The sequence below is a fragment of the Cetorhinus maximus genome, chromosome 14, assembly GCF_964194155.1.
Source record: "Cetorhinus maximus chromosome 14, sCetMax3.hap1.1, whole genome shotgun sequence".
Taxonomy (NCBI): domain Eukaryota; kingdom Metazoa; phylum Chordata; class Chondrichthyes; order Lamniformes; family Cetorhinidae; genus Cetorhinus; species Cetorhinus maximus.
The window spans coordinates 78,883,146-79,001,799 of NC_135892.1; the positions used below are offsets into that span (position 1 = coordinate 78,883,146).

General features: G+C 44.1%; 1 long non-coding RNA gene across 2 annotated transcripts; it reads right to left on the reverse strand.

Moving 5' to 3' along the window:
• Positions 1–1,906: 1,906 nt before the first annotated feature.
• Positions 1,907–74,846, reverse strand: LOC144689760 (uncharacterized). 2 transcript variants are annotated; one of them, XR_013578701.1, is made up of 4 exons: positions 74,720–74,846; positions 33,966–34,043; positions 33,196–33,277; positions 1,907–2,035 (listed from the first exon to the last, which is right to left on the reverse strand). It is a non-coding gene; the product is annotated as an uncharacterized LOC144689760 (long non-coding RNA). The 2 variants fall into 2 exon arrangements; XR_013578700.1 differs by lacking the exon at positions 74,720–74,846 and adding an exon at positions 42,833–42,868.
• Positions 74,847–118,654: the final 43,808 nt, after the last annotated feature.

A 118,654-nucleotide genomic window follows, 5' to 3' on the forward strand; every position in this document is an offset into this window, starting at 1 on the left:
CTTTTTTGGAGCAGGAATCAGGCCTCGAGCATCTGCCATTTAGGCCACACCCACCATTTTAAAAAAGGGATTTAAATGGGCCTCACAGCTGTAAGCTCTAAGTCGGAGCTCCACAAAGTCATTGCTGCTGCTGAGCTCATGATCCCAGAATCTCATCTGCCCTGTTATACGGCATGCGGGATCTTGGGTTTTATAAGCAGGGGCATAGAGTACAAAGTTATGGAAGTTATGGTGAACTTAGAAAACATATTGGTTTGGCCTCAACTGGAGTTTGTGCCCAATTCTTAGTACCACATTTTAAGGTGGTATTAGAGAGAGCGCAGAAGAAATTTACAAGAAAGTTCGGTGGGGGGTGAAAGACTTCAGTCACGTGGACAGACTGGCGAAGCTGGGGCTGCACTCTCTCAGAGAAATGAAGGGAAGTGAGAGGAGATTTAAATCATCAGGGGTCTGGACAGAAAAAAGTGAGGGAAGCTGTCCCATTGGCTGAAGGGTGGGTCAAAAACCAGAGGGCACTTGAGTTAAGGTGAGTGGCACAAATACCAGAGGGGGCAATGACAAAAAATGTTTTTTTAAAATGCAGCGAGTAGTTAGATCTCTGCCAGAGGGCGTGTAGTGATGGCAGATGTAATTGTGGCTTTGAAAAAGGAATTGGATAATTATTTGAAGAAAAGAAAATTTGCACAGTTATGGGGAGTAGCTGAGTTCTTATAAAGAGCCGGCACAGACACGATGGACAGAGTTCTCCTTCTGTTCTGTAACCATTCTATGGTTCAAGTCTCCAAACCTTCCACTCAGTTTCAAAACAGTATATATTTGATAAAACCACATCATAACTCATTTTTTAAAATTCTAACACTCAGAATAGAAGAGGATTAACTATTTTAAAAATTAAAATATTTATTCATGACATTTAATCTAACAAAGGATGGGCAACCTGCAGACCAGCTGAGTATTTCCAGCACCCCACCCCCACTAGGGCTATCTGTACCTTGCTTGTCCTGCTTTCTACCCTTAATGTCACTTATTAGCACATTCCTTAGTTAATATCATCACCTTCAACACCTCTTTGTCCTTTTGTCTATCTCCACCTATCACTGGCCCTCTATCCAGTTCTCCCTGTCCCACCCCCCCTTAAACCAGCTTATATTTCACCTCTTTTCTATTTTTACTTAGCTCTGTTGAAGAGTCATACGGACTCGAAACGTTAACTGTGTTCCTCTCCGCAGATGCTGCCAGGCCTGCTGAGTTTTTCCAGGTATTTTTATTTTTGTTTTGGATTTCCAGCATCTGCAGTTTTTTGCTTTTATCTGCGTATTTCCAGCATGTTCTGTTTTTGTCTCAGACTTCCAGCAGGCACAGCACTTTGCTCTTGTACATATATTTTAAGAAAACGACTGAATAAATGATCAGCCTTGATTTTTAAAGTGGCATGAGGGCTATCAGGGCTAGGTGTTGCAAATTATGAACACACAAAGGCACGTAAATTACAACACAAAAGCAGGCCACATGGCTCAATCGGTCCAGGTCGTCATGTTCTAAACTCCATTGTCTAATCATGTTTACTAAATCTATTAGCATCCCCCTTCAACATCTAACAATCCTCTCCAATATTAAATGTTTCTGCAACAACCACCAGTGAGTTCTACAATCCCACAATTGAAGTCTGTCCTGCCCTCAGTTCTCAAGGCTACCAGAGCACTATCATTTGGATTTTAACCCAGCCGAGTTTGATGGAATGAAAATATCCTGCATGCTAGCTCCAAATCCAACATGAAATCAATTTGAGCACACTCAACACAACACACAGTGAGCAGAGACTCAATTGTCAAAAGTGGTCACAACTCAGCACTAAGTGCAGTTTGACAAAGGCAATGTCAATTTGTTGGTATAAACAAATCGATGTGTCATATTCCTTCAGTTGGAGACTCCTGAAGTTTCACTCAATGTGTCTGTAGGGTGCGGAGAGCAGGAAGCTTCATTCTTTCCCCAACCTTGTTGTCCCTGTTCTGGCAGTCGTTGGTGGGCTCACCAACTAGAAAAAAGTCGAATTATATTCTGGGTGAAATATTGAGTAAAAAGTAATTGAAATGCAAAATAAAACAAGCAAACATTCTTGCACCATAGCATGTTAACACACCAACACTTCAGAGATTTGATAGTTCAATCCCCGCATAAAGTGCAATTGTAACCATGATGTCTGAACTTCAAAGGCAAAAGTAGGATCTTGCTCTTTGAAATTCCTGTTGGCCCAATAACACGCAGCACCTGAACACTTCCAAGGGACTCCTTAATGCTTGTTCCTGCTTTCTAAAACCATGTAGTGATGTTGGTGAGATGGTTGGGGGGGAAAGAAAAGGTAGAAAAAGTAAAATAGATACAACAATAGACAACTGAGCCATGGAGGAACAGTTAGAACAGTGGACCAAAAGTTTAGCTGGAAAGAAATAGATTGTTGGTACATTTTTATGTTGCAGAAGATATGAAAAGCACCATCTAAATGCACATGCTCTCTCTCTCCTTCTAATATCATCTTTGGCTGTTAACGCTCAGTTCCACATGATAAGAATTGAGCAATCAAGGGATATTTGTTAATGGCGGTGACTGTTTCTTTGACACTTCAGTTGTTTGTATTTGTCAGGCTTTAGTTTTTCAAAGGCTATATATGATAAGCTTGAGTTAATTCCAGTGCAAACAGCCAAGATAGCTGACCTGGAAAAAACAAGGGTGTGGAACTAGAGTGCAACATGAAACTAATTGAGAAATTGCCCTAATACCACTGTTACCTAGTGTTAGAGAAAAGGTTGCTCACATTTAGTACAACTGCAGGTACTTGTGACCATATTAATTTCAAGCAGCACTTGCAAATGACATCGTGTGAGAGAGAGGGAGAGCGCGCGCGCTAGGGGGGGAGGGAGAGCGCGCGCGGGGAGCGCGCGCGAGCTGGAGAGAGCGCGCGAGCTAGAGAGAGAGCGCGCGAGCTAGAGAGAGAGAGCGCGAGCTAGAGAGAGAGAGCGCGAGCTGGAGAGAGCGCGCGAGCTGGAGAGAGCGCGCGAGCTGGAGAGAGCGCGCGAGCTGGAGAGAGCGCGCGAGCTGGAGAGAGCGCGCGAGCTGGAGAGAGCGCGCGAGCTGGAGAGAGCGCGCGAGCTGGAGAGAGCGCGCGAGCTGGAGAGAGCGCGCGAGCTGGAGAGAGCGCGCGAGCTGGAGAGAGCGCGCGAGCTGGAGAGAGCGCGCGAGCTGGAGAGAGCGCGCGAGCTGGAGAGAGCGCGCGAGCTGGAGAGCGCGCGCGAGCTGGAGAGAGCGCGCGAGCTGGAGAGCGCGCGCGAGCTGGAGAGAGCGCGCGAGCTGGAGAGAGCGCGCGAGCTGGAGAGAGCGCGCGAGCTGGAGAGCGCGCGCGAGCTAGAGAGAGCGCGCGAGCTAGAGAGAGCGCGCGAGCTAGAGAGAGCGCGCGAGCTAGAGAGAGAGAGAGCGAGCTAGAGAGAGAGCGAGCTAGAGAGAGAGAGAGAGCTAGAGAGAGAGAGAGAGCAAGCTAGAGAGAGAGAGCGAGCTAGAGAGAGAGAGCGAGCTAGAGAGAGAGAGCGAGCTAGAGAGAGAGAGCGAGCTAGAGAGAGAGAGCGAGCTAGAGAGAGAGAGCAAGCTAGAGAGAGAGAGCGAGCTAGAGAGAGAGAGCGAGCTAGAGAGAGAGAGCGAGCTAGAGAGAGCGAGCGAGCTAGAGAGAGAGAGAGAGAGCGAGCTAGAGAGAGAGAGAGAGCGAGCTAGAGAGAGAGAGAGAGCGAGCTAGAGAGAGAGAGAGAGCGAGCTAGAGAGAGAGAGAGAGCGAGCTAGAGAGAGAGAGAGAGCGAGCTAGAGTGAGAGAGAGAGAGCGAGCTAGAGAGAGAGAGAGAGAGAGCTAGAGAGAGAGAGAGAGCGAGCTAGAGAGAGAGAGAGCGAGCTAGAGAGAGAGAGAGCGAGCTGGAGAGAGAGAGAGCGAGCTAGAGAGAGAGAGCGAGCTAGAGAGAGAGAGAGCGAGCTAGAGAGAGAGAGCGAGCTAGAGAGAGAGAGAGCGAGCTAGAGAGAGAGAGAGCGAGCTAGAGAGAGAGAGAGCAAGCTAGAGAGAGCGAGCTAGAGAGAGAGAGCGAGCTAGAGAGCGCGAGCTAGAGAGAGAGAGCGAGCTAGAGAGAGAGAGCGAGCTAGAGAGAGAGAGCGAGCTAGAGAGAGAGAGCGAGCTAGAGAGAGAGAGCGAGCTAGAGAGAGAGAGCGAGCTAGAGAGAGAGAGCGAGCTAGAGAGAGAGAGCGAGCTAGAGAGAGAGAGAGAGCGAGCTAGAGAGAGAGAGAGAGCGAGCTAGAGAGAGAGAGAGAGCGAGCTAGAGAGAGAGAGCGAGCTAGAGAGAGAGAGCGAGCTAGAGAGAGAGAGAGCGAGCTAGAGAGAGAGAGAGAGCGAGCTAGAGAGAGCGAGCTAGAGAGAGAGAGAGCGAGCTAGAGAGAGAGAGCGAGCTAGAGAGAGAGAGAGCGAGCTAGAGAGAGCAAGGTAGAGAGAGAGAGAGCGCGAGGTAGAGAGAGAGAGCGACGTAGAGAGGGAGAGCGACGTAGAGAGGGAGAGCGACGTAGAGAGAGAGAGCGACGTAGAGAGGGAGAGCGACGTAGAGAGGGAGAGCGACGTAGAGAGAGAGCGACGTACGGAGAGAGAGCGACGTAGAGAGAGAGAGCGACGTAGAGAGAGAGAGCGACGTAGAGAGAGAGAGCGACGTAGAGAGAGAGAGCGACGTAGAGAGAGAGAGCGACGTAGAGAGAGAGAGCGACGTAGAGAGAGAGAGCGACGTAGAGAGAGAGAGCGACGTAGAGAGAGAGAGAGAGTGAGCTAGGGAGAGAGAGAGCGAGCTAGAGAGAGAGCGAGCGAGCTAGAGAGAGAGCGTGAGGTAGAGAGAGAGTGAGCTAGAAAGAGAGAGAGAGCGAGCTAGAAAGAGAGAGAGCGTGAGGTAGAGAGAGAGTGAGCTAGAAAGAGAGAGAGCGAGCGAGCTAGAGAGAGAGAGCGAGAGAGCTAGAGAGAGAGAGAGAGCTAGAGAGAGAGAGAGCTAGAGAGAGAGAGAGCGAGGTAGAGAGTGAGAGAGCGAGGTAGAGAGTGAGAGAGCGAGGTAGAGAGAGAGAGAGCGAGGTAGAGAGAGAGAGAGCGAGCTAGAGAGAGAGAGAGCGAGCTAGAGAGAGAGAGAGCGAGCTAGAGAGAGAGAGAGAGAGCTAGAGAGAGAGAGAGCGAGCTAGAGAGAGAGAGAGCGAGCTAGAGAGAGAGAGAGCGAGCTAGAGAGAGAGAGAGCTAGAGAGAGAGCGAGCTAGAGAGAGAGCGAGCTAGAGAGAGAGAGAGAGAGAGAGCTAGAGAGAGAGAGAGAGCTAGAGAGAGAGCGAGCGAGCGCGAGCTGGAGAGTGAAATTCTTGAAACCAAAAGCAGACATCATGCGCCACTGTTGTACTTTTGCCATACAAAACTGAGTGCACCTTCTACTGAAAGGCTTTTTCTATTGTTACATCATTTCTTTCTTAGCCTTGAAGTTCTTTGAAAAAAAATCATACTTCTGATCAAATACAGAAGGAAACCACCCTGACATAGGAAGCAGTTGCCATTTTAGTACACAGTTTAAAGCAACATATTGCTACATTAACTTAGTATTCAAAGACAATATTAACCACAGCAGTTAAAACTTGTTGCTTTCAGTTACAGTCCAGTTTTTTTTTTGGTTTAAAAATTAAATGTCACAAAGCACCAAGGAGAACAGGTCCGAAATGACAAGCTGACAGAGTAGCCAGGTGCTTCATCAGCATGGGAATGAAGACCAAAACAAAAAGGAACCTGTTGCCCAAAACACTGGCTTGACAACAGCTTCAGTGAAGGCCTAGAAGGTTGCCAGCTCAGGTGGTGCATAAATAGAAGAAAAAAAAATAAAAAATTTATAGCCCAAATATCCTCTAAATTGAATGCTGCTGAATGTTAAACAACTTGCATTTATAACACCTTTAATGTGGTAAAACATCACTGAAGTTTAACATCTTTCCACTTGTAAAATGGGTCGAGTGTTATCCACACAAGTTCACGAAACACTGTTTTTCCAAATATGTCACTTTAGATTTAACAAGTGTTAAGAGTTGCTGTCACCCACCCAAACTGTTTATTGGTGTAGAAAGAACAGTTCAAGTGCCCAAACTAGCTAAATTGGTTAACTACTCAAAACTGTCAGGTTTTACAGTTTTCAGAGATCAGAAAGCTTTACTGTAAACTTGCTGCATCCTGACAAGATCTATGGGAGTTAGAAATATACATGCATCGTGTTACATTTTTAAAAAAGGACAAAATGACTAAGTGAGTCCTTCCCCTGCTCTCAGATCTCAAATTTATCAGTTTCCTTTTGAAATGAGTTATTTCTATTATCTACTAAAGGAACAGTACAGCAGAAAATGGTGAAACATTACTCAAAGACTTCTGCTAATAGCAAATTAGAAAGCACCATTGGGCCATTTACACCACATAATAGCCTAGTGTTATTTACAGTATTCAATTTGTCATTTAGAAATTTATTTTAAAAAGAGATCCTTAGGAAAGTTTAATTATCTAATTTAAAGGCTGTTACATCCCTAAAAAAATCCTTTCTGGGAGGTCATAAAATAGTTATAGAGCAAACTTAGCTTCTTACAAATTTGGAAGTTGTTTGAAAAAAAAGCATACAATTTTAATCACATGTCCAATAGGCAATCAATGTGTGACAAAATTCAGTATTCACAGCAATTCATACTCAATGCTTCATTATCAAATTCTGGTAAATGCATTTCCTTCAGGAATTAATTGCTGTGTGGTCAGTAATAAATCATGGTTAACTAGGAAACTGTAAGTAGGACCTCACATCTAAATTCAAAGATTATTTTGAAGAAAACAACTCCCAATTCCTTTGAAATGGCCAAAGGGAATGTTGTGGTGTGTCTTATGCAGACACAAGGGAAACCTGAAAAGAACGAAGTGCTCGAATGTGCCTTTAAAAAATGATCACATCTCAATACATTCCAATTCTAGTGTTAAAAATTCAAATATTCATCCAATAACTCAAGTGGCTCAGCTTCTGCTTCCAGATTGGGAGGCCGAGTTTACTTGAGTTCTGCATCAATCCCTCAAATATGCCCAAGGCCCTGTGGGGCCAATTTATTAGTTCTTCACAGTCGCAAATAGCGCTGGACAAAGAAAAATCACTTTCATTTGGCTAGAAATGTTCCGAAACTGTATCGTCCCTATTATTTACAGCTGAAAAGACCAAATGTGTCACCTCCGCAATTACTCTTCAGATTATCATACTTGAGTCAAACAGCTAATCAGCTGAATTCCCAATTCCGGATGAGGGTTTGAGTCAAATTGCATTGCCTTGATGCCTCAAGGAATTTGTTCACAAAGCAGCGGACTAACTTGATACTTGGTTCAAACCCGAGACTATGGCCATCACCGCAATCTCAAGAAGTCTTCGTTGGGAGATTAAAATTGGCTTCAGGACCTCTAGATTTGGCAAAAAGAAAAAGCAGCCACGATTGATCTGGCTCATCCATTCAGCAACCTCTGCTAGAATTGCACTCAGGTGTTCACTGGGTGAGGGTAGGATCAAGCTCAATTGTGACACTCCCTTTATTTAATAGCTAAAGTCACTGGCAAAGCTGATACTGTTTTTTATTCATTCTCAGGACATGGACATTTCCAGTGAGGCAGGGGCTTATTTCCCATCCGAAACTGTCCTGAGGTGGTGGTGGGCCACCTTGAGCCCTGTAGTCTAGATCACGACAAGGAATAACGTGATGCAACTAAGTAGCTTGTTCGGCCTCCCCAGAGGGTGTTTGAGAGTCAACTGCAGTTATGGGACTGGAGTCACAAATGCCAGACTGTTTAAACTGGTTTCCTACCAAGGAGGACATTGTTCAACAATTCATTTTTACAATAATTCAACAGCTTCACAGTTCACGTTTTACGGAGATTATCTTTTTATTTCCAGATGTGAATTTTATTTTAACTGAACTTATTCTCAAACTGCACAATGGGGTTTGAATTCTTGTCCTCTGGATTATTAGTCTAGGACTCTGGATTACTCATCCAGTAACACTGCTATTTCAAACAAGTGTTCAAAATTGAACTGCACCGTGGAACTAAATTAAAACAAGTAATCAACTTCACCTGGTAAGAAGCATGCTCAGCCAAGCCAAGAAAAGTTCAGGATTTAAGCCCCATGACAGACTTCAGCACATGACCTAGATTGACACTTCCATGCAGCATTTGAGGAATACTGTCAAGTGTCGTCTTTCAGATGAAACGCTGATTTGCATTGCCTTTCAGACTCAATTTAACATAAAAGATCCTTTGGCACTATCTGAAGAGGAACATGGAGTTATTCTGGTGTCTTGTCCAATTGCCCTCGCACAGCCAACACCACCAAAACAAATGATCTGCTCTTTGTGGAGCCTTGGCATGCTCACATTGGCTGCCATGTTTACACTCCAGAAGTAATTCCTCGGCTTCCAATCACATTGGAAATCCTGAGGGAGTGGCATGGTGCTATGCAAATGCATGCTCTCCCCAGCACCCCCCCACCCCCACCCCACTCTCTCCCCACAACCACCACTCAACTGTCAGTGCCTGTAGCTGAATGCGGGAAAGGGAAAATCATTGAAAGAAAATGAGTCGCAGACCGAGGATGCACAACAAGAAACTAAGGTGGAGCATAACAACAAATAGAGAACACTGCTTGCCAAAGGAATGGATGGGGGGAGCTAACAAGGAGGCAAAGAAGAAAATAGGCTAAATTATCAGCAGCCTCACTAGAGTTTACTCACTATCTTGTTTTAAAACCAAGCACCTCAGTCAAAGAGAAACAAAATCCAGGCAACTGTAGCTCATTGTATATTTATTTTAAAAAGTAGCACTTAACACAAAACTAAATTTTCTTAACTCACTTAAAAATTATTTGTACATCTTTATTTTCACACAGGTTTAACAACTTGTATCCAGTACAAATGCAGACATTGGAATTTATAAACAATCCAAGTTAACTTGTCACATTGCAATGACAACTTCCCAACAGTGAAAGTCCTGCATCATGTTTGGCAGGACTGAAATTATAATTTGGCAAGTTTACATACAAGTTTCCATTATCAAAGTAGATACAGGAATTTATAATTGAATATTTAATAATGACAGAATACATCTTTCCAAAATGGGCAGTCATATGCATTGGCACACTGCAGGACCTTCTACGTCAGAAAAAAACATTATACCCTGTAAGTTCAAGTGCTGTTCTTTCCTAATTCCTATATTCAGAAATGAACAAAACTTATAAAATAAAATTTTAAAATAAAAGAAATATCTTCTTTCCACTTAGCTCTTGTTTGGCACCTCTGCTGCTTACCGGTGACCTAAGTATAATAATTTTAATAATATTTTTGTTTGTGATAAAGTAAGTTTATGGTAAGAGTATGGGTGGTTCTGTCTGTGTGATTTAATTACATTTGGAGTCAGGTGGACTGCAAGTTTGAAACTATGAAAAGAAGTTAGGTGTAGAAATGTACTTGAAATGCTATTGGGTAAACATGGATGCTGTCCTAGCATGTAAGGTGTGAAGGGAATTTGCATTTTTAGATAAGTGAAGGGATTGCCTGGATTTCAAAGGGATGTTAGTCTGTTTACAACTAGCCAGATAAGCAAGGCTAAGTGTGTTTATTTTTCCCAAAGGTTACTGACAAAATTGGCAAAGTTTATTATAGGAAAGGTACAATTCCAAAGACACATGGAGCAATGGATTTTACATATCAGACAGAAACATATATAAAAGGAGAATAAAAGGCTATGCTGGGGGTCATGTAAGATCTAACAGGAGTGTGTGAAGCAGGCTTCAAGAAGCCTTCACAGCCACTTCTTCATAAGTCAGCTGTGCCCAGTAGCTGAAGTTAGAGAAAGCCATTTGGAATTCCACTGTCGAGTGGGTACTGTGTTAAGTTGCTGGGGTTTTTTTTTTAAATCTAAAATTTATTTTGGACTGTTGCCTTAAAGGGGGTGTATAGTTGGGAGTCAGGTTAATTAGGAATTTTAGGATTTGTTATAGTATTAAGTAATTGTAGTTTTCTGTATGTGCTTGAAATCCTTTGTGTTAATAAATATTTTAATTTAATTTTTAAAATCTCTAGAGATCTTAGCGGGCTCATTGCTTCTAAATTCAGTGCACAGATCTTCTCATAATAAATATTAATTACAAAACCGTTGTGATAGCATGGTCAAATTTCCCTTGTGGATTTGGGGTCCACCTGGCACATATCATCTGCCACGTCATAACACAGCACTTCTCTCTTCTGCTTCCTCTGCTCACCGCTTCCCTCTCCTGGACTCTCACTAAGTGAGGATGCAGGCGAGGGCCAGTGAGTGGGAGAGAGTAGGTGAGCATGAAAGGCTGTTCCAAAATGGCGCCAATCGGGATTCTGCGACGCTACGTTAGTTCCATAGGACGTAGGAGCAGAAGCAGGCCATTCGGCTCAGCGAGTTTGCTCCGCCATTCAATGAGATCACGGTTGTTCTGATAATCCTCAATTCCACTTTCCTACCTTTTCCCCATAACCCTTGATTCCCTGATTAAAAATCTGTCTATTTCAGCCTTGAGTATACTTAACAACCCAGCCTCGATAGCCCTCTGCAGTAAAGAATTCCACAGATTCACTACCCTCTTGAGAAGCAATTCCTCCTCTCAGTCTTAAATGGGCAACCCAACTATGCAAATGCAGAAATGTCAATGCTAAGTGCGTAATACCTGCCCATTAAATCTGTGGCAGCAAAGCAGAATGACTCTGAATGAGGCAGCTTAAAGCAGAGACTTACTATAGTTTGCGTACAAATCTCTGTGCTATGATCAAAAGCATGGTCCACCACCACTAAATAACTGTCAGCCAATGTCAGCATAATCAATACCAAAGAGATAATGAATGCTTTACTTTTCTCCCAATCAGCGAATAACAATTAGTTGTGCATTTTCATATTGACATCCTTGCACAGCACACAGCAGAAAACAAAGTCACAATATAACACACAGGAATGAAGTGTTTGCAACAGCAGTGTTTTTACTGTTAAAACAGAAATAGGCTGCCCATGATTCTGAGCTAAATGCACAAGTTTTCCCCTCCCTCCCTGCTCCCCACAACATCCAATGGGTGTGCTGAAGTGAGAAGGCCAGGACAAACATGTACCCTACAACATTAGAGATGGGACAAGAATGGCCAAATCACCAATCAACAAAAGGTGCAAAACACAATGGAGAAAACAGAAAAGTTAACATTTTAGATATTAAATATTTTTACAGTCTAGACCAGGAATGTCAGGCTTCATGCCCATGTCTGCTACAACATGAGTTATATGTGCTTGCTCTCTCCCATTCCATTAAAACTCTTAACAGCAGAGCAGATTTACGAGGATATTGCCAGGAAAGGAGAATTTTTAACCATGAGGAAAAATTGGACATGCTGGAGCGGTTTTCTTTGCAATAGGTGGCGGCTGAGAGGAGACATAATTGAGCTGTATAAACTTGAAAAGTCCCAATGTACAACTGATAGGAAGGACCCATTTTCCTTAACTGAGGTGTAAATAATCAGGAAGTATAAATTTATGGTAATTTGCAGTATTAGGGAAAAGTTCAGGAGAAATATTTTCACCCAGAGGGCTAGGGGGCCTGAAACTCTCTGCCTCAAAGCGTGTTAGAGGCAAAAACCATCACTGTGTTTAAAATATACTTGGATAAGCACCTGAAGTGCCATACCATTGGGGGATAGAGGACAAGAGAACTAGAAAGTGAGATTAGGCTGTATCACTCTTCAGATGGCACAAATGTGATGGGCCAAATAGCATCCGTTTGTCAGAAATTGTCTTGGTTTCTCACCCCGACTTTTCCAAGTCACTCATGACATGTCAGAAATTAGCTAGATCCAAAACTGCTAAAGGCTTAAAACGATAGTGTTAATCCATCCTCCCAAACTCACAATCAAATTATTCACATTATTAACCATTAGTGGCATTTTCACTCATAGTTTTCTCAGCTTTGTTGAATTTAAAGCACAAACAGGCCTTTCAGAGAAACCGGTCTATGCTGCACATGAGCTTCCTCCCACCCTTCCTCCATCTAACCCCATCAGCACATAATTCTATTGCTTTGTCTCACACATTCTTATCTACAAACATATGAAATTGGAGAAGTAGACCATTCGGCCTGTCGAGGTGGCTCCACCATTCAATAAGACCTTGTCTGATCTGTTTGTATTACTATTTCCACATTCTCATCTACCCCAATAACCTTTGATTCCCTTGCCTAACAAGAATCTATCTACCTCTGCCTTAACAATATTCAATGACCCCCACCTCCGCCACCTTGTGAGGCAGAGAGCTCCAAAGTCGCACAACTCTCAAAAAAATTTCTCATCTGTCTGAAAAGGGCACCCCCTAATTTTAAAACAGCGTTCCCTAGTTCTGCACTCACCCATAAGAGGAAACATCCTTTCGACATCGACCTTGTCAAGGCCGTTCAGGATCTTGTATATTTCAATCAAATCACCCCTCACTCTTCTAAACTCCGGTGGAAACAAGCCCAGGCTGTCTAACCTTTCCTCAAAGGACAACCCACGAAATTTCCTCTGAACCGCCTCTAATGCATTAGCATCCTTCGTTAAATAAGGAGATCAAAACTGCGCACAGTATTAGACATGTGGTGTCACCAATGCCTTGTATAACTGAAGCATAACATGCTTATTTTTATGTTCAATTCCTCTCGTAATTAAGGTTAATGGAATGCTATCCTTCATTAATTGTTGTACTTGCATATAAATTTTTTTGTAACTCACACACAACACATAGATCCCTCTGCACCTCGGAATTCTGCAGTCGTTCTCCATTTAAGTAATACTCTGCTTTTTTATTCTTCCTGCCAAAGTGAACAATTTCACATTTTCCCACATTGTACTCCATCTGACAAATTTTTGCCCACTCACTCAGCTTACCTTTATCTGTCTGCAACCTCATGTCCTCTTCACAACATACTTTCCTACCCATCTTTGTGTCATCTGCAAATTTAGCTACCACGCCGTCGCTAACTCATTGATGTAAATTCTAAAGAGTTGAGGCCCAACACAGACCCCTGTGTAACTCTGCTCATTACATTCTGCCTATCAGAAAATGACCCATTTATGCCTATTCTGTTTTCTGCCAGCCAGCCAATCTTCTATCCATGCTAATATGTTACCGCCCCCTACCCATGAGCTTTTACTTTCCACAGTAACCTTTGATGTGGCAGCTTATCAGATGCCTTCCAGAAATCCAAGTGCAATACATCTACAGGCTCCCCTTTATCCACAAGTTATTCCTTCAAAGAACTCCAATAAATTGGTTAAACATGATTTCCCTTGTATAAAACCACACTGACTCTTCCCTATTACCTTCAGCTCTAAGTGCCCAGCTATAACCTCCTTAATGATTGATTCTAACACCTTCCACACAACACATGTCAAACTAACTGGCTTATAGTTTCCTGCATTCTGCCTCCCTCCCTTCTTGAATAGAGGAGCTATATTTGCTACTTTACAGTCTGATGGAACCTTTCCAGAATCTAGCCATTTTTGGAAAATTATCAATACATCTACCACCTCATCAGCCACCTCCTTTAAGACCTGAGGATGAAGTCCATCAGGACCTGGAGACTTGTCAACATGCAGCTCCAATAGTTTGCTCAGTACCGTTTCTCTAGTAATTGCAACTTCACCAATCTCCCTCCCACCACTTGATTTACAGCTATTACGGGAATGTTTTTTGTATCCTCTATAGTGAAGACAGAAGCAAAATATTTGTTCATTTCATCCGCTATTTCCTTATTATTTATTAACTCCCCATTCTCACTCTCGACGACCAGCACTCACTTTAGAATTTTCCCGTTTAAATACTTGTAGAAACACTTGCTAACCATTTTCACATTCCTCGCTAGCTTCCTCTCGTACTCTAATTTCTTTGTCCTGATTAACCTTTCAGTCATTCTCTGCCATCCTTTATATTCTGACCAATCGTCTGACCTGTCACTCATCTTTGTGCAGTCATATGCTTTTTCCTTAAGTCTGATACTTTCATTAACTTCTTTAGTTAACCCAAGGACAGTGGCTCCTCCCCCTAGAATATTTCTTTATAGAAGGAAGATACTTATTCTGAATACTCTGAAATATCCCCGTGAATGTCTCCCAATGCTCCTCTATTCATCTATCCTCAAGCCTGGTATCCCAGTTCACTTCAGCTAGCTCAGCTCTCATGCCCATATAGTTGCCCTTATTTAAGTTTAAAATACGTGTCTTAGACCCACACTTTCCTCTTTCAAACTGGATGTAAAATTCAATCATATTGCAGTCGCTGATACCTAGGGGTGCCTTTACTCTGAGGTCATTAATCAATCCTGTCACATTACAATACCAAGCCTAATATAACCTGCTCCCTGGTGGGTTCCAGAACGTGCTGCTCTAAGAAACTATCTTGAAAACATTCTATGAACTCCTCATCCAGGCTACTACTGTCAATCTGATTTTTCGAAATTATATGTAGATTAAAATCACCCATTATTATTGCCATGCCTTAATCAGAAGCACTCAATATTTGTATACTTTGTCCTATATTGTGGTTACTGTTAAGAGGCTTGTAGACCCCTCTCACTAGTGACTTCTTTCCCCTACTATTCCTCATCTCCACCCAAACTGATTCCAGATCGCAGAATCAAGGTCATCTGTAACTATTGCATAAATGCTACCTTTGATTAACAGTGCTACCACTCTACCTTTACCTAGCTTCCTATTCTTCTTGAAGGTCATACGCCCCGCAATATTCAGGGCCCAATCCTTGTCATCCTGCAGCCATATCTCTGTGATGGCTATCAGATCACATTTATTTACTTCAATATGCGCTATCAATTCATTTACTTTGTTATGGCTGCTACGCGCAGATACAGAGCCTTTAGCTTTGCCTTCAAATAAATGTGTGATCTGATAGCCATCACAGAGATATGGCTGCAGGTTGACAAGGATTGGGCCCTGAATATTGAGGGGTGTATGACCTTCAAGAAGAATAGAAAGCTAGGTGAAGGTAGAGGGGTAGCACTGTTAATCAAAGGTGGCATTTATGTAATAGTTACGGATGACCTTGATTCCTCGATGTGGAATTAGTTTGGGTGGAGATGAGGAATAGCAGGGGAAAGAAGTCACTAACATGTAGTCTTGACTGTTGGTGCATTCTTCGGTTTTTTTCTCCCTTCCCCTTCCCGCCATTCTCGGACCCTCATTTTTTTTATATTACTATTTTGTTCTCCTGCTTTGGCTCTACCCCATGATTTGCAAAATCTGCTCAAGCTTGATCCCTCACCTCCCCCGCCCCCCCCACCCCCCCACCCCCATCCCCCACCTTGTTTAGTTTAAAGCCCTCTGTTCTTCCCTAGTTAAGCAACTCATGAAAACACTGGACCCTCCAGTGCTGAAGCAAGTGCCCCACAAACCAGAAGCCACTTCTCCCACACTAGTCTTTGAGCCATGTATTCGTCTCTCCAATCTTATTTGCCTTATGCCAAATTTGCACATGGCTCATGTAATATTCCAGGCATTTCAACCTGAGTTTCTGCTTCTTTGTTTGATGCCCAGCTCCTCATTCTGACTATGCAGAACCTCTTTCCTAGTTTTACCTAAGTCGCTGATACCCGCATGGACCACGACAACTGGGTCTTCTCCCTCTCACTGCAAGTTCCTCTTCAGCCCTGAGCAGATGTCCTGAACCCTGGCACCAGGCAGGCAACACAGCCTTCTGGATTCTCACTCTTTGCTGCAGAGAACAGTGTCAGCCCCCACACTATACTGTCCCTGACTACCACTGCTTTTCTGTTTGCACCCCATGCTTGAACAGCTTCCTGTAACATGGTGCCATGGCCAGCCTGCTCATCCACCTTGCAGACCTCGTTTTCGTCCACACAGGTTGTGAGCACCTCAAACCTGTTTGACAATTGCAAAGTCTGAGGCTCCTCCACAACTGCCTGCTCGGTCCCTTTACCTGCCTCACTCACTGTTACATCCTCCTGTCCCTCACTGATGATCAAAACAGACCGTATTCTAAGAGGTGTGACAATCTTCTGGAAGAAAGCATCCAGGTCTTTCTCCCCCTCCCTCATGTTGCGTAATTCAGCTTCCAGATCAATAATCCTGATTTGGAATTCCTCTAGCTGCTTACACTTCCTGCAGATGTGTTTTCCCTGAATCGCCTTGGCGTCCAAGAGCTCCCACATTCCACAGTTGCAACATAACACCTGTCCTGCCATTGTTGCATATGCTATTTAGTTACTTTCTTAATTAATTTAGATTAATATGTATACTGTAATTTACTGTGCGTACTAATTGCTAATACCACCCACAAATAAAAATAAAGGTTTTACAATTAATTGCACTGGCATGTGCTTTGGGTATTTGTTTTAATTATTTTATTTTACACAATTTAACTATTTGATTTTATATTTATTTTCATTTTCTTTTAGCTTTTTTATTTATAGATCTACCTCCACTCGTGTCCTAAGCTGGTGATTAACACACTGTCCCTTACACCAAGCACTTACCCGCCAATCAACTTACTAGTTTCCTGTGATGTCAGTTTTTTTTTTAAACTCAGCTTTATCAGCAGCTGAGATGCTGCTCCTGACTCCTTCTGTTTAGTTCCCTGGTGGGAAAGGCCACACTCCAATCCCCAATCTAGCTTCCCATTAAATACATCAAGTTCACCTCATGTGCTACTTGTGATAGTTTTCCGCATTCTTTGGAGAAAGTATTTCTCCAAAATTTGCCATTGAATTTATTAGTGACTAACTTATCTTTCTGGCCTCTAGTTTTGGTCTCTCCCACAAGTGGAAGCAACATCTCCAAGACTATCCCCTTTCAGAATTTCAAAGACTTCTGCCAGGTCTTCCCTTAGCTACAGAAAAAAGAGCCCCAGACCGTTGAACAGTTTTGTTGTTAAGTATATTTGAATCTTTTTTTGTATGTTCACCCACGCCTTTTTATAATTATGAAAACCAGAATCTCGCACAATACGCAAAGTGTAATCTAACCAGCTTCTATACAAATTCAACATAACTTCTCAACTTTTCACTTCAGTCCCACAGAAGTGAACTCCCATGCTTAGTCTGCTCCTTTTGGCCTTATTAAAAGTAGCAGCATAGTTAATATGTATTTGTACCTTGGAAAATGCAAATCTAAATGAGGGATGGAACAGATTGCTAGCAACATGTGACCATCTTATTCTTCCTGCCAAAATACACCAAGTCACATTTAACTATATTGAAATTCATTTGCCACTTACACACTCACTCTGCAAGTTCATTCACATCTTAGATTTTATCACATTCCTCCTGAATATTCACTAGGCCACACCCCAATCACCTCCTTAAATTTGGTGGTGTATGCCAAATTTGAGATTGTGCTTCTGATTCCCAAGTCTGAATCATTTTAGGTACGTTGCAAGCATCAGTGGTAAAATTTTGATAGCTGAGGAACAGCGCTTCCCATCTTTTACCAGCCTGAGGAGCTATTAACTCCAAAACTCAATTTTCTCTTTGGTTGCAAGCTTGCTTTCCATTCTGCTACTTGTCCCCTAACACCACATGCTCTTCCCTTAGTTAACAGTCTACTGCGCAACTGCTTATTGAAGGCCTGTGAAAATTAAAATATATTACAACTACTGCAGTAGCCTCTTCTACGCTTCTGGCATCTCTTCATAGGGACTCAATAATGGCAGTCAAGCATGACTTTCTATTCTGATATTCTGAAATTCATACTGACTCTTTAATATGTTACTAGTTTTTAGATTTTATTTATTATACATTTGGCAAATATTTCAATATCTTTCTTACCATAGGTGTTAAGCTAACTGGTCCATCGTTCCCCGACTAACTCCACAACCCCCTTTATAAATACAGGAACAACCTTAACAGTTTGCCAGTCCTCTCACACCATTCCCTTTACTAATTAATTTTTATATATAGATAATAGTGCTTCTGCTATCTCGCCCTAAATTTCTTTTAATGTGCATGGGTGTAATCCAGCTGAACCAGGAGTTTTATCTTCTTGAAGTTTTATTAGTTCATCAATTATCTGCTCCATTTCTATCTTAAATGTTATTTTTGGACCTCTAATTCCAATGGAATTCTACTCTCTGGTAGAACTGAAGCAAAGTAACTATTTCCTACTGTGGAAAAGTCAGTATCCCAAAGAAAATCATAACAACAGCCCTAGCCAGTGCATTCAGAAGTATGGATTCAGTAGCTATCACTTCTTAAGATCTTTCTCAAGAACTGTTTCAAATCACTCATCACTTGTGTCCCCCAAACAGAAACAAACATTCAATAAAAAATTTTTTTTAAAAAAAAGTACATGATGTTACTTTATAGTTTCCCTTCTCGTGTTCTGAGATTTGTCAGGCGCCATTTGGAGTTTCTTTCAAATATCTTCCTACATTCTGCATTATGGCTTTATAAACATCCATATTTAGTAGCTCCTCAGGTGAAAACAGATAAACGGACCTTTATTTTTAAAACTGAGCATGCCAAATATCTGAGGCAGAATTAAGCCTTTGCCCCATGATCAGAAGCTCAGGTTACCAAGGCTTCAGTCTGAATAAGTGTTCTGGGTTCAAGATGTTACAAAGATAGTTAAAAGGCCAGAAGAGTAACTGCGGTGCAAAAATTGGCTTTAAGTGCAGTAAGGCTAAAAATAACATCCAGCATACATTAAAGAACCAGAACCACTGCACGAATATGCATAAATTGGCCAATATTTACAGTGTATTGCTGAGCCATACAAATCAAGAAAGTATTACTTTATATAGCAATAAGGGTAAGCCATTCAACTCCTTTACACCATTCAATTAGACCACAGCTGATCTGTATTTTAATTGCACGTAATTACCTTGGTTCCATAACCATTAATGCCCTTGCCAAACAAAAATGTTGATTCTCACTCAGTACAGGCTCTATATCAAAGCACAAGTGGCTACAAGCAGTCGAGTGGAGGGAGAGAGGCAGCGGCAGTGAAAAAACACGCCCAAATTGGGATCCCCATTCGAATCATCATTAAGTGGCCCCTGCTGCTAACTTCACTTGAGAAATGTAATAGATTTAGCTATGATACCTTTTAACAATGCAGTTTACCAGCTCAATTCCATTCTGGATTACAGATGAAGAATAGCTATTTCAGCAAAACACTGTCAGATCACAACCAGACTAGAAACAGGTCTCTGCAAAGGTCAGCTATGTTCTCTGGTGAACTTATCCACAGATGAGGACACAAGCATCACTACAAAACAACATCTCAGGTCGTTATGTACAGTACATTGACTTTGTTCCAAAATAAGAGGCCAAACTTGCATAAACCGCCTGAATTAAAACCCAGTTAAGTCTGTGCACAATTGAAATAGACTATATGGCAGAGCGATTACGGGGCAGCAAAAATGAAACTGCAGCTCCAAGTTTCTAATCAAGTTTCTAATCGTTTATCCAATTCTTAATGCAATATGAAAAATTGCATTATTAAGTCAAGCCCCTCTAACTTTTGCATATGCATCACAGATGCAAGAAGCTTAATAAAACACTTGTACAAAGGGACTGCAATCATAATTTCTAAATTGTTTGAGACAAAAGTTCTCATTTACATAATTGAACACAAAACTGTACGAGATTCTGACTTGTAGAAAATTGACATTAATTATTAACTTTTCAAAAACAACATGGCAGCTCTGCAAACCAATTTTCTTTCTTCCTTCCTCTCCTGAAGAGATTTCACTCTGCTAAGTAGACACAGCTGCCCTCTCGTATCTCAACCTACAAAACCACGGTTCATATGTGAGCTTTAGACAGTGAATGTGGCAAGCCAAACATGATCTTGTCCTCAGCAGACGGCCTTCACATGCACACTTATTTTCAGGTGTCAACGGATAGCCATTAATAGCATAAACACAGAACAATATTTCCTCCTCTTGACCATAAATCCCAATTGGAGCACACAACAGGCATTAATCCAAATGATCAAGTTCTGAGAGGTACAATGATTCCAAGTTAAAAGTGAATAGATTATTTTACTTGACTCAATTATTTTCAATTTGATCAATGGAATACAAGGCTATACTGTAAATATTGAAGGAATTAATAAGCTTTAGTCCTGTATTTTCAAACTGAAACAGATAAGACGGTCACATGCAGAAAAATAAATTTTCTGAACCTTGTCAGGCAGTAGTGTGCAGGAAAGGCACAATCAGAAGCAGTTTCTGCCACTTCCAAGTAAAAGGAATCATGTAGCAGTCATGAATTGACTGAATAGCCAAAACTGTGAAAAAGAGTTTACAATCTGAAAAAAAAATTAACCCTGAGAAAGGTCGTTTTGATTTACACTATGATTTCACGGGCTTTGCTATGTTCATATTTTGGTCATAGGGCCTCGCTACTCAGTAAGTTCCGCACATCAGGAAACAGCTGCACCAATAGGGGGCAGCTCAAAGTTTTTTTCACTTTGATGGAAAGGTTCTTGTGCCCGAGTCTACAGCATTTAACATTTGCAGCCCACATCAAGTAACCTTATATGGAGTCTAAGCAAATTTGTTTTACTAGAAAGGTGTTATAAAACGTATTCCCATTTTAAACTGTTAACTGTGGAACACGCAATCATCACTCGATTACGTATCAAAAACTACAGGAGCCAGTAAGCATTTCTCATATTTTTCATACATAATCTACACAGATTGAGAGAATACAAGGGTATTAACTACTATTTCAATTAAAATGGGAATCACTAAAGCAGAACTACAATGGAACCTTCTTTATCGGAGTAGTTATTTCCACATGTGAGAAATAGAACACTTATCTGTGTTGCAACCAAGTACATAGTGACGTGAAGGAGGCAGGAGGTCATGAACCACATTCTGTCCAAAGTGTCTGTGAACACAGGCAGCTTTGTCTGTAGGCAACCATCAGCTAATTTATGTACACTAACTGCAAATTTACATTACACTCCACAAACACATAGACCTTCAGTAAAATCACCATTTCTTCATGTTGGAACTGTTGATAATGTTAACATATTTGAAATGCTCTTGTTAAAGCAGATAGTAAAGGCTACCAAAGGAGTGTTAATGCTTGGAAATGTAATGCCTTTTTCCTTCCACCCCATTAGCGTTAAGCACCCCTAGACACCATGTTTAAGCACCTCATGCTAGGCACCAACACTCAACCATCAACTTCCTAGCATCCATGACTACATCATGACCACTATCCACAATAGCCAGCCCAAGATAACCTCCAAGTGGGAATTAATTGAATTTACACATGTACTGTGGGCCTGCACCTGAGGAACTAAGCCTAAACTTGATTCACATGGGAGTGGTACAGCCAATATAGTAGGAAAATATTCATTCATAAGTTCAAGTTGGCTTGGAGCCCAAATCACAGATGAAAGGAGTGCAATGACTCACACGTCCAAGATATCAGGTGAGTCACAAACATTCAGCTACACATAAACCTTTCTATAGCAAACAAGTGGCCAGGATAGCTGGAAGAGCTAAGAGGGAATACTCGAATCTTGGCCTTGTTAGCATCAGTAACCTCTGTAGCAGACAAGCACCAACATATGTGCGGATTTAAAAATCAATTTTTAGCAGAAGTTGGTGCATATCTCCACGTACACAGCATTGATCAAACCAATGAAGATGAGTGGAACCAGATAATGCTTATGTATCCACAACATTGGCAACCCAGCCATTGATCTCCAATGGCCTGCAAGAACAGAACCAAAGCAATAAGAATTGCCGGCACTCAACTAGATACCAGATTCCAGCAACACTGGAACTTCTGCAGCTGCAACTTGACATCTGTATCAATGAATAAAATTACCGGTACAGCACTTATTCTCATTCCTTAAACTCTATCCCTTGTATGTAGAAAGACAAACATGGAGTTAACAATGAATGCAACCCAACTAGCATTCATACTGCACCTTTTAACAAAATAAAACAGCCAAAAGCATGTCTTGATTAGATTCAAGGGAACAAGATACTGTTCCAGGCTTGGTACTTGAAAGGTCGGTCAGATATATCTTGAGTAAACATTTAAGCAATGGAGAAGGTTTAAAAGGAGGGAAATTGCAAAATGTAGGACTGAGACAACTGAACACACTCAACAGATACACTCGGGTGAAAGAGAACGCAAATCCAAGCTCATGAGGAACAAACCACTGGGTGGAAGCGGAGTTAGGGGAAACTGCACGAAAGGGTATGAAGATTTCAGAAGTGATACAATGGGGAAATAAGGAGCCAATGTAGAACAGTGAATACCAGAGTGATATGAGCATGCAACGTAGTGCTGGAAGGCTAACATAGATCAGAGTTTTGAACAAGCTGGGGTTTTGGAGGTGAAGGATGTGAGGCAGCAAGGATAGTGATGAAGTTGGGAGATTAAGAAGAGATGGATAAGGATCTCGGCAGCTGAAGAGGGGTAGAAGTAGGAAATGCTGCAAGTGGTTATAGACAGGAAGTGGCTTTTAAGCTCATTTCAGGTCAACATGGTCTCAAGTGTTACAGGCAGACAATTTTGATTCAACCTCCAAGTGCATGGGAAGGAATTAGAAATGAGTAGCATGAAGCCAGGATTGGGGCAGGGACCAAAGATGAGCACCCAGCAATCTTGTGTTAGAAAAACTTGAGACAAGCTGTTCAGAAGACCTATTACTGTAAGAAAGTTGGTGTAATTCACCAGTTAAGAAAGGAATTTGCAATATTCCCACTGGTACCTCAATACAAATTTTCCAAGTCATTCTCAACTCCAAGGAAACATTGTCAAATTCATAAGAGAACTTTTTCTGCTACAGTTGCTCCAAGCAGGACTAAGTTATTCTGTGTTTGAAATGAAGTGTGGTCATGCTTGACAGGAAGAAAGTAGGATTGCCAAGAAGGGCTCCAAGAAACCATCGAGAAAATGGCAGCAAAGGGCAGAAAAAGGAGGAAAAGATCAGTAAAAAAAGTTACTCTATCTACATCTGCAAAGTGAAGAAGCAGGTTCATCCCAACACTGGCACCTCCTGCAAAGCCATGAACAATAACTTTCATGAACTCATTCTGGCCATAATTTTTTTTAGTCTTCCTTAGACTCGGGGTGGTGCCAGAGGACTGTAGATTTGCAAACATTACGCCCTTGTTCAAAAAAAAGGGAGTAAGGGCAAGCCCAGCAAAAACCAGTCAATTTAACTTTGGTGGTGGGGAAACTGCTCGAAACTATAATTCGGGACAGAATTAATTAATTGAGATCCAATATGGATTTCTGAGGGAAAACCGCATTTTATTAATTTGCTGGAATTTTTCGAAGAGGTAACAGAGAGGGTTGATGAGGGAAATGCTGATGTGGTGTACATGGGCTTCCAAAAAGCATTTGATACAGTGCTGCACATCAGACTTGTGAGCAAAGTTATAGGTCATGGAATAAAAGGGACAGTAGCAACATGGATACAAAATTAGCTGAGTGACAGGAAAGAGATTAACAGTTAATTGATGTTTCTCGGGCTGGAGGAATGTTTGTAGTGGAGTTTCCCAGGAGTCGGTATTGGGATTCTTGCTTTTCCTGACATATATTAATGATCTAGGCCTTGGTGTACAGGGAACAATTTCAAAATTTGCAGACCATACAAAACTTGGAAGCATTGTAAACTGTGAGGAGGACAGTGTCAAACTTCAAAAGGACATGGACAAGTTGATGGAACGGGCAGATAAAGTTCAATGTGGAAAAACATGAGATTATACATTTAGGTGGAAAGAACATTTTGGTAGAAAGAACATGGAGGAGAGGCAGAATAAATTAAAAGATACTGTTCTCAAGGGGGTGCAGGAGCAGAGGGACCTGAATGCATATGAGAGCAAGTCCTTGAAGGTGCCAGTACAGGTTGAAAATGCAGTTAATCAAGCATACAGTATCCTAGGCTTGATTAATAGGGGCATAGCAAGGAGGTTATGTTGAACTTGTTTAAGACACTGGTTTGGCCTCAGCTGGAGTATTGCATACAATTCTGGGTGCCACATTTTAGGAAGGGTGTAAAGGCTTTGGAAAGAGTGCAGAAAAGATTCACGAGAATGGTTCCAGTAATGAGGAGCTTCAGGTATGAAGATAGATTGGACAAGTTAGGACTGTTTTCCTTGGAAAAAAGGCAGCTGAGAGGAGGTTTGATAGAGGTATTCAAAATCATGAGGGGTCTGGACAAAGTAGACGGAGAGAACTGTTCCCACTCGTGAAAAGATTGAGAACGAGAAGGCACATCATTTCAAGTAATTGCCAAAAGAAGCAAAAGTAATATGAGAAAAAACTTTTTCACGCAGCAAGTGGAATGCACTGCCTCAAGACTATGGTGGAGGCAGGTTCAATCGAGACATTCAAGAGGGAATTAGATGATGATTTAAATAGAAACAATATGCAGAGTTACAAGGGGAAGGCAGGAGAATGGCACTAGGTGAAATGCTCATTCAAAAGAGTTGGTTCAGATACAATGGGCCAAATGGCCTCCTTCTGTGCTGCAACAACTGTGATAGTTAAGCCTTTATATTTTATAACCTACTTGAAAAACAATGGATGCATTAGCGTCAAGCACCCAAAACCATTAAAAAGTACGACACTCAAGAGTAAGAATCGAGATGTATTTAACTAACATACAGCATGCATGGGCACATTCTGGAGTGCCTTTAGCATAAAAAATCAATAAAATGCTAGAACAGCTAATACTGTATAATTCATTGGCTTATTGTACAAGTAGCCAGCACTATTTTATGGCTGTATATACAAACTAAAGATAAAATATAGAATAACTCAAACAGGAGAGCACCAGCCATCAGCAACTATACTTCCATCTCAGAAAATGTACAAAACATCCATATATAAAGCTAACTTCCTGATTTTGAACACATCAATACTGTTACATGTAACCCTTAAGAGCACCGTATGATCCTTTTTGCCATTGACAGGATCCATCTACCAAGCTGCATGCTAACCCAAAGGCAGGCTGGTCAAATTTAATTAATTTGCAATGAACCGACAGCTTACTCAGCAATCCTCATCATTTGCAATGCTGAAGTCAGTGAAAATAGTTGTATAATTATTAAACACTTTGTCAACAATGCTGTAAACTGTCAATTCAAAGTAATTTTTTAAATGAATATAATCAAGATTGAACCTTGGTCTGGTCCAAGATTATAACTGAAACGATGCTGAAGCACAACTGCCATCAACATTCCTCAACTTGGAGGGCCGGGGGATTGGGGGGTGGGAGAAATCGGGGAAAAACAAACACCTGTAGCCAATATACCCACTCCTGATTGTCACAGTGCAATGTATGCTGGGAGTCCATGTAAAACAAGAACAGGATTCAAATCCATTATCCCTGCTTACTCAAATATGAAGGGTCAACCGGTTATGCCAGATAAGAGGGTCATAGAATTGTACACCAATTCCTTACATTACAACACACCAACAGTGCTTAATTGGCTTTAAAGAGTTAAAGGCCATCTTGAGGTCATGATAGGGGGTACATGAATACAAGTTCTTCCCTGTTAAGTCATCATCTGGGATGAGAGAAAGCATGTTAATCATCATCATGCCTCTTGCACAGCTGCAAAAGGGTCTATAATCCTATTACATAATAGAAGTGAATAGAAACAGAGCTCCCAGAAACCACAGGAATTTCTGCGTGCAGAGGAAATCTGTTCTGACCCCATGCGTTCTGGGCCACTAGCTGAGAATAAACTAACTCAAGATTAGAATTAATTGCATCAAATTCAGAATGGTAGTTTTTGTTTATGGAAAAAATAAATAGTTATGAAAGTCAGTATTTATTATTTCATTAAATAGCTCTATAAAACAAACAACCAAATTTGTCAGGCAGCAATTTTTCTTAAAAAAAAGAGAAACTACACAGCATGTCAAAAAGGTACTGACCAACATTAAAATCCTCTCCAACCCAATCTCTCGTTTGCTGGGCCTGACCCAAGGGTAAAAGAACTGCCTAAGAAATAAGAAATTTGCTCTTACTTGGGCAATAAGATGTATTCATCCTCCCACCACAAGGTTTAAGCATCTGTGGGACACACAGTGACAATGTGTGACAGACAGCCCAAACCTAAAGTAAGCCAAAAAGTGACTGCCAAACAACATCCCTCTCACCAACATTCAAGGGGCAGAAGCCGTGCTGCAGTTGGATAAAACGCTGGTGAAACCACAGCCAGAGTACTGTATTCAGTGCCGGCCATCGTACATCAGGAAGAACACATTGTCTTAAAAAGGGTGTAGCACACAGTCACAGAACGATACAGGATAAAATTATGAGGTGAGGTTGCAGAGACTACGCTTGTATTACAATTAATATAAAAATTAAGAGGGGGGCAATCTCATGGAGGTGTTCAAGATTTTTTTCATTATTCATTCATGGGATGTAGACATTGCTGGCAATTTATCACCCATCTTGAATTGCCTTCAAGAAGATGGTGGCAAGCCAACTTCTTGAACTGTAGCAGTCCATCGAACGACACTCGAGGCCGCTGTAAGGAAGCGAGGTCCAGGATTTTGGTGCAGCAGCAATATATTTCCAACTTGAGATGGTATGTGGCATGGAGAAGAGCTTGCAGGTGGTAGTGTTCACACATCTGCTGTTTTGTCCTTCTCAGTGGCAGGAGTTGTGGGTCTGGAAGGCGCAGTGGAAGGAGGTTTGGCAAGTTGCTGCAGTGCTTCTTGCAGGTGGTACACGCTGCTGCCACTGTATACTGGTGGCAGAAGTAGTGCATGTTTTTTAGTTGGTGGATGAGGTGCCAATCAAGCATGGCTTTGTCCCAGACGGTGTTGAATGTTGTTGGGGCTGCACTCATCCAGGCAAGTTAAGAGTAGTCCATCACACTTGGCTAGTGCCTTGTAGGTGGGGACTTTGCAAAGTCAGGAAGTGAGTTTCCAGCTTCTGGATCTTCTCTTGAAGCCAGTGTACATATATGGTTGGTGCAGTTAATTTTCTGGTCCATGGTGACTCCCAGAAGGTTGACAGTGGAGGATTCAGCGATAGTAAGGCTACTGAACATCAAAGGGAGATAGATGGCCAGATTTTCTGGTCATGATTAAAGGGAATTGATTGGGGAGGATAGATGGAAACTTTTTCCTCTAGTTGCGGGGGGAGAAAGAGGGGTATCCAAAACAGCAACACATATTCAGATTTTTGATCTACAAGAATGTCAAGGGTTATGGGGTCAAGCAGGAAAGTGGAGTTAAGGCCATAATCACATCAGTCATTATCATATTAAAATGGCAGAGCAGGCTCAGGGAACAAAAGGCCTACTCCTATTTCTTATGATGAACTTGAAATTAGAGCCAGGCCATTCAATAGTGATGCCAAGGAGCATTTCTTCACACAGAAGATAGAAATTTGGAATTTCTCTCAGTCAGCTGTTCCGACACTAGGTTAACTGAAAAAACTCAAAATTAAGATTTTTGGTCGACAAGGGTATGAGGCAAAAGCAAGCAAATGGATCCAAGGCACATACCAGCTGTGATCTAACTGAATATCATAACTGGCTGGAGGGGCTGAATGGCCCACATTTGCTCCTATGTTTAACAAGCAACCCAATCTCACATCCCTGTATCGGAAACAGGCTACAAAATGGAAAACGTGAATATATACCTGCTCCCCAGATGAACAAAAAAAAACCCTCAGCCAAAAGTATATATTTGCACTTAAATATTTCACAGTTTTCCTTTCTGGATTTATAATGGTTAGTTTGACATTTGCATTTACGGTTTCAGCCCCGAAAATATCTTTAAAAATTGGATTTTTAAAAACTATTAGAAGCTGCAATCTCTGCAGGTGATCGTACATCCAAATAATTTGCATTTTCCTCTTTTTTGCACTGAGTACAGGGTGCTCATCACAAAGATCTCACACAATGTCAGAATGCCCGCAGGTTTAAGCACAAACTTTTTTTTCCCCAGATGAATTCTACAAAGTTGCAGTTTCGTAAATGCAGCAAGAAACTGAACAATGACCTTATTGTGCACCTGCATTTGCCTCACCCAAATAATACTTAATGTACTTCACGTGTTTCGTCCCATCAAACATAATGCTGCGCTAAACTCAGGAGTTCAATGTGTGTTTGTCATTCGCGTTCTGTTTAAACCATTTGCACCAACTCAGAAAACAATTTTTTTTAAAAAACACTGCAAGAAAAGCCGGAGAACCGAACTTCTGCTTCTGACGCCAGCGAGAACTGTACACCCAGTAACTTCCCCGTCCCTGAGTGTCGCAAATACCTCAGTAAAGCCAGATTATTGAGAAAAAAAAAATCAACTTCCCTCCAACTATCCTTCAAAATGACTTTCTTCACTACCACAGAGGCGAGGCTCAGTTAACTTTCTAACCTTTGCAAATGCTCAACAAGCACAAAAACAAAAGCCCCTCCAGCGATCCCGAATGGAGAGTTGAGGCTGCTGGAGTCCCTTCTTGGGCAAGCCTGAAGCCTAATGCTATAACCCTAGGACTGGCTCTGGAGACAAGCAGCAGCTCTGTCAATCACCCAGGTAATGGACCCCCCCCCAAAACCTCCTCCTCCTCCTCCACCCTCTCCCCCTCCTCCTCCTCCACCCTCTCCCCCTCCTCCTCCTCCACCCTCTCCCCCTCCTCCTCCTCCACCCTCTCCCCCTCCTCCTCCTCCTCCTCCCCTCAAAAACACACGACTGCAACTCAAAAAAAAAACAATCCAACAGACAGTGCTTGCCAGGCCCCTCTCTCCTTTGCAGACTTACAGTCAGTCTGCAAAAAAAAACTTCTACCCCCACACCCCCCCCCCAACCAAAAAAAAATCTTTTAACATCACCCAAAATAGCTTCGAATGAATCCTACCTACCTCTTTTGCACGCCTATGCAAACCCTTCGCCCCTCCTGCAAATGCAACGCAAAACCTGACAGGAACCAGCCTCGAAAAGCTGGGGGATTTTTTGTGTGTGAGCGCGCGCGCGCGCGGGCGCGTGTGTTGTTTCTTCAAACTAGTTGATTTTTACCTGCAAAAAAAAAGTTTCCCCTTCCTCGGGGGCTCCACTCAGTCACTCACGCAGGACACTTTGGCCTTTTACAGTACGGTGCATAGCATCCTCTAAACAGATAACACTGTGCGGCCATGTTCAGCAAGAACCTAGTGCCCGCTCGCAAAGTTTCTTCCAGCCGGTTTCTAACCCCCCCCCGCGCCCCGCGCGCCTCCCTCTCTCTCCCCGCGCGCCCGCCCGCCAGTATATGTCGTCGAAAGGAGTGGCTGCCGTCCGGCACGCTCGAGCTTCGGCTGCGTGCGGCAGCTTTTCCCGTTAAAATTTGCTGTGACTGTGCAGAAACTGCGCTGCTGACCGGCTTTTTTTTTTAAAAATAAAAAAAATATTTATTATAAGAAGCAGCAGCAACAACAACAACAACAAAATAATAATCCTTCGCCGGGATATTCGGGTGAGGGGTTGTGTTTGCAAAGCAGGAAGTAAAGGTTGCCTCTCCCCAACACGTTGCAACATCCCATTATAGCCCCAACCACCCATTCCTCTGGGTCCTAAAGTCGAATCATAAAGCATTGATAATGCACAGCAAGAAGAACAGGTGACCAATGTTCTTACTTTTTAAAAAAAATAATAATTAGTGGATCCCACTGCACACTGTGGGAAATGTGTAAAAATTTTAAAATGAAGCCTACTTAAGCCTGACTGGAAAATTCCTGCCAGGGGTTTCTCCTGATCTCCCGGCTTGTTCAAACGCTTTTAGAAAGAATGGAAAAACCACGCGTTTCTCCTGGGTTTCCACCAACTTTGCAAAAGAGCTGACTCCATGGAAATTCTCTTCAATCTATTTAAGTCATTTCGATGCTAAACACTTTCCAACAGCTCTCTCAGTGTGTCCACTGAACCCCTGAGCCATGCTGGTCAGGAAGGCCTCTGGTTTGATCGTACCTCTGGGAGGTGAGGGAGCAAAAACCTAGCAGGAATTCAGACATACAAACATTTAAAAAATGACGGACAGGAAAAGGGCCAAAGGACCATCTGGCCTGTCCCACACAGTTGTGATACCTTGTGCACCACAATGTCTCTCCACCCCACCTCGATACCACGAAAAAGAGGCAAAAACAGATACAAAACCCAGGTCAATAGGTTGGGGGGAAAAAAAATCAGGATCTTTAGTGACTGAAAGTAGTCCGAGAGTACATGAAACAATTGAAAAATGATTTCAAAAAACTTATTAGCCGGTTAATAAGATAATTAACTTACAAGACCACAAGAATGAATCCACTCTAATAGTTTTACTTAAATTTTCCATGCGCCAGCCAGGAGGCACTCGTGCCAGATAAGCCCAGAATCAGGCTTGACTGATGCCTCTGTGGGCGATTAGCCCTTTAGCACACACTGCTAAACACATTACTTGGCGAGCACATTTGTGGAACCATTTTTCCTGTCATGGAGTCACCAACTTCAGCAGAGACAAGGAGGGAAGGGGAAAAATTGGGTGCGAAAATTCAGCAAGGGAAAGGGACATGGGGGGGTGAAATTCAACTTTAGGAGCACAAAATAGGTGGTAGTGAATCAGCCACCCTTTATACACCAAGACCAATTTTGCTTTGCATTGAAGTAATTGGAAAGGAAAATCAGACAGGGTGTATAATGGGCAGCCAATTTGCAACCATCAAAATTTAATTTCACCCCCACAACCTCTTCACAGCTATCCAAAACCTCTTCAACTCAGGAAAGTAAAACCAGCTGGACTCCCAAGAAAACCAATGGCTTGCTGGCAGATGCCACTATTGCTGAACAGGCAAATTTCCCCATCGTCTCCACGGGTCAACAGCCCAACAACTGCTGCCTTATTAGGCTTAGGTTGTTATTAGGCTTAAATTTAAGACTGCACGATCAGTTGCTAACAAAACTCATCAATCCACAGCAAAAAGAGGGAGTGGGGAATATATACAAGCATTCATCTACAAGCATTACCACAACTAAAACAAATTCCATCCTAAGCTGTTCCTACCAGAAAAATGCCCAGTTTGATCTCTGGCCTGGTAGTAAGAGTATTTCAGTTAGGCTTAGTGACCCAGAAATTTGGGTGTCCCTATTTTTGGGTATGAGGAGGATACAGGTACATTTCCTGGACCAGAATGTTGAAGTCCAAGGTTCATCTGATATTGGAACTTGGGCATCATTATAATGGAGCTAAATATAGCACACAAGCCCACCTGCAAAGAGTAATGATAAATCAATCCACTGCTGGCCTCAGCCAAGTGAGTCTGGGGGAAGGATCCAGTCTGGGATCGAGAATCAGGTCACGTGGAGCCAAGGATAGGAGGTCTGAGAACTGAGAGACCAGGGGTTGGGATTTGTGTTATGGCTCAGTGTCAAAGATTGAAGGGATTGGTGTCAGGAATCGGGTTGGGAACGCAGAGGAGTTTGAGGACAGGAATCTAGCATGAAGACTGGTTTTGAGGATTGCAGATTTTGGGATCGAATTGCTGTCAAAGATTTCGATGTTGGAGATCCCAGGGGTTGGAACAGTGAAATGCGGGGACAGGACTGGAGATCGCAAAGGTGTTGGCTACCTCATGGCAAACCAATCTTGAAGATGGGACCTGAAGCTGGAGTTAGGCCCATTATTTGCATATGCAAAGGACTTTAAGCCTGCTTCAGGTATTGGTTAAGGGCACTTCTTTTTCATCCTTGCCAAATATGGTGCATGTGTGTGTGCATGCCTACTGCCTGCCTGATTGGGCCTTTAACATTATGAGGCGTGCAGACAAGTTTGAGACAGTAAACTCTATCCAGTAAGTGGCAAGTGTGTATCTGTGTAATTAGATGAGATGATGATTGATTTTGGCTGTGTTGCACCCAGACTCAAATAGCATGCAAATAAAAATATAGTAAATTCTATTAAGAATGGTCACTTGGTCAAGGTTACCAGAGAGCTAAGTTCTCACGGAACAGCACTGCAGCAAAACTCAAGAGGAAAAAAGGGAGAGAACATAAAACAATTTTAAAAATGGTTTTCAGAACCACTGAGCCCATATCAACAATACAATCCTTGTAGAAGGGCATTGAAGCAATCAACTCCCATCGTTGTTACTTCAATTTGCCATGCTCACTTCAGAGACCAGACACTTATTTTCAACCTCCATTCCTATTGGCAGAAAACCACTGGGGAATTCTGCATGCCAGGAAGTAACAGCACCGGAGTTTGATCGAGCAGTGGTTATCAGTCTAGACTAATAACCCAAAGAATGAGAGTTTAAATCCCACTCTCGCAGTTTTAGAATTTGAATTCAATTTAAAACATGTGGAAATAAAAAGCTCCTATCAATAAAAGTGACCATGAAGCTAACAGATTGTCATAAAAAATCAGCTTTAGTGAAGGAAAGCTGCTGTCCTAAATGTGACTCCAGTCCCACACCAACATTATTAATTCTTCGTTGCCATATGAAGTAGCCTACCTAGTCACACAGTTGTACCAACTGCCACACCATTCAGACTGCCTAGTTCTTGAAGACTCAGTACCTTCTCAAGGCAATTAGGGATTGGGAAGGAATTCCAGCCATGCCAATTATACCTACATCCTGAGATGATTTTTAAAACAATTCTTAGAAGCATGATTTATTCATGTTTTTGTGTCAATTTTCACCCTTGAAGGTGCTGACTTGCTGGGGTATAGTTCATGAACTCCACCAGTCCCCCAAGGACCTTATCCAAGTCGCCGTTTTTCCTGCAGAGCCCTCGTTGAAATGCATTTAGATCAACTATTCCCAAACTGATATTAGCTGAGGAATTGAACACAGGAATTGAACACAAAATCTTATGGGTTATGTAGCTTATAACTATGGCAGTTGACGTTTTATCATCCAGCCCATTGTGAGAGTTTCTGAACAAGTGCCATAAATGCAACATTGCTTCTGCCTTCTGTCATGATCAGTTCTTAAAAGAGCAATGACAGAAATTTCTGGCACACAGAAAAAAAGACATAAGTTAAAATACATGTTCAATCTAAGATTTTAAGAGTAAACAAAATAATAAATGGTAGGAATGGGTTTAACTGAGATGCCCCAGTTTTGAGTCGGCTACTCACCAACATTGTAACACATGAAGAAAAGCCATCCAGGTTACTTAAAGCTAAAGCAACCATGGAACTGTACCCTGCATAAATCAGCCTTTCAAGAGAGAAAAGAAGAGAGATTTGAGCGAATTCACCCTGCTCCACTAATCCATATTGCATTTTTAGCTGCAACCAATAGCAACAGAATTGAACAGTTCCCATATATTTAAATTTTTCAAAATTCAATGTCCTAAACATTTAAAACTAAAATTAAAACTAAACATATTGCTCCCAATGGCTTGATGCATTTTTCAAAAGACATTATGCAAACCTCAGAGTTCACTTTACAGTTGCCCCTATTCATGCTTCACTATTTTAATTAATAATACATGTAAAATTTACCAAAAAAAAAAGCAAAACTTATTTAAAAAGCTTTGAATAAACATGAAATGCTCCTAAGTACACCCTTTCTCTCTCTTCTATGTGTGGTTTGTGGTCACTTGCAACACTTCAAGAGTTTCCATGACATTTGTTACTGTAATTTACGAAACTCATTTCACATTCAATTTAACGTGTTAAGTCACATTTTGGGGATAACTGTTGTCATATCTGAAAGAAAAACAGCAATAGGAAAGGAAGTAAAAACCCTTCATTCCTATTCAATGTTGTTAGAACTGAGTTCAATGAAAGGGCTTTGTACATAATTCGTCTGACTTTTCCCCAGCCTGCTTTTGCATCCTTCATTTATCATGCCCCAGTACTCCCTTATTTAAAACCTTCCTATTACCCACGTTTTAAATCACCTTCTGTAATCCTCTTGCCAGACTCCTGCTCAGAGTCTGGTTTTCTTCATTAGAAAAATGCTGGGCAACATCGTTACCCTAAAAGTGCAAGTTGAAAAGAAATCACTTTTGTTTGCTGGTTAAAGGATAACAACGTAACAACATGATGGAACTTTGTCTGATGTGCATTAAACTCCAATTGGTTCTGTTAGACACAATGTATGTATTTAATTTAAGAAGCCAGGGTTTGTATAGAGCATTTAAAGTTTTATTTTCTCTCAAGCATTGTGAATACTAGTTCCCAAAATTTAGATTGCCTAAAATAGGTGTACACCTGTGTTATTCGATTCAAATCATTTTATAATTTTGGACTATAATTTCCTCTCAGGACTAAATACAACAAAGTAGACACAGTTGCACAAGATAAACTCACAGTTGATGACAGCAAAATACAGAAAAATTGATTAGTTACTTGCTTCAGTATTTATCAGGGACACTAATAAAGGTAGTCACAACATTAGAAGAGATCAAAAAAGCTATAAAGGGCATTTAAGAGAGAAAGATAATTAATGAATTCATCAAAAACTTGGAGAAGGTAAAACACTGTTTCGGAGATTAGAGAAGCATACAGTAAAAGAAGTTCAGAAACAGATATCAGACGCACTATGTTATTTATATGAACATACACATATATAAATAAATTGAAAAAGAGAACTAGTGGGCAGCGAATCACAGAGTGCAGAAAAGGTCCTTCGGCCCATCGAGTCTGCACCGACACGTGAAAAACACCTGACCTACCTACCTAATCCCATTTACCAGCACTTGGCCCATAGCCTTGAATGTTATGACATGCCAAGTGCTCATCCAGGTACTTTTTAAAGGATGCGAGGCAACCCGCCTCCACCACCCTCCCAGGCAGTGCATTCCAGACTGTCACCACCCTCTGGATAAAAAAGTTTTTCCTCACATCCCCCCTAAACCTCCTGCCCCTCACCTTGAACTTATGTCCCCTCGTGACTGACCCTTCAACTAAGGGGAACAGCTGCACCCTATCCATCCTGTTCATGCCCCTCAGAATCTTGTACACCTCGATCAGGTTGCCCCTCAGTCTTCTCTGCTCCAACGAAAACAACCCAAGTCTATCCAACCTCTCTTCATAACTTAAATGTTTCATCCCATGCAACATCCTGGTGAATCTCCTCTGCACCCTCTCCAGTGCAATCACACCCTTCCTATAATGTGGTGACCAGAACTGCACACACTACTCCAGCTGTGGCCTCACTGAGGTTCTATACAACTCCAACATGACCTCCCTACTTTTGTAATCTATGCCTCGATTGATAAAGGCAAGTGTCCCATATGCCTTTTTCACCACCCCATTAACATGCCCCTCTGCCTTCAGAAATCTATGGACACACATGCCAAGGTCCCTTTGTTCCTCAGAACTTCCTAGTGTCATGCTGTTCATTGAATACTTCCTTGTCAAATTACTCCTTCCAAAGTGCATCGCCTCACACTTTTCAGGGTTAAATTCCATCTGCCACTTATCTGCCCATTTGATCATCCCTCTAGATCTAGAGGTGTCAGCTGTGGCTCAGTTCATAGCACCCTCGCCTTTGAATCAGAGGGTTGTGGGTTCATGTCCCACTCATGGAAACCAAGAACTGTGATTGTACTCAAAAGAGTTGCAATCTGTGACTGTTGATAACTCGAAAGAGTATCCCTCTATATCTTCTTGTAGTCCAAGGCACTTAACCTCACTGTTAACCACCCGGCCAATCCACAAACTTACTAATCCTACCCCCCCACGTAGTCATCTATGTCGTTTATATAAATGACGAATAATAGGGGACCCAGCAAAGATCCCTAATGTTATTCCTATTTTAGAAAAGGGAGATAAAAGAAGTCAAGGGAATCACTTAGCATAACATCAATGATAGGGAAGATAATAGAATCTTTAATCAAAGATGCAGTAGTAACTGGAAACTAAAAATATGTTTCAGGCAGATACCTAATTAAATATGGACATAGGCGAGGGTACCTCACAGCCATTTGTGAAATTCACACAATTCATTGTTTAAGAATATGCCACATCTAAAGAGTATGGAGTTTCCAGACTGCCTACCTTCATGTTTCATAATGGACAAAAGGGAAGATCAAAACTGAATGGCCATGATCAACTTTCCATTGTATTACAATGGGCTCCCCCATCCAAACCAGACTGGATGAGCCTCAGGAGCATTAACCTAGCAGTCATGTGATTGAAGATGATTTCAGGGACTCCACCTTATTACCCCAGGACCCAGCAGATCCATCAAAACAATCAGTCGTAAGCCAGTCTGAGTACCAGACCCTGAAACTAACTACAAGTTATCAAGCAGCCAAAGTACTTAACCTGATCCAGTTTTAAAAGTTCACCTGAGAACCAACTTCTTAGATATTCGACTACAAGCAACCTCACAATCTGCTGTAAACCCTTTGCTTTACAGGACCCTCAATTCAACTTTAAATCATTGAATCCATTCAAGAAATGACAGGCCTGTCACGTGGGAGACTGGAAGTCATAAATCCGACCGAAGTAACTGTAATCTGTAAAAGTGCACTATTTTTATATGTATCCAATCTTTGTGTGTATGTGTGCATGCTTAAGACAAAGTATGTGACGTTGCATTCATTCAGGGTATGTGTGGGAGAAAAATAACCTTGTCTATTTTAAGCTCATGAAAGCTTGCTAATGAATTAACTGGAATACACACTTCATGGGTAAGAAAAGACACACTGCTTTCCAAACAAAACATACTGATTATGGGCAGGAAGAGAGCAGATACATTCTGCCCATGACAATAAAGACTAGTTTACACAGATTTAAAAAACAAAATCTCATTGAATTCTTTGAAGATGTAACAGAAAGAATAGACAAGGGTAAATTGCAATTTCAAAAGGTCTTCGATAAGAATGGTGGACTCATGACTAAGGTCACAGCCCATGGAGAGAGGCTAAGCAGCAGAATGATGGCAATCTGGCTACAGACAGAATCCAAAGAGTGTGAGTTAAGGGTAATTGCTCAAGGGGCAAAAACTGGGGTGTGGTTTTCCACAAAGATCAGTGTTGGGACTACTGTTGTTTACCACCTGCAACAACGATTTGGGCTGAGGAATCAAAAGAATAATTTCAAAATTTGCAGATTACTTCTAATTTCAGGGTGTCGTTTATACTAAGGAAGACTGATGAAATATAAGAAGAAACTTGCTAAAAGTGTTGCAATCCCCATAGGGACTGATAACTTTTAAAAAGAAATTTGAATTCCCAGTGGCCATGACAGGCTTCCACATTTTAAGACTTTTACTGTAACACTTAAACTAAGAGCAACTTTGACTAAACACTATTTCAGTAGGTAACGTGTACAGAAAAGGTCCCCCGTTTAACACTTCAAACAACCGAAAATCTCGCTCTACAGTTATTCTGTACTTTGTCCCATAAGTAGGCATTCTATTCTCCTAGAATCAGTCCAAAGTGATTCTCATATCCTGAAGGTTTGCTTCCCTTCTTTTGCTTTTCTAGCCAGATAATTTCTAATCCCTGAACTGGCTTTTACAGTGGTTACCCTGGAGATTCCTCCCTCTAGCCAAAGCTAGGTGAATCTTTTGGTCTCGTTTAAATCATGAACCCAGTCTCTTCAATCAGAGTGTGAACTCCTACCCACATGCTTGCGTGGTGAACCATAGAGACTTGCTGTCTTTCTTTGCTCTGTCTCTCAGATCCCTGTAGACTGACCCTGTCTGTGTGGTTCAGTGATATTTTAAGAAAATACCCTGTAGACTGATCCTTCAATGGCATCCTATGGACTCTCCCTGTCTCAAAACCCATCTCCATGGCAACATTGAAACTAAATAGACAGTTTAAAGTATAACCATTTGAAAAACCTGATATTCTGAACTCCTTGGGACTTTGGAGACCAACAGTCTATCCACTGTCCGCACATATGTTTTTTTTGCCATTGTTGACAGTCATGAACATCTTGCACCTTCTTCCCAGTAAAACAACCCGGGGTCCTCTTTCAATCTTTAAAGCCCAAGCCACTCAAGCTTACTGTCTGCAGAATTCAGAACGGGTCACATGACCCTCTTCATTCCTCCATTTGACCCTAAATTAAAAGGTACAGTCCTGAAACATAGCTCCCTTATAAAATCTCACATTTCACAGTATCACAGTGCAGAAGGAGGCGATTCAGCCCATTAAGTCTGCACTGTCTCTCTGAAAGAACATTCCACCTCGTCCCGTTCCCCTGCCTTATCCCTGTAATCTTGTACATACTCTCTTTTCAGGTCACAATCCAATTCCCTTTTGAATACCTTGATTGAACCTGCCTCTACCACCCTTTCAGGAAGTTTTTTCCAGACTCCAACCACCCTCTTGGTAAAAAAATCCTCACATTTACTCCCTTTGCCAATTATTTTGAATCTGTACCCTCTAATTCTTGAAGTTCTCTTAAGTGGAAACAGTTTCTCACTATTTACCTTGTCCATACCCCTCAGGATCTTGAATACCTCTATCAAGTCTCTTCTCAGCTTTATTTTCTCCAAGGAAAACAGTCCCAACCTCTCCAATCTATCCTCATAGCTACAGTTCTTTATCCTGGAAATCATTCACGTGAATCTCCTCTGTACTCTCTCCAATGCCTTCACATCCTTCCTCAAGTATGGCGCCTAGTACTGGATGCAGTACTCCAGATGAGGCTTAACTAGTGTTTTATAAAAGTTCAACATGACCTCCTTACTCTTGTATTCAATGCCCCGATTAATAAAGCCTAAGATGCTATATGCTTTATTACTGCTCTCTCAACGTGCTCTGCCATTGTCAATGATCTATGTATGTTAACACTGAGGTCCCTCTGTTCCTGCACCTTCTTTAGAGGCTCTCCCTTTATTTTATACTGTCTCACCATATCTTTCCTGCCAAAAGGAATCATCTCACACTTCTCTGCATTGAACTTCATCTGCCACTTGTCTGCCCAATCCACCAACATGTTCTTTTGAAGTTCCAAGACTACCCCCATCACATTTGACAACATTTCCAATCTTTGTATCATCTGCAAATTTTGAAAACATGCCCTGCACACCACAGTCCAGGTCATTCATATATATCAAGAAGAGTGAGGGTCCCAACACTGACCACTGAGGAACTCTACTACAAACCGTCCTCTCATCTGAAAAACAACCATTTATCACTACTCTGTTTCCTGTCACAGCCAATTTCTTATCCAAATGCCTAATTTTCTTTTACTCCATGACCTAGAATTTTGTGCACAAATCTGCTGTGTGGCACTGTATCAAATGCCTTTTGAAAGTCCATATACACCACATCGACAGGGCTTCCTTTATCGGCCTTCTCTGTTACCTCCTCAAAAAACTCCAGCAAGTTAGTTAAGCATGACTTTCCCTTGATGAATCCATGTTGGCTTTCCTTAGTTATCCTGCACTTGTCTATGAGATAGATTTTATCCCATACCATAGTTTCCAGAAGTTTCCCTAACACTGAGGTCAAACTGACTGGCTTGTGGTTGCCAGCTTTATCCTTGCACCCTTTTTAAACGGCGGTGTAACATTCGCAATTCTCCAGTCCTCTGGCACCTCCCCTGTGTCTAAGGAACATTTGTAACAAAAAGAATGTAATTGGCAAATAAGTTTTAATGTAGACAAATGTGAGATTATTCATTTTGGAAGGAAGAATAAGGAAGTCATATATTCTTGGAAAATAAGAATCTAAATGGGGTGGAAGAGCAAAGATCTAGGGGTACAAATGCACAAATCACCAAAAGTAGTGTCCTAGGCCCAACCATCTTCAGCTACTTCATCAATGACCTCAGACCTTAAAACCATAAGACGTAGGAGCAGAAGTAGGCCATTTGGCCCATCGAGTCTGCTGTGCCATTCAATTAAATCATGGCTGATCTGATAATCCTCATCTCCACTTTCCTGCCTTTTCCCCACAGCCCTTGATTCCCTTGCTGATTAAAAATCTGTCTATCTCAGCCTTGAATATACTTAACGACCCAACCTCTACAGCTCTCTGTGGTAAAGAATTCCACAAATTCACTACCCTCAGAGAAGAAATTCGTTCTCATCTCTGTTTTAAATAGGCGCCCCCTTACTCTAAAATAATGCCCTCTGGTCCTAGACTCTCCCACACGGGGAAACAACCTCTCAGCATCTACCCTGTCAAGCCCCCGAAGAATCTTTTATGTTTCAATAAGGTCGCCTCTCATTCTGCTAAACTCCAATGAGACCCAACCTACTCAACCTCTCCTCATAAGAAAATCCCTCCATACCCAGGATTAATGAAATGAACCTTCTCTGGACTGCCTCTAATGCCAGTCTATCTTTCCTTAGGTAAGGGGAGCAAAATTGTTCAGTGTTCTAGGTGTGGTCTAACTAGTGCCTTGCATAGATTTAGCAAGACTTTCCTGTTTTTGTACTCCATTCCCTTTGAAATAAAGGCCAACATTCCATTTGCCTTCCCTATTACCTGTTGAACTTGTATGTTAGCTTTTTGGGATTCATGCACAAGCACTCCCAAATCCCTCTGTGCTGCAGCCTTTATCCATTTAAATAATATTCAGCTCCTCTATTCTTCCTTCCTTCCATCATGAGGTCAGAAGTGGGGATATTCGCTGATGATTGCACAATGTTCAGCACCATTCACGACTCCTCAAATACTGAAGTAGTCCATGTTCAAATGCAGCAAGACCTGGACATTGTCCAGGCTTGGGCTGACAAGTAACATTCGTGCCACACAAGTGCCAGGCAATGACCATCTCCAACAAGACAGAATCTAAACATCACCCCTTGACATTCAATGACATTACCATCACTGAATCCCCCACTATCAACATCCTGGAGTTACCTTTGACCAGAAACTTGAAATGGACCATCTACAAGATGCACTGCAGAAATTCACCAAGGCTCCTTAGACAGCACCTTCCAAACCCACAACCACTACCATCTAGAAGGACAAGGGCAGCGGACACATGCGAACACCACCACCTGGAAGTTCCCCTCCAAGCCACTCACCATCCTGACTTGGAAATATATCGCCATTCCTTTAATATCACTGGGTCAAAATCCTGGAATTCCCTCCCTCGCAGCACTGTGGGTGTACCTACAGCATTGTGACTGCAGTGGTTCAAGAAGGCAGCTCAGCACCACCTTCTCAAGGGCAATTAGGGATGGGCAATAAATGCTGGCTGAGCCAGTAATGCCCACATCCCGTAAATTAATAAAAAAAGCAAGGGATTTAATTCTAACTGGATAGCATTAAAAAGCAGGGGTGTCATGTTACACTTGTATGGAACTCTGGCTTGACCACACTTGGACGACTGAATAATTCTGATATATTGTAAAACTATAGAGGCACTGAAGTAGTGCAAAAAAGATTTACAGGGATGATACTAGAACTGAGAGTTTACAGGGATGATATTAGAACTGAGAGGTTACATCTATCAGGAAATATTGAACAGGATGGGCCTCTTTTCTCCTGAAAGAAGGTTGAAGGATGACTTGATAGAGGTCTATAAGAATACGAAAGGGTTTGATAGGACAAACATAGAAAAGTTGTTTCCAATTGCTGGTCAGAGCAGAAATAGGGACCATTCATAGAAGATACTCATTCATAAATCTAAGAGAGAATTGGTGAGAATGTGAAACTCAGTATCACAAGGAGTACTTAAGGAAAAAAAGCTTGAAACATTCATGGGGAATCTAAATAAACATATGAATGAGAAAGAAATAGAAGAATAACGTTTGATAAGGTCGGGTTGGAGGAGCCTATTGTGGAGCATAAGCATCACAGACTTTTTGTAAGTGAATAGGTGAGCAAAGCCTTTAGAAAAATAACAGATCTTTCTTCTGAAGATTGTCAACAAAAATAAGACCCCGCCACCTGCTCTTCCACAGCCCTAAACAAAAATTTGCTGGTTAAGGCTTGTTAAGCCCTATTTCCAAGACAAGTTATAATGAATATTTCAGAGCTGCACCCTTGGACTAACAGGGGAATTTGAGCAATTGTTGAGTTCACATTCAGAAATGTAAATTAATAATAATGAAAGCCACAAAAATGTCAAAGTTAACTAACAGCATTGGCAAAGTGAAAAAATACACAAGAGTATGAACACAACAATTGACTCACCAGCGGCTTCCTAGCATTAGACAAATCACAGTGGCTATTGTGTAAAGTTTTATTCAATACATTGCACCTAAAAATTTATTTGACATGGTTACAATTATGAAGTGGACATAGCTAGTCACCTTGTTGTACTTGGGAGCTTCCTCTTCATCCCATTAAAAATGACAGATTACTATATATATTTCACAGATATAATTTCATGTTGTGATTGAATGGTTGTGATCCTTATGGGTGTGTCATGTTCCTATGCATGTAGGCGAGTATTCAATGTATTTTCCCATGCTTTGAAGTTTGATTTGTAAACTTTCATGGAGTAGTACCAGATGCTGATGTGCTCACCTAAACAAGGTGGATGGCTGAACATACGTACAAGTTAACTGAGATTCATACGACCCACTGCCTGCATATGCCACTAACTGAGATATATCTGTTTGCTTTCTAAGATAATGCCTGCAGTTACTTTTGCAGGTCAATGTGATGGTGCAGGTATGCTAACATGACTGTTACTCAGCTGCTGCCATGCTTCTCCAAATATGACACTGCTGGGTGCAATTGGCTTATGAAGCCTAAAGATCTGCTGGAATATAGGTCGGCATCTACTAGGTCTTAGAATTCTTCCCTGCTTTGTCCTTTGTTCAAACATTTGAACTCATGGTAGCAAAGCAAGCATTCATGCAAAATACTCCTTTACTGGCACTAGTTCTCACCTGTGTTGCTTCCTGATCAAGGTCTGAAAGGAGTGCAGAAACCTTTGTTAGGGGGAAATTAAAAATGCTAAAAGAGAATACAGTAAGACTTTACTGAAAAACCCTTAAAATTTCAAGGCAGACATGGCTGCTAAACATATTAAGAATTGAAGATTACCAGATGAACATTGCACAGCCTTGAGATTCAGACTGGAGACAAAAGTAGGACTTAAATTTGATTAAGTGTACTCCCCTCTCACATAGGGAAGGGGCTGATGGTTTTAGCTTAGATATGGGAAGACATACAATGGACAAAGAGGGGGCTTTGATGAAACACAAACAGTCTTGAGTTGTGAGGACCAAGGTCTTTGCGTACGTGTTTTAATTTTGATTGGATAATATAATTATGTATACATCCTTTAGAATAATTGATTAGCAAAATCACATGTTTATGTACACAATAGGATAGAGTTAGCATGGGACCGGTGTGTCGGTTACCGATTGGATGTATTCAAATGTACTATGATAAGAAAAAGCACAAAAGTAATGAAATGTAATCAATCTGGGAGCTGGGTCTTCATTCTTAGGAATGATTGTAGCTCCTTTGCACATGCTTGAATAAAACCGGTTAAAAGGAAGCCTGAGTCTCTGTGGTCGTTGCGGGATTGGAGAGTGTACCATCTTCACCTTCTTTCATCAATTGAATTACTGTATTCACTAGATTTTCCTTACTTTATGATACCGTATTCAGGAGCATTTCAGAGACCTTCACTCAGGTTTGGAGAGTAAAGTTAGACCCTAAGTTTATGCTGTCAGAAATTTCCTGTTCAGAAAGCTGAGTCCTCCCAGTGTTCATTGGCCAGTCCTGGGACTAAATGTTCAGCATGCCTCTCAGTTACAGACATTCATATTTCATTGAGACTTACTTTGCTCAGTCAATACCTTTAAAATTTGTGAAATGTGAAATCCAATGGATGAAAGAATATTTTTCCATTTTTAACATTTAACAGTTCTGGTTTTCAAAACATTAAAAGCAACACCTCAAATGGACAAGGCTACTGGTGCCATTCTCTATTCGCTTTCCAAACTGCCTTAAACACCCACCTTTCTTCACTTAGCATACTCCTCTACAGTGATGAGATCTGGACAACATATACTTGGCAGGAGAAAAGGCTGAACTTCCATCTTCGCTGTCTCAGATGTATCCTCGGTATCTCTTGGCAGAACACGGTCACCAACTCAGAGGTCGTGGAGCATGCTAATTCCATCAGCATACATTCATGGCTAAGCCTACGTCTGCGCTGGCTCGGCCATGTTCATTGGATGGATGATGGACATATATCCAAATACTTTCTGTATGGTGAACTGGCATCCTGGCCACAACTTCCTGGGCATCCATATTTCTGCTACAAGGACACCTGAAAGCGGTTTATGAGGATGGTGAACATTGACACTGACAACTGGGAGACAGTCGTTCATGACTGTGACCTCTGGAGCCTGACTGTTCGGAAGGGCATTCAAAGAGATGAGCAGAAGCAAAAACTCAGCTAGCCGAGAAGAGGGTCCAGAGAAACATAGGTTCAGTGAATTGTGCATCTTCTCGGCCCACTGTCTTCCTCTGCAGCAAATGTGGTAGAGACTGCCATGCCAGAGTGGGGCTCCTGAGTCACCGCTAGGCAATGCTTAATGCAGAGTTGACTACCACCGCGCAAATACAAAATGTAGTAATAGTTCCACATACAAACATTCGAAGTAGGAGCAGGAGTCAGCCACTCGGCTCTTCAAACCTGCTCCCCCATTCACCAAGATCATGGATGATCTAATTTTAACCTCAACTCCACATTCCTGCCCATCCCCAAAAACCTTTCACTCCCTTGCTTATCAGGAATCTATCTTTCTCTGCCTTAAACACCTTTTCAGGAAGAGAATTCCAAAGTTTCACGACCTTCAAGAAATAATTCTTCCTCATCTCTGTCTTAAATGGATGGCCTCTTATTTTTAAACACTGACCCCTAGTTCTAGATTCTCCCACAAGAGAAAACATCCTTTCCACATCCACCCTGTCAAGTCCCCTCAGGATCTTATATATGTTTCAATCAAGTCGCTTCTTACTCTTCTAAACTCCAGTGGATACATGCCTAGCCTGTCCAGCCTTTCCTCATAAGACAACCCGCACATTCCAGGTATTGATCTGGTAAACCTTCTCTGAAGAGCTAACACATGAACATCCTTCCTTAAATAAGGAGATCAATACTGTACACAGTACTTCAGATGTGGCCTCATCAATGCCTTAGATATCTGAAGCATAACCTCCGTACTCTTGTATTCATTTCCCCTCACAATAAACGATAACATTCTATTAGCTTTACTAATTACTTGCTGCATCGGCATGCTAACATTTTGTGATTCATGCACTAGGACACCCAGATCACTGCATCTCAGAGCTCTGCAATCTCTCACATTTAGATAATATACTTCTATTTTTATTTGTTCTGCCAAAATGGACAACCACACATTTTCCCACATTATACTCCATTTGCTAGATCTTTGCCCACTCACCTAACCTCTCTATAACCTTTTGCAGCTTCCTTATGTCCTCTTTACAACTTACTTTCCTGTCTGTCTTTTTGTCATCAACAAATTTAGCAACCATACCATCGTTCCCTTTATCCAAATCATAATTTGTAAAGAGTTGAGGCCCCAGCACTGCTCTCTGTGGCACACCACTCGTCACATCCTGCCAACCAAAAAATGGCCCTTTTATGCCTACTCTGTTTCCTGTTAGCTAGCCAATCTTCAATCCACGCCAATGTGTTACCACCTACACTATGAGCTTTTATTTTCCACAATACCTTGGATATGCCACTTTATCAAATGCCTTCTCAAAATCTAAGTACAGTACATCCACCCCGTTATCCACAACACATGTTACTTCTTCAAAGAACTCCAATAAATTGGTTAAATTTATGTTGACTCTGCCTGATTACCTTGAATTTATCTATGTGCCCTATTATAACGTCTTTAATAATAGCATCTAACATTTTCCCTATGATAGATGTTAAGCTAATTGCCCAACAGTTTCCTCCTTTCTGACTCCCTCCCTTTTTGGATAAACGAGTTACATTCGCTATTTTCCAATCTAATGCAGCCTTCTTGAATCGAAGGAATTTTGGAAAATTAAAACCAATGCATCAACTCTCGCACTAACCACTTCTCTTAAGACCCTAGGATGAAATCCATCAGGACCCAGGGACTTGTCAACCGACAGCTCCAACAATTTGTTCAGTACCACTTCCCTGCTGACTGTAATTTTCTTGAGTTCTTCACTCCCTTCCAATTCCTGATTTACAGCTATTTCTGGGATGCTACTTGTGTCCTCCATAGTGAAGACCGATATGGCAAATTACAGCTTAGATCAACAAACTGAAAGCTAGTAATGTTCTGTTGACACAGCAATGGTGCTTCTTTTAAAACATTAGGCTGGCTCAAAAAGTCCCATTAATGGACATAGGGATCAAGATGCGTGACGACCCTGCACCTGATGAAAGTGATGCAGAAATCATGCTAACCTTGTGCTGTCTGCTCATCTCCATGATTCTGGCAGGTTGCCCAGCCCTGTGCTCTTGAGTGGCTGCACACTTAGGAGGGATCCCATATTCATGCCAGGTAAAACTAACTTGCATTTCTTATAGCCAGCCTGCTTCTCTTAAAAGATGAAGTGCATTTCAGCTGTAGCAGGTGCTGGAAGTGGCTGGGGAAGAATTTCTGAGCAAAAAGAAACCAAAGCAACGAAGCAGCAGGGCCAAAAGAAGGATCCGAACTTCTCAAATGCAGCATTGGAGGCCTTAATGCAGGCAGAGGAAAGGAGGAGAGATATAATCATTCCACAGTGAGCCCGTCAGACAGATACTGCAAAGGCAGGCGAGCAGACAGTCAATGATCAATATGTGTGTGGCCCCAAGGACCACACAAAATTCAATAACCTCAAAGAGTGATCAGTGAATGCATATTCAAATGCCATCTCCTACTAAATGTATCACCAAACTCAAACACTGCTCGATGCACCACACCCACATCACTCAACCATCAGCAATCTCTGGATTCATGCCCAACATTAATATGCTCCATCTCATCCTCACGCACTTACCATTGCTGCAAGCTTCACACCACATCTTGCAGGTTCCACATACGTCCAGTTAATCAGCTATGACAGGCACATCACACAGACACATTGCTACACACTCACTGACACCCTTCCCTCTTTCTTACAGGGCAATCTGGCACATATTGGAAGGCAGTAGCAAAGAACTGGAGGGAGGAAGGAGGACAGGCACGGGTACATGTCCTCACCTTCTTGAATGAAGTGGTGCTCGGCACAGCTGTCAGAAGCCGTAGCAAACAGCATCAATGAAGCCAGCCAGGATCATAGCATGTTCCTTCCTTACGCATCTTCTCTAATCCCATTTCACCATCATCCCGCAACCTGGTATGATGTACAAGCTCAAAATGGTGTAAGAATGCACCTCTTGCTTTCCAGTTATTCCTGCACCACTCCTCACTCCAGCCCTCAACTTTTGTATTTATGCTTTCAGATACCCAAGAACTGTCACCTGGCCAGCCTATGCTAATGAAGGCCCAGAAGAAGAAGAGACCTTGGAGGAAGAATCAATGTCACTTCATCTGCCACCAGCTCAGATACTGTCACTGCACATACTGTAGGGGATAGTACAGAGGCAGGATCTGCATTTGGTGGGTTAACAGACATGAGTGGGTTGCAGCAAGGCCAGGGGAAAAGATAGCACGTGTCACCTCCCCAGTGTGCGAGGTCAAGGATGAGTTCTGCTGCAGGGGGCGGGGGGGGGACAGCGTACAGGAAAAGGCTGATGGGCATGCACACAGATTCTTGGTGCATTCATAGAACTAGACAGAACCTGATGTCACTACCAAGGAGCATGGAGGACTCTGGCTCCAACTTGGCACAGGGCTTCATACAGAACTTGGAGCCCATCCTTTCCAGCATGGAAGTATAGGTCAACTCCATGAGAACACTTGTGGATCCAGCCGTGATGCATTGTCTGGCAGTCAATATCTCAGCTTCCCTCGAGTACAGACAAAAACCATACATCATCAGAGTGCTGGGGCAGAGGTTAAGGTCCGGACATCTCTGCTTGTTGCTATCTAAGCTCAGTCTCAGACTGCTGTCATCATGGCTGCAGATACCATTGCTCATGGAGGTTTGCAGTCTCGCACAACAGTCCAACCATCTGTGCTCCAGCAGAGTACTTGGACTGCTGAGGTGCCGCCCCAGGGCAGTGGCTCCATGGTGCACAAAACTGATGTCCTCTCTCGGGAAGACAACATTCGTGCTCTCACCATTGCCACTCCGCCAGTGATTTTGCTGTTGCCTGTCAACCAGCCTAGCCCAGACTCCTGCCGCCCATTCTGGGTGGTACAGACCAAAGCAGACCCATTAGGCTCAGAACTCCCTAAGGGTGTCTTACAAGGCCATCTGCACTCTCTCCCATTGAAAATCAGAAACCGTCCACCCGTCATGCTGCAGCCACTGGGGTAGCACTGCATGTAGGAGCACTAGGTCAAGCAAAGACACCCGCAAGACTAGCACCAAGGGAAAACACAAGGGTGAACAGCTGAGTATTGCAATGTATTATTTGAAGCATTTCTGGATAAAGTAGATCATTTAGTGGTTCTTTTATTTCAGGATTTTGGCCAAGAGAATGCTATGATGGTCAGCAGCCAAGGGATGAAAAGGCAGGCAAAGGTGGAGCAACGTGATATTTTTCATAGGAACAGGAGTCTCATGAAACGCTCATGGACAGACCATCTGGAACAATTGTGTGCCGGATGTACCCTCCCTTTCTTCTCCTCCTGAAGTGGTCGCCAAAGCCTTGGTGGCAAGAGCTGCATCCTCATGCCAGATTGATTGTGAGGTTAAAGAGGACATAATAGGCCATTACAAATCAGGAGGCACTGGGTAGTACAGTGGAACCATTGCTGCACGATCCCAATGGTCTGCTCAACAACATTTCTAGTTGCAGAACGGTTGTTATTTTAGGAGTGCTATCCACATGTGGTCAGGTGACAGAGAGGCCAGGGGTCATCACCACATTTGCAGTGGGTAACCATTGTCTATGATTCAACGTGGTGGCTTGAAGATAGCTGGAATAGCTAAGTGGTGCAAGATAAAAGCATTTTGATCACTGCCAGGTTGGCAAGAATTCACCAACATGATGGGCTGGGCACACCAACTGCGCATTCAGGAAGTGGAACCCATGGCAGTTACGGAACATCTCCTCAGTGACGTGGTGTCTACAAGGCCATGTGCGTGCATTCAATGGCTCCCTGCACCATGGGGAAGCCCGCTATTCTGGCAAATACATGTGCCCACTTTTCCTGCTTCTCTCTGCGTACAGGGCTCAGTGACCTTCTGGATGCAGCGACGGATGGTGAACTTAGATACGTTGGTGATGTTGTTGGCTCCAGCCAGGAAGGGTTCGCTCGTGTAGAAATTGAGGGCTACCGTGATCTTGACGGTCACCAGCAGCGATGTCCTCACCCTGCCTGGCAGCTGCAAGCCCGGTTTGAGGAGGTAGCACAATTCTTGACCACCTCCTTGGTGAAGTGTAGCCACTGCAGACACTGCTCCTGGCTGAGTTGCAGGTAGGAGAAGTGTTCTCTGAAGATCCCTGGTGTGTAAGACGTCCTGTTGAGAGTCACCCTTCTCCTCCGTCTGCAAGTAACTTATCTTCTCTGCTGCCTCTGCTCCATTTCCCTGTGATACTCCAGCCCAAGATGAACTGCAACTATAGCTTCCCCACCCACATCGGGAGCAAGTGGTGCACTCAGAGGCCTTTCAAGACCACACCGCTCCTTGAAAATGTCCAGCACCACTTCCTTCTGACAAAGAGCTCCTGTCAATTCCTCCAGCAACACAGTCCTTCCACTAACTCTGCTGCAGAAAAAGATAGTTAAAATCATCTCAGCTGAAGGTTGAACAGTGGAGCCTTAAAATAGCAGGGCTGGGGTAGTCCCTTGTGCAGCTGAACATGTGTGCTTACGTTAACAGGACTGGTGAGGTCCAAAATGGCAGATTGGGCACCAAAAATCAGCACTAAGACACTAACCGACCTCACAATCTGTCCATTCTGCATGTTTCCAGCTACGTTACACTTCAATTGACACGCACCACAGCAGAAGTTATTGGGAATGGGCCTCCTGCCATATTTTTCATCACACAGCTCCCATAGCACTGAAACCAGCAGCACTACTGAGACAAACTTTTGTGATCGAAGAGTGGAATGTAAGGTAATTGATGCAGGTCGAGCTCACCAGTGGGAGAACCAGTGGGAAACCCGCGTGGCCTTTGAGGAGGAGGCCCGACCAAATGAAGTGCCTGTCAGACGTTTAACTGGCCAGCATCGGGCCTTCCCCGGGACGTATGACCCTGGCGGCAGAAATCCTGACCCCCGAGAGCTGCCAGCCTCTCTCCATTGCTGGTAGCGCCACAGGAGCCTGTGGTTGCTGCCGGTAGTGCTCCAGGGTCTTCACCAGGGATCATCGTTGGATTCTTGGAGCCAGGTGACTTGAGGGCGGGATGGGGGCCGGGTGGATGGAGTTGCAGGAGAGAAGGTGGCAGGGGCAGTCGGAGGCAAGGGCAGGGGAGGGCAGCAAAGTTCAGCAGCCGCCCTCTTTCCTGATGTCAGGTCCCTTGATTGGACACCGAGTGCCTTTGAAAGAGGAACCCCACCCCCACAACCACCACCGCCCCCCCTCCCCACCCCCAGCAAAAAGCTGCAAACAAACCTGACAGGCCTTTGGGCAGCACAGGAAATACCTGAAATATAAGTGGAAATCAGCTGTGGCTTCCTTCAGATGCAAGTGATGCCAGGAGCCTGTGTCCCTGATTCACCACTAAATTCCAGTGGGCTCAGGTATAATTGGTGTCAACTGGCTCAATAATGCGAACGGGCAAGTTGCCCCCATCGGCCCCTTCCCTCCACTGACTTAATTGTGGGACATTTTCCCGCCACTGGGAGACCGACGTGTGGCCTTTCCCGCGATTAAGTGGGCTAGGCCGCCATGTTTCCCTCCGCGACGTGCTGCACTAAATCCAGACCTAAGGGCAAGATTTTGAGTTCGGCGTGCAGGCGCAGTTGGCGGGTCTGGGAGTGGCCAGGAAACAGGTCGCCACCCGCAATTGGCCCCCGACCGCGATTTCACGCTGGCTGGCCAATTAACGACCAGCCAGCGTGAAAGGCACACTGAAATGCTCAGCGTTGCTGGCGTGGGGGCGGGAGGAGGGAGAGTGCTGCGGTGAGCGCATGCGCTGGGGAGCGCTCACAGAAAGCTCCCTGAAGGCAGAGAGCTGCCTCAGGGAGCTGAAGGATTCAAAAGCCATAAAATGAAGATTTCTAAATGCCGAAAAAAAATGTCCACGCATCAGGATCAGTCAACCGAATATGTGGCTGACGAAAATTCCGTCCATTTTATCCATTTTTAATTAATATCGGAAACCTCATCCCGCCCTTGGATGAGGTTTCCTCATACAGGCAAAGGCCACCTGGTTGATTCGCTCGCCAGCCAACCATAACGTTGGACGGGCAACGAAAAATCACCACTGATTACTACATTAATGGCCTTAATAGGCCTCTTGATTGTTGTCGCGCACCTGCTGACCGAAATATCGCACGAGTGCGCATTGACATCAGGACACTTGCCCACGCGCTATTTCACACTCAAGTGTGAAGGGCACGTGCCCGCATGCAGAGTGAAAAATTCTGCCCTAAGTGTTTGAGCAACTGTGAAAGAAAACTGGAGCGGAAGAAAAGGGAAAACATATTTACATGGCACCTTTCACAGCCACAAAACATCGCAAAGCACTTTACAGCTAATGAAGTTCTTTTGAATTGTAGACATTGTTGTAATATAGGAAAACCCAGCAATGAAAATGCACAAAGCAAGGGCCCACAAATACAATTGAGACAAATGACCAACTAATCAGCTATTGGCGGCATTGGTTGAAGGAAAGAGTGAGAAGGACATCAAAAGAATGACCCATCTCCTCATGGGATCTTTTACAATCGCCCGAGACAGCAGGCAGGGCCTCCTTTTCTGACTTTTGATGAAAGAGGATCAAGCTGAAATATTAACTCTGTTTCTCTCCCTATAGATGCAGGATATTTCCAGCATTTACAGTTTATTTCAGATTTCCAGCATCTGCAGTATTTTGCTTTTGCCTCAAATTAAGTCTCATCAATAAGATGGCATCTTCAACAGTGCAGCAACCCCTCAGAACTGTGCTGAAGTGTCAGGCTAGATTATTTGCTCAAGTAAACAGAGCAGGCCTTTAACACAACCTTCTGACACAGAAGTGAGAGCGCTACCACTGAGCCAAGGTTAACACTTTGAAGAGGAAAAGCAACAGCAGTGGTTTGGCAGTAGGCCTCCTGTCCAAGTACTCCATCAGCGAATGTGCTTAGTTTTATTAAAGACAACTCATAATGCAATAGATCAAGTTAAGTTATAGAAAAAGGAATATAATAAACCACAAATTTGGAAAAAAATTAAGCCAACAACATCTTACATGTGGAACTGAAAATTATAGAAAGCGAACAGCAGTAATTAAATCCATAAAGACATTAATCTGAAAGCATAAGACCTATATAATTTGGAAAGGAGAGATTCAATTTGAACTGAAAAGGTCTCTGAATGCAAATGCAGCCTCACATTTTCACAGTCTGCTGATCCTCAGTTTTGTCACTGCTTTCTCTGTAAACCAAAATGCCATTCTCAACAAACATCAAACTTCATTCTTTTCAGAATAACTATATGTAAAGACTTGACATAACTAATTATGGCATCAAAAGAGGTATTGTAGCATGGAATTTAGGTCTTACAACCAGAAATTCCTGCATGATAAAAGGGGCCAATTGGACAGCTATTTAAAATGGCACCAGCTAACTGAACTTTTACAAAAAAGATGCTTTTTATATGCCAAGTTAACTAATCTTCACTTAAGGCTAAGAACACAGGCCGGAATCATATGGAGCTGATGGGTGTCTCAGCTGCTGGCTTGAGAGAAAGCGAGAGCTTCGCATCGCCTCTTTTCAGGAAGGCCCGTTGCATCATGTACCACTCAGGCACTTGACAGGCCAGCACTTATCCTTCCACCCCACCCACCGATCAAGGACCCCAGAGGCAGAAGTCCTCTCCACTGAGAGCTCCCAATCAGAGGCCCGCAGCTCCATTGAACAGCAGCACTACTCAGGTGGCGGTGGCTGCTGCCAGTAAGACACTCACTCGAGGCCTCAGATCATCGCTAATTCCCAGGCCACAGGTGAGTGGTGGTAGGAGGAAGTCATGGGTTGGCAGCAAGGGCATGAGTATGGTTCTATGTAGGAAAACGCCCCTCAACCAACGCCCCCCCCAATGCGGGTTCCACAATGAGGCACTAAGCGCCTTTGAATGAGGGTCCAGCCCCAGGAGCTCGTGACACCAGTTTGATTGTCATGCTCCCCGCATGGCAAGCCCCCACCTGCCACTGAGTTAATTCCAACAGTGGCGGGATGAGGCCCTTAAGCTGACATTACTTGGCCACTTGGAGGCCTCAATTGGCGGTAGGGAGGGAAGGTCGTCCACATGCCTTTCCACCACAGACTCAATCATGGTGGAGGCACTCTCCCGCCTGATCAAATGCCCCCCCCTCCACCAAACTTGCCACGAGGGGAGGGCAGAAGATTCCAGCCATAGGCTTGAGCACTTGCTGCACAACCCTATAATGCATGAAGGTGACAGGGATCATATCCTCAAATTTGAGAGAATTCAAGTGGGCCAGAACCTGAGAGGATCAGTTTTCTGCTGCAATAGAATATAAATGCATTGTGCGAGTGTGGGGTAGAGATGAAAATTTAATCCCACATTATCTGAGGGGTTCATAACCAAGGCACATAGATTTAGGGTAAGAGGTAGAAGGTTTAGAGGGGTTTCGAGGAGAAACATTTTGACCCAGTGGGTGGAGGAGATCTGGAATTCACTACCTGAAAGGATGGTCAAGGCAGAAATCCTCAAAACATTTAAAAAGTACTTGGATATGCACTTGAAGTACCTTAAACTGCATGGCTATGGACACAGAGCCGGAAAGGAGGATTAGGTTGCATGGTTCCTTGTTGGCCAGCATGGATAAGCTCAGCTAAGTGGCTTCCCTCCCTGCTGTAAATTTCTATGATTCTATCAGAGTGTGGTGGAGGCAGCTTCAACTGTAGCTTTCAAAAGGGAATTGGATAATTACCTGAAGGAAAAAAAAACAATTGCAGGGCTACAGGAAAAAGGCAGGGCTGGGAGGTAGATGGGTCTCACTGAGTAGCTGTTATGGAGAGTTGGCATAGTATGACAGGCCGAATGGCCTCCTTCTGTACTGTAACAACTCTATGATCTCACACAATGAATTTACAATATGAACTGTGCTATCAAAGCCATAATAAAAAAATGAAACACGTGCCCACCAACAGGGATGATTTCAAAGTAATCATAAACAGGGTATAGCATCCTTCTCAAAATATATCTCAGTGGCCTGTTTGTGATGAACAGACATTAAAATCTTGAATTTTTATTCCACTAGTGCTTTATAGTGTATTAAAATGAATCGGCAAATGGTTGGTTGATAAACATCAACAAGTCATAATACACAGTAAAGTATTTACGTCACAGCCAGTGGAGAACCACAATGCTCGGTGTCATGATCACTGTTGATTATAATTTTTATAAATGATTTAGATGAAGGAATTGTGTTGAAAGTGCCCAAATTTGCAGATGATTTCAATTTGGAAGCATGGCCAGTGATAAATATCAATGCACCAAAATCCAAAAGCTCAATAAATGGGTGAAGAAATGACAGTGCATTTTAATGCAGGGAAATGTACGTTTAGGAGATTTTGCAGAGGGAAGGTTGAATGTGGATAATGTGGAATACAGGAATGCGCTTGAGGTATCAAAGGAGGAGGGAAGGTCATTCAAGACACCAGCATAATGACCGAGGCTGTCGAAAAAGCAAACAGAATGCTGGGATACATAACAAGGGGTATACAGAAAAATCCAGACACTCATTTTAGTCAGCACCAGCTACTAATAATGGGACAGAGAATCAAATCACTTGATTGTTGGCCTCTATTGCTAAGGTGATTGAGTATAAAAGCAGGGAAGTCTTGCTACAAATGAACAGGACGTTGATGAGACCACACAGAGTACTACATACAATTTTGGTTAATAAAAACAGAAAATGCTGGAACTCAGAAGGTCTGACGGCATCTGTGGAGAGAGAAATGGAGTTAACATTTCAAATCCATATGACTCTTCTTCAGAGCCAGACAGACTCCGTATAAAGAAGAGTCATACGGACTCAAAATTTTAACTCTGTTTCTCTCTCCACAGATGCTGTCAGTCCTGCTGAGTTTTTCCGGCATTTTCTGTTTTTATTTCAGATTTCCAGCATCTGCAGTATTTTGCTTTTACATTGTACAGTTTTGGTTTCCTAATTTACGGATAGATATATACTTGCATTGGAGACAGTTCAGAGAAGGTTCAACAAGTTGATTCCTGGGATGAAGAGGTTGTCTTTTGAGGAAAGGCTGAGCAGGTTGGGCCTATACTCATTGGAGTTTTGAAGAATGAGGGGCGATCTTATTGAAATATGAAGGGTCTTGACAGAGTAAATGCGAAGAGGATATTTTCCCTCATGAGGAAAACTACAACTAGGGGCTACAATTTCAAAATAAGAGATCTCTCACTTAGTGTGGAGGTAAGGAAGAGATTCTTCTCTCAGATGGTCGTTAATATTTGGACTTTGCTCCAGAGAGCAGTGCAGGCTTGGTCATTAAATACATTCAAGGCTGAATTAGACAGGTTTTAGATCTATAAAAGGGGGTCAAGGGTTATGGAAGTGGCGGGCAGAAAAGTGGAACTGAAGCCACAATCAGATCAGCCATGATCTTATTCTTTGGTGGAGCAGGCTTGTGGGGCCGAATGACCTACTTCTGCTCCTGTTTCTTATGTTCTAAGCTCTTGTGAAACAAAAGCAAAATACTACGGATGCTGGGAACATGTAATAAAAACAGGAGATGTTGGAAATACTCAACAGGTCTGGCAGCATCTGTGAAGGAAAAAAACAGAGTTAACGTTTCTGGTCAATGGCCTTTCATTAGAACTGAAAACTGAACTGAGAACTGAAAAATCATTTCATCCACTATCTTCAATTTTTTTTTATTATGATAAGCTGTGTCACAGATCAGGTGTAAAAGTTTATAAAAATGACAACAAAATGTTTTTATATTACCTACATTGTAGGATTTTGTGTGTGAAATGCCCGTAATAACATTTTCCAATATGTCATTTTGAGAACCTGAGCCTTAAATTCATGCAGTTCCCAAATTCTTCACTGTTAGCCAAAGAGATTCATGCCATCAGGCTATAACTCCCAGCATGCACATATACATAAACCTTCAAGATTTTACATAGTTGACAGCCATTGATAAAGCATGTTATGATGTGGCATTTTTAAGTCCCTCTCTTTTTCCAAGTGAAGGAAAACAATTGACAGCCAAGACAGGAAAACATTTTTTGAGCTTTGGTGGGTGAAAAAAGAAGTGTAAATTGCATGCACTTTTTCCTAAGATAAGTTTTTGACAGGGAAAACCATTACTTTCAATGAAGTAAAAAATCAGGCTGATCTTATAAACAGCAAGATTACTGCCCAGGTATTGGAGTTGTTTTACACCAATGTGTATACATTATGGGTTGTCTATCAAAGCTGCTATATATAGGGTTGCTGTTGCACAGACAAATCCCTCCCAGTCACTATCCTAATGCTCCCTCAGGAATACAACTTTGGTTTCGTTTCAACTACCAATGTGCAGGCCTGGATCTAGGTATCCACACATCCAACATCTGCATTCCTACTAAACCAGATTAACAAGTGGGCATAACAAAATTTACCCATGATCCTGTACACCACACTACTGGCCAAAATGATCACGGAGTCACTGAATCCTGGTACAGATATTATGATATGTTACATGGTACAACATTGCTGTTCTAAAATACAATAACCTTTGACATGAGATCTTCTATTTTATGATTGAAATTAGAGTAAACTCACTCAGCCACCAATACTTATGGTGATTGTTAGCTTACAAAGCAGAACCAATTAGCTAGTGAAACACTAATACTGAAGGAACTGTTAACATGTTACTCTCTTTATTGACATAATAACAAATTCTGAATAATAAGCTGCTTTAAATATAATTCTATTATGATAAGATCCACATTTACCCCATTCTTAATTACTCATTTGTATTTCCTGTTTTGGACACTTTTTGTACAATGTCAATTTGTAGAAACAACAAAAGAAAAGAAAGCCTATTTTTACTGTGCTAAAATGTAAAGCACTTAAAGTCACTTATTCCCCACAACTTTACTGGCAGACATAGTGAGAAAAATTTGTCTCTCGTGCATAATCACAGAAATATTCATTTCTTTGCACCCTTAAAAATCGATACAAGCCTTCAGAAAATTTGTGATGTCAATGCTTGACAATGGAGGAAGCCAGAAAATGCTGGAGGTAAGAAAACTTACAAATTCAGACTGTGGCCTGATAACACTCTTGATCAAAGAAGATAGCAAAGTAGTTCACAGAATCAACGATGCATAAACATTGCTGTTACTTAGAGGAAGTAGAGTTTATGGAGATTTAAAAAAAAAATCTTCAGTACTTTTGGCATCCACCAGCTAAGCATGTTGTGAGACGAGGGGACTTTTGGCTGACTGGCTCTTTGCCAGTTCTCTTGTGAGTTTTCCCCTCCAAGATGGAGTGCCAGAGCTAAAACTGAAAACTCAGTGACTACAGGGAAATCCAAGGTATGTGCCCTACCATCATACTGTTGATACTTAGATGGGGTGTTGGCAGATTAATTCTGTCACATTCCAGGTGGAAGTTGACTTGCATTAACTTCTAACACACTGTAGTTAAAACACATGAAATTTTCAGTTAATATATATTGAAAAATTTCAGTACCAGTGTACCTGTTCAATTTTATGTTCCTCTTTTGACTTGTGCTTTGTGACATATTATTTGTCCTTTCATTCTTAGATCATTATGTGCCATGTACCATTCTTGAGTCCTAAAGACAGACTTTTTTTTTTATTTGTTCATGGGATGTGGGCATCACTGGCTAGGCCAGCATTTATTGCCCATCCCTAGTTGCCCTGAGAAGGTGGTGGTGAGCTGTCTTCTTGAACTGCTGCAGTCCATGTGTTGTAGGAACAAGTACAGTGCTGTTAGGAAGGGAGTTCTAGGATTTGACCCAGTGAAGGAACGATAATATGGTTCCAAGCCAGGATGGTGAGTGGCTTGGGGGATGGTGATGGTGATGTTCCCATGCATCTGCTGCCCTTGTCGTTCTAGGCGGTAGAGGTCATGAGTTCGAAAGGTGCTGTTGAAGTAGCCTTGGTGAGTTTCTGCAGTGCTTCTTTGTAGATGGTACATACTGCTGCTGACACTGTGCGTCAGTGGTGGCGGGAGTGAGAGTGTTTAGTATGCTGGGTGGGATGCCAATCAAATGGGCTGCTTTGTCCTGGATAGTGTCGAGCTTCTCAAGTGTTGTTGGAGCTGCACTGATCCAGGCAAGTGGAACGTACTCAGCACCCAATCTTCACCCTGAACTCTCATTACTAAAGAAAGAAAATTAAGAACTTGCATTTTCCTTTTTATAACCTCAGGACTTCCCAAAGGTTTTTTTTTGAAGTACAGACACTGTTGTAATGAAGGAAACGTAGCAACCAATTTACACAGTAATGAGATAATGATCAGATGATTTGTTATATCAATGGTAGTTGAGGGCTAAAGATTGGTCAGGAAAACTCACCTGCCCTTCTTCGAAATCGTGCCAGGATATCTTTCACATGCACCTGAGAGTGCAGAAAAGGTGTTGTATTAATATCTCATCCAAAAGAATGCACGTTTGGCAATGCAGCATTCCCTCAATATTGCACTGAAGTTTCATCGTAGATTAAGTGCTCACACCTCCAGGTGGAGCTTGAATCAATACTCTGACTCAGGCACAAGTACAATCGATGGGCAAGCTTGACACCTATATAACCACAAGGCTGATCAATGGCTACAGGTGTCTGAGCCATCTTAAAAGACCAGAGAGATTCAGGCTTTTCATCCTGAAAAGGAGGTATATGAGTGGTGATCTTATGGAAGTACATAAAATAGTAAATGGTATGGAAAAAGTAAATACTACATCTTAAAATTGCAGGAGTGGTGTAAAGGAACATAGATTTAAAGTGGTAAAAGGGTACTGATATCAGGAAGTTGTTCTCGATGCGGAGAATCATCAACATTTGGAGCTAATTTCCAAATAGGATGGATGCAGTTAAGCAATGAAATACTAGAATGGGAGAACGAGAGGGCTCTTCTGCATCAATGATTAACTATGGCCAGAATATGACGCTCGTCGGGCGGGCATGTGCCTGACCAGACCGAGCGTAAAATGACGTGCGATATGACGTGACGTGCACGCGGGAGTTGACAGCACGCCCACCAACAATTAAAAGGCCTATTATGGCCATTAAAGTTATAATTGAAAGAAAATTTTCACTGCCCGTCCAACCATACGGTTGGCAGGCAGGCAAAAAAGGTCAAGCGGCCTTTGCATTTTTAAGGAAACCTCATCCACGGGTGGGATGAGGTTTCCAACAGCAAATAAAATAAGGATGTTAACATTTCATTAATAACACGTCCCTGCTCGTGCATGAAATCGCAGTCCGGCCCCGATCGCAAGCAGCGGGCAGCTTCCCGACAGCTCTCGCCCGCCTGACAAGGGAAAATTACACTCCTGCTTGTATTTTCACAACAATTCAATTAAGAGGAAGGGGAAATCGGGCAGTGCTCCAGTGATAATGAAAACAGGAAGTGTTGTAAATACTCAGCAGGTCTGGCAGCATCTGTGGACAGAGGAGCAGAGTTAACATTGAGGCGAATATGATACTTCTTCAATGAGTGCTCCAGTGACCTCTGCAGGAAAGTAAATTTATGTCAACAGGCAGGGACAGAATCTGGATCAGATCAGCTGTGAAGCTCCAAATGAGTTTTGAATGGTCTGGTGACAATCACTCTATGGGATCAGAGATAGAGAACAGCCAACATAGATAACAGTGGCTAAGCACAGACCTTTCTTCCATTAAGGTCATGGACACAATACTCAATCTTTTCACAAATCTTTTAATGCCAGTCTTGAACAATATCCTGCTAGAAGACAGCCTCGGGTGGCATTCACTGACACTGGAAAGAGGCTTTGCTCAGCACCTCTCCTTGATGCTTGAAGGGACAATGCATTCCAAATACTAATTTGCTGAACTGCTGCTTTAGAGTTTATGGCTGACATTTCCTTCCTATTTCTGCATCCTACTGTAGCCTTACATCAATTCTCTCACTTTCCAGGGATTGTGTTTCCTGCCCCTCCCTCTACTCCAGCATTGGTGACAGAGGCTTCAGATATCACACTGCCACATTCTGGAATTAGCTTCCTCTATCTCTCTGCCTTGTTAAATCTCTCCCTATCTTGAAACACGTCCTTAAAACTCACATCTTCAACCAGCTTTTTGCCACCACCACAAATTCTTCCCTTGACTGAGGCTTCTCTTCCCCCACCTCTTTCCCGTAGGTACAATATAAGTTATTATTGACAGAAAAATGCAATTCAGCTGCTTTTAAGCATCTATATCTCATTATTTATTATGTTTTCATCTCTAAATCCTTTGTAATTTTCAGATAATTTGTTTCTTATTACCTATATCAGTGTTTCTAAGAAACCACTGAATCCCATCCTTTTGATTACAACATGCTTGGCTACTTAGAGCTCAGCTGCACATAACAGCCAGCCCATCTATGCAATTTAGAACTATTTGCGATTGAGTGACATGCCATTTACAGGCTATAAACGAGGCCTTCAAAACCAAAGAGAGCACACTGCTCTCCTGAAGATTGAGGGTGTTTATTGCCGCAATGAAACAGAATTTTACCTGGGCAAGAGATGTGCCTACGTCTACAATGCAAAGAACAACACTGTCACTCCTGGTGGCAAACCAAACAAGACCTGTGTCATTTGGGGTAAAGTGACCCGTGCTCATGGAAACAGTGGTATGGTGCGTGCCAAGTTCAGCAGTAACCTGCCTGCTAAGGCTATTGGGCACAGGATTCGTGTGATGCTGTACCCATCAAGAATTTAAAGCGCTGCTGTACATAAATTGACATCAAATAGTAAAATGATCTAAAAAAAAAAGAGTGCTCACCTCACCTTGCCATATAAACAGTGCTTATCTGACCCCTATAACAGTTAGATATTACTCTATCTTTTCTGAGAAAAAGTATCAGACCAAATTTTAAAATGCAAAAGGAATATTACAATGCTTATATGGCCTAAACAGAATGCATGGAGTGATGAGCTCAAGCCTGGATTATGGAAACAGATCCACAATAACCCAACTGTAATGAAGCATACTCAACACTTTGAGTGCAAGCTATATGGTTTGGTCATAGAACCATAGCAGTTCACAGCACAGAAGAGGGCCATTCAGCCCACCATCTCTCTGTTGGCTCTTTGCTGGAGCAATATTCAAAACTGCTCTTACTGTCCTGCTCTTTCCCTTTGGTGTTGCCTCTTCCTCTGCTTGAGATATTTACCCAACTTTTCAATGATGTATGTCTCATGCCCAGTGGCATGCTCCAACAATCTGCTGTGTACAGAAATTTTTCCTAAAATCTCCCCTCAATCTTTTACTGACTAATCATGAAACATGGCTAATTATCAAAGAAACATTACACTAGTTCAATGGGCACACTGAAGGTTTCACTCTGCAACCAACTCACACAGTATTAGACTTGAGTGTTTTCGCTGTCATCATTAGGCACAAAGAGAAACGTGCTCACTTACCTTCAGAGTACAAAAGAATTTGAACACAACTGCAGCAATTTTCCCAGCACATCATACAAAGAACAAAGAAAAGTACAGCACAGGAACAGGCCCTTCGGCCCTCCAAGCCTGCGCCGATCATATTGCCCGTCAACTAAAACATTTTGCACTTCTGGGGTCCGTATCTCTTTATTCCTATCTTATTCATGTATTTGTCAAGCTGCCTCTTAAACACCACTATCGTACCTGCTTCCACCACCTCCTCTAGCAGCGAATTCCAGACACTCACTATCCTCTGCGTAAAAACTTGCCCCGCACATCTCCTCTATAGTTTTCTCCTCTCACCTTAAATCTATGTCCCTTAGTAATTGACTCTTCCACCCTGGGAAAAAGCTTCTTACTATCTACTCTGTCCATGCCACTCATAATTTTGTAAACTTCTATCAAGTCGCCCCTCAATCTCCGTCGCTCTAGTGAGAACAATCCGAGTTTCTCCAACCTCTCCTCATAGCTAATAACCTCCAGACCAGGCAGCATCCTGGTAAACCTCCTCTGCACCCTCTCCAATGCCTCCATATCCTTCTGGTATTGTGGCGACCAGAATTGCACGCAATATTCCAAGTGTGGCCTAACCAAGGTTCTATACAATGCTCCTCAGCAAGTAAATCAGATGTTGTGATGCATTAAAACAAATCATTGGTACAATGAATACTTAGAATACTGTCTACTGTTCTGTCTACAGGACGGATATTGCAACTATTGAAAGGACAAAGATGAGAGCATCCAGAATGATGACGGGGGTGGAGGGATTAGATTATGGAGGAGCGATTATGTAAATTGGGCATGTTTTCACTGGGAAAGGTAAAGACTGATAAGATTGCTGCTTTTTTTTTAAAAAAAGAATTCTAAAGACTCTAGGTAACGTAGAACATGACAAACTATTTCACTTTTATCAAAATAGTGGAAGTTGCCTGTGCTTCAAGTAAAATTTAGTAGGTAAAATTCAAAATTAGTCTGCAGAAACATTATTTCAGCGATGAAGTAGCCAATTTATGAAGAAGGTGGAAACTGATAGAATGGATTCATTCAAATGCAAATTAGGTAAGATTTCTTCCAAAAATAATATTTTGGAATCCATTGTATAAGTGATTTCAAATATTGCATTGTCAGCGTAATATGCTTCGGGGGGACGAGTGACTTTGGACCAAAGTTGCCAACCATTGGGAGGATTTCCTCACCTTATGTCTGGGTCTGTCGTAGGCAAATTGATGACTCCCATGATTAGTCAACAAATCCGTTATTGTTGTATCGTGTGAACAAGATAAACGGTGTTCTTTTTCATTTTAGTAATTTCTACGTTCTATTAATCCTTAACTAGCTGTGTTTTGAACAACATTTATTTGCATGTAAAACAAAAACAGAATTACCTGGAAAAACTCAGCAGGTCTGGCAGCATCGGCGGAGAAGAAATCAGTTAACGTTTCGAGCCTTCATGGCCCTTCGGCAGAACTGAAGCATAGTTAGGAGAAAGATGAAATATAAATTGGTTTAAGGTGGGTGGGGGGGGGTGGAGAGACACATTGAGGGTGTGGTGATTGTGGAGATGAGCAGATAATCAAAAGATGTCACAGACAAAAGGGTCAAAGAGGTGTTGAAGGTGGTGACATTTGTCTGAGAAAAGTGCTAATTAAGAATGGAAGACAGGATATTCAAAGTACAGCTCTAGTGGGGGTGGGGTGGAAAGACTAACAAGGTTTTAGTTTAGATTTAAAAATAATGGAAATAGGTGGGGAAAGAAGAATCTATATAAATTATTGAAAAAAAAGGGGAGGGGGGGAAGAAACGGGGTGGGGATGGGGGGAGGGGGAGTTTAAGATCTAAAGTTGTTGAATTCAATATTCAGCCCAGAAGGCTGTAAAGTGCCTAGTCGGAAGATGAGGTGCTGTTCCTCCAGTTTGCGTTGGGCTTCACTGGAACAATGCAGCAAACCAAGGACAGACATGTGGGCAAGAGAACAGGTTGGAGTGTTAAAATGGCAAGCGACAGGGAGGTTTGGGTCTTTCTTGCGGACAGACCGCAGGTGTTCCGCAAAACGGTCGCCCAGTTTGCGTTTGGTCTCTCCAATGTAGAGGAGACCGCATTGGGAGCAACGAATGCAGTAGACTAAGTTAGGGGAAATGCAAGTGAAATGCTGCTTCACTTGAAAGGAGTGTTTGGGCCCTTGGACGGTGAGGAGAGAGGAAGTGAAGGGGCAGGTGTTGCATCTTCTGCGTGGGCATGGGGAGGTGCCATAAGTGGGGGTTGAGGAGTAGGGGGTGATGGAGGAGTGGACCAGGGTGTCCCGGAGGGAACGATCCCTACGGAATGCCGTCAGGGAGGGTGAAGGGAAGATGTGTTTGGTGGTGGCATCATGCTGGAGTTGGCGGAAATGGCGGAGGATGATCCTTTGAATGCGGAGGCTGGTGGGGTGATAAGTGAGGACAAGGGGGACCCTATCATGTTTCTGGGAAGGAGGAGAAGGCGTGAGGGAGGATGCGCGGGATATGGGCCGGACACGGTTGAGGGCCCTGTCAACGACCGTGGATGGAAAACCTCGGTTAAGGAAGAAGGAGGACATGTCAGAGGAGCTGTTTTTGAAGGTAGCGTCATCAGAACAGATGCGACGGAGGCGAAGGAACTGAGAGAATGGGATGGAGTCTTTACAAGAAGCGGGGTGTGAGGAGCTGTAGTCGAGGTAGCTGTGGGAGTCGGTAGGCTTGTAATGGATATTGGTGGACAGTCTATCATCAGAAATTGAGACAGAGAGGTCAAGGAAGGGAAGAGAAGTGTCAGAGATGGACCATGTGAAGATGATGGAGGGGTGGAGATTGGAAGCAAAATTAATAAATTTTTCCAGGTTATTAATTTTGCTTCCAATCTCCACCCCTCCATCATCTTCACATGGTCCATCTCTGACACTTCTCTTCCCTTCCTTGACCTCTGTCTCAATTTCTGATGATAGACTGTCCACCAATATCCATTACAAGCCTACCGACTCCCACAGCTACCTCGACTACAGCTCCTCACACTCCGCTTCTTGTAAAGACTCCATCCCATTCTCTCAGTTCCTTCGCCTCCGTCGCATCTGTTCTGATGACGCTACCTTCAAAAACAGCTCCTCTGACATGTCCTCCTTCTTCCTTAACCGAGGTTTTCCATCCACGGTCGTTGACAGGGCCCTCAACCGTGTCCGGCCCATATCCCGCGCATCCTCCCTCACGCCTTCTCCTCCTTCCCAGAAACATGATAGGGTCCCCCTTGTCCTCACTTATCACCCCACCAGCCTCCGCATTCAAAGGATCATCCTCCGCCATTTCCGCCAACTCCAGCATGATGCCACCACCAAACACATCTTCCCTTCACCCCCCCTGACGGCATTCCGTAGGGATCGTTCCCTCCGGGACACCCTGGTCCACTCCTCCATCACCCCCTACTCCTCAACCCCCACTTATGGCACCTCCCCATGCCCACGCAGAAGATGCAACACCTGCCCCTTCACTTCCTCTCTCCTCACCGTCCAAGGGCCCAAACACTCCTTTCAAGTGAAGCAGCATTTCACTTGCATTTCCCCTAACTTAGTCTACTGCATTCGTTGCTCCCAATGCGGTCTCCTCTACATTGGAGAGACCAAACGCAAACTGGGCGACCGTTTTGCGGAACACCTGCGGTCTGTCCGCAAGAAAGACCCAAACCTCCCTGTCGCTTGCCATTTTAACACTCCAACCTGTTCTCTTGCCCACATGTCTGTCCTTGGCTTGCTGCATTGTTCCAGTGAAGCCCAACGCAAACTGGAGGAACAGCACCTCATCTTCCGACTAGGCACTTTACAGCCTTCTGGGCTGAATATTGAATTCAACAACTTTAGATCTTAAACTCCCCCTCCCCCCATCCCCACCCCGTTTCTTCCCCCCCCCCCTTTTTTTTCAATAATTTATATAGATTCTTCTTTCCCCACCTATTTCCATTATTTTTAAATCTAAACTAAAACCTTGTTAGTCTTTCCACCCCACCCCCACTAGAGCTGTACTTTGAATATCCTGTCTTCCATTCTTAATTAGCACTTTTCTCAGACAAATGTCACCACCTTCAACACCTCTTTGACCCTTTTGTCTGTGACATCTTTTGATTATCTGCTCATCTCCACAATCACCACACCCTCAATGTGTCTCTCCACCCCCCCCCCACCCACCTTAAACCAATTTATATTTCATCTTTCTCCTAACTATGCTTCAGTTCTGCCGAAGGGCCATGAAGGCTCGAAACGTTAACTGATTTCTTCTCCGCCGATGCTGCCAGACCTGCTGAGTTTTTCCAGGTAATTCTGTTTTTGTTTTGGATTTCTAGCATCCGCAGTAGCTTTTAGCTTTTTGTTTTTATTTGCATGTAACAGTTTTCACTTAAATACTATTATTATTTCCAAAAATTAATACAATCATCCAGAAAAAAATGTATGCAATGACAATTTTGTCATCTTTGCTTGACAAACAATGATTTATTTCTTTTCTCCTCCTGCCTAATGGTTCAGTAGATATTTGCAGTGTGTGATGTTGTACTACATTAAACAGACCAGGAAGGTTCTACATTTGATCCCTACTGAGTCAAGTGAGCTCAGACAGGATCGGGTGTGGTATTACAATTATCTTCAATATTTTTGAGCTGGAGTCAAAATCTGGCAGGGTTCCAAGTCTTACACTGACCTAGCTGTACTTCCTGGAAGTGCACACATCAATTAGGCTTAACTGTGATAACCTCATGGTGGAATCACACATTATCCAGACTCAGGTATTAAAAACAACCACTTGGTGAGGTTGCAGTTAATCATGAGGTGTGCATGGAACTGTAGCTCAATATGATTGACTACCTTCAAGGGAAGGTGGTTGTATTTTTTAAGTGTTTTCCCAACAAACTAAGATTTGTCTTGTGATCAATTAAAATAGCTTCTCACACTGCTGTGACCTGGAATGGATTCTCAGCAGGGACGTTATGTCTGACTTGTCCGAACTATTAGTGCTGCACTGCCCTTTCAGGAATTAAGTTGCAGTTCTTTGTTTGTAATCCTTTGATTGTTAGTCCAACACGCCGATCCCAGAACTGACTGCTGGAACAGCAACACTATTCATACACACATGCACATCATTATTGTCAAATTGGCACACATTTAAAAAGAATTGGCATGTCCATAATAGAATTGGATTTCCCTGCCTATGGTATTAAATTGAAAATAATCTAAAACATGACATTTTTGCCTGCTCTCTTCTATTTCATTTATTTCCCTTTTATTCCTCCATAGAGTGATGAAAAACATGGAGTAGTTTGAAGTAATATTAAAATGCAGTCATTACCTTTGATACAATTAAATGAATCTAGAAGTTAATAATTGCAGAAAAGTGTTAAGTAACTTTGTTCTCAATTACTTTTCCCACATCACAAATAAATTTAAATGCAAAACTCTTTAATAAACAATGAAACAGGCCCATTCATTTCCCACTCCACCTACAACTTTCACAGCCAAACAGCTGATGAATTACTTTTACATTCAAATGCTTGCACATGATCTAGCAAGGATGATTGTGGCTTCAAAAAGAACTGAGATGCCTGATAAAAAAATAATTCAAAATAATGAACAAATTTTATGAAATATAGGAGATGCTAAGAATTTTCAGCATGTGCGCTAGAATTGGATTTACTCCGTAGAAATAACTCTGATGCTCTCTGTAATTGCTTGAATTTGTTCTTTTTAAATGTCGACGCTGCCATGAAATGAATCTCCTTACCTCACTGAATCACAGGATTGTTATAGTGCAGAAGGAAGCCATTCAGCCCATTGTGTCTGCACCAGCTCTCCAGATCAGCAATTTACTTAGTGCCGTTCCCCTGCCTTCTCCCCATGACCCTGCCCAGTGCCGTTCCCCCGCCTTCTCCCCATGACCCTGCCCAGTGCCGTTCCCCCGCCTTCTCCCCATGACCCTGCCCAGTGCCGTTCCCCCGCCTTCTCCCCATGACCCTCCCCACTATTCCTTGTTAGGTAACAGTCTAGTTCCCTTTTGAATGCCTCAATTGAACTTGCCTCCACCACACTCTCAGGCAGTGCATTTCAGACCTTAACCACTCGCTGCATGAAAAAGGTTTGCTTCTTGGGCAAATTACTTTAAATCTGTGCCTTCTTGTTCTCGATCATTTCACGAGTGGGAACAGTTTCTCCCTATCTATTCTGTCCGGACCCCTCATGATTTTGAGCACCTCTATCAAATCTCCTCTCAACCTTCTTTTCTCCAAGGAAAAGAGTCTCAACTTGTCCAATCTATCTTCATAACTGAAGCTCCTCGTCCCCGAAACCACTCTCATGAATCTTTTCTGCACCCTCCCCAATGCCTTCACATCCTTCCTAAACTGCAGCACCCAGAACTGGATGTAATACTCTAGGCTGAGGCCAAACTAATGTCTTATACAAGTTCAACATAATGTCCTTGCTCTTGTACACTATGCCGCTATCATTTTAGTCTAGGATACTGTACACTTTTTTTAACCACTCCTTCAACCTGCCCTGCCACCTTCAAGGACCTAGGCACATAAACACCCTCTGCTCCTGTACCCCCTTTAGACTCGTACCCTTTATATCATCTCTCCATCGGTGAAATTTTCCATTCTGGAGACTAAGTGCAGTGGCGGGCAGGAAAGTCGGTGTGATTCCTGCTGGGCAGCGGGTCAGATTTACCCACCCGATTTTCCGCTTTTTAGCTCATTAATTATGCATCAACAAGGAGCTCGTCGAATCTCGTGGTGGGGAAGGCAGAGATTTTTCTGCCCCACTGTTAACTCATGGGGTTGAATTTAAAACGGCATCAGCACAGACATTCACTCATTACAAGCCAGGTGTACTGTGAACTTCCGCTTCAAACATCCAACACCCTCGGCTCCTTGGTTCAGCCAGATCTCCCTGGGGATTCTCCTCCAGGCTGCACAGATCAGACAGGAGGTCCTCTTGCCTCAGGATGGGGGAGCAGGAGGTCCTCCCACCTGACCACGCCGGCCTGGGAGGAGGTCGCCAGGGAGGTCAGCGCCTGTGACCTACAGAAAAGAATCACCTTTCAGTGCAGGAAAAGAATGAATGAACTGGTGTGCTCCGCCAGAGGAAGTGAAACTTCTATTCATTCCAAACTCTCACTCTCACAAGGGCATCAGGCAGTCTAAGGGTTAGAGTCCACAGGAATGTCACACATTAACAGCAGTTAATCCATCTGTTTTTACACAGGACAAGATCTCCCACAACCGACAGGAGAGAGCGAAGACTGGGGGGGGTACCCCTGAGCTTACAAACACTCTCCTCCCACAAGAAGCAAGTGGCAGAGCTCGCAGGCGAGGTCAGAGATCTTTCCTGGGCAGAAGGTAAGATCTGCTTCCTCCGACAAGCCAGTGCAGGGTCAATCCAGTATACACCAACCACATCGGAACAATGACTGTGTGTGACCTGTATTATAGGAGCCTGCCTAGTCAGTCAATCTCTTCTCTCTATTCCAACCACCAGCAAGAATATGTGGAGGAAGCTGACAAGCAAGCGCCTCAGCTAAGCAGGCAGAGGAAGCATCTGTTGAAGACCCAACACTGCATTCACCTGCGCCCTCCACCAGCGCAGATACATGGACCTCAGTTCTAGAGTAGTCTCGGCGGTTACAATCCAGTTCACTGACATGTCCACAGCAGGCAGAGGCAGGAGCAGCCAAGGTCTCTGACACACGGAGGACTGCTAGAGATCAGGCCCCTGCTGAGTTCCCGTCCGATGATCAGCCCCTGCAAATCGGCCCCGAGAGAAACGTTGGAGACGCAAAGACAAGCATAGCTGTCAGAGGCCGTCACCACAGACTGGAGCGAAGGATGGAGAAGTCCGTTCACGTTCTGTCTGACATTGTGGCTCCGGCATGCGAGCACATCAAACTCTCCATGGGAAGGGTGACGGCTACCTTGGAGACCCAGGTCCAACAGTTTCTGCCGGATTTGCGCTCAGACCTGAACACTATTGCTCTAGCCATGGGTGTGTTTCAGCAGTGGCTAGGCGAGAGGAAGACAGGGCACCTCAACATCCCCCCCAGGTGTCTCTTCTCCTCAAAGAGTCAAGGAGGGGCCCATGGGCACCCAAAGGGAGGAGGAGCGCCAGCCAGACACCCTGGGGGCATCCACCCAGGACACTCCAAGGGTGTCCTGCCGCTCCAAATTCCCTGTGCCTGTGGCCCCATCAACTCCAGCAGGTCAGGCCAAGGAGGGTGCACCTGCCCCAGAGCAGGAGGCCCTCAGCAAGCCAGGTCTTCGGGCCTTCAGAAGATGCGTGCCAAAGTCATCTCTGACAACAGGGCACAGCAGTCAACAGACTGCCTCCACCTCCGCTGCGGTGTATAAGGTGACTTATGCTTCCTCTGTGATCAGTGGGATTGATGACCTTTCTTGACATGTCGAAGATGACAATGAAGGTGTTGTCGTGTTCCCTGCATCAAAGCATGAAGAGAACTGCAATCGTGAAAACCTGTCTTCACTTTATTCTTCTTGAAATTTTGTAGCTATGAGGTTGTCACAGGCCCATCTGCTATGTCGTGCCTGTGCAATGGCATCTTCACATTGCTTGACTGTATCCTCGCCCTCTTCAGATTCATCCCCTTCCAAGTCTTCCTCGTCCGAGAAGATGTCTAGATCCTCCATGTCTCCCTCTGGCAACACATCCCCCTTTGCAGCACTAGGTTGTGCAGAGCACAACAAACAACGATGATTCAGGGCACCCTCGGTAGTGAGTATTGGAGAGCCCCGCCTGACTGGTCCAAACATTTGAAACCCCATGTCCTTTTTGACCTGACCCCTCCTCTTCTTGAGGCCACATACACCCTTACTTACCCACACCCCTATGAGACCAGCCAATACCCCCCATGACATTTCAGCTACCTATGCCTCCCCTGACCATGACTGCGCCATCTGCCTCAAAGTATCATGACTCAAAACCCCAGGATCAAATTCCTTAGGTGCTAACCATACCCTGCACACCGTTCTGTGCATGACTGTCATTGCCCTGAGAGGCCTTACCTGCCCAAGACTAGGACCAAGACACACATGCCATGCAGAGCCCTCTAACATAGCCCATAAGCCCCAGGACAGTCTCTTCAATCCGTCCCCGACAGCGTGGCCTCAGCCCCAGGACGGCCTCTTTAACATGCCCCCAACAACGTGGCTTCAACCCCAGGAAACGTGGCTTCAACCCCAGGACAGTGTCTGACTCTTCCTTGGACAGTCTTATAACTCTTGCCCCAGGGCTTTCTTTCACTACTCCACTCTGTTCCATGACCACACCACCAACCCCCACCTCCAGTTCTGCCTCAGTCTTCCCACTCCCCTCCCATGTTCAACATCCCCTGCCCCAGTCCTGCCTCTGTCTTCCCTCATCCCTGCTGATATTGCCTCCTGTGCCCAGCCTTGGCACAGCTGGTGATACACACACCCTCGCAGCAACATTCTTAAAAGGTAGATGAAAGCACCTTGAAGTTGTTGATGAAATGAAGTTCGCCAGGTGTGGGCCACTTAGATACAGTCGGGAAACAGACCATAATTATCGTCTGGTCGGGCACTTAATTTGGAGGGGAACATAATTCTGGCATATTGACCCTTAATGAGCATTCATGACATGCAAATGAATGTAAATATAGTTCACGACGTAGATCAGTGGAAACTTGAACCCCGTTAACCAGCCGTCAAAGCCAAAAGAACAAAATTCCAAACTAATTTCCCGCTGGTGGGAAACAGACTTTTTCCATCATGCCAAGTTTAATGCTCCTGCCCTTCACGATTCATGCTGCCGCTGGCAGGCGTGGAAAATTCCACCGTGTTCTTCCGACCAAAATGAGGGAATTCCCATTTCTCCACGTTGAACTTCATCTACCACTTGTCTGCCCACTCCTCCTCACAGTTCACTAAGCTTCCGAGTTCCATATCAAATTTTGAAATTGTGCCCTGTTTGACGGTAAATGCTTCTAGGGCAATATATACTGCCTTTTCTATCATTTCCTGAGAATAACTTTATAAAATCTCACTGCCTGTACTGAATGGATACTGACAGCTCTGGACTTACAGTCCATTTTCAAGCAATGCATTTAGGAAAGCAGGCACGGAGGCTTCAGAGAAGAAAACAGCAAATGTATTCAAAAGAGTATTCAAGGCCTCCACCTGAAATTACTTTTTTAAAAAAAAGTTTATCATCTAGAGGGTCTTGGTGAGAACGATAATTGTATTTCACAGGGTAACATTGAGTATGCATATCTAGAAGAAAATTTTCAACATGTTAAAGAATAGAGTTTTAAATTGTGGTATAGCTGTGTCTGTCAGCAAAGTTTGATGCTGCCTTTCTCTGCTCAATCTTCCTCTCACCCAACTTCTACATGCATTCATTTCCCGGCAGTGATCACTGGACAGGTTTCACTGGCAGGATCAATGACTGATTTATTTTTCATTCCCAAACCCAGGAATACAGAAGTCAATTGCAACAATACTGCAAAAACCCATCCGAGATGTGCTGCAGGTCAAGGACTGAACCAGGGAATTCCTGATCTGTATTCCTCAGTACTACACCACACATTTATCCATTGAGATAGCTCCAAGATCACCTGCCCAACAATGGAAATTCAGAACTGTCAACCCAATGCAGCAGGCTCAGTAATCCAACTAGGCAGGTCTACAGTACACCAAAGCACACTTAATAATTGACCATCTAGTCTGGCTGGCTCATGGAACCTGAATGGATAGACCTGTCAATGAGTGCTGAAATTCTTCCCACTTGGCTTCATATAGTCCTGCAAACTAATGCTGAAACAGGTAATGTAATCCCATTTGGACAAGCATTGGGAAGCTGAGCAATGCTCTGTATCAGTAATTGCACATTTTCAACTGGTTAGGCTCCAAATGTACCTATGCTCAAATGTGTAAGTCCAAAAGCTTTGGCTCCACCAACCTTCACCTAAACTCTCTGGATTTAGCTAAATGGAATGTGCACACTTTATCAGGCAAACAGAAATTTTACAACATAGCTTACTTAGTAGCTGAGAACATGGGTTCTCTGTGTGTATCAGGCACCCCAATCATATTAGCTGACCAAATGAAAAACACTGAACAGCTAGAGTTCTTGTTGCTTCAAAAAAAGTTACAACAAGTTATGACATTGCTGGAGTTGAAGTAATTAATTCACACTCATACTTCACTACATACCAAATGTCAACAGATGTTTCACTATATGCAAACACTTAAACTGGATTTTTCTAATTCCTAGAAATCTCTGGAGCAAAATTTGGCGGAGACCTAAGGGCAGATCACCGACACACCCTCTTGCAGAGGATAAAAGCAAAATACTGCAGATGCTGGAAATCAGAAATAAAAACAGAAAATGCTGGAAAAACTCAGGGGGTCTGACAGCATCTGTGGAGAGAGAAAGAGAGTTAACGTTTCGAGTCCATATGACTCTTCTTCAAACAGAGTCCACATGGCTCTGAAGACGAGTCATACGGACTCGAAACATTAACTCAGCACGTGTGGTTTTTCTAAAAATGCTGAGTTTTTCCAGCATTTTCTGTTTTTATCTCTGGTAGAGGATGTTTGCTACACAGCCAAAAAACCTACACACACAAAAAGAAAGAGGAGGGCATTGTGAAAAAAATGGATTCTCAAATGGCACAGCCTTTATTGAAAAGTGTTTGAGAAACTGAGAAGATTTGCTTAGAAGTAGAGATCATAAAAATATTTATATTTTCAAACAGGAGTTAAATAACATTAGGCTTTCCTATCAAGATGCAACCATTTGTCTTGACGAGGGCTGAAATTACGTAATTTCAACACTAAGCTTATTAAACTGCAAGCATGAAAATCTAGGTGGTTCTGTGTGATAGATGTAAATTAAAAATACTTTCAAAGAACCTTTCAATGCTGCGTACAATTCCTTGGCTTCAACCTTAAAATCATTTCATCCTGGTTGGCCTATGATGGGAGGCTGATTAAACTGACCTATATAATCAAGAGTTTAGAAGAATGAGTAGCACTCTCATTGAAACAACCTTGATTCTCAAAGGGCTTCACAGGGTAGATGCTGAGAGATTGATTCCACTGGTCGTGGAGTCTAAAACACGAGGGCACAGTCTGAGGATAAGGACTGAGATGGGGAGAAACTTCTTCATCCAAAGTGTTGTGAATCTTTGGAATTCTCTACGCCTGAGGGTTGTGGATGTTCCACTGTCGAACACATTTAAGCCTGGGATGGTCAGATTTTTGGCCAATCGGGGGATATGGGGAACAGGTAGGAATGTAGAGTTGAAGCCCATATGGTGTCATGATTGCACTGAATGGCAGAACAGACTCGACAGGCCATGTGGTCTTCTCTGCTCCTTTTTCTGGTGTTGTCTTGTGCCACTAGGAGTGGTGTCATAGTAATTTCTTTTAATTTGCATATTGATGCGCCACTACAGGTAATTTCTTTCAGCGTGACTATCTTTGCTGTCTCTAATATTAGGTCACTCAGCACCACTTTCACCTTCCTAAGATAGTGCAGAATTATTCCTGTACAAGACTGGCAAAATCACCCCCAATCATTGTGTTCTCATCTAATTTTGCATAATCTAATTTAAATGAAGGATTCAAGAAACATAAAAAAATGCACAGTTAATTTTTAAATAAAAGATACCTTTACAAAACATACATATATACGTATATAAAATGATCACTAAGCTTGGAAGGGCCAATTTCCACAGATAGCTCCCATGGATGGAGTTATTGGTAGTTTCATACTATGGTCTGCAAATCAAAGTGCTTTGCTTTTTGGAAGCAGTATTTACACCATGAATGGGGAGGACAGGTTTGGTCAAGTACAACTTACCAGCAGAAGCTAACCCCGATTCATCCTTAAGCACTTTGACGTAGGGTGTATTAAAATTCCAGCATAACGAGAGAAGGCAATTTCAGTTTGGCCAGCCAGGGAATGGACCATGCAGGGATCTGTTCCTATAACCCAAAGTAACAGAATGAGTCTGAAGAATTCAGATCCCTGCACTGACAACTGAATTTCAAGCAGTTGCACAAACCTTCACATCAAGAGTTCATATTTTAGGCTTTAATCAAAAATAAACATGAAACGTTTACATCAACCCTTGAAACAATGATCCACAGAGACAAACCTATTAAGTGAAGCAATCTCAGGTCAAATGCTTTGTAGTTAAAATATTCTTCACTTTAAATCTGGTGCATTCTCTAACTACTTTAGATAAGGTTGAGTTCTGCCTCATACAATGTAACGTACACTGTATTTCAAAACAAAACATCAGATACAACATTTAGGAGTCAACAGATGTGGAATGAGGAAAGCTTAAACAGGGGAGAAGGTTTTAATTTATCACTGCTTTACTTGTCATCGTTTTGTTTTCGTTATTAACGGGATACCATTTTTCATAGTAGAAACTCTGAATGTGTAAATTACAGTTATTTGGAGAAATAGTTTGTTATAGAGTTGATTTTCCAGGCAACTTTTCTTGGTGGAAACATTCAACTTTATTTAAAAGAAAGCAGCAGCAGCTACATGTGTACATCTAACTCAAAAACTAAAGAAGAACTCTCACCTAGAGGGTCCCTGCTTTGCTAATTCATTGGTTTACACAGAGCATGTGATCTTACAACACAGGATTATTCTTAAAGCTACAGTCCTACGTTTATCAAAGCTATAATTCCTACAATCCTCCCCCTTTAACCTTTCTGTACATTTTGTATTTACAAGGATATTTATCTCATGACATTACAACATTTACACAGGTCATGAAATTACAAGTTCAGTCTTTCAGGTGGTTTCCTGATCTGTGTGGAACGTCGTAGCTCCATGACATCCGATTCTTTGACAGGAACCACATTAACATCAGTTATCTCATTAGGCACAGGAAGTTCAGTGTCATCCATTGAGACAGAGGCATTGGGCATGTCTGTCCTTTGTTGAGCAACTTCAACAGGAATCACAGGTTCCACAATGGTTACAGGTGGAACATCATTTTGTTGGGGTATCTCCCTTCTTCTTAAATGGTCCACATGCTTACGGGTGATCTGGCCCTCCACTTCCATGTGGTCAACAATGGTCCGGTCACAGAGCTTACTTTACCAGGTAACCGCTTCGGTCCTCTACCAAAATTCCTGACATATACTGCTTCTCCAACAGTAAATTGTCACTCACGGCTATGTAAATCATGAGTCACTTTTTGGTTCCCTTGACTCTTCTCCACCTTCCCCTCCAAATTGGGAAGTATCAGACTTAATCTTGTTCAAAGATGGCGCCTCAGCAGCTCTGCATTCTCTTCCTTCTACCAGAGTTTAGCCTCGGCCTTCTTTTTGACTTCACCGTCAGCCAGACTTCTCTCAGGTGAAGTCTCAACTTGTCTTAGTTCGGTAGTTGAGCTATCCATGATTTCATTATCTACTCACATCTTGCAAAGTTCTACGACTTTTGCTTTCAAGGTCTCTTTAGCTTCATTCAGCTGATTCTTCAGCTCTTCTGTCTCCTTCTTGTATCTGTTGGCTTCCTCCTGGAAGCTCAAACATTGCTGCCTCTTCTCTGCCAACTGGTTCTTCAGTTTGTTCAGTGATGTTAAATTCTTCCTGTTTCTCTTAGCGATTTTTCAGAGGCACAAACTTTGACCCAAGGAATCCTTGGGTGTGTAAAGGCCTTTCAACAGGTTTTCCTTTTCTTTGCAAAGCTCACTCGCTTCATCTTGAATTCTGTAATTCAGCAGAGTCTCCTTGTGTTTCTTCTGCTGTTTTCCCACGCCGTTGTTTAAGACAGACAGTCTTCATTTCTTCAGGCTGCTGAATGCTTACACACTCCCTTTTCATCCTGTTGAGGTCCTTGGACTCCCAAGGGTCTTTCTGAAGTGTTTTGCCTTTCTTGCCTTGTTCCTTTTTCAGCTCAGGAACTCTTCAAGCTTCCTTTTGTAATCTCACTGGCCAATCAAGGTTAATTTCCCTCAACCAATTTCGACCTAGAAGGCTTGATCATCACTGGTAGCTGGTGTTGATGTTTATAAAGAACAGTTACTCTGGTGATACCTTTTACCTTTGCCTGTGTATGTTTTCAACTTGGCAGATGTTTGTTCCAAATTTAATTGTTGACCACCTTTATTTAAATATCTGAAAGTGTGTTCTCCTATTGCAGTGGTAGAAGCACCCGTGTCGACTTCCATTTTTAAGGATTTACCATTCACTTGCAATGTGACAGTAATTGGCTCTGTCTTCCCAACTTTCATGTTGAATAAGGATTAAATGTCAGAATTGGTTGTTTCTGGCTCTTCCACACTATATACTTCATTGGACTTCGTTTGTTACCTAAAAGCCTGTTTTAATCTTGCTTTGCAATTTTTTAGGAGTGTCATTGTTTCCATGTTGATAAAAAGTAGTTTTCAAATTTGATGCGGAGCTGTTTCCTCTAAATTTTTGATTAGTGGGGGCTGTTTCCCGCTTTGCGGCGGAGTCCCGGCTTTTTGCACCACTTTCAGTCGACTGTTCCCACCCAACTAGAAAAATGGCGCCATTTTGTGCACCTTTAATCACTTGTGAATCCCTTACAGCACTTTTCATTGGAAGCGCTATTTCTAATACTTTCTTAAAATCAAGATCCACTTCAGCTAGTAATCTTCACTGAATAGCATCCTCTTACATGCCACAGACCAAACGACCCTTAGCATATCGTTTGAGGGTTTCACCAAAATCACAATATTCCGTTAGTTGTTTTAATTTTGGCACTTAGGTAGCAATGGGCTCCCCCAGGGCGCTATTCCGTGAATTGGTCCTGAACCTCTGCATTGTGACTGAGAGCTTGTGTTGAAATGTCCCTTAACCAGGTCTATTAATTCACTGAAGGTCTTTAAATCAGGGGCAATGGGGGCTGTCAAGCTTTGAATTAAACTGTAGGTCTTGCTTCCAAAAATACTTAGGAGAATTGCTTTCTTCTTCCACCACCCCCACCCGCCCGCCCAACCCCGTGATTTTGCTGGCTTGAAAGTGGAATGCAAGACATTCTATATATTGAGACCAGTCATCTGCGGTTGGCTCAAAGGGATCGATTCTGCCAAACTGTGGCATATCAGATGAGTACATCTTCCTTTCTTTCTAATTATCTTAGATACTCAAAGTCGCTGGGCGAGGGACAGCACTGGATCTGATTTACCCTCGTCGGTAGTTTGTTATACAGTTGATCTTCCAGGCAACTTTTCTTGATGGAAACATTGAACGTTATTTACAAGGCAGCAGTAGCAGCTACATGTGTGCAACTAATCTATAACTAAACTACTCTCTCCCATAGGTTCCCTGGACTGCTAACTCATTGGCTTACACAGATCATGTGATCTTACAACGCAGAATTATTCTTAAAGTTACAGTCCTACCTTTGTCAAAGCTATAATTACTACACAATTGAACCATTGCAATTGGGATTTCCCTGTTCATGTGATATATTATTTTTGTTCTAAAAAAAATACGCTTTTGCAACATACCATCAGGTATTCGAAGAATGAACTCTTCGTGATAAGTAGCTAAACAATGTAAGTGAATGATCAAGTGAAACGATCCAGTCTTATCCCATCAATGTATTGCACCCCAAAACTCAATTATTCAAGAGCTGCTGAAAGTTGAGCAGCATCACTAGTCGCACTCTATATACAATACTGGACTTTATTTTTTTTAAAGAGTTTGAGATGCAGCGAAAAAAAAAACCAGTTGTACTTTGCATGAGTTTGAACAGTTGAGCCTGTCCCACACCAGCAATCACCCCCCCTGTAAAACCCGATAGCAACTGATTTGCAAACAGAAAGCGAGCTCCCCCGGAACATGCCTTCTCCCCTCGCTGCAATAAATATTGGTGCATTTTATCTCCTTGCGCTACAAAACTGCAACGTGCGTTGTCCTCTAATTCGACGTAAGTGGACGGAAAGTTAACAAAATTTTTTTTTTAAATGATCCGGGCCTATGGGCGGGCACACCACCCTTTTAGCGAAAGAATGTCATTCAAGTGGGACGGCGGCGGCGCGTGTGTGTACACTTGATTAAACAGTTGCCCGGGTGCTGTTGGGTCTGGGGCACAGACCCTGACCCGTTCCCCCCCTGGGCTGTGCACAATGCAGAGACGGGCAGACAGCGCACGCGAGAAAGGAGCCTCCCCGCTGACCAGGAACTCTTCTTTCTGGCAAATGACACAACTCCCGGGCACTCGCGTGCGCGCTGCAGGCCGGCCCAGACCGACACACTATTCCCCCAAAAAAACACACAAAACGCCTGAAAGGATAACAAAACCACTTTAAGTAGGCACTGCTGCCCAGCAGGACCCTTCCGCAGGATCCTTCCTCCAAGGGCGCCAAGGTAACCGACGTGACCCCAAAAGCAAAAATAACGCATGCACCCTAAAAAAAAAACCCACCCCCACAATCCAGTCATTTAGTTTTAAAACAAAAGTGCCGAACACTTCCTACCTTGCAGTTTTCACACACTGACGTCACTGGGAGAACATATACGGTATGCAACTGCACCCAGAACCCGGCAATGCTTTTGACACATTAAAGGCAGACTGCCCCCCCCCCCCCCACCCCGGAACGCCGAAATGCTGTGATACCGAATCACGGTCATTCACTGGACATGGTCACCATACTTGCTCGTTGTTTCGGAACCGCTGCCGCGGGGCACAGAGCGGGGTCCGCGATTCAACTCAGTTAATTACTGTCCATGGAGAGAAATTACCACCACATCTTGTCAATTATGAACTCACGCACAAGATCATTATTAGCTGCGAGTACAAATGCAGGCGCTATTAATTATTTCTATTCCAATTTGTAACCTGTTAGTTGAAGTTTTTTTTAAAAAATCAACTTCTAATTAATGTTTTGGAAGAGGATGAATTATGGCACCGTTTATAAACCTGCCTATATTTCCCTTTTGAACTATGCATAGACAATAAAGGTTCTGATTTGTGTGCGGATAACTCAATGTTACGGAGTGGAATTACAACTGGGGAGTACCAAATAAAAGTGGACAATGACAAAGATCAGGAACTGGGGATAGGAGTAGGCATTCAAGCCCCTCGAGTCTTGAGTCGCCCCATCAATAAGATCATGGTTGAACTGCTTTGTTGCTCCATCCACCTGTTCCATATCCTTTTACATCTTTGGTTAGTAAAACAAAACAAGCTCAGGTTGAAAATTGTTAATTGGGCCACTATTTATTGCTTTTTGTTGGTGAGAATCCCACACTTACACCACCCTCGGTGTGAAGAAGTGTTTTCTAACTGAATGACCTGGTTTTGATTTTATGGTTGTCTCCTTGTCTTAGACTCTCAGCAGAAGAAAATGTTTCTTTCTATCTACACTGTCAATTCCTAAAAGCTTCAATCCAATCACCTTCTATATTCCAGGGAATACAAGTCTAGATTATGTAAATTTTCTTCATAATCTAAACCTGAGAGCTGTGGTAACATTCCGGTGAATCTTCAGTGCATTCTTTCCAAAGCCAATATTTTTTTTACATGGTATGATTGCCAGAAATTATACAGTACTCCCAATGTGCTCAAGCAGGGCTTTGCATAGCAGTAGCAATACTCCCTTTATATTCCAGCCCTCTAGTTTTAAAGGCTAATATTATATTTTTAATTTTTTTTTGTACCTGGCCTTAGTGATCTGTGGATATGGACCCTTAAATCTCTTTGGGTCTCCACTGTTCCAATATTTTCACAATTTGAATAATACTTAGATCTATCCATTTTTGGTTCAAAATATTTATTGGCATCCATCCTTCTTGGGAGATGATGGACTGTGCCCAGGGGGCATGTCACTACTCCACTGAACATCATCTGTTATGGCTGTAGAGGCTGATTCATGAGTGGCACTCCCTTCCACATTTGGCACAGATGAATAGCGTTGGCCTGAGGCTGACTGATGTTTTTTCCTTCCAGCGGGCTCTCTTCTCCACCATCGGTCATTTCTTTTGTCTTCTGCTTTTTCCATGCCATTCCTGACTGCTTGTCTCCAGGTACTCCGATCAACAGCGATGACTACCCGTACATTCAAAATAGATGACCATACATTTACCTGCATTGAAATTTATCTGCCAAAGTTTTGCCCCTCACTTAATCAATGTTTCTTTGTAATTTTACGTTTCCCTCTACACTACTACCTATATCACCAATCTTTGTCTCTTCGTCAAACATGTATGCATGGTTCTTTGTTGATTTTGCTGAGTAATTAATGAATATTGTGAGTATTTGAGGCAGCAGTGCAGATCCTTGAGGGCCACCACTCGTCACTTCCTTCCAATTCAGCCATTAATTTCTCCAGTCCTTTTCTTTTACTAATATTGATCATTTTAGGTTCCTCACTCTCATTAGACAATTTTTCACAATATTCATTATGCTCTTTGTGTTTTCTGGTGTGAAAACTAACATAAATTATACGTTTGGCATCTTTGACTTTTTTTATTGCCCATTATAATTTCTCCTGTCTCTGCCTATAAAGGACCCACTTAGATAATTGTAAAAACTCTTACAATCTATTTTTTATATTTCATGCCAGTTTACTCTTGTATTCTATTTCTCCCTCTTCATCATTTTCTTGGTCATCCTTTGTTGACTTTAAAACCTTCTCCGTCCTGAGGTTCACAATCCTTTCTAGCAATTTTGGAAGCCTCTTCTTTTCATCTAATACTATCTTTAACTTCTCTAGTTAGCTATGGTTGTACAGCTTTTCCAGTGGAGCTTTTATTCCTCAAGTGAACACATATTCATTGGGAATATGAATTATTTCAACACCAACAACAACTTGTATTTATATAGCATCTTTAATGTAATAAACCATCCCAAAGCACATCACAGGCGGGTTATAAAGCAAAATTTGACACCAAGAGACACAAGGAGGTATTAGGGCAGATGTCCAAAAGCTTGGTCAAAGAGGTAAGTTTTACAAATAGCCTTAAGGAAGAAAGAGAGATTGAGATTACCCTTTGTTACATGCTCCTCCAGTCTCTTGATTTATACTCTGTCTAACACTATGATTACAGTTAGGGTGATTAGAAACTACTCTTACCCATGTTTTCTCATTATTTCTTAGCTCCACCCATACATGCTGATTTTCCAAGATCCTTTTCCACTACAGTCTTTATATCCTTTATTATTGCGGTTACTCCTCCTCCTGTCTCATTTTGCCTACTTTTTCCAAAAGCCACATGCCCTGCAATATTTAGTTCCCAACCTTGGTCACCCTGCAAACACATTTCTGTTGGCGTTATGAATGCATTGTGAATTCAGATATAGCACCTTTAATTTTAACTTTTCACTATTTTTCCATGATGCAGCCTTAAGCTCTTATGCCCTATTGCCACTATTAAACTCTCTCTCTCTCTTCTGGATACAATCTAATTGATTTTATCCAAACCGCTACTCTGCTTTACAGCCATGACTTTGTTCTTCAAAATTATAAACTTATCATTACCTGATCTGTTGCTCCGCCATATTCATTTCAAGCCCTATCCACTGCCTTAGTTATTTGAGTAGCAAGGTAATTGGTCCCAGTCCAGTTTAAGTGGAGTCCATCCCAAAGGGTTAGCTTCTTCTGATTCCAATACTTGTGCCAGTGCCCATGAATTGAAACACCTGCCTCCCACACCACTCATTCAGCTACATATTTAAATCTCTAATCTGTTTGTCCCTCTGCCTATTTGAGTGCGCCTCAGGCAGAGAGTTTATGGGTGCCTTAGAAGCAGGCTGCCAAAAAAAGACTCTTTCCGCTCTCTGCCCCACCTTTGTGTCCAACTTTCCTCAGAAACATCTCATCAGGATAAATCATCTGTTTAATTTTGAGAGTTCGCAAAGTTGTGATAAGCAAGAGTCATCAAGGACAGTTTCACAAAAAATCCATTTGAAGAAACTTCCAGACCAATTGTGACCAGAACTCTATTAGATCAACAGCATCGAGATCTCTTTAAATTTTATCCTATTAAACAAAATGTTTCCATCCTCCAGCCTCTGCTGAGGACTGTATTTGTTTTGTCCTGTTTTGTGTCTGTGTGTGAGTGTATGGAGGTTTGAATATCTTTTCTTATTCAAAAAAAGGGAAAATCGTTACACTTCTAAACTACAATCTGCATGTTAACCAATTTATTAACTTGTTTTAAAATGTAGTTTGTTTTATAATAAATTAATTTTTTTGTGTTTACTGAAAGAAGCCTGGTTAGAGTCTTTTTATGCTGGGAATTACAGTATCAAAGAGTAACAATTGGCCAGTTTTGTGGGTGAATTAAACATTTAAACTATTGTTCCAACCTGTGCAGAAGTGGGGCTAGAATTAACAGTGCACTCCTTCCATTACAGTCCGTAACATTATGTCATTGCTTCCGACTTGGAACACAACAACTGGATCCTTCATCAAGTTCTTCTCCAGCTGAGAAGAGATGTCATTAACCCTGCCTGGGCAGGCCATAAGGCCTTTAGGACTTCCAGTTGCGGTTGCAAACAACAGTATCTAACACTTGACTATAATATCCTCTTCCACCACTGCATTTCTTTCCACTCCCCAACTTGTGTGTTATCTGTACCATGATGCCACAGTTCATTAGTCCATCCTCCCTACAGTCCTGGTTCTCATTGACATTGGTACCTTGTACCTGTTGAGCATGACAAAGGCTAAGACTCCTCCAACACTGCTTCTGCGGTCCCCTTACCTGCCAGAGTCACAGTAACAGTAACATTCCCCTGTCTCTGACCACAAACCAAATTCCAAACACTGCCAGACATAAGACATGTGACTGCCTCCTGGATTAAAATGTGCAGCTAAAAAGTCCTCTCCCTCTCTCTGATGCATCGCAGTATCTGCACCTTGGACTCCAGTTCAAAAAGTTTGAGCAAACCCCCTTGAGTTGCAGAGACTCACTGCCGATGTGGTTGCCTGGGATCATGCTGCTCTCCACAAACTCCCAAATGTGCAGATGTGGCACACCTCTTGAACAGCCACCATAATCTAACCTTGTTTGATATCTTTAATTAATTCAAGTTTTACGTCATTAATTCACTTGATCTACTTTTATTCCTTTAAAAAGTAATTTAAACAGTTTAAATACCAGCTCTAAATACTAACTGCTTCAAGCTGATAAAACCACTACTCATATTAAAAGGCACAAAAGAGCACCTCTTTCCCTTGCTGTACTGAATCCCTGCTCTCAACAAATTCTCAACTTTCTACTTTGTTTATCATGCACTCCATTACGGTGGTAATCTGTTGTTAAAGTTGACACCCTTGACACTTTTGAAACACAAGTAAGAGACTCTCCAGTTAAACACATCTTCATTCTGTATCAACAGCCCTTACCACCACAGGGAACAATCTCTGTATAATTTTACACACCCTCCATATAACCTTCAGCCATATTAGTTTGAGGTAAGTACCCAGTGCACACATATGTACTACACCAGAAATAGCCTTTCCTGACACTTGATCTATCCCTGAACTTAAGTCCTTATAACACAGTTGTTGGGTGATGTTCAAACTCTATCAGCAAGAGTTTACGAAAACACCTGGACCATGAAGCATGAATCTTATTAATTAGAAATGCTTTTAGAGAGGATTTGGCCACTTAAATCCTCTTACTGTATCAGTTTCCTTTTTAGAAGTGACACATATTCTTTTAACCACACACAATCATCTCCAGAAACCTCTCTTAGGCGCCCTCACCACCAGGGTTAAGAATACATAGGGGCAGCGGGCAAATTCACCCTCAAAAGCCCCCAAAAAGCCCTGGGAAATTCAATCACAGGGACGACTAATGAGGGAAAAGTGAGGAACTGCTTCTCGAATCACAGGCTGTTTCTCTCCTGTTCTTGCTGCTGATAGCCTCAACTGCATCTGACTGGTGAACCGATCAGCAGCAAAAGCGGGAGGAAACAGCCTGTGATTGGAGGAGAAGCAGCAAAGTGAATGGCGGTGCAGGCAGGCTGAAAAACAGCAGCTCAGATCCTGACCACAGGGAACCCGGCCAGGGAGGCAGTAATTGGGAACTCTCACCCCCCGTACACCCACAGTGAACCCAGAGCCGCTGCTACTGGACAGACAGAGGGAGGGAAGACTGAAGACTGGCATCTATGATGCTGGGGACCACAGGAGGAGGCCGAGATGAGTCATCCACTTGGCACTTCTGGCTGAAAATTGTAGCAAATGTTTAAGTCTTATCTTTTGCACAGATGTGCTGGGCTCCCCCATCATTGAGGATGGGGATATTTGTGGAGCTTCTTTCTCCAGTGAGTTGTTTAATTGTCCACCACCATTCACGACTGGATGTGGCAGGGCTGCAGAGCTTAGATCTAATTTGTTGGTGGTGGGATCGTTTAGCTGTTGGGCATGCATGTAGTTCAGTGTTGTAGCTTTGCCTCATTTTTAGGTATGCCTGGTGCTGCTCCTGGCATGACCTCCTGCACTCTTCATTGAACTGGGGTTGATGCCCTAGCTTGATGGTAATTTTAAAGTGGGGGATATGCTGGGCCATGAGGTTACAGATTGTGTTTGAGTACAATTCTGCTGATGGCCCACAGCGCTTCATGGATGCCCAGTCTTGAGTTGCTGGATCTGTTCAAAATCTATCCGATTTAGCACGGTGGTAGTGCCACACAACACAAAGGAGGGTATCCCCAGTGTGAAGGCAGAACTTTAACTACACAAGGACTGTGCAGTGGTCACTCCGACCAATACTGTCATGGACAGTTGCATCTGCGATAGGTGGATTGGTGAGGATGAGATCAAGTAGGTTTTCCCCTCTTGTTGGTTCCCTCACCACCTGCTGCAGACCCAGTCTAGCAGGTGTGTCCTTTAGGTTGCTAGTGGTGCAAATTGAGCCACTCTTGGTGATGAACATTGAAGTCCGCCATCCAGAGAATGCCGCAGAATGTACGTGAAGAGGCGGGCAGGGGCAGGGGCCTGTTGTCCGCCAGGTCCAATGTCGACCCAGCGGCCGGTTCAAAAACAGCGCAGGCAGCCCCAGGGAAGCTGCCGGCGTCGGAGTTGCTGCAACAACATGGCTGCAAACGAAGATGTAGATGCCTGGCGGGAGGTGAGGCCGGCTGGGCACTCGGCCCCCTGTTTTCCTGATGAGTGCCTCGCCGCCCTCCTGGAGGAGGTGGCTGCCAGAAGGGACACCCTTGTCCCCAGAGATAGGAGGAGGGGGCCACCGCACCTCACAAAGAGGGCATGGGAGGAGGTGGCAGCCCAGGTGAGCAGCCACAACGCGGTGCGACACACCTTGGTGCAGTGCCAGAAGAGGTTAAATGACCTGATGTGCTCAGGAAGAGTGAATACCATGTTGGCATGAGTCAGTGTGTTGAAGTGTTTTGGGCTGGCCATCTCCCCGTAGAGTTCAGGGGTGTTAGAGTCTGAGTGCCAACTGGCAATGCCGCTGGAGCAGGAAAAGGGGATGAGCCCTGGCTGCTTTGACTGAGTGCCTTGAGCCTCGAGGGCCATAGCCCGAACATGCCCTGCAAGGTGCTTCTCAGATAGGGTTGGCCAGGCTGCAATGGTGCTGCAGGTAGAGAGTGGACTAATCAATGCTCCCCTGTCCTTTGAGGAGAAGACATCCCTTAACAATATTTAGAGGTTGTGGACTGGTGGAGGATCTCCGCACCTCCTCATCCTCTCCAGATATGAGCAGGAGGCCTTGGAGCTCGAGACGTGCCATGCACCTTGGTCAACTGGTCGTAGTGGATGTCTGATGAAGGTAAGAGTGCAGTGCACTGAGCTGAGAGTTTCAGATGGTGCAAACAATCTTGTGTAGTTCAGCATTGATGGCAACCTCCAGACTGGATTCCTCATTGATCATTGAAAGACAATGGCACCATGATGCAGATCTCCATTGTCTCATCAGGGTGCCTGGCATGCACAGTGACAGTGTGATGACTTAAGCTAATGACATGTCCTTCTTCTCCCTTAGATCTGCCACCAAGCAGCCAATATCAGGACCTCCAGGAGCTACTCCTGACACCGGAGGACCACCATGCTCCAGAAGCACCTGCACCACACCCACTTTCTGAAGCAGGCACCAGCACAGATACCAGCACCTCGGTGGGCATTAATTCGGCGGCTAGTATCTCGATGCACATTGGTGAGGGCACTTCGCACTCGCTTGAGGTGCAGATGGAGGCAGAGAGTGCCCAGGGTGCCGACAGTCAGAGGACTGCTGGAGACCAGTATAATGCTCAGTCAAAGGCTGATGATGGGCCTCTGGAGTTGTCCATGAGGCAGCAGATGCTGGATTTTCAGCAGGGTGTGCAGGAGGATCTGGCAGAGATAAATGAGGGAATGCGTGCCATGGTGTCTGTTGTGGAGGAGTCCCTGTGAAGCATCAGCATTGCGTTATCTCTCATGGCCGAGCACACTGCCTCCTCCATGGAGAGAGCGGCAACTCTCATGGAGAGGCAGCTCCAGGAACAGAATCAGGGGTTCCTGGGGTTGTGCTCGGACACGCAATCCTCTCACAGGCACTGACCTCAGGTGGTCAGTGTCAGTGTGTGAGATGGATGAGGCACCCAGTATCCCAGCTAGGTGCCCATCCATCAATGGCGAGCAGGGAGATCCACAGCAACCTCACGCTGGCGCATGAGCTGCTTGTCTCTGTGGGCTCCTCTCAGGGTGCTCTGGATGACGGCAGCAGCTCCTCCGCCCCTCTGCCAGTGACTATGGCATCTGATGAGGCTGCGGTGACTGGAGAGATATCAGCCGTGGCACTAGCCAGAGGATGACCGCCAAGGTCATCAAGGCCAACAAGACAGCAGAGTCAGCAGGCTGTCTCCAATGCCGGTGCCAGCGAGGGGGGAAGTACCTAGACGTAGCACCTGTAAACATAAGTTTAAAGCACCTTAAGCACAAAAGGGACTGGTCACGGGTGATCTTTTGTTCACCCATTTTTTTTTTCGTTTTTTTAATGCAGTGACCATCAACACCTGATATTGTTCTGTTCGTAATCTGTGAGTGCCAGCATTATATTACATTTGCTTTTGTGTTATTGGCCTGTGTGTGCTTCATCTGTTTTGTAGGCGCAGGGTACGCAGTATGTAATGCTGGACATGGTTGGCTCGAAACTTTATTGCACAGGCACTGAATGTATCTTGGGGGAAAAGGAAAGGGTCATTTCTGAGATCCAGAATATTTGTGGCAGCCCTGGCATTAGGTGGTCGCACTTATTTGGCAGCCTAGCTGAAGGAACGTTGGACCAAAGTGTCCCTGCCTCCCTGGAGGTTACAGAAGTCTGCCTCCACACCCTCAGTTTTCTCCTCACCATGCTCCCCTTCTGACTAACTACTGGATTCATCATTTTTGGCCTGTGGAGCTGCGTCAAGATCTTCTTCCTCCAGTGGGTCCCTTCTTGCCAGTGCCAGATTGTGGAGAGCACAACATGCCACCACTCTCAGTAACACCGGTTCTGGGGGGTATTGCAGTGCAACCCCTGACTGGTCCAAACATCAGAAGCACATCTTGGGAAGACCTATGGTTCTCTCTACCACCGCCCTTTTGGAGGCATGGCTCCTGTTGAGCTGCTGCTCTGCCTCTGTTCTTGGCTGGTGTAGAGACATCATGAGCCACCTTTTCAATGGATAGCCCTTGTCATCCAGCAGCCATCCATCCAGTCAGGCTGGAACACTGAAGAGCCTCGACACCTGGGAGTGTCTCAGGATGTACGCGCCATGGGTGCTGCCAAGTTACCTTGCACGGACTTGCAGACTCTGCATCCTGTGGTCACACACTATCTGCATGTTCATGGGGTGGAAGCCCTTCCTGTTGACGAAGGCACCTGGCTGACCCACTGGCACCTAGATGGCCATATGCAGTCGATGGCACCCTAGATGTGGGGGAGCCCAGCAATCACTGCAAAGCTTCTGGCTCGCTCAGCCTGGCTGGCCTCGTCCATACGGAAATGAAGGAAAGTCAACACCTACCAAAACAGAGCTTCTGTCACCAGCTTGACGCAACTGTGGGCAGCTGTCCGGGAGACTCCACACAGATTCCCCACTGAACCCTGGAAAGAGCCGGAGGCATAGAAGTTGTGGGCCACTGTGACCTTCAGAGCCACTGGCATGGGGTGTCCACCCACACAGTCGGAGCTGATCTCAGACCCGATCATCTGACAAATGGAGGTCACTGTCTCCATTCAGAGGCAGAGTCTCCTTCGGCATTGCACCTCAGACATATTGAGATAGCTGCATCGCCGCCTGTAAACCCTGGCAGCAGGATAGTGTCGTCTTCTGTGGCGCCTTCTGCCTTGAGTCCTGCGCCCCTTGTGTCTGCGCCTCTCCTCCCACAGGTCTCTCCCCTGGAAGCTGCATTGGGACACCTGGCCTCCCCTCCCTTCTGCCCCTCTCTTCCTCCTCAGAGGAGGTGCCTCTAGCAGAGACCACAATCCCAATTACCAGGGTAATGGAAAGCTGTCTGATACCTGGAAGGTTCCACATGGTTCAAATCCTCAGGGGGCCTTGGAGACTGCAGTGAGTCCTGAAATGATGCCTGGAAATGGTAAGAATGAAGCCCCGAACAGAGATGAAGCTGCCAAGTACCGAGAAGCAACCAGCAGCAAACTAACCACCAAGCTCCTCACTACTTACACGGGCAATGCTGCTGACCCTTTTTATCCAGCCTGTGGATGAGGTTTTGCAAATTGTGGGCTGCCTGCCTGCGTGTTTTGCTCGTGCACAAGAGAAAAATCTCATGGGCAATGTTAAATCACTGTCAGTTGGGTTGTCAAGGACTTTAACTGGCCTCTTAATTAATGGCGGGTGCAGCTCCGACTCCCATGTACGCCCGCTGACCGAAACATTGCGCGAGTGCACGATGACGTCAGGATGCTCGCCTGACGTCATCGTGTGTCATTTTATGTTTGTTCAGGTCGGGCGTACACTCGTCTGACGAGGGAAAAATTCTGCCCCAGGTCTTGCTATATTTGGACGTGGACTGCTTCAGTATCTGAGGAGTCGCGAATGGTGCTAAACATTGTGCAATCATCAGCGAACATCCCCACTTCTGACCTTATGATGGAAGGAAGGTCATTGATGAAGCAGTTGAAGATGGTTGGGCCGAGGACACCACCCTGAGGAACTCCTGCAGTGATGTCCTGGAACTGAGATAATTGACCTCCAACGACCACAGCCATCTTCCTTTGTGCTAGGTATGGCTCCAATCAGCAGAGAGATTTCCCCCTGCTTCCCATTGACTCCAGTTTTGCTCGGACACCTTGATGCCACACTTGGTCAAATGCAGCCTTGATGTTTGGGCAGTCACTCTCACCCCAACTCAGGAGGTCAGCTCTTTTGTCCATGTTTGAACCAAGGCTGTAATGAGGTCACATGCTGAGTGGCCCTGGCGGAACCCAAACTAAGCGTCAGTGAGCAGGTTATTGCTAAGCAAGTGCCACTTGATGGCACTGTTGATGACCCCTACCATCACTTCACTGATGATCGAGAGTAGACACAGACACACACACACACACACACACACTCCAAGGTGGCAAGAGAAACTCCAAGAGAGTGAGAGAGACTGCAAAGCATGGTAGCTTGTGTCTTCACTCTGCTCCTGGTGAATCAATCTTTTAGGTTTTTGTCTCTTTTGAAAGCCAATGTTATGTTATATTGGCTCAGTGAATTGACATCCTCCTTTTAACTTTTCAAAGTGATTCCTAACCACTTCACTTAAGCTCAGTGATAATGGAATGCAAATCCTCAGCATGGTCATTGCCGGTTTGAACTTTTTGAGGTTGAACACGTCACTGTAGAGCAGTGCCCCACCTAGTGGTCGGATTCAGAATTGGGCTTTATGCCTGGAAATGCAACAAGTTCATGTTTCGAGCCTGATATGACTCTTCATCAGAAATCTTCATCAGTTTCAACAGCATTTTCTGTTTTTATCTCATATTTCTGGCATTTGCAGTATTTTGCTTTTAATTTAACAAGTTACGTTTTGGACCACAGGAACAGGAGTAAACGATTTAGCCTCCAGAGGCAACCTCCACCTATCACTGGCCCTCTGTCCAGCTCTACCTGTCCCACCCCCCCTTAAACCAGCTTATATTTCACCTCTTTTCTATTTTTCCTTAGTTCTGTTGAAGAGTCATACGGACTCGAAACGTTAACTGTGTTCCTCTCCGCAGATGCTGCCAGACCTGCTGAGTTTTTCCAGGTATTTTTGTTTTTGTTTTGGATTTTCAGCATCCGCAGTTTTTTGCTTTTATCTTAGCCTCCAGAGTCTATTGTCCTATTCAATGGGATCATGGTTGATCTGTGTCCTAACTCCATCAAACTGCCTTTGCCCCATTTCACTTAATCTTTGGTTAACAGAAATCTATTAATCGCACATTTAAAATTAATCAACTTTTGCTAGAGTTCAAAACTTCGACTGCCCTTTGCATGCAAAAGTGTTTACGAACTCCTGAAAGGGCTGAGTCTGACCTTTAGGCTATGATCCCTAGTCCTAGATTCCCGAAGCATCAGAAATTGTCCCTCTTTATCAGTTCCCCTTTATATTTTGAAAACTGAGATCAAATCGCTCCTTAATCTTCGAATTTCCAAAAATCATAATCCTAGTTCATGTAACCCCTTTTCATAATTTAATGCTTGGAGTCCAGGTATTATTCCAGTAAATCTACAATGCACATTCTAATGAGGTCAATATATTTTTCCTAAGGTCTGGTACTCAGTACTCAAGTGTGGTTTAACCAGGCTTTTGTACAGGTGTAGTGTGACTTCTAAAACTCCTTCCTGTATTCTAGTTCCTTAGATATTAAGGCCAGAATTCTGTTAGCCTTTTTGTTTTTTTAACCTGTGCATGGTATTTTAATGATATTTTCTATTGGACCCCTAAGTCTTATACAAGCATACAAATTAGGAGCAGGAGTAGGCCAGATCTGATTTTTAAAAATTCATTCACGGGATGTAGGCATCGCTGGCTGGGCCAGCATTTATTGCCCATCCTAATTGCCCTTGAGAAGGTGATGATGAGCTGCCTTCTTGAACTGTTGCAGTCCCTGTGGTGTAGGTACACCCACAGTGCTGTCAGGAAGGGAGTTCCAGGATTTGACCCAGTGACAGTGAATGAACGGCAATATATTTCCAAGTCAGGATAGTGACTAGCTTGAAGGGGAACTTCCAGGTGGCGATGTTTCCATGTGTCTCCTGCCCTTGTCCTTCTAGATGGAAGCGCTCGTGGGTTTGCAAGGTGCTGCCTAAGGAGACTTGGTGAGTTTCTGCAGTGCACCTTGTACACAATACACACTGCTGCCACTGTTCATCGGGGTGGTGGAGGGAGTACATGTTTGTGGAAGGGGCGCCAATCAAACAGGCTCCTTTGTCCTGGATGGGATGGTATTGAGCTTCTTGAGTGTTGTTGGAGTTGCTTTCACCCAGGCAAGTGGGGAGTATTCCATCACACTCCTGACTTGTACCTTGTAGATGGTAGACAGGCTTTGGAGAGTCAGGAGGTGAGTTACTCGCTCCAGAATTCCTAGCCTCTGACCTGTTCTAGTAACCACAGTATTTATATGGCTATCCCAGTTCAGTTTATGGTCAATGGTAACTCCCAGGATGTTGATAGTGCGGGATTCAGCGATGGTAAATCCATTGAATGTCAAGGGAAGATGGTTAGATTCTCTTTTGTTGGAGATGGTCATTGCCTGGCACTTATGTGGCGCGAATATTCCTTGCCACTTGTCAGCCCAAGCCTGGATGTTGTCGAGGTCTTGCTGCATTTGGACACGGACTGCTTCAATATCTGAGGAGTCGTGAATGGTGCTGAACATTGGGCAATCATCAGCAAACATCCCCACTTCTGACCTTATGATGGAAGGGAGGTCATTGATGAAGCGGTTGAAGATGGTTGGGCCGATTGTGGCCTCAACTCCACTTTTCTGCCAATCCCCTAAAAACTTTGACTCCCTTGTTAGTCAAGAATCTATCTAACTCTGCCTCAAAAATATTCATTGACCCTGCCTCCACCCTTCATTTGGGGCCTGCACTGCTTCGAGATCCAAAGTGGATTGCCTCACACTTGCCTATAGTGAAATCAATTTATTGCCCATTCACTTAATCTCGTCACATCTCTTTATTTTTTTCATGCTTCCATGTACACTGCTTACAAGGCCACCGATCTTTGTGTTATTGGCAAACATGGATAAGTGGCCTTCTATCTTGTCATCTAAGTCATTAATAAATGCAGTGAATAGTTGAGGCCCCAACTAGTCGTCACTTGTCACACCCTGCCAATTAGAATATCCGTTAATTATCCCTACTCTCTGTTTGCTGCTGCTCAGCCTATCCCCTAACCAGGTCAATAGATTGGCCTAAATTCCATGAAGTTCAACTTTCCTAACAGTCTCTCATTAGGGTGTCATGCCTAGTAAAGGCATAGCATATTCATAACTCTGAAAATATGAACTTTACGCCATGTGGAATCTTTTGGAACTGCCTTTTCTTTTAAAATGGACAAAAGGTGCTGTAAAAAATGGCCAACGAGGGTCATCTGACCAGGTCTGTAAATTCAAAAACTGCCACACTGTCTCACAAGGAGAAAGGGATACATTCCAGATTAAGAGGTGCCAACTACCCATCTTTTGAGACCATCCAAAAGATATTTCCTGACTTGAAGGGGTCTTTCTGAAACAAAGGCAATGATTGCCTCAACTCTACTACTCTAAATGCCTTTAAACAATAACCCTGATTGTAGCCAAGCAACCTAAGACCAAAGCCACGTTTGGAAAAGGGAACTGTGAGAAGCCACATGGGAGGGCAGCCATGTTGGTCTTCCTTAATCTTTAAGTGCTGTCTGCTGAAAGACACAGCAGCAGCAGAAAGGTCAGTAACACCTTTGCCTTAAGAACTGGAGACTGTAACATCGTAAGGTCTCCATAAGCCTGTTCCTTTTTGAGTCCACCAATGCAGCAAATTGACCTCTTGGTAATGAGACCAGAAGTAACTAACTTTGTGTCCTTCAGAAGATATCTCTTCAAGAGAATCCTGAAACGACTTTGGAATATGACTTGGGCTATTGAATTCACCTAAACTGCACTTCAGGGGCGAAGATGTCTTCTTCATCAGGCCTGCAACATGTGTTTTCCAGAATGAACCAATTATGTGAATTACGATCAATTCCTTTTGTTTGTAACTTGTAAAAGCGCACTATTCTTTAATCATATTCCTTGAGTGTATTTGTGTGTGAGACTGTGTGAGTGAGTGCCAGAGCGTTAGGTTTTCGGGGTGAGCGCATGAATAAACAATTCTCTTTATTTAAACCCACAGAAAACTTCCTGCCGGTTATTCAAATTGTCCACACACTCAGAGGTTAAAAAAACACACATCTTTTTCTCAAAAACTTACTGATTATGGACAGCAGGGAAGGGAATAGGGATTGCAGGAGTTCTCTCTCACATTTCCATAACAAGGAATTTTGCATTCTCGTTTGTATGCTTTTCCTTTCAGTTTCATGTTGTCGTTTATCTCTTTATTCATGAACAGTTTACATACAAGTCAAACCATACAAGTAGTGCTCTTGCCCCTAGGGGTATAAACCAGTTCTGTATCACATTAAATTAATTTTTGAACACCTATCACTGATCATCTGTCCTTTTACTCATTAACTGATTTGCAGAATTTATTGCGGATAGTCCAAGTTTCATCCCATTGAAGTCAACCTTACCTAAATCTAAATTCTTAGGACTGAATTTTCAAGGCTCAGCCAATGTGGGGAATGGAGACAGACATGGACTGCAGATTACGAGTCTGCTAGCCTGCTGGCTTCCTGACCCTATTCCCAATGTTAGCCATTTTGGCTGACATAAATTCAGGGACCGAGAAGGCCACTCACTCTCATGAGGCAGACAGCCATTTAGGTTCATTGTTAAAGGTAGTTAATGGAGGCCAATTCGATTTTTGGTCTCCAGTTTTCCGATATGATAGGGGGAAGGGGGGATGGGGAGGTGGGTGGGTGGGAGGGGCAGATTAACTGCCCGGAGACAGGCACTCAGCAGCAAGCTAGAGTGCCAGCCCTCCTGGCAGGCCATCAGGCCTTCCACGCCTGCCTGGGTAGGAATACAGCCATTGGCTGCCCTATGGAAGGGATTCCCCTCAACAGTGATGACCTGGCTGCTTGCTGCTTTCTGTATTTTTTAATTCAAGTTCTTAAAAAGTGGCTAAGAAGGCACCTGCTTGCCCCAGTTACTTAGCTTGTACCTCCCTGAAACTGGAAGGCTCCTGATTGGCTTTCCAACTTTGAGAGTCTACCTGCTGTGTTTAATTGAACAAGGAACCTTTGTCCATGCCAATTAAGGGCTCTCCCACGTGAACATTTTGACTTTAATCAGTTTCCCACAGGAGGCGGGTTTGGAACTTTACTTATGTTTCCCACCCATGGCGAAAATTCAGTCCTTTGTAGCCATTTCACTTTTCTCCCTCTTGAACACAATAGCTGGAAATTTACGGCCCCTTCGTGGTGGGGATGGGGCCGTAAAATGTGCTGAGTCATTCTAAACTCCATTGACTTTGGCGGAAACCTAAAATCCCTCTGCCATAAAATTCTGCTCAACATTCAACTCAGTCGTTTTATGTTCAGTATGAGATATATGTTCAAACAATGTTAGGCTGCAAACTAAAACTGTCTCAATGCCCATTAATTATCTAATATTGTCTGCTCCCTTCTTGATTCTTGGACACATTGTTCAGAAAGCTATTCTGAACACACAAAAATTACTACTTTTCTGACATGGCTCATCTGCTTCTCCCAATTTATGTGGAAGTTAAAATCCCCCAATAAAACTAGCTTGTCTAATTTCTGCTTTATTACAATCCAGCTTTGATCTTGGAAACTATGTACATAGGTACAGTAAAGGTCTAAGCTAGGAGCTGTCTCCATGCTTGCTTCTACACATGGCTCTGTCCAACACTACACTGCTCACTAGGTGTGGGTTGTGTGTTCTCTTACATCACTATGTGGGCAGTACTGTACTTAGTCCCACATTAACCTTTATGTGCCAGACCCTTATACTACACCTCCCCCCAAGTCTTTATCTAACGTGTTTACAGGTTATCCCAGATTATCTGATAGTTTCAGAATGCCTGACAATCTGGATGTCTTTCTCAAGAGTTACAGCTTCCTCACTTGAAGCATGTCTGAGAGTGCGTGGTCCATGACTCCTACAACTATTCTATCCCTGATTAGCTCAGATTTCAGGTCACCGAAATCACAGCCTTCAGCCATTCTGTACAGATCATTAATGAAGGAGTCAATAGATTCTCCTGGTTGCTGGACATGTTTATTAAATTTAGCCCTTTCAAAGATTTTGTTACTTCTGGGGTTAAAATAAGTGTTGAATGATTTTAAAACTTCATCAAATTTTGCAGGTGATTAGTTGGTTCCTTGTCTAGCTGTTATACTGTTGGCTATCAGGCCTACCAAATAAAGCAATGTGTTAACTTGTTCAGCTTCTGTCTTTTTATCCAGACCTGAAGCAATCATGTATCTAAGGGATCTCTTTCTCCAAAGTCCCCAATTTTGTCCTTGATCTGGGTCTTGAATAAGTCCAAATTGATCTGGAAGAATGGATTTCTGATCCATAGTTAAAATTCTTGAAATGCAGGTTTAGTTTTAAGAGGTTTCTGAAAAATCCATGATGGTGCTGCCATATGCTTCTTCACAAAGGGTTTTCCTGCAATTGTTAGTTTTAGCAGGCTCCCACAATAATCTCAGCATTTAAACTTTTCAACACTGGCTGCCTGGTTGACTGGTTAGAGTCTTCCCTGCTTTAACACAATGTTCTTGGATCTTGAAAGCATTGAATCCTGGCTTTTGCTTGGTTTTTAAAGCAGCCTACTCAGTCACGATTAATTTTTAATTGATTTCTTTTCATTTGTTGAGAGCGAGCTTAGCTGCCACAACCGCTACCATCTAGAAGGGCAAGGGCAGCAGATAGTTGGGAACACCACCACTTGGAAGTTCCCCTCCAAGCCAGTCAACATCCTGACTTGGAAATATATCTCCGTTCCTTCACTGTTGCTAGGTCAAAATCCTTGGAACGCTCTTCCAAATAGCATTGTGGGTGTACCTACATAACGTGGACTGCAGCACTTCAAGAAGGCAGCTCACCACCGCCTTCTCAAGGGCAATTAGGGATGGGCAATAAATGCTGGCCCAGCAAGCAAAGCCCACATCCCATGAATTAATACAAAAAAAGGCGCTGACTAAGGAATCGGGTTTCTCGGACTGCAGTTTAAATGGCAATTTCTGACCACTGCAGTATTTAACTTTTTTCAGGATTGTGTTGTCCAGAAATTTTAAATGTTTAGCTCACCCCTGCTTGGTCTGCTGACTCGGCCCACTCTGGGTATTGAAGCTGGACTTCCACCGGATTCAACTGAGTCTTCTTTTGCAGTGAGGAAGTTAATTTTTACCCTCAGCTTCCCAGCCTTTCTTTGGAGCTTTTCTCTGGCAATTTCCTTCTGCACCTCCGCCACTTGAGCTTTTCTTCAGGTCAGAATGCTTACTTCATTTTTCTTTCAGTTTTCCAGGATTTTAATTTTCTTCTGTAGTCTCTGTGAGGTGTTGAGTTGTCCTACTTGCTGCCACCAAGTTGTAAGGTTTTGGGCATAATTCAGTAGGTCTTATTAAGGTATTCATAGTCTTGGGTCATTCAACAGTAAGTATTTATCAACTACTAGAAACTATGTACATAGGTACATTAAAGATCCAAGTTAGGAGTTGTCTCCATGCTTGTTTCTGCACACGGCTCTGTCCAACACTATACCGACTCTGAGGTGCGGGTCATATGTTCTCTTACATCACTGTGTGGGCAGTACTGTGCTCATTCCCACGCTACCCCATAATGTGCCAGACATTTATACTACATACTCAACTCCAACTACATTCTTAAATCTTTTTCTATTTCTTAATTCTATCAGTAAAGCCTTTGCCAGCTTATCTCTTGTTATACCCCCTCTTATCACAGAAGTAATTTCATCCGTAATTGCTAAGGTTACTCCGGCCCTCTACCAGATTCCCTATCGTTTCAGTAGACCTTATAACCTGGTATTGTCATTTCCCAATGCTGACCATCTTTTTCTTTTATTCATTCATGAGATGTGAGCATCGCTGGCTAGGCCAACATTTATCACCCATCCCTAATTGCCCTTGAGAAGGTGGTGGTGAGCTGCCTTCTTGAACTACTGCAGTCCATGTGGTGTAGATACACCCACAGTGCTGTGAGGGAGGGGCTTCCAGGATTTTGACCTGGTGACAGTGAAGGAATGGCGATATGTTTGCAAGTCAGGATGGTGAGTGGCTTGGAGGGGAACTTCCAGATGGTGACGTTCCCATGCATCTGCTGTCCTAGACCTTCTAGATGGTAGTGGTCGTGGATTTGGAAGGTGCTGTCTCAGGAGCCTTGGTGTGTTTCTGCAGTGCACCTTGTAGATAGTACACACTGCTGTCACTGTGCATCAGTAGTGGAGGGTGTGAATGTTCATGGATGAGGTGCCAATCAAGCTGGCTGCTTTCTCCTGGGTTATTATAGACAAAATGGGTTATTATAGACAAAATCATAGAAAAATTAATGGGGACTGGACATGAGACACTAAGCAAGTTTTTGACTCATAATGGAGGAGAATTTGCCAATGATGAGTTCAGAGACATGTATGAAAATATGAACATCATGGTCATGAATGCCACAGCTAAAAGTCCATTTTAGTGATGAACTCTGTGGAAGGAATCATGTGATGATTGATGAAATGTTGCTTAAAATTTTAGCTAATCGAGCCTGACTAAAAGTTGACAACAGCCTTGCATGTAAACAGTTCACTCCAGGTTGTTAAGAATTTAGTCCCTTCAACTAGTCCATATTTGAAATCCCTCATTGATTTCTGTGCTGTACAATAGTCCTCCTGTTCTAGAAAGTTCTTACAATGTTTCTGCCCAATTAAATGCCTTATGTGTAGGGAGACATTTTCACCAAGGCTGAGGCCTCAAAGAAAATTTGAAGAGCTCTAAAGCATCATATTCTGACCATCTGAGACAGAATGTAAATCCGGAGAATTGGTGTGTTATGAAAGAGAGGATTATAGAGAATGGAAAAGACTAGTAAGGTAATGGATCATGATAGTCAGACAGTATTTATCAAACATGGCAATCAAACTGTTTAAGAGTCATTCTCTGCTCTACAGCCTGAATGATGCTTCCAGGGTATGGCATTTTTAGGTAAGATTTATTTTGCTGAAAATAGGTTGTGTTCAACGAAAAGCAAATGCCACAATGTTTTATTGGTGTTATAAAGGAAATCTTTCAGGCATCTTCATGATGCATGTTGATGATTTCTTGTGGCATGGTACTGCAGAAGTTTTAAATTATCCTTAGTGGGACCAGGAGGTGCATAAAATGAGATATATTTTTGTTTGTCCATTTAAGTTTTAATCCAAGTCATTAGAAACCCCAGAATGATTGACAGCTTTGATGTAGACTTATTTTCTAATTATTCATTCTAATTTTGCTTATTGCATTTGTGGTTTAATTGGTTAACCTAAGGGAAAGAATTATTCCTTTTATTAATAACAAGTAGCTTGTTTCTAAGCTCAGTCCTGCTCATTGGATTTCAGATTTAAATTATAAAATACAAGGTATCTTGGGCACCTCAGCAATTTCTATTCTGGCCCAGCCATGTTTTGATGCAAGTGAGGGCCTTATGACAGTGGTAAGTTTAGGAATGTAGATATGGCACGAGTTCCTCATTGGCTCATTCCCCATTCCTCATTGGCTATTTCTAAGTTTGGTTGTTGCCAGCTTTATGAGTGTATCTTCTCTGACGAATAAATAAAATCACATTAGGTTGCTACCTTATTATCATTCCTTTCATGATAAAGATAATTACGGTAATTATTTGTATGAAACTATTTGCATCAAAACATTATGTCAAAAGAGGGCAGTACATTCATAGGAATCTAAGTTGCAACAGGCAGTAATTTTTTTCATTCATTCACAGGATGTGGGCTTTGCTGGCTGGGCCAGCATTTATTGCCCATCCCTAGTTGCCCTTGAGAAGGTGGTGGTGAGCTGCCTTCTTGAAGTGCTGCAGTCCATGTGGTGTAGGTACACCCACAGTGTTGTTTGGAAGGGAGTTCCAGGATTTTGACCCAGCGACAGTGAAGGAATGGCCCTCCTGCACTCTTCATTGAACCAGGGTTGATCCCCCAGCTTAATGGTAATGGTAGAGTGGGGGATATGCCGGGCCATGAGGTTACAGATTGTGTTCGAGTACAGTTCTGCTGCTGCTAATGGCCCACAGCACCTCAAGGATGCCCAGTCTTGAGGTGCTAGATCTGTTCAAAATCTATTCCATTTAGCATGGTGGTAGTGCCACACAACACGATGGAGGGTATCCTCAATGTGAAGGCAGGACTTCATCTTCACAATGACTGCAGTGGTCACTCCTACCGATACTGTCATGGACAGATGCATCTGCGGCAGGCAGGTTGGTGAGGATGAGGTCAAGTATGATTTCCCTCTTGTTGGTTCCCTCACCACCTGCCGCAGACCCAGTCTAGCAGCTATGTCATTTAGGACTTGGCCAGCTCGGTCAGTAGTGGTGCTACCGAGCCACTCTTGGTGATGGACATTGAATTCCCCCGCCCAGAGAACATTCTGCGCCCTTCCCACCCTCAGTGCTTCTTCCATGTGATGTTCAACATGGGGGTACACTGATTCATCCACTGAGGGAGGGCGGTACGTGGTAATCAGCAGGAGGTTTCCTTTCCCATGTTTGACCTGATGCCTTGAGCCCTCATGGGGTCCAGAGTCAATGTTGAGGACTCCCAGGGCAACTCCCTCCCGACTGTATACCACTGTGCCACCACCTCTGCTGGGCCTATCCTGCCGATGGGTCAGGACATATCCAGGGATGGTGATGGTGGAGTCAGGTATGATTCCGTGAGGATGACTATGTCAGGCTGTTGCTTGACTAGTCTGTGGGACAGCTCTCCCAATTTTGGCACTAGCTCCCAGATGTTAGTAAGGAGGACTTTGCAGGGTCAACAGGGCTGCAATTGCCATTGTCGTTTCCGGTGCCTAGGTTGATGCCGGGTGGTCCATCCAGTTTCATTCCTTTCTTGTGTCTTTGTAGCAGTTTGTTACAACTGAGTGGCTTGCTAGGCCATTTCAGGGGGCATTTAAGAATCAACCACGTTGTGGGTCTGGAGTCACATGTAGGCCAGATCAGGTAAGGACGACAGATTTCCTTCCCTAAAGGACATTAGAGAACCAGGTGGGTTTTTACAACAATCGACAATGGTTTCATGGTCATCATTGGACTTTTAATTCCAGATTTTTTTTATTGAATTCAAATTCCACCATCTGCCGTGTTGATGCGTTCGAACCCGGGTCCCCAGAGCATTACCCTGGGTCTCTGGAGTACTAGTCCAGCGGCAATATCATTACCCCATCACCTCCCCCAAAATAAGTTGCAAAAACTCCTGTTGGTAAATATTTCTCGCATCAGAACTGTGATGGAAGGTCATCATTGTGAAATATTTCTTTGGTTTCTCTCTCCACAGATGTTTCCAAATCTGAGAACCAACATTTTCTGTTCTTGTTTCTGATTTCCAGCATCCACAGTATTTTGCTTTGGTTGCCCGATTATAAGGTAGAAGAGGAAACTCAATTCCAGTCTGGCATCAACACCAATTTTGACTGGCCACCAAGATTTGTGCAGCAGCTGCCTGATTTTCATGTCTGTTCTCTACTTGTATCTATATCTTTTCGCCCGTGACCCTGCAACACTTCTGCTGTACATTCCAGATAAGCTAATTGATCTGTTTCTTGAAAATTTGGAATGTGGAAGAAAGAGAGGTAGATTTAGTTTTCAGTGTTGATTGGTGTTGATGCCAGACTGGAATTGAGTTTCCTCTCCTACCTTACAATCAGGCAACCAAAGCAAAATACTGTGGATGCTGGAAATCAGAAACAAAAACAGAAAATGTTGGTACTCAGATTTGGAAACATCTGTGGAGAGAGAAACCAAACAAATATTTCACAATGATGACCTTCCATCACAGTTCTGATGCGAGAAATATTTACCAACAGGAGTTTTTGCAACTTATTTTAGGGGAGGTGATGGTGTAATGATATTGTTCAGAGGCAATAAGAAGCTGCGAGAGTATGAAATGATAAAAGGTTATTTGGTCTATAAGCCTGATTCTTTCACTGTTCTATCATGGACTCCACCATAATCATTAACTCCTTGAGCAATGTTCTGAAGAAAGTGAGTGTTTTAAAAATTTCTCATGTTGTGTCTTTCCTCCACTGAAGACCTTGAGTAAAAAATTTGTCCACTCCTGTTTTCAGGCTGATTTAGGATCATCCATGTCTGGTACTGTTGAGGCAGGAGGCATGCGAACTTGGACGCGTTGTTGGATAAAGTTGATCTGGAAAGGTTTTTGTTGTTGGCTTTTATTGCAGGGTTTTGCTCACAAGGATGATGTGATGGAACAGAGCAGATAGATGGGAAGGTGGGGATTGTGGAGCAATATTGGCGAAGGGATGATGTCCTAAAGGAACCGAAATCTCAGTAGGTGCACACAGACAGCTCATCTGGATCGAAGGTACCATGGATGCCTCCTCCTTGCCTCTTCCTCCTCCTCCCAAGGTAGCCTCTTTATGCCTGTGGCAGTGGCAGCACCATCTTAATAACAAGGCTGTGGAGGACGCAGAAGACCAATACAAGCTTGGAGAATATTTTAGGGCTCCTCTTGAGTGGTCCAGATAGCAGCGTAGTTGCTTGAGAACATCGAAGGTCTGCTTTATGATATTTCTGGTGGCAGTATGTCTCTCATTATAGGCCCTTTGTCCTCATGTGGTCAGGTGGCAGAAGGAAGTCACTATTCATGTATATCACTTGTCTCCAGGCAGCCAACCTCTGGTTCTGTGTGGTGATCTGCTGACAATGAGAAAGGCAGATGGCCTCAGGATGAAAGGATCAAGGCTGCTGCAGGCTAGTAGGCATTCACCAACATGACGGTTTGCCCATGTACATGTACCAACTGCATTTTAATGGAGTGCAACACCATGCGGTTCCTGTATCTCTACCCGTTTACACATGTGGTCCACAGAGCTACTTATATGTAGCCGATGGCTCCCTGCACCATTGGGAATCCCACTACTCTGGCAAATCCCACATGTCTGCTCATCCTGTTTCTCTCTGGTTAGAGAGAAAATGATGAACTCTCCTCCCTCTGCATCTGGGGTCTCTATCACCTCTTGGATGCAGCAATGGACAGCAAATTGGGATATGTTTACAAATTTGCCTGCTCCTCCTTGGAAGGATCCAGTCACACAAAAGTTGGGCGCAACAATGACCTTGACAACCACTGACAGCGGCATCCTCACTCCACTATGCGGTTGCAGTTTCTGTTGAAGGAGGGGATACAGTTCTGTGACCACCTGGTTGGTGAATCTCAGACACCTCAGGCATTGTTCCTGGTTGAGGTAGAGGTAGGAGAAGTACTCCCTTAAAATGCTTGGTGAATAAGCCCTTCAGTGGAACACGCTCTTCCTCCTCCCAGCACAGACCTTCCCCTCCATTTCCCTGTCATGTTGTAGACTCAGGAGCATTGCGATGACAGCCCTGCTCTGTTTTTGTGAACAGCCAAGAAAACTCGTTTTGCCCTCCCTGTCAGAATGCAGCAACACTTCCTTCCAAATCCAGCAATTCACTGGAACACCTCCAAAAGCACACCGGGGTATTTTCACAAACTTTGCAGTAGTAATAGTAAATCAGAAGCACTTCACCCACAAGTTGGATCATTGAATCTTAAAAGAGCACTCGTGGTGAGTCCCTCTCACAGTGTTCACTGGACCTGTCATTATCCAAGTTTGCAAGTCAGCCTGAGAGGCTGTTTGGCATCACAATCTACCCACTGCAAAAATCTTCTAGCACGTATATGGCACACCTATGCGAGCATCCTTTCCATTGTTGAGGGCAGCACAGATGACACTGGAAGTGTCCAGAGTCACTGCACCTGTGATTTTGAAGGCCTCCGGCTTGCGTAGCATGGCTCCAGTGGTGCCACAGAGCTGAACTCTGCGCCACTGACTCTTGAGAAGCGGTGATAGCCTTGAGGTTTGCTTTGAGACCCCAAATTTTTACGACTAAATACTACCTGTTTAATCAAGTACGAATCTGCACACATATCATCAAGAAAAGGCATGTTAGCAATAAGTAATATAAAAATAGTTGCCAAAATGATTAGCAGTAGACATCATAGACCACATGTCAAAAGATTATAAAGTTCCTGAAACCATTGTTACTTCAGTTTCTGAAACCTCTTAAACGAACATTTCATATTTTAGCTGTGCAAACTCTTCTATAAAATCTGAGTAATCAAGTGGTGCTTACACTTTGTGAAAGCTGAGTTTCACCCTCTTCTCCCACCTCAGTCACGGCTGTGAGTGGGTTGGTGAGAAGACAAGCCCTTTGGGCGCAGAACGCTCCCCTCGGGCTTGCCAGAGGCTCCCTTGGACTTGGTGGAACCTCCCCCGCATCACCTTGGGCCTGCTGGACCACTCCCTCAGGACTGTCGGATCTCTGCCCAAAACCTGGGCCTGCCAGAACCCCAGACTCCACCCCACCACTTCCTCACCACCCACTGACTAGGGCCGGCTGGGAGTCCGGAGATCCTGGAATCCAGACCCTGCACCCTCCCCACCTCCACCTCCCCCCACCCCCTCCCCCCCCACCCCCCGCCGCCCAACATCTCACACTTGGGCCTGTCTGTTGCTAGATGGCCTCAACCCCCAAGTAAGCCTCGGCCTGTGCTGTTATTCCCCTGAACGAGCCTTGGGCCTGAGCCCCTGATAGAGCCTCGGTTCTGATCCCGAAGCAAGCCTTGGGCTGTACCATTACTCCCGCCTACCCAGATTGGGGCTGCCGGGTCCAGTCCCCCCTTATCCTAAGTACTCTTGCAAGTAAATATTCCGTGAGTCTACTGAGGCTCCACTCCAGTGCTCCTCCCCCATGGTCCTTGCTCCTTCTATGCTCCAGTCCAACTCCAAGCAGACATGGACTGACGCCACAGCAGCGTATGCACAGTAAGCACCGAAGATACATGAAGTACACGAATACCAGAAATAGGGGACAATGGCATCCCAGAAGGAAACACTACAGGACGTGGGACAATTGGATAAAAACAAGAGATTCCGTTTTTGCACTTTTTCCAATGCTTTATTGTCGCTTCTGTGTGTTCCCAACGTAGTCTCTCAATGTGTTTGGTGCCTTCCCGAATGAACCTTCTCCATTTTAGTCAGTCACAAGCCAGGGACTCCTAAGAGTTGGCAGGGATGTTTGACATCTTCAGAGATAATTTAAAGACACCCTGATGGCATTTCTGCTGCCCTCCTGGGAGTTGCCACCATAACTGAGTTCTGAAAAGAGCAGTTGCTCCGGGAGTCTGGTGTCAGGTATACAAATGACATGTTCTGCCCAGCGGAGCTGGTTTTGAGTAATTAATGCCTCAATGCTGGGCATGTTGGCTGAGGAGATGACACTTTTGTTACATCGTTTTTTTGTCACCAGATTTGGAGCATCTTGCAAAGGCGCCACTGGTGGTATTTCTCCAGTGCTTTCAGGTGCCTGCAGTAGATTGTCCAAGTCTCCGAAGCATATAGGAGCACAGGGTTCACTGCTGCCCAGTAAACTATGACCTTAGGCTTGTGGGTGTGATCCTGGCCCTCAAATATTATTTTTCCTCAGTTGGTCGAAGGCTGAGCTGACACATTTGAGGCAATGATGACCTTCATTGTCTATGTCTGCCTTTGTCAAGAGGAGGCTCCCAAGATATGGAAAATGGTCCACATTTTCCAGGATCTCGCCATTGATTTCAATCAATGAGTGGAGGTGTTGTGCTGTGGGAGTTGGTTGGAAGAGGACCTTAGTTTTCCGGTTGTTTATTGAAAGGCCATTTTCTCATATTATTTGAAGAAGGATTAGACAATGACCTGGAGCTCAATTTCTGAGTGAGCGCACACGCAAGTGTCATCTGCGTACTGAAGGTCTATCACTGAAGTTGCAGTGATATTTGTTTTGGGTTTAAGGCGGTGTAGATTGAACAATTTCCTGTGTGTTCTGCAAATTATCTCCACACCTGTGGATAACTTGCTAGAGGTGAGATGCAATATTGCAGTGAGGAAGATGGGGAAGAGGGTTAGAGTGATGACACTGCCCTGTTTGACCCCAGTCCTCACTGAGACAGGGTCTGTGATGGTTCTGTTAGTGAGGATCATGGCTTGCATGTCATCATGGAGTAGGTAGAGATGGTGACTCCTTCATGGTTGACAGAGTCAAAGTCTTTCGTGAGTTTGGAAAAGGCCGTGATGGTGCTGTTCCTTGCATACTCTTGGATTTGCTGAGCAGTGTAGATCATGTCTGTGGTTTCGCTTGATGGGCAAAAACCTTACTGTGACCTGGAAGGAGCTCTTTGGCCACTGGGTAGAGCGGATTGAGGAGGATTCTTGCAATGATTTTCCCTGTTGTAGACAGCAGGGAGACTCCTTTGCATTTACCACAATTGGACTTGTCTCCCTTCTTGAATATATTCATGATCGCAGCATTCCTGAGATTTCCCTGGCATGCATGCCTTTTCCCGTTTGAAGGGTATGAGGTTGTGCAGCCGTGCCAGGGGTGTATCCCCGCTGTGTTTCAGAATTTCAGCAGCATTTCCATCTGCTCCAGAGGCTTTGTTGTTTTCTGGGTGTCAAATCACTTCAACTTTGCTCTGGAGCAGAGTTGTGCCGAGTCTGAGCCAGACAGGGTATTGAGAAATGGAGTTGAGGGAGTTCTAGTTGAAGACAGAGGGCAGGATTTTTGGGATGGTAGGGTTTCCCTCCCAGAAGGAAAAAACAGTTCAGACCAGTAGTCTTATTTCCCAGTTTTTACTGTTTTTTCTGACATCCCACTGTCCGAGGAGTTAATACTGGCTGCCTCGCAGTCATTTAACGTTTCAATGAGCATTAATTGACCGAAAATGGGACTTTGCCTCTCATTTGGTCGGATCTCCTGTCTCAAATCTGATTGCCTGGCAGCTCTCTAGTCCCAGCAGTGCCAGAAGCTGCAGTGGACAGGACTGGCACTACAAGCAGTTCCCAGAGTCGAAGTCCCGGGAGCCCAGCACCAGACAAATGTCGGGGTTGGAGGGGAGGTGACGCCTGGGGGGATTGGACAGAGGGATGTGGGGTTGTTGGTTGGGAGGCCAGGTGAGGAGGAAGCACTGGCAGGGGCCAGATTTTTTGTGGGAGCATCTCTATCAACAGCCTCCTTTCAGCATTGAGAGCCCTCTACCTTCCTGTCCAAGGTGTGAGTGGAGTCGCTTTTCAGCCTTCCTCCCCTGCCCCTGAACACCTCCCACCAACCTGAAAACTGAGGCTGGGTAGGAAACAACCCTTAAGTGGTCATTAATTTGTAACTTAAGGGCTTCAATTAGGGAAAAGTTCGGGTGAGCTGGCTTAGGCCTTGCCCATTCCATCGTAAAATTGCAGAGAATTTGGGGTCGCTGGGAGGTTGGTGGGAAGGCCATGCAAAGAATGTTAGATATGCCCCCACCCGCAACCCCCCGCCCCCACCACCCCGCCCCCAGGCCTACAAAGCTGCTGGCTGGGGAAGGTAAAATTCTGCTCAGAATCTCAGCTGAGGAGTTCTTCAAAATATTCTCTCCAGAGAGCACTGACTGCCTCCCTGTGTTTGATGAGCTTCCCTCCATGCTTGGTTCTCAGTGGGTAAACCCTTGAGTGCTTGGACGACCAATTGTCTTGATAGTGCTGAAGAAACCATGCATGCCGTTGATATCTGCGACATGCTGGATCTCTTGCACTCTTTCTACTCACCACTTGTTCTTTATGTCACGGGTTTTGCCTTCAAACATTTGTAGGACTGTGCTTTTCTCTTGACTTGTGATGAAGTTTCAAGTCTGCGATAGCTTTGCGCTATGCTCGATTAGTTATCGCTTAGTTATTTTTGTCAAACCTGTCACGATGTTTACGAGTAGAGAAGCTGAGGACATCTTTGCAGGTGTTTGTTGTGGTGGACTTTAGGGTTGAGCAGGCACTGTGGCCACACTGCGACGCCTGGTGGCTGGAGGTTGAGAGCTTGGCAGTGAGTTGCTGACTGACAAGGGCTGCCTTGGTGGGATCTTTGAGGCCCTCGATGTTAATTTTCTTGTGGCATTGTTTCTGTTGCCTCCATTGTTTGGGATCCAGATTGATGGAGATGGCAGATCATATAAGGCGGTGATCAGTCAGTACTGATTGAGGTCGGCAATTAGCACCGACCAGGAATCAAGCAAGGGGCTTTGGGGACCATATGATCAAAGTGCTAATGTTTAGTAAAGGTGCTGTCTTTATCCACCATGGGGGTAGATCTCCAAATAGAAATCAAATAAAACAGACTGTGGACCCTGGAACACCATGTGCAGCAGTGGGTGGGTGGAGTATCTACCATGTGGATTTTCTCACTGCAAGGACTTCCAGGAAGTGGATCTTCGCACTGCAGGCAGTCGGCTGTATGAAGTGCCGTTGGGCGGTGATGGTCTGTGCTGGGTGGGGTGGAATTAGACGGGGAGGAGATGAATGAAGAGGTGGGGTGGGTATGGAGGCCGAGAGAGGGGTGGGGGAGGTTGGAGGTGGTAGGGGATATAGAAAAATAATGTGGGGATCATGGAATGGGTGAGGTGGTTTATGGAGTAGGAGGGTGTGAAGAGCTGTGGTGGAGTGTGGGCAGTTGAAAGTGTGAACATGCATGTGGGGGTATGGAGCTATGAACAGGCATCCTTTCTTTCATGGGACATGGGTATCACTGGCCAGCATTTGTCACCCATCCCTAATTGCCCTTGAATTGAGTAGCTTGCTAGGCCATTTCAGAGTCAACCACATTGTTCTGGATCTGGAGTCAGATAGGCCAGACCAGGTGAGGATAGTAGATGCCCTGAAGGGCATTAGTGAACCAGATGGGTTTTTAACAACAATTGATGACAGTTATCATGGTCACCATTACTTAGACTAGTTTTATACTCCAGATTTATTAATTGAATTTAAATGGGATTTGAACCTATGTCCCCAGTGCATTAGCCTGGGCCTCTAGATTACTAGTCCAGTGATATTACCATTACGCCACCATCTCCCATGGGGGTTGTGTATGTGTGACCGGGCAAAGGGGCGTGTGCAGGTGTGAACAGGCATTGGTGGGGAGAGGGTAAGGGGTTCAGAGGGAGGAGTATGTGGTGTCAACTGTTGAGTCCTGGGGGGCATACTGAGGAATTGTTGATATGAAGGGTGAAGGTTAAAGGGGGCAGTAGGGTGGGAGGGTGATGGAACTGAAAGGAATCCCAGCATATAGTACTGACAATGCTGGCATTTCAACCCATGAAAGGCAAAGGCTCAATGTGTGTGGGAGGCTTCTTTCACACGGCTCACAAGGACCCTGCAAAGATCTTTGCCTCCCTGCACATGCAATGATGGGTGAAGGGATGCTGAGGGTTGTTGGAACGGACGCAGAAGTAAAACTGGATTCTGGGGGTCAGCAAGATGAGAGGGAGCCTGTCTATTGTCATGGAGGTGGGCTCCTGTGGAAGGTAGGGGATGTGGACATTTACCTGCATGGGGCAGAGGGTTATGGGGGAGGGTTGTATGGTGATTGTGGGGAGATCTAAGGTCACACTAGGAGAGCCAATGGTTATTGGGCGGAGTGTGTGGGTCACAGGGGGAGGTTGGAAGGCATTGGACTCTACCTGAAAAGTCACACGCACTATGACCACTTGCAACTATCCAGAGCCTCGAGTTGGAGATCTTGAGATGCTGCATGGGAGTTGGGCCATTGGGGGTGGGTGGAGCAGCAGGTCAGCTCAACTGGACAACTGAAAGGAACCCCAGCATATAGTACTGACAATGCTGGCATTTCAACACATGAAGGGCAAAGGCTCAATGTGCGTGGGAGGCTTCTTTCACACGGCTCACCCTGCAAAGATCTTTGCCTCCCTGCACATGCATGATTTTGGGGGCATAGACCCAGCCTAGGGTGTCCCACTGAAGATGGGAGATGAGGGGCGCATAGGCTTAATGACCACAAATCACAATTAAACCACATCAGACCTCATTAAGTGCATTAAAAAATTATTTAAAAAATGGTAAGAACATTAACAATTATACAGCACCTGCGCAACTACATGTGAAATCATAACTTCTTAATTTTTTGTTCCTTACTACTTCTTCTAAGTGCTCCCTGACATCTGCAGCAGGGGTGGAGGCAGCCTGCTGACTAGTTTGCCCTGTTGGCTTGGATGACCTTGGCAGGTGTCCTCTGGAGACCCGAGGCCTCGAGGGCCCAAGCTTACTTTGGCTGCCCTGTTGTGGGGCAGCTGCTCCCTCTGCAGTCACAGAGGATGAAGCTGAAAGGGTCACAGGCAAAGGGGATTCCGAAGGGCCAGACACCCTCAGAGAGTCCTGAGTGGAGGTCCCAGGGGTGTCCAATAGCTGCTCCTCCTCCCTTTGAGTGTCCGAGGGCCCCTTGAGGAGAAGGGGCACCTGGAGGGAGGTTGAGGTGCCCTGTCCCCATCTCAGATAGCCACAGCAAGGTCTCACCTATGGCTACAGCGATAGAGTGCAGGTCTGCGCACATCTCCGTCAGAAACTGGACATTCTGCTGGACAAGGTTCTCCATGGCATTTGCCATCCTCCCCATGGAGGCCTCCATGCGCATACAGATCAGAACCACTCCATCAGAGAGCAGGCAGGCGGACTCCACCGCCTCATGTGCCACTTTGTTGAGGGCTTCCGCTACCTGTGCCTGATGCTCCCTGGCCTCTTGCTGCCTCTCCAGCATCTTGTGCAGGGCTGATCCCAGAGGCTCGTCATCCAACTCAGATGTCATAGATGCCTCTTCCCCAGCAGTCTTCCGAGTGCCATTGAGCTCGGGTGACCCTGCCTCCTCCTGCTGCGGACATGTGTCTGTGCGGTGACCACCAGAATGTGAGACCCTGCCTAAACTAGATCTAGTACCCACCAAGGTGTGTGTCTCTGGGCTGGCGGAGAGTGCAGATGACTGCTATTATGGCTCTACAGGTGCACTTTGTTCCTCCTACCCAATGTCCTCGGTCCTCTGTGGGCTGGAGGTACTGCTGGACAGGGCTTCTTCTTCTGGCCTTCCCCTCTTCCTGCTGGCACTTGTAAGTGAGAGAGGAGAGAGTGAGTAACTACATGAGCTGCCGCCAACATGGAGGAATGCATGGCCCTTGGGTTTCTATGTGACTACATTATACACAGACCCTTACTGGATGGAGGCCGCCCGTTGACCTTTCCATCTGCACAGGCTCAGTCCGGTTCCATCCCCTGCCAGCTGAGCTGCCCAATCTTCGAACTCTGTAAGGTTCCTGAGTTCTGGTGGGCCCCCTCCCATCTTCTCTCTCTTTCTCTCTCCTGTTGTGCTGTAACTTCTCCACAAAGAGAGAGGATGGGGTTGAGAACAATTGGGTTTCAGGTATCTTTCTCAGTTTTCCAGTCTTACAAATAACCCACTGGTTTGTGTGGCGTGTGTTTGATGCACTGCAGGTTGTCCACAAGGATTCTGGGTCAGCACACTAAAGAGTGGTGAGCCCATGCAGATAGAAGGATAAGGCTCACAGAGGCATATCATTAGCAATGATTGCTGGTGCCCTCAATGCCTAACCCCTTCCCCCCCTCACCCCCCAGACAGCATCTGTGGTCAGGGACCTGCAGTGGTCTCTCCACCTGCAGACTAGATGGACTGCAGTTGGGCTATGAGGCATCACCTTATCACGTTGAGTAGCTCTTTTATGCATGGGCCGCATGGATGATGTCCTTGCCACTGAGGCCTATGTCCCCTCTATCATTCAGTGAGGTGAGTGTGAGCATTTGAGGGTTCGCTTTACCCTGGTGGCAAGAATGAGGTAATTCATCCATTTCCAGCACTGCAGGGCAGTCCTCCGGTGGAGGCCATGGGCACTGACCACCCTGGAGACTTCCTCCCATGCAGGGTTGGTCACATGGCTCGTTCTCCTCCTTCCATGCTCGGGGTATAGGACGCCCTCCTGGCCTCCACTGCATTGCGCAGGACATCAAGGGAAGCGTTGCTGAATCTGGGGGCTGGGATCGCTGGGCCATCTCCTCCTTCCACAATGGGTTTGCGACAAAGAAGTTGATGTCCGGGCGCCTTTTAAATCTGGCCCCTGGATATGATGGCGGGGTGCCCGTGTCATCCAGCACGCCCCGCCACACAATATATCAGGAAACCCATGAATGCATAATTAATAGCCCAATATTGCACGATTTGGCATGAATCCCCACAGGGCTCTGCAGTGGGAAATACTCCTGGTTCCTGCCCCTGCTATGGGACTTAGGCCTGGAATGGAAAATTGCAGCTACAGAGTCTAGTAACCTTTTTTCCCACCAATGCATCAAAATATTTTACAAGGCACCGAGCTTCATTCAGTATTTGAATTGTGCCCTCAGCAGTGACCTGTGTAAGTTTGGAACAAATTGCTTCAAATTACAGTCAAATATCCTTATTATTGTAAATATACTTTCACCGGCAATTGCACAAGGTTAAAATAACTTGTTTCGACTTACAATCAAATGGCCTTGAGATGCATCCTACTGTCCGATTGGCCATATTGACATTAGTTCCGGAATGATTAGAAATTTCATTGTACAAATGAAAAGGGGATTCATCGTTGAATTATACAACACAGAAGGAGGCCATTTGGCCCATCATGTTTGTTCCAGCTCTTTAAAAGAGCTATTCAATCAGTCCCACTGTCTTGTCCTTTTATAGTCCTGAATTTTCTCCCTTCAAGGGTTTATCTAATTCTCTCATGCAAGTTACCACTGAACCTGCTTCCACCATCATTTCCGGCCATGCATTCCAGGTATAATAACTCGCAATATATTTTTAAAAATCCCTCTGGCTTTTTTTTGGCAATTACCTTAAACTTGTATCCTCAGCTTATTGACCCTACTGCCACTGAAAACAGTTTCTCCTTATTCATTCGATACAAACCATTTATGATTTTGAACACCTCATCTTCTCTGCTCAAAGGAAAACAATCAGAACTTTTCTACTTTCTCCACATGACTGAAGCCAGTGATCCCTGGTACCATTACAGCAAATTTCTTCTGTACCCACTCCAAGGCCTTGATGTTCTTCCTAAAGAGTGCTGCGCAGAATTAGACACACTACTCCTGCTGAGGTCTAACCAATGGTTTATAACGGTTTAGCATAATGTTGTTGCTGTTGCACTCTGTGCTTTTACTTTTTAAACCAAGGTGATATTTTAACAGCCTTATCAACTTGTCCTGTTACGTTAAAAGATTTTTGTACATAAACTCCAGGTTTCTCTTTTCCTGTATGCACTATAAAATTCTACATTTAGTTTATATGGCCTCTCCTCATTCTTCTGACCAAAACATATAAGTTTACCATTCTTTATGTCAAACTTTTTTTGACAATGTGGCTGTCTATTTCACCAGACTCTCTGGCCTTGATTTTCAGTTGCTGGTGAGGGGGTGGGAATGGCTTGTCTATAATTAAGGGCTTGTTAAACTCTTTGAGGAGCTTGTTAATGGGCCAAGGAGGGCAAGAAGGCAATTTTCAAATTATATATCGCCAAACCTGGACATACTTGTGCATGTTACATAAGGGGCAGGCGGGCGAGATTGGCAGGTCCGGGATTGGCCAGGGAATGGACCGCCAACCACGATCAGCCCCCGACTGCGATTTCATGCTGGCTGGCCAATTAATGGCCAACCAATGTGAAGTGCACGCTGAGAAGCTCAGTGCTGCCAGGGTGGGGGCTGGAAGAGGGCGGGCACTAATGCCAGCGCGGGTGAGCGCTGACAGAAAGCTCCCTGAAGGATGAGAGCTGCATCAGGGAGCTGAAGACCTGAAAAGCGTTAAATAAAGCTTTTAAAATCAGGAAAAAAAATGTGCAAGCATCACAACCAGTCACCTGAACATATACATGATAAAAATGTTGTCCATAGATTTTTATTTTTATTTTATTTCACCACGGAAACCTCATTCCAACAGATTTGGACGAGGTTTCATGAAAAATGTAAAGGCTGCCTGGCTGATCTGCCCGTCTGAGAGCCGTAAGTTTGGACGGGCACGTAAAATTAAAGACAATTGCACTGTTAATGACTTTAATAGCCTCGGATGTGTGCCCGCCACGCAAGGGCGGGATGACGTCGGGACTCTTGCCTGATGTCATCTCACACGATTTCGTATCCGATTGGATCAGGTGTGTGCCCGCATGCTGAGTTAAAATTTCTGCCCAAGAACACAAGAAATAGACCACAGGGCCTATCAAGCCTGCTCCGCCATTCAATACTATTGTGGCTCATCTTGGGCTTCAACTCCACTTTCCTGCCCGCTCCCCAATTCTCCCCTTAATTCTCTGAGAGACCAAAGATCTATCTATCCCAGTCTTAAATGTACTCAATGATGGAACATCCACAACCCTCTGTGGTAGAGAATTCTAAAGATTCACAACCCTATGAATGAAGTAATTTCTCCTCATCTCAGGCCTAAATGATCGGCCCCCTTTCCTGAGACTGTGGCCCCATGTTTTACATTCCCCGATCAGTTGAAACAAGCTCTCAAAGCCCTTCAGAATTTTGTAGGTTTCAAGGAGATCACCTCTCATTCTTTTAAATTCCAGATAATATAAGACCAATTTACTCAGCCTTTCATCATAGGACAACCTCCTCATCCCAGGGACCAATTGAGTGAACCTTCACTGTACCGTCTCCAATGTAAGTATATCCGTTTTTAAATGTGGGACCAAAACTGCACACAGTACTTCAGATGTGGTCTCACCAAAACCCTGTGCCCATCTGTCAGATTCAAAGCAGGCAGAAGTGAAAGGCATTGTTTTCAAGCTGAGAAATTTTGGGTTCTGGGGGATCTTGCACTGAGTTGAGCACATTACCTCTCATGTTGGTCATTTGGCCACTTTTGTATGTGTTGAGGCTGCTGGCCCAGGTACTGGTGCCTTCCTCCTTCTGCAAGGCAACAGCATGCTCCATCATCTTCCATCCTGGCTGCCACTTGCCTTTTCCACGTGATCTGCAGGAAGCTCCTGCCTTCTGGTCATGCTCAGTGCCAGTACTTGGGTGTCAAGCTCACCTCCAGCCCAATTAGGCCTTTATGTTTCTGAATCTTGTCTGACAACGCAGGGGGAGAGGGTGGTGTAGTGGTATTGTTGCTGGGCTAGTAATCCAGAGAACCAGGTAATGCTCTGGGGACTTGAGTTCGAATCCTGCCATGAATTTGAATTAAATAAAATTCTGGAATTACAAGTCTAATGATGGCCACGAAATCATTGTTGTAAAAGATAGATTATTCTCTATCTGCCATCCTTACCTGGTCTGGCCTACATGAGTTTGGGAAGGGGGAGAATGAAGTTGTTGGGAGGGGGGATATAAGGAACCTAGATGTAGAGCAGGCTTGTGTTCACAATCTGGTGGTCACTGCACAGACATGTGTCCACAGCAGGAGGGGGCAGGTTCAGCAGAGCTTCCTGGCACTCAGAAGACTGCTGGGGAAGGGGTTTCTGTGAGGTTTGAGTCAGATGATGAGCCTATGGATTCAGCCTCCCAACTCATCATGGAGAGTCAGCAGAAGGTGACATACTGAGCTGTTGAAAGTCCTCAACAGAGTGGCACATGAGTCAGAGAAGTGCATCTGCCTGCACTTTGATGAAATGGTGTGTGCATGGAGGTCTCCATGGGGAGGATGGTGGGCACCATGGAGATTGCATTCCAGCAGAATGCAGAGATGTGTGCAGACCTGCACTCCACAGTGGTAGCAGCCATGGGTGAGTTCCTACAGTGGCAACAGGAGGGGGAAATGGGGCACCTCAACATCACTCCAGGTGCTCATTCCCCTCAAGGAATCAGGCTGGCACCTGAAGAGAGGAGCAGCAGCTGGACACCCCTGGGTCATCCACTCAGGAGTCTCAGAGGCTGTCCGTTCCCTCTAAGTCCCCTTTGTCTGTGACCTCCTCAACCTCATCCTATGTTATTGGAGAAGGAGCAGCTTGCCCATAGGAAGATAGCCAAAGCAAGCTGCGGCCCTCAAGGCCTGGCTCTCCAGAGGACATACACTGAAGTAGTCAGAGGCAACAGGGCCAACTGTTACATAGGCTGTCTTCACCCCTGCTGCGGATGTCAGCGGAGCGCCTAGAAAAGTTAAGAAATTGTGATCACAAGTGAAGATATTTTGTCAATTTATAATTTGAAAATATATTCACTTTCATTGAATAATGTGTAATGATGTCTTCGGCTTCATTGACAGACTTCACGAGTCCTCCCACTGCATCCCATCCAACTAGCAGTTCAGCTGCACGCAGCCGGACCATAAGTAATTCTGAAGGGAGAAGCGTGTGCAGCAGGGCCTGTCGGAGCCTTGTGCAAGCAGTTCCCCACGCATGCGAAGCCTTCATTCATCACACTCATCTTACTGCCCAGAGGATTTTCAGTGCTGCCTGCTGGAGTTCTCTTTCAGTTGTCCATCTGAGCTGACCTGCATCTCCAACCACCCGCTGATTGCACTCCCATGCAGCATCTGTGCCCGTCCAAAATAAGGCTCCACTCACTTTTGATTTCTGCAAAAGGGTAGTTGTCAAGCTTATCGTCAGCTCTCCAGTCCTTTCCCCTCCCCCAGTCACCCAGATATTTTTCCTCATCACTGTCTACCCCCTTGGCATTCCTTCCACCTCCCCACCGTCACCTACCAACCCAAACCCTTGTCTTTCCAGGATGTCCAGGTGAACATACAGGTGCCGACACCTACCTTCCTGAGGATCCCACCCCCAACCACATTGACCTCCCCAACCTCTCCGCCCCACACCCTGGGTCCGTGTCTGCCTCCGAGTCCCCACCAACCACCCTCACAATCCCTTCTACCGCTACCAATGCACCCTCACCCTCACACCTTTCTGGCTTCCTGTGCTCCCTCTCATACTCAGCATTCCCTCCTACCACACCCACCTTCAGTTTGCTCCCCAGGAGGCAGTTGTTGACTCCATAGACCCCTCCCTTGCACGTTCACCTGGACATTCTCCCACCCCCCCACTTACTCCCACCTCCACCTTACTCCTTCCTTCATCCTTACTCCTTCCTCCCCCCTGGACACCTTACCCACTCCGAACTCCCTTCTACTCCTGGACACTTTCCTCCCCCAGACACCTTCCCCCCTCCAAAGTCTCTCCTCCCTCCGTTCACCTTCCTCCCCCAGACACCTTTCTCCTTCGAACTCCCTCCCCCCACCTCCCCCCCCCCGCTAACTCCCCTCTCCAAGCCCCTTCCCTAATACTTTCCTCCCCTCTTATACCTACCTCCCTACTTGCCGCATTTTCCCCATTACACCCTCCACCCTCATAGTTCCTCCTCCCCCCTCCCAACATCACTCCCCCGACAACTTTGTTCTCCACCCTCACCACCGCACCCCACCCTCCCCACCGCCCCCGGTACACCTATCCTCTCCCGGTGAGACCCAGACATTCCTCCCTCACCAATGATTATTTATAAAATCTGTATTATCGTTGCCTTACTGAGGTGATATATCCAGGATTTTCAGGAGCCAATTCCTGTTTTTCAGGAACTACCTTGTATTAGGGAATGAGAACAATATATGCCATAGGATGTTGGTGTCCTTAAGCACACAAGTATGCCCAGGCATGTTTATGAACTTCTTTTACTCTTTCAAGCAGATGAACCCTGCTTTTAATTTTCTAATCCCTACTTCATAAGAAAATAACTCCTTTGCTCTTGTAACTCCTTATTATAGCTGGATTCTTTCACACATCCTTTTGGCCAATATGAGTGTGAGCAGCAAGGGTAGGTGGTCTCAACTAACTGATGTCCGGATGCAAGACGTTCAACAAAGTGCTAATATCTATCATATGTTGTCTTAAGAGTATAATAAACAATTTCAATACCGCAAGATGTACAATAGTCTAAAATGCGCTACAGCTGTGCTCCTCTAAATCACCCCAAGGGCAGTCCTTAGATTCATTACAAATCAAACAAATCTTTGACCAATGGTGGGTTGGATGAAATGTCGTCCGTCTGAAGCAGTCAGATGAATCAAGGTGATGTCTCAACATCTGATGAACTGACTGAAGCTTGACATGCTGAGTCATGTCTATGATGGTTAGAACTCCCTGCCTAACAGCACAGGGAGTGTACCTACACCACATGGACTGCAGCAGTTCAAGAAGGCAGCTCACCACCACTTCCTCAAGGGCAATTAGGGATGGGCAATAAATGCTGGCCTAGCCAGCAATACCCACATCCCATGAATGAATGAAGAAAGAAGAGTCAATCATTGAATGCAGTCGATAAGGTGAAGGATTCAGATGAGGTGCAGTGGAGGAAATTGAGTCTTGAACACCCATTGTTAGGTGTACAAAAGGCCTGTCAATGCTGTGATTAGGTGGCATTCTCGAATTCAAAGAAATCTATATTATCAAAAGAAAAAAAACTCTGCAAAAGGTAATGGCTCTGCATTTAATCACTGGAGGAAAATTATTATTTAATAACCAAAATGAAGATCACAATCCCAATCACAGCAAGTACAGGAATGAATATGAGAAGACACCAAAAGTACCTCCAAATGCTCCCGAGACAGTATCAGTGATCCATTCAATTGAAGATTTATTAACAGATGCTAACCCTGGCATTGCCTCAATATCACTTTGACC